Genomic DNA, 130,349 nt, shown 5'->3' on the forward strand with positions numbered 1-130,349 from the left:
TTCCTAAGAGGGTGTGAAACTTGAACTTCAGTAGTCCAGCTCCCTGCAGCACTCTCAGGGGAAGCATGGTTCAAAGAACTATTTAGGAAAGGACGCCCTTTCTGGAAGTGAAGAATTCCCCCCAACTTCACGTCTTAGAAGCCGTAAGCCTATGCCTTGGTTCATCTAAAGTGGGGAGGGGCTGCAGCTGTTGCAGGACACCTCCCACAAGGACTGCCCCCTGACCTCGAAGGACCCACATGTCCACACCAGGAACTGGCCTCTCGCTCCTGCCTGTCCCAGGATAGCCCATGTCACATGCTATGGGCTGTGTGGCTTTGGGCAGGTCCCTTGCCTTCTCTGGGCCTGATGTCCTCATCTGTGAAAGAACCCCTGAGCAGCTGACCTGTAAGGGCCCCTCCCACTCTAGGGGCCTGCATGGTTCCATCTTCCCACCATCTGTGTTCCAGGCTGGGGGGTGGGGGACAGAGCAAAGGCACTCTGATTCTAGGAACCCTGGACTCCCACCTTTGAGGCATGGGGCTACCTCAGACGGGAGTCCCCCAAGTAGGTGCCAAACAAGACGGGTGCCCTCATCCTCCTGACTGGAAGCACAGGGGAAGAAGGTGTTTACCCTGCTGGTACCTGGTGGGGGCAGGAGATGAGGCAGGCGGGGATGGAGACAGGAGCACTTGGAAACCACAGGACACACTTCAACAGCCTGGAAAGTTCTGCTAAATCCAGTACTTGCCTCTGAGCAGCAGCAAGACCCGCCAGTCTTGAGTGGACGGGCAGGGGTCTGGGTTTACATACCTTTCCCATGGGGATCCCCATCTCTAGAGTGGGTCCCCTGAAGCAAACACCCAGGAAGAGCAGTGCTTACAGTAGTGGGGGCGGGGGGCGGGGGCGGGGGCGGCCGGGGTGTGTGAAATTTTGTAACCTTAGCCACCGGTTCCCGGGGGCAGACCCCGCAGGCCGCCGAGGGCTGGGCGGAGGGCGCTCGGAGCACCCGGCCGGCCGCCGGAGCTTGTTTGGAGAGGACTTGGCCCGCGCGGCCCGACCTGGGAAGCGGGTGGAGGTTGCTTTCCTCCTCTCCCCACCCCGCCCCGGAGGGGCAGAGCGCTGCGCGGCCGGGCGGGCCTGCGGTCGGGGATGAGGACTGCGCCTCCGCGCCGCAGAGCGCCGTGCGCGGGCCGGACGCCGGCGGCCGCCGCTGCCGTTCCGGGAGCTCGTTTGCATCCGCCAGCGCGGCGAGCGGCGCGGGGCCCTGGGAGCGGAAGGTGAGTGTGGATGCGCCGCGCCGCGCGCCGCCCGAGGCTGCCGGTCAGCGCCACCGGTTCGGGCGGCTCCGGAAGGACTCAGGGCTTGCTCCCCGGGGTCACCTGGCCGCCCCCGCCCCTCCACATCCCCGCGCCCTCGGCGGCGCGCCCCGGCGGGACCGGACGGACCCTCCCGGCCCTCTCTGCGCCGCGGCCCGGCTGCCCCGACCTCGCTCATGGCCCGGGACGGCCGTGCAGCTACTCAGACGCCAGGGCGCGCCGGGGGCTCTGTGGGGGCCGTGGCCGTGCCGCCTGGCCTCAGCCCTGTCCAGCGCCCTTGACAAGAGCTTGGGCCAGCTCCGCCGGACACTTTGCAAAGTGCAACCCAAGTGCCGGGAACTGCGAGCCGGCCAGGACCGCTGGGCGGTGGGTTGGGGGAGCTAGGAGCCGCCCGGCCGGACTGCTGGGAGCGGCGAGCGGGGGACGTATGGCCAGGGATTCCGGGGGGAGCGGGAGGGCCGGGCAGGGACGAGAGCCGCGGTGGACGGACCATTCATTGCAGACCGCAGCAGCTGGTTCCCAAGCCGGGCCGTTGCCTCCTCTGGGTCGCCCCGGGGCGTGCTGGCCCTGTGGCCCTCGGTCAGGCAGCAGAGGCAACAGGAGGAGCGGGGTGGGGTCTTTCCGGTCTTGGGGGGCTCTGCGCCGCTGTGCTGCTGCGGGGGAGGCCACGCGGCTCCCCCACTCGGCCCGCGCCCCTGGCTGGCTCAGGTCACCAGGGGAACCCAGCCAGAGGGACCCGTGGGGACGCGGCGCCGCGCGGCGGCAGCCGGAAGGGAAGGCCAGCCAGGCGCGCGGAGACTTCCCGCGGCCGCCAGACCCTGCCCCTGCCCCCTCCACTCGAGGGGCAACGGAGTCGGAGGGACAAGCCTCTGGTTGCGGAGGAGGTGGTGGGGGTTCTCACAGTGGCAGCCGCTGAGGCCATTAACCCTTTCTGGACGGGCGTTTGAGCAGATGCTCCTTACTGTGTCGGGACTGCCACGTGTTACTGTGCTTGCTTGGTCCTTCTGTCCTGAGCGAGGTGCCCTGTATCAAGAAACCGGGGGTCAGAGAGGTTAGGTAACTGGGCCAGCACAGCACAGCTGGTGAGCAGCGGTGCTGACAGCCCTCTCCATTTCATCAGATAGACTCCGCATCTGAGTGGTGGCTGAGCGAGTGTGTCCTGAGCCCGCTCTGTGCCCCCACACTGTCCCAGGCACCCCCTGACGCAGCAAAGACCCCTGCCTTCCCGAGAAGGAGCAGGGAAACAGGCAGTGTCAGACAGGGAGCTGGCTACGGGTGAGGGGGGCGGAGTTACGGTCTTAGGAAGGGCAGCCAGGCTGCCTCTGAGAAGGTGGCCTGGGAGAGCGTGCCCACATGTTCCTTGTGCCCAACCTGGCAGGTCCAGAACCACACAGTAGAGCCTGCCTGGAGCCTCCCCGCAGGAGGAAGAGGGGGAGTCCTTTTTGAGACAAATAGGAAGGTTGGGCCATCTGGAGGGGCACCGTGGCCCCTCCAGCATCTCAGCGTGGGAAACACAGGAAAAGGATGCGTGATCCCCACCTGGATCCCCGGCTGGCCACCCTGGCAGGCAATGTGGAAGCAGCAAGTCCCAGGATTTCAGGTGCAGAGGGAACTTAGAGGTCATGAACTTCAACCCCCTCATCCAGCCTTCAGTCTCCACCAGACCCAGCCTCCAGGTTACCGACTCTGCTTGAATACCCCCAGTGATGGGAAACTCATTCCTGTCTCAGCAGTGAGGTCCCACCCTTGAAACCCACTGGAGAGCCCCGAGCCAGCCCTGCTGCAGGTAGAGCAGAAACCTCCCACCTGTGGCTCCTATCAACCCCAGTCCTGCCCTCTGGGAGCCAGGCATTCAGGCTAACTCACACACAGTTGCCTCTGGGGAACGTTAACAGAGAGGTTACATCCCCTTTCAGTCTAATCTCAAGGCCTATGCCTTTTTAGACTGACTTCCAGGCCAGGTACCCGCGCACCTCTCTCTCTCTTTCTCTTTCGGAGAAGGTTGGCAGGTCTCTGCCAGCTTCACATTCGTGAGCACCAGGGTGGCCTGGAAGCAGAGACCTGCCCTCACCTCCTTTTTTCTGGAACCCTGCCACCACCAATGGTGCCAAAGACACATGTGCCCCTGGACGCCACTCACACGGTGGCTTCCTCTGGAGCCTGAGACTGCCCAGCCCAGCACACCCCATCCCTGTTGGCTTTGACTCTAACAGTTCAATTACCCTCCTCTTCCTTGTTCAAAAGGGCCGGCTGAGAGCGAGGGGCAGGCCATGCAGATCAAGAGTACAGGCTCTAGAGACAGCTGTCCAGGGGCTGTGTGGGCAAGTCACCAGCACAATGGGGGACCTCGCAGGGCTTCACGGGACCCGCTGAGGTGCAGAACATAGGGGCACAGGTGGGCATGCCCAGCCCTGTGGTCACTGGCCTGAGACTCTCAGACTCCACGGGGTCTGTGGGAAGGGTCTGGAAGATGCAGAAGACTTAGGGGTGCGCAGTGCCAGCTGCCAGTCCCGGACAAAGGGAGGTCATAGGGAACCGTTGTGCAGCCTGGGTCCTCCTGGTGGGCCCGCTTCCCAGCCCATCCCCGCTGGCCCGCCCACCTTGGCTTTGTTCATCCTAGTTGCACGGTAGGGAAGAGGTAGGGTAAGCACAGGAGCAGCCCACTCTTCTGCCCGTGCAGACAGAGCAGAGCTGGAGCCCAGCATTTGTGGATGGCCACAGTCCAGCCCGCTCTCCCCTGGAAGGCGCTCCAGGTCCATCAGCATACAGGACGCCAGCTCCCCCTCCCCACTCCTGGCCCGGATACTCGGATACTCGGATACTCGGCATCCGGTCTCTCATCTCCACTGGCCCACCTTCCCCGTCAGGGTGCCCCCTCCTCTGCTCTGCCCTCATTCTTCCTGGCACCCCCCCATCACCTGTGAGCCTGCCTGTCTCCCATTCGCCTGTCCCCCGTGAACAGGAAGCTGATGCTGGTGCTTGGACCTCTGTCCTCCAAGCTGTACAGCGCACTCAGCACTCCCAGCTTCTATTGCTAGCCTCATCCTGATAGAATTGGGGGCTGAACTGAGCATGGTGGAAGGAGGAGGGGGGGGGGGTAGTGAGCACTGGGAGATGTTCTTGCAGGTGCCTGGGGTCCCTCTCTGGCTAGTTTATCCTCACCTTTCACTTAGTGACCATGGCCAGGGTGGCAGACACTGTCCTTGGGGACTGATTGCAATCTTGTACTTCATTCAGTTCCATCATTTCCCTGGTTGGAAGGAAAGGTAAGCCTGTGCGGTTGGGTAGGTTGTTCACTGCACAAGGGCACCCAGCTATATACTATACTCTGCTCACCAGGCCTCTGCTTGCCCAGGCTGTGTCCATCCTGGGGGTGCCTGTTCTACACTCTCAGAGGTCCTGGAAGCGTGAGTGGCGGCCCCGCATTAGATGTGTGAGCAGTGCACGCAGAGCTGTCCTTGTTCCTGAAGAGGCCACACGCAGTGCAGTCACATGCGCAGCCTGGAAGCTGCCCTCCCATAAAACCAAGGCCTCTCTGCCTTCTGACTTGGGATTCCCTCCTCCCTCCTCAAACACTGTCAAGTCTCTAGGCTCCTCAGCCTCCTTTGGTGTCCACGTCACTGCCCCCCTTGGCCTGGGTGTGTCCCACTAACTTGGAGGGAGGGTAGGAGGCAGGGTGGGGCCGCTCAGGGACCCTCCCCCAACCGATGTGCTGGGGGCCAGGGCCTGGCTGCGGTCAGCACAGAGAGTTCCTGCGTCCAGATGGTCCTTGGAGCCTACGGCCCCGCCCCTCACACCACAGCCTGTGGTTGCCAGTCCTGAGTCCCGGAGACTAGAAGTGAGATCAGTGACTGAACTGGCAGGACTCAGGGCTGTGACCCCAGCGTCAAAACGTAGGCTTCCTGCGATTACTCATCCCAGCTCTTGTCAGGATTGAAGTGGTCTCTGAGAATTATATCCTTGTCTAAATAAAGCCAGCTTCTCAGAGCACAGCTCCAAATATAAGCTCCCTTTATGACCATGGGGAGAGCCTGAGGAGGGGGGGTGAGCAGGCAGGGCTCATCTGGGGAACCCTGGGGGTCACCTACTACATCCTGACACCGTCAGCCTAGGCCCCAGCCTTCCCATCACCCAGCACTTGAAGCAAGAGGGGCCACCACCCGCCACCCAGGAGCTGGCAGCCCAGCAGTTCTGTGCCCACACCAACAGCTCCCCCCTTCCCAGGTCGGGATGGGAGACCCTCCAGTGAAGAAATGAGTTTAAAGGGAACTCAGAACCTACGGTCAAGTCCCACTCAGCCTCCCCAAGGCCAGAACGAGGCAGTGGCCCCTTGGAAGCCCAGAGAGGGCCAGGGGATGTGGTCTTCAGGGTGTGGAATGCAGCTATTTGTCCTGGTCTTGGCCACTCCACCTGGACCTGGGGTCCGCAACCAGTGGAGGAGGGCAGGGCCGTGCTGGTGACAGCAGGAGGCGAACGTGCTACAGGTGGACAGAACCGGGCCCTGCGCCCAGGCAGCCTCCTCTGCCATCCCCAGGCCCTCCTGGCCAGCGGGAACCAGCAGCAGGTCGTCTGCTGCGGCCTCTGTCCCGACTCTAGGCTGTTCACAGGCTTGCATCCCAGCCAGCGGCCGAACAGACTCCACATTCATGAGCGGCCTCGAGTCTTCCCAAAGGCCCAGCCTTGCAGAATGTGACCATTGCATTTTCCGAATTCCTCTGGGACGACCGGGCCAAGGTGGCCATGTGTAAGCAGGGCCTGCTCCTCTGGGCCTTGTATGTGTCCAGCAGAGAAGCTGCAGAATGGGGCCCCTCTGGGTTCCCGGCTGGGGGGGCTAGGGGAGCAGTCAGTGTCGAATGGCCACGGGGCGAGGGAGCCAGGACCAGGCCCTGGTACTGGAGGAGGCAGCCCTACTGGTGGAGGCTGTGGGTTGGTGGGTGTCCTGTGTCCATAAGCCTAGCAGAAACCTCTTCTTTTAAAAACAAAACATAATTCGTGCACCATAAAATTCACCCTTAAAAAGTGTACACGTCAGTGGGTTTTAGTATATTCACAAGGTTGTGCAACCATCGCCACCGTCTTGTTCTAGAACATTCTCGTCACCCCAAAATGAAACCCGGACCCACTGGCAGTCCCTCCAGCCCCTCCCCCAGTCTTGGCAACCATTTAGCTGCTTTCTGTCTTTGCCCATCCTGGATGTTTCACACGAACAAAACCACACCGTGTTTATCTTCCTGACTCTCTTCACTGGGTGCTTGCCCGGCGCATCCACATTGTAGGTGGGATGGGCACTTTGTTCCTTTTCATGGCTGAATAATATTCCAGACTGTGGATGACCACACTGTGTGGCTGACACTGATATGAACACATGTGCACAGGCGTTTGTGTGGACGTGTGTTCTCATCTCTCGTGGGTAGACATCCGTAGGGTCAGGTGGTCACTCTAACCTGTCGCTCTGAGGAACTGCCCGAGCATTCCTCATGGCAGCCACACCGTTTCCTATTCCCACCTGTGGGTAAGGCCGTGGGGACCCCGACCCTCTTCCTGTGACGCAGAATCCAGGACCGGGAGGTGGAGGCACTGACTCGGGTCACGTGCCGGGAAGAGGGGCCCAGATTCAGCCTCTGCCTGGGTGTGGAGGCGGGATCGAGGCCAAGGGCAGCCACCACGACCCTGAGGCCGTGTCCTTAAGGAACAGCCCTGTCTTGCAGGAGGCTCTGTCCTCTGGCCCCGCCAGTCCCTGAGATGTCTCCCCTGAACAAAGGGGAGACCCGGGCCCCTCCAGGGAACCCCGCTGCTCTGCCAGAAATGTGCGCTTGCTCGCCACTCCTGCCACCTTGCCCAAGGGGCTTTTTCTCAGGACGGGGCAGGGTGGTGCCCTTGGAGAGAGACCAAGCACATGACTCAGGGACCACTAGCTCTGAACCAATCCCAGGATGGCCTGACGTCACTTACTGAAGTCAGGTGAACCTGTAGAGTGTTAGCTCAGGTCTATCCCAAAGTGGACCCCGTAACCCATCCTGGGTTGTTTCCACGGTTCCAGAGCACACAGCTGGAAAGACGAGTCTGACAACTAGTGGCGTCTGGGACACCCGGGGAATGGGAGCAGGCGGTGTCCTCCCTGGCGGCCCCGCGACCCCTCTGGGTGCTGGGCTCCCTCTGTGCCCCATGCCTTCGTCCCACAAGCGTTTGTGCAGGGCCGCCTGGGCTGGGCTGGGCCCCAGGCACCGCCCCGCCTCGCCCCCATAGGAGCTCAGCGTACCTGGGGCAAAGTTGCGAAGGGGACTTCTGTGCAGGGTCGGGGAGGCCAGGAGGAGACGGTGTTCCAGGGCTGATCCCAGGAAGAGAAGAGCAGGACCCGGCGACAGGTTACCAGCCTGTGCGCCCAGCCCACCTCCTGGCCTGTAGAGTCCATGAGAAGCCGGAGCTCCGCGGCCCGCACCCCTGCCACGCGTGCCGTGTTCTGCTCAAGGGAGCCATAGACCATGGCCTGCCCGTGTTACCGTGTGAGGCCCCGAGCAGCCATCAGAGCAGGGGTGTGTGCGTGTGTGTGTGCACATGTGTGCCTGTGTGCGCATATGTGAGTGTCACGTGCGTGCATGACAGTGTGTTGTGAGTACTGTCTGTACACGTATAATACATTACCAGAGTAACGTTACCAAAGTAATTACTTAACAGGGGTAAGTTTAACTGTTCTGAGAGCCACATTTAAAAACAAAAAGTGACAGGAGTGAAATTGATCATATTTAATACGATATGTCCAAAAAGGCATCTCTCCAGCATGAGGTCGATACACGATCCGTGAGGCAGTCTAGGTTCTTGAGGTCTGGCGTGTGCTGGCAGCCACCCTGCCCTGCTGTTCTCCAGGTGCCCTGCAGCTGTGGCGCGCCTGACACCACCCCCAGCACAGGGCCCTCCCCTCTTCAAGCCCACCTCACCTTCTCACCTGCTTCCTCCAGGAAGCCTCTCCAGACTGCATTTCCTTCTCTGGGCTTTGTGACCCCGGATCAGACCCTGTCTCACCCAGGCCTGCTGAATCAAAAATCACTAGAGGAGGACCTGGGGCCTGCATGTTCATAAGCTCTCCTGGCTACTTGAAGGCTTTACCCACGTTGAAGTTGGAGACCCTCCTAAGCCCGTATCTCTTTGTTCCTAGGTGTCATGTTTTAGGTATGCCACACAGCAGCTGTCCACACACACAGCACTTCTTGCCCACTGCCATATCATTGCACGTGCTGTTTTTCTCTCTTTGGGACATTTGGAAAGCTCCTATTCATCCTTCTAAACCCACCACCAACATTGCCCTGCCTTTCCTCTGAGGTTTACCTCCCGGGGAAGCATGAGTCCTCTCCCCTCCATTCCTCCTCCTTAATTCCACCCTGTGCGTGATGGGTCTACCTCTGAAGTCCCTGGTGTGCTGGGACCTGGCCCCAGCTCTCCTCTGAGCTTCCAGAGCCTGGCTGGGCCCCCAGCATGAAGCGACCTCCAGGCATGGATGTGGAATGAATCTGGGCATGCGTGGGTGGGTTGGTCTCTGCAATCTCAGTAAACATCTGGCCACAGGGCCTGGCAGGAAGTTGACCTCGAGGGTACCACTCGGCTGGCAGCCGTCTATAAATACATTCTAAACTTGGACCAGCCCACGTGCATTCCTGCTCCCCACCCTGGAGTGCCCTTCCCAGCGGAAGAAAGGCAGCCGGCAGCCCTGCAGGCCTGGCCAGGGTGGTCGCTCCCAGCGAGCGGGAGCGTGTCCGCTCTGGGGTCAGCTCAGGGCCCGGCGCATCCGATTGTTATCTGAGCACGCTGGCTGGCAGGCTAGTGCCCAGGCTGCATTTAGCTCTGAGAGAGGCTCCCCGTGCCGGCAGCGTGCTTTTCTTGGACGTCTAGGCTGTGTTTATGCCGGGCTGGTGCCTGGGGAGTAATTAAAGCTCAGAGACTCCCAGAGGGGCCTGCCTGCCCTGGATAGGTGCTGGGTCTGTGTGCGCAGGCCCGAGGCCCCTGTTCCAGGCGGTCTGTTGAGAAGAGACTGAAGCTGGGCTGTACTCTGGTGGCCCTGAGCTGAGCCCCATCAGGGAACTCCAGTGCGTCGGGCAAGACAAGGGGTCTGGGGGAGGGTCAGCCAGCCTGGGCTTCTTCGGTGCGTCACCTCCTGGACGCTCAGCCCTCCTGCCCACAGTCCCCACTCACGGTTTTGCCACCTAGCACCTGTATGGCCCGCAGTGGGTCTGAAAGGGCTCTGGCCGGCCAGGCCTGGTGTCCAGCAGCCGGCGTCATGTTCCCCAAAAGTGGAGTGGACGCCTCCCGGCAGCCCGGCCTCTTGGACACATGCCTTCGGCAGGGACTGCCAGCCCCAGAATGTAGAGCAGTGATGGGGCCTGGGAACATGGCACTGTGGCTGGAACGCGGTGCAAGCCCTGGGGACCACTCCACGTCCTGGTGGCTGCGCAAGGATGGGGACAGGCGGCGCCAGCCTCCACCATGTGTCTGACCCACGTCTTACCTGTCGTCTGTAAGATCAACCCCAGAGGCACTTCTCATTTCCCTGGGTTTAGCGGGGGAGGGGACAGCACCGTGTGCGCCAAAAGCAGCCTGGGAGGCAGGGTTGGGGGTCATGCTCCTGTCCCAGCTCCCCTGGGACGTCACGCCCCACGTGTCCTGGAGCCTGGCTGTGGCTGGTGGGATCATGGCCCTGGACGTCAGGGGACTGGCAGGTTCTGGCAGGTAAGGGAAGGAGACACGCCGTGTCCAAGGGAACTCGGGGCTCAGGGACTCCCAGCCCCGTGGTTTCCATGAGGTTTCCATCCTCACGGTCCCCACAGGCTGCTGTGCCTGCCCCAGACACCCACACCTCTCAGCCTGCCCCACACCCCCTCCCACCCGCCCGCCCCCCACCCACTCCCCTGGACATCACCTCCACCCAGGCAGTTCCCCAAGCCTGGCTCAGCCTAGACCCTACCTGGGGCACATTGTGCAGGCAGGGCCTCAGGAAGTTGTGGCAAGGAGGATGTTTCTCTGACAGCCACAGCCAGCCAGTGGGGAAGCGCTACAGGAAGTGTGAGGTATCTGGAGGTGGAAGGCAGAGGTACAGGGGTGGTTGTATTAATGGATGATATTTTGTTACAATAGAGCACCATGCGTAACATAGAGTTGTATACATTGTATCATGCAAAGTGTAGAACCATGCCTTTAAGTATATACTTGATGTTTATAAACTGCACACTGGGGCTCTTGGGATGGTGTGCCATTCCCAGGCACCACCTGCCAGGCCCCATGTTAGAATTTTGCCCGGATAACTGATGTTTCTCTCATTGTACCCCTCTGGGCGGATCAAGACACTATAATTCCCACTTGAGTCTCCAAGGCTACAGTGACTTGTCTGAGTTCACACACCCGTCGAGGGGAGCTGGGGTTGGAACCAGGTGTCAGCTCCGGGAGGCTGTCTGTCCATCCCACCATGCGGCCGCCACCACCAGTAGCATCACCGCACGGAGACTGTCCCTCCTCTCTGGACACCTGTCCCCGAAGGCCAGAGCCCTGGACTGCCCCCAGTGGACTACACTACCTCAGTCCCTGCTGGTCATCTCACACCCAAGCCCCTGCACAGGCAGAGTCACCCACAGGGATGTCCGCTGTCCATTCACTCATTTTCGGTTCCCATCTTACACCCCCTCTCTGAGCGCTTTCTCCTCATCATCCCACTTCTAGTTGGACCGTGTTGTGTGCACCAATTACCTTGAGTACAGGTGGCAGAACAACTCTTGACTGGCTTGTGGGGCCGAGAAGGCCCTGGGATGGTAGGATTCCTGGGTGATATCTCAGAAGTCTGCCTCTCTGCCTCTGGGCTCTATCTTTGCTGTGTGGGCCTCTAAGGAGACCCTCCTGAGGGAGCAGGGAGGCCTCTGTCCCACCCGCCATCCCAGCCTCTCCTTATGGAGGTGTACCCACCACGCCCCGGTCTCTGTGGTCTGAGCATGCCCCGGGGCAGGTCTGGGTCATGCGCCCTCCCCCAGACCGGCAGTGGGAGCGGCCTGAGTCTCTCCCTTCCCCATCCTCCAGCCCTCATCGTGGGGTCTGGATCGTGGGTCCCTCTCCCAGCTGTTGGGGAAGAGAGGGTGAGGACAAGGGAGGTGGGGAGGGCACAGTTGTGCACCCTCCTAAGTTAGTAATCTTTGCTCTGACACATAGACACGAATCCGAATATTTATGTAGGTGTCCTGTATGTGTGTGTGAGATAGACTGATTCTGTCTAGGAGACTTCTCTTGGACACAATTCAAGGTTTCGGTGGCTACAAACGTTGGAAGACCCCAGGCTCAGATGACCTCAGACCCTCGTTGCAGACACGCTGGTGTCCGGGCGAATGGGAGTGATGGTCAGTAGAGGAGCCCGGCCCTCATACCCCAGCCTTCCCGTTTGGGGTTCAGGCCCCTGGGCATTAGGATGCCCAGAGCCTGGGCACAGGTCAGAGGCATCCCTGTCCCGGCCAGCTGGGTGGCACATGGCAGATGGCGCCCCTCTCGTCGGCACACTGGGCAAAGCTGCGTCAAAGAAAACAAAACAAAGGCCTTAGACAGCACTTTCTCTCAGCAAATAAAGAGTGCCAGAGGAAGCTAGTGTTCTCTCCCTCGGACAGGCCTTTGATCCCTGCCTCCTGCTGAGTAGTCACAGGGGCTCCTGCAGTGACCGTGGGGGGCAGCAAGTGGGGTGCGGGGCCCTCCCCACATCTCTCTCAGGCCCCCTGCTTCCTCACTCAGGACACATCTGGGTGCAAAGATGCAGTCGTCGGGGAGGAGAACAGGCTGACCGATGCCCCAAGGCAGGGGGACAGGAGTTCTCAGATGAACTTGGATCCGCGTCCTTGGCAGCGGCCCGGAGCGTCTGGGACAAGGATTGTGACCAGACGGTCAGCTGGGACCCAAGTCACTTTCCCACAGGAAAACGATCATTTTCACGGGTCCTGGGACAAAACCGATAAAGTTACAGCAGCCGTCGCTGGGCTGCGCTTATTGTGCCGAGAACTTGAGTTGCAACCTCCTGTTTAACCCACCCCACACCCCACTTAGAGAAGAAAGCTAAAGCTGAGAGATGCCAAGGGCTACAGCTACCCGCTGCCGTGTAACAAGCAGCCCCAGCCTAGGGGACTCACACGACCGTGATTTATCCGTGTTTGTGCTTCTGTGGGTTGGCAGCAGGGTTTCTGCTGGTCCCACCCACGCCCCTCAGAGGCAGCATTTGGTTGGTGGGTTGGTAGGCAGCCAGCCAGTCCCAACTGGTGGTGCTCATGTGGCTGGTGGTTGGTGGTTTGGGCAGAGGCCAGCTGAGAACACCCCAGCCCGGCAGCCCCTCTCTCCTGGGTGTTCCTTCTCCAGGACCCAGCCCAGGGCCACCTAAGGGGGAGGGCTGAGTAGGGCTCACAGGCCAGCAGGCGCCCTGGGACCCAGGGCAAAGCACCCAGGAGGTGGGAGCCACACTCCAGTCCCCACCCCGGCTGGTGACAAGCATAGTGTGACCCCAGACAGTTCTGACCACCTCCCTGGACCTCAAGTCCCCCGTGAGAAGCTGGGGATGACGTCATCCTGGCAGCTTGCAGGTTAGTGTGAGAATCAGCCCCCCGCGCCCCCCGATGGATGTGGCAGGTGGGGTGAGCGGAAGGTGCAATGAACTGCTTCCAGCAGCATCTGCTGTGGTGGCCATCACTGGGGAGCCCAGAGCCACCCCCCTCATGGCAGAAAGGTACTGGGACACCTTGGGTGACCTTGACCGCCAGCATCGGCACTCATGAGCCCAAACTCTGTCCCAGCCCACGGCAGCCCCTGAACCTCAGGGACCTCCGGACCCTAGCTTCCACCTGGGTCTGGCAGCTAGAAAATTGGCTCTACTTTCCAGATGTGGGGGACTGAGGCACTGCCTGCTAGAAGAGGGGTGCAGACTCTGACTTTGAGGGTGACCTCTGCTCTCCCAGGCACACCCCACCCCAGCCAGCATGGAAGGAGCAGGTTCCACGGCCTCTGTGGTTCTCGGAAGCACTTCACTGGTGCCTGCTTTCCGGAACCTCCAAGCCCAGCGGCCTCCTCGGGGCCCGGAACCCCGCCTCTCCCATCAGTCCCTCCTCTCAGCTGTGAAAACAGAGCAGCGGCCACAGGAGAGCTGGCTCAGCCCCGGGTCAGCTGGGGGCTGCAGTGCAGGGACCCCAGTCAGAGGCTGACAGTGAGCTGAGGTCGCACCCCAGCTCCATCTGAACCTCCTGGCATCTTGGTAATTGGCAGTTGCCCTGCTCTCGGGGTGCTGCAAGATGGTCTTCTAGGACCCTAGCATAGCAAGTTACTGCAGCCGGGGGCTGAGCCGGCCCCGGGAAGGGCTAGGAGTGAGATGGGGCTGGGAAGGGGCCTGGAGGCAGAAAGGCCGTCTGTCCCTCTGGGCCCTCTGACAGGCCAGGTCCCAGATCCAGTCCTGCTCCCGCACCCCCAGCCCCCTGCCTGGTCTTTGGCCCCCAAGGCCCTGGGGCCCTCCATAGGCTCAAGCAGAAAAGGGGTCCAGACCTTCAGTGGTTTTGTATGGTCCCTCCACCACGGGATCACAGAGCTGACCAGGAGTCACTGGGGACAAGGGGGGTGTATCCCCTTCCCAGCCTTGGGACAGAGCGTTCGGTAACAGAGGTGGTGTCTCTGCTGCGGGCACCCGTGCCATGCAGCACCAGTCATGGTGGGTCTGCTCTCAGGGGAGGGGGGGTTCACATGGCGGAGGAGGGGGGCAGTTGCTTACTCCAAAACATCACAGCACCATCAGTCCTGCTGTGAGCCAGGTGTGTAATATAGCACTCAGGGCCCTAAGACTGGAATTCTAGTCCTGGTGATGGATGTGTGGTTAGATGATGATGGATGGTGAGTGGATGGATGGATAGATGGATATTGGATAGGTGGATGGATGATGGATGGATGGTAGGTAGATGGATAGATGGTGGGTGGATGGATGGATTGATGATAGGTGGATAGATGGTAAATGGGTGGGTGGTGGTGAGTGGCTGGATTGATGGTGGGTGGATGGATGGATATTGGATGGATGGTGGATGGATGGATGGTAAGTAGGTAGGTGGATGGACGGTGCATGGATAGGTGGCTAGATGGATGACTCCTTTTGCCAGGCATTGTGCTGAGCAGCAGACACAAGGGTGAACCCTTCAGGCTAGTCCCTGCCCTCCAAGAGCTTCCCATCTGGCTCAGAAGGCTGAGTGACCAGGTGGACGGGTGACTGGAGGGCTCTGGGCACTGGGAGTGGACACTGCTCTGTGGCAGTGTGATCAACTCCCTGAAAAAGGGTGTGGTGGGACGAGGGTGCCGGATGGACATGTGGGGTTTGAAGAGTCCCGTGGATGCAGACATCCCAGTGGGGCCCGGCCCCTAGTCAGTCTTGACTCCTCCACAGTTGACCTGGGCCCACACCTGTACCCCAGGCTTCCAGCCTTCACCTCTCTCTGAGTCCTCACATCCCTACCAGGAGCAGGGGGTGCAGGGGTGTCCACACCTGCCTCAGGGCCTTACTCTCCTGAGTCCCTTTGTCTGACCCGGCCCACCTCCCATCCATCACCCTCACCCAGTCTCCTCCTAGTGGAGAAACATCTGAGCAGGGTGGGGAGTGGGGCGCCCAGAGTCAGGCAGCCAGTTAAGCTTTTAGGACTCTGCTGATTCTCTCATCTGACCAGCCCAAAGGGAACAGAAAGGCACCATAAAAAGTCCAGATTACCCTAAGAAGATAAGACCATAAATGCCAGCACCCAGCCACACATACCAGAGCTCAGATATGTGGGAGATACGTGTAGATCAGGACACTCAGCTTTTACAAGGTCCAGACATGGGGAGGGGAGGGCGGATGTGGTCAGGGCGCAGCAGAGCTGGCCGTGGAGGGCAGTCCTGGGGACGGATGGAGTCAGGACCCTCAAGCTGTAGATCTCACCGAGAACGAGGCACACCCCAGTGGAGGACCCTTTCTATTTTGCTATTATTATAAGTTTATCACTTGGATTCTTTTTCTTTTAGTACCCTTTTACTCTGAGAAGTACCCAGTTTGAACTGTACATTCTCTGGTCTGCATCGAGGCCAGGAAGGGACCACCCCCTGCCGCCCCCTGCCATCCCCCACTGAGGGTACCTCTTTCCAGAAACCTTTCTTCCTGGAGCCAACAAAGCAGACCTGTGCTCTCAGGTAGCCCAAGATCCCTGGCAATCCTGGGGTCCTTAGAAAAACAGTTGGAATTTGTGTGGCAGTAGCTGTTGTATAGGATAGCTGTTTTCAGGTGTTTATGTTGCACCTTTTTAAATGTCAACAAAGGTAGTGATAAAGGCACCCTGAGCGGCCCATTGGCCGCTGCGATGGTTACTGACACCTGGTCGCCTGCCCCTTCGGTTATCTTTGTTGCGTTTTTGAAGCAAATCCCAGATACAGCACCATTTCATCTGCAAAGGTGTCAAGAAGAGCAGTTGGTCCTTCAGGGATGAGACAAGGGGGTGCTCAGTTGTGGGGGCATTTCAATCAGCGTGTCAGTGAGTTTCCGGCCTGAAGGGTTGTCTGCCTTTTTAACCTAAGTGAGAATGAGTCAGTGGCTGTCCCATTGCCATATCCCTGCACAGAGGGCGGCCTGGGCCCCCGGAGCTTTGGGTGTCCGGGAGTGTGGGGGGTGGTTTGGACATCCCTGGTGGCAGGACACTGCCTCGCAGCCCATTGGAGGCAGGAGGCGTGTGCCAGTGCCTGAGCAAATGCACTCAATGAGGGCAATGTTTCTTCTGAGTTGGCAGGTAGGGGACAGCGGGGAGCTGTGGGAAGGAGGTTCGGACCATGGGGAGGCAAGGCCAGGTGGCTGAGTGAGGAGAGTGGTAACGAGCAGATCACGGGGTGCTCTGTGCTGCTCATGAGAGCCAGCAGCTGATGCCCAGAACAAAGCTGTCGCCCAGCAGGGTAGTCTGTGAGTCCCCCCCCCACCCCACCCCATCAATATAAACCCCACGAGTTTATATTGATCAGGATGCTTTTCAGCTACCGGGGAACAGAACTCAACTCAAAATAGGTTAAATAAAAAGAAGATTGTTGGTTCACCTAACTGACTATGCAGGGCATGCTTCAGGCATAGCTGGATCCAGGTGCTCAAATAGTGGCATCAGAATCCAGTCTAATAGAACAGCGGAGGGTCAGCCCCACCAAAGTCACACATTCAGAGCACGGGGTGGATAGAGAAAACCCAAGGTACTATTGCCAGGAACAGGAGGATGTGCTGGGCAGGCAGGAAGCAGGTGTTCTCACCATGGGAACATTCACAAGTCCAGGGGTGGTCCAGGGCTAGAAATAGGGCAGAGCCAGAAGGGTCAAGCCCCAAACCCAGGGTGCGGCCACAAGCAAGATGGGCACTGCAGACTGGGAGCCCTGGGTCGGGTCCACCTGGTATGTTTAGTTGCCCACAGATGTTTTAAAATCATAGAATTCCACAAGGCTGTCCAAGTTTCTGGTGGAAACCTAGAGATGCATCCACACTGGGCCCATGATGCCATCAGGAAAACAGTCGGATCGGGGAATGCAGCCAGAAGCCCCTGCTGGCCACAGTCTCCAGCGTTCCCTATTGCCCACCCCCAGAACACCCGCCTTGCCTGTGTTCTCACCCCTTCCATTTGGGCATTTGCGTCTGCACTTCAGGACCTAGAGGGGGTACCAAGGGTGGGAGAGGCTGAGAGAGTGTGGGCCCAGGGCCCCAGCCAGGTAGCATGAACAGGAACAGAACAGAGGGTGCAGGGGGCCCCACAGGCCCCCAGGAAATGCAGACAAAGTTTAGAGTATCCAGGCAGTGACGGCCAGCTCCTCCCAGCCACCCAACGGGGCCACCGTGTCCTGGCCACCCATCTCCTGCCCAGTCAAGCCCTGCTGGTCTGCTCCAGGGCCCAGGTCCAACGTGCCCTCCAGCCTGCAGCTCCTGGCCCCAGAAGCAGAAAAGCCCTGCAGTTCAACAGATCAAGATGGTTCCTACATTCTCCTCCCACCCACTCCCCAAAAGGCACACACTCATACACACACACACATCTTGGCAGCTGGCGAGCGCTAACGTGGCTGAATTGCTATTGGGGACTTTGAAGGAAGCTAATTAAAACCAGCTGAGATGTGAAAAGCTGGAAGGTGGCAGGAGCCAGGGACAACTTTCCATGGGGCTCCGGAGCCAACTCTCTGCCACCGCCAGCCATAGTGTCCAGCCAGGCCCTGCGACAGCCCAGCCTGGCCAGAGGAGGGACCGGCCAGGAAACTGCCCCTGCATGAGGCCGAGAGCTGCACGCGGGGTTGAGGCAGGAAGGCAGGGTGTGGGGCTCGGGGTGAAGTGGCAGAGGGGCCACAAGGCTGCTCACCTCTGTGCCTGCAGGGTCACCAGCTGAGGCTCCAGGAGTAGTCCTGCCCTTCCCTGAGAGTGCTCTGCAGAGCACCCCACAGCCCCATCCCCCATGGCCGGGGCTGGGGCCCTGCACCTTGCACTCAGAGGAGCAGAGTGATCTTCTTCAGAAGGTCCCTGTTGGACCCTGTTCATCATCAAAGCAATTGCCACTCCGTGTCAGAGACAGATGTTTAAAAAGTGAGCCGGTGAGGCCCCATCCCTCCCAATCCCCACCGCAGACTTCCAGAATTCTCTCCATGAGCACAGGCTGGCTTCTGTTTGCTTTTTACGAGATAGATCTCACTGCGCACACGCCATGGGCACCTTGCTTCTCCATTAGGGTAGTATGGGGTTGGTACTGCTCCCATCGAGTGCATTTGTTCACACACTGGCACATGCCTCCTGCCTCCAACAGGCTGTGAGGCAATGTCCTGCCACCAGAGATGTCCAAACCATCCCCCCACACTCCCGCCCCCCACGCTGCTCCACCTTCATCTCTGCGACAGCCCCCCAGGAGCACCTGGGATTCTGTGCTGCAGTGACCAATCCTGTCAATGGCGTTTGGGGCTGCCAGGTTGCTTTTCTGTTTCTTCCAATCTTTGCATAACCTTTCCAATCTTAGCATAAACATGTTATTTTAGAAAAAAGGGGGGGATCATCAGGCTGTGCCTACAGGCTTGGAGGTGGTTGCACATATCAGTCAGTCCTACCAATGCCCGAGGCAGTCTGTTGGGATGGCGCCTGGCCTTTGCTCCCCAGCCGCCGTGACCCCAGCGGGTGCCGGCAGTCGGCCTCAGCCGGGCGAGTGGCAGAGCCTTAGGGGACCATGTCCCCAGGCAGAAACAGCTGGCCCAGAGCTCCCATGTGCATAAGCCAGTGCATCTGCCTGCACGTGTGCGTGCACACCAGAGTCCCCCGCCCGTGTGTGCACACTCAAACACATGCGCACACACTGCCCTAATTCTCACCTCCCCCAGAGCCTACCTGAGCAGGAACCTTGTAACAGGCACCATCTGCCCAACAGACACTTGGGCCAGCGGAGGGAGTCACCAGGCCTCCAAGAACCGGCTCAGCCAAGGTACCACCACCCCCCCCCCCAACAAGCAGAGCCCCAGGGGTGGGAGGGACAGTGGTGTCATACCCATTTTTCTGGTGGGGAAGAGGAGTTCCAGAGAGATGCTTTCATAACATCACTTTAAAACATCTACACTTTCTTTATCTTGTAGCCAGGCCTGTCCATTCAACCTCAGGGCAATGGGAGAGATTAACTAATATAAAAATAATGATAATGGAATAATAGCTCGCAGCCACTGAGGCATAGAACCAGCTCACTGGTTTCCATACAGTGTCTGATGTAACCCCACAGACCATGGGAGGTAGGGATGACCCATTTACAGGTGGGTGAATGAGGCTCAGAGAGGTTAAGTCAGTTGCCCGAAGTCACACAGCAAAGAAGTGGTGGTGCATGTGCTCTCACCATGACACCATAATGCCTTGGTCCCACTCTCCCAAGAGGGGGCTGACTGACCTGGGCCCCCAGCTTGTGAATGGGGCCAGGACCCCTCTCTCTGGGGTCGACCTGCCTTGGGCTGCCACTCACACCATCTTCCCCTACAGATAATGGTCAGGGTGGTCCCACACAAGGGAGGCTACAGAGCCCAGAGGTCAAGGGCAGTGGCTGGCTTCTTAGTGCATGCACTGGGCTCCCTCCCACTGCCCAGGAGACAGAGAGGGGACCAGGGGGACATACTAGCTGGGCAGGTGATGGGACAGACACACTGTCTCCGCTTCCTCTTCTGTCCACTGGACTGGAGCCCATTGCAATGCATCGTTCAGCCCCCGAGACTCTGGTCCCTCACCCCAGAGCAGCGGTCCAGGGCAGGGTCACTCCAAGTGAGAGTCATCCCCAGGTCAGGGTCACTCCAGTTCAGGGTCACCCCAGGTCAGAGTCAGCTCAGGTCAGGGTCACCTCCAGGTCAGGGTCATTGCAGGTCAGGGTCACCCCCGGGCCAGGGTCACCCAGGTCATGGCCGCCCCCAGGAAGACCACCTTCCTGCAGCAAGGTGTGCACTGCCCTGTCCTTCCCTACCCTACACTCTCCCCACTCAAGACCTTCTAACAAGCTGGGTCTCCAAGGGTCCCCCCTCATGAGAGAAGAAGCCCCCAGTGGACTGGGAGGGCAGGACCACGTGTGAACGGGCCCTGTGCCCACAGCCCCAGAGCTGCCCCTCATGCTCTGGGGAGGGACTGGCCTGGATGACTTGCCCCTCCAGGCCCACGGCAGCTCGGAGACCTCAGCCGGGCAGACAGTCAGACACAGGCAGCACCTGGACTGGGGCTTCCCCTCCCTCAGAAGGGAGCGAGGAGGATAAATCCTGGCCACCAATGTCAGCACCAGCCTCCTGTTCTCACTGGCTGTGCCGTGATCTCGAAAGCCAGCTATTAGTACCTTCTGAGCCTCAGCGTCCTCACCTGTAACACAGAGGAGGGAATTCACAGCCACTGAGCAAACACTGCACCAGGCCTGGGACACCTGGCATCTCCTTTTGTCTCAGCGCAGTGCTGGGAGGTGGGGACTGGTCGGCAGGGGTGCGGGAAGACTGTTACCGCGCATGCGCCGTACCCAGGCCGCCCCCTGCCCCGGTAAGACAATGGGAGAGACAAGCTCGCTGCGTCTTGTTCCCTTTGTACCTTGGCGCCCAGGTAGCTCAGAGCTTAATCTGGCCCTCCCAACAGATTTTGGCTTCTGTCCTGACAACCTGTGGTGTAGGCACCATTTTTCCTGTGCCCCTTTTAGTCCTGGCTGGGGCAGAATTACAAGCTTTAAAGAAACAAATTGGTGGGAGGGGAATTAAAGATGGAGGAAGAGAGGCAGGGGCTGCTACCATCAGACCAGTGTGAGGGGACAGCTCTAACCAGCAATCAGGGTCAGCACACTCCAGGGGCTCAGAGTCAGCCAGAGTCATTCCTGCACACACCCATGAGCACCAGCTGTATGCACAGTACTGCCTCCGGCATCTTCTCTCTTTCCTCCACGTGTGTGTGTGTGTGTGTGTGTGCGCGTGCGTGCACATGCGTGTGTGTCTCAGGCCCCCTTCCAGTCCCCAGTGCTTAGCTCACACAGGCTTCCTGCCTGGATGGGGCTTGCCCTCCTCCAACCACTGCAGACCCTCACTGGCTCAAAGGCGGCCCCCTCCACCTCCACCTCGAAGGCCAGAGGGAGAAGACTCTGGGGCCGGGCTCCCCACTGCCCTCAAAGAAACACATGGTCACAATGCCTTTTCAGTCCCTGCAAAATATTCCGCTGTCTTCCTTTCTTCCCTCCTTTTCTCCAGCTGATGAAAGAAAAACAGCCCGAGGGCTGGGGAGGGAGGGGCGTTCTGTGGGTCTCAGCCAGCGCCACCCTCGGAGGCCAATAGAGCCAGGACTTGTCTGGGATGAATATCCGCGTTATTTGGGCTGCAACCCTTAGGGCCGGGGCCCCTCCCTGGCCAGCCATCCACTTCGGGCCCCTCTGCAGGGAGGCAGGGGCATGGGGGCTGTGTCTCCCAGGCTGCCAGCAGGGGTTATGACTCCAGAGACCCCCAGAGTGCAGTCCATAGAGGTCCCCTGGGGGTCCCTGGGCCCGGGCGTCCCTGACCTCGCTCTGGCTTAGTTCCCCCCAGCTCTGCAGGTGCAGTGTCAGGGCCCCAGGGGGCGCCACATGAAATGGGTGGAGGACAAAGGTGGGGACACATGACTATGGAGTCTGAGGTCACCCGGGCAAAACCAGTGTCTGTGATGGAGGCTGGCGGCCCGTCCGCGTGGGGAGCCACTGCAGAGCGGTGGGGGCACAGGGGTCCTCAGGGCGGCGATGTTCCCTCTCACATGCTGTGTGCGTGTCTTGTGTACATGCGCACACATGCTATAAAAACACACATGCTTTATGAATGTATGTAAATACACGCTTTTATACGTATGTCCACTTCATGATGAAATTTAAAATAAAGCTGGATAAAGCAGGGCCAGGAGATATTAACAGAAAGTGCCAGGGACCCGGGTCAAGGTGGTCAAAGGACCCAGTGGTCAGAGGTGCCACTGGTCAGCCAGCACATGGGCAGGGAAGAGCCGTCCGTGGCTGTCTAGGGAGCAGGGCTCCAGCCAGAAGAGGCTGAGGTGAAGCCCCGGGTTGGGTGAACAAGGGCTCCGGGTAGGGCCCCTGCCCTGGAGGCTGTGGGGAGAACAGACTGGGGAGGGAGTGACAGGGGTGCAGGGAGGTGACCGCAGTGGCCAATCTGCCCCCACCTTCATGTGGGATCTCCTCCAGGTCTGTCTCTCCTTTCTCTTCTAAGGACAGGGCCACCCTGACCTAGGATGGCCCATCTTGACCACCCCTACAGAGACCCTGTTCCCAATAAGGTTGCATTCCCAGGTGCCCGGGACGGAGGTGGGGGTGGGTGGTCAGGACCTGGTGACATCTTTGAGGGGACACAGTCCAGCCCACCCACCTCCCACCACTCACACTGCCTGGGCAAAGCAAGGGGACACAGACCTGAAGGAGAATCACACCCATTCGGACTCTTCAAGGAGGGGTCCAGACCCCAGACAGTCATGGTGGGGAGGTCTCTGAGGGATGTTCCCAGAACAGGGACCCTGGAGGGAAAGGCCCCAAGGCATTCTAGAAGGCCCAGGAGGCAGGACCCCAACAGTCCAGGGGCTCACAGCCGGATGGGATTTGATTCCAATACCAGCAAAGCTGTGGAGCATTTGCAAAGGGGGATATGGCCCCCATCTGTGCTTGGAAAGACCCCCTGGCTGCTCTGGGGAGAGGGAAGTGCGAGAGGCCCCAGGGAAGCTGGGGACAGAGCACTGCAGACAGGAGATGGTCGCCTGGTCCAGTGAGAGAGGGGCACCAGGGATGCAGCCAGACGGAGACCAGCCCAGGTCTCCCGGCCTGCGGCCTGTAGGCTGTGTGTTCACGGGCAAGTGTCCCAGCCCCTCCCGGCCCATCTGCAGTGAGGATGAAGCCCCCTTCTTGTCACACAGCTGGACAGGACCACTGTGTCATCCAGGACTTCAGACCAGCCCCCCTGCCCCCAGTGTCCTGGAGACCAAGCAGACCCCTGCACCAGCCAACCCTCCCCTCCCCGGGGAGGAACCCCACCCTTACAGGCAGCCGCCAGCAACGGGTCTGGAAAGGACCAGCCTGGGTGCTTGTGGTGGGCAGTCAGGTGACAGACAGTCGCTGGCGCCTCCTACGCGGGAGGGGATCCTGAACACATCTGTCCCTCCTGGAACCTAGGCCAGCCTCAAGCCAGGAAGATGCCCGGGTGCGGGCCTGGCAAACCCCCACCCTCTCTCAGGCCACAGTGCTCAGCTTGCCCTTGGTCTGCAGAGCCTCCCCGGGCCGGCCCTCTCTGCAGCCTGCTGTGTGGCCTGGGGCACAGGGCATAACCTCTCTGACCCCCACTTTGCCAGTGCAGGGTTCTCCCCCTCCATCAGGGGTTCCAGCAATCCTAGAGCTTTCCAGGGTGCTGCAGGCCTTCACCAGACGTGGCGTCAGGAGACCTGAGTTCACATCCTGAGCACCCTAAACCCGGCCCTCTGGGGGGACATGGAGGGACACAGTGTCCATCCTTTCTGTCCACAGTACTGTCCTGGCGCCTGGTGGGGAGCCTGGCCACAGATGAATGAGTGAGGGAGCCGGTGACCGAACCCACCCCCCCACTGAGGGCACAGCCTGGGGGGGGGCCTCCATCCACAGGAAGGTCACGGGAGACCAACCACAGCCCCAGCCGCCCCAGCCATTTCAGCCCACAGTACTTATTTTGTCTTAGGTGAATTTGCTGCCAAAGTTTTAAAATGGGGAGATTTCACTTTAAAACCTGGATTTCTGGCTTTTCCTGAAAAATCAGAGGGCTGCCTCTGTGCTGGATTTCCTGGCTGAGCAGCTGCCCGGCGGGCGGGGCAGGCAGGGTGGGTGCCAGGCGCTCCTGCAGCCATGGACCCATCCGCGGGGAGGAGAGTGGGTGCCGGTGGTCTGGCCTCTTCCCCTCCATGAAGAAACACATGTTGATGCGGGCAGGGTGCTTGGCTCCAGGGCACGGAAACGCTTATACTAAGGAAAAGCTCAGTCCAAGGGGAGAAACAGCCGAATCCACAGTGTGTCCGAGAGGATGGGACTGAGTGGTGAATCGCACACAGCCAGGTGAGCCCAGGGACTGCCCGACCTGGGGAGGGGCGAGGCAGGGGCAGGGTACAGACCCAGAGGGCTCCCCCTGAAGCCCCCCTTCCCTTTCTCCACCCTCGGCGGGGTGCGGACAGGACAGCAGGCGCTGAGCGAGGGAGCAGCCGTAAATGAGAGGCTGGGACCGCGCCTTCCGAGAAGGGCCGTCGCTGCCCGCGGGGGCCGGCCGGCAGCCCTGTGTCTCAGCACCGAGTCGTGTGAGTGAGTGCCTGTCTCGTCGGCCTGCGGCCTCTGCTCCACAACCCCTGGCTGTGCGCCCACCCTCGGGATCTCAGCTGCCCCTTCTGTGCAGAGCTGGTGGGTGCGAGACGGGGCCTCCCTGCCCAGCTCCGGGTGAGGTTGCCGCCGGGTGTTGTGCCCAGGCAGGGGCGGGTGGCTTGGTGCTGGCGCGGCTGCGGCCAGCGCTGCCTCTGGCTCTGTGGCCTCGGCCTTTCCTTCTGTGGACAGTGGTGCCCCCTGCAGCCGGCCCTGGATGCGCTCTGGGGACAAACAGGCTGGGGAGGTACCCCAGTCCTGCCCCCTGCCCCACCCCCACCATGTTCTAGGAGGCGAGGTGACAGGTGCCATCAGGGGAGGGCTGGCAGGGAGGGCGCAAAGGGGTCTTGGCGAGGCGGGGACCCTGAGCTCAGGGGACGGGGAAACAGCCTGAGGCTGAGGAGGAGCTGCCAGGCCCCTCAGCCTCAGATGCCGGGGCCTCTGGTTCCCTGCACTTGTCACATCTCGTGCCCCTCGACCGTCAATCCCAAGGGTCGCCAGGAGGAAGGAAGGGGCTCCCTGCCCGGTTCCCCCGCCGGCATGCATTCCCCCCAGAAGCCTTGGAGTCTGATGCTCCATGGCTCCCCAGTGCCCACACTTCACCCCAACATGCTGAGTGCTCCCCACACATTGGCACCTGCAGAGTGGGCCTCAGGAGCCGGGAACAGATGTGGCCGGCCTGGCAGGGATAATGAGAAGGAAGCGTGTGTTCCTTCCCTGCCCCCACCGGAGGAGCCCGGCGCCCCCAGAGTGCAGGTGTGATGCCGGGTGGGGAGTGAGCTGGCCAGGCGGCAACTCCCAGGAGACGGACAGACAGTGGCAGTGACAAGGCCCTCAGGTGGTCAGAGCCTGTGAGGGAGCAGGACAGAAGGCCCCAAGACTGCAGTGGGAGGCTGGAGGCCTGAAGGGCCACATCTCCCTCCTGCCCTCCACCCTCTGGAACAGCCAAATCCCGCAGATGCCCTCAGGGAGGGCAGCCTCCCGCCTCTGGGACCAGGGGCTCCATAGTGCCAAGCCGCTGCAGCCAGAGGCCCACAGCCACCCCGATCGGCCGCTTCTGAACTCTGATCACCCACCACAGTGAGGGCACCCAGGGGAGGCTTCTCAGAGGGGCTTGGTCAGCCGGGTCTGGCTGGCCAGGGCAGAGTTTGGCCAAGCGCTTGGAGCCCAGCTGCCCAGAGACAGCCAAGGCCACGCTGTCAGAGGACAGGCTCGCGGGAACGTGAGGGGATTGTCCCTTCCCGGGCCACCGCCAGCCGTGTGGGCATGGCTGGTCCCATCTAGGCACCAGGACGATGGCAGATGTCCCTCACCACCAAGGAAGCCCCTGGAGCAGCTGGGACGTGCAGCGGGACTCCAGCCCCCCGGGTCCTCTCAGAACACAGCCCGGCTTGTCCGCAGATGATAAGGCAACAGGAGAGTGAGCAGAGCTTGGAAGTGACCAGAGCGGAGCACCCATCCCCCAGCATGGAGGAGCCGAGGCCCCCACATGCCAAGTCTCGATTTCCTCATCTGTAAATTGGGTTGAGTGCCTGCCTGCTTCCCAGCGGTGGGGCCATGAGCCCAGCGGGCAGCAGGCATCTCATTGGACTGATTGCCCGGGGTACTTCACCTGACACACAGCCCCCCACAACCCCCGATGCAGCAGATCCCCAACTGTCCAGGGCTCCCCACCTGACTGCTGCCCAGTGGGCTTCACTAACGGTCTGGTTCTGAGGAATGAAATCATAATCACTTTTAATTGAGAAAGGAGGCTGATAGGATTCTGAACTTGACAGGACAGTAATTAACACTGCCGAGGAAGCTCATTAATCTTGTCACTCAGGAGACAGCTCATTAAAGCCCGCCATCCCTGCATCCCCGCCAAGCACAGTGACCTCTCCGCAGGCCCCTGCTTCTCATGGGAAGGCCCCGTGTGGGGCGACATGGTTGCTTCCAAAAGCCAGAAGGCTTCCAAGCCCTGTTTGGGGATCTCAGGCACAGGGTGGGAATTCCAAGGTTATGTCCCGGTTCATTTACTTCCCTCAGCCTCAGCCTCCTCTCCTATAAAATGGGTCTGTTGTATACTCCACCCCAGGCTGGCTGGCAAGTGAGATGATGGCCTGGGGCGCCCTGCCCTGAGGCCTGGAAGAGCCAGGAGCAAGCCCGGCCCAGGGAGGCCCATTTAACGTACAAAACAGGCCCGATGCATTCCAGGGTCCCAGCCCCCCTCTGCAGCCTAGTCCCTGCTTTTTGTCACACGTCAGGGTCACAGGGTGTCCAAGCTTCCCAGGCACACTCTGGCCCCAGCCCAGGCTTCAGACCAAGACTCGGCCTCTGGGTGCTGGTCCTCAACCCACCCTGAACAGCGGAGTTCTGGAAGCCCGTCTCTTATGTGAGGGCCGTGGAGAGGAGAAGATGTGGACAGAGCCCCTCCAGGCACCGGCGCTGTAACGACAGTGCCTGCGGACTCCGCGTCACAGGTTGACAGAGGACTGCCAGTGTTTATAACCAAGAGTCACATGTGGATGATTGGAGGGTCGATTGGAGGCAAGGGTGGAGACAACTTTTCCTACAAAATCAAAAGTGCCCAGAGCCTTGAACACCCTTCAACCTCCAGAATGTCCCAGCCTGGCCGTGACCCCAGGCTCCAGGACAAGGGCAGGCCAGGGGGCTGCAGGGGCTTTTTCAGAACCACTACACCCCATTCGGAGTGATGTCGCCCTTCCCTTCTCCGGGAGGCCAGGAGCTGGGCCTCCTCTGGCCCCCAGCTTCTGTTACCGGCTGATTCGAGTGTCGCTGGGCTGCTGCCCTCCTGGTCTCTGCTGCTGTGTGGCCTTGGGCAAGCTCCCCCCTCTCTGAGCTGCCATTCCCCACTTGTGCAGGGAGCTTCCTGCTCGAAGTGCTCCCAGGGGTGCTCATGTGGAGTTCTGGAAGCTGCCCCCAGGTCCCTCTGAAGAAAGTGCCCCATTCAGCATGGCTTTCAAGGTGGCCTCTGTGGAGCCCCGGCCACTGTCTCTTGTGCTTGCAGCCCCACCGCCCTCCCTGCCCTGAGCAGCCTGGCATGGACCAGCTGCCTGTCGGCTCTGGGATGGTCGGCGCTCACTCCATTCACCTGGGACTTGGGTGGGGGTTTCCCGGGGCCACTGAGCCCCAGTATGCTCCTACAGATGAGACCCCAGCAGTCCTGTCAGTGGTGGGGTGGGGGGAGAGACCCTCCAAGGCCAGGCAAGGGGCAACCAGAGTTCCTGGGCAGAGTTTGGTACACTTAACTTCTAGGGTGTAAGACCTGCTCCCAAAACATCAGCCTCACCAACAAACATTCCTGGACCCAGGCACTATGTGGAGAGATGGGGAGCCCGAGGGCGCTGTCCGTGCACCCCCACACCTGCCTCCCCCCAGCAACTCCCCACCTGCTGGCTGCTGCACACAGAACATCCTGAGGCCCCATCTAGAAATGCGGGCCAGAGGCAGAGAGCGGGCAGCCCTGCACAACCCTGGGAGGGGTGTGGGGGCATGCGTGTGGTATGAGCATGTGCATGTGTGCATACATTCATGCGTGTGTGCAAATCTATGTGAGGGTGTGTGTCCCCGTGTCTGTGGACTCACCTGCCTGTGGGTGCCCATGGGCCCACGCGTGTGCAGCTGTGTGTCCTACACACCCCCTGGTGGCCCCCCAGACCCTGAGCCCCAGGTGAGGCCTGGGCCCCAAGGTCCCCAATGCGTGTTTCGTCCTGTTCCGTGACGTTGTGCTTAGGTGGGTGGGGGCGCACCCGCTAACAGTGACTGCAGCGCTCCCGGAGGTGCCTGGCGGGGTCAGCTGGTGGGCTGGGCAGACTCAGCTCCTCTGCTGCCGGGCTGGTCTCCTGGGGGGGTTTGCAGAGGGGCAGACAGTGGGGCCTGAGCAGCATGACCTGGGCACCCATCGGGCAACCTGCTTGCGGAGGCGTGTGGTGTGGCAGAGGCAGACGGCAGGGGGAAAGCGTGTTTCCCAAGAGACTGACAGATGGGCCTCGGGGCAGAGGCTTTCTGGCGCAGGTGGCCTTGGAGCTGGAGCAGAAGGAGGGAACGAGGGACACCCCCAAGGGCCCGGCCCGTGCAGGGGTCTAAGCAGGAGCCGCCTGGCATGCGGCAGCACAGAGGGTGGCAGGGGTGAGTAGGTACTGGGGAGGTGGCGGCAGATGAAAGCAGAGGGCAGGGGGGCGGGAGGGTGCAGGCAGCCTGTGTAGCCCCCTCGGCAGGTGGGCACTGAGGCAGGCGCTCGGGGATGATGGCACGAGATCCCCCATGGCCATGGGCAGTGCTGAGGGCTCCTGCCTGGGTCCCAGTGTCCTGACCTCGGCAGACCATGCACCTGTCTTCCTCTTGGGTCTCTGGCCCTTCCCTGCTCAGCCTGTGGGCCAGTGTGGTCCCTCCCATCCTGCTGTTTGGGCACCGAGGTCCTTGGAAAACTGCTGGTGTCCAAAGAGCACCAGTCAGCACGGGCGTCAGGGGTGGCCCTTCCTGGGAGTGGTGGCCAGGCCCAGAATCACCTTTGATTTCGGCGGCTCTCCTGAAGCCAGGCAGCCAGCTGCGCCAGCAAGCACGTCCATATCCACACAGGCCCTTGGGATGTGCCAGATGAGACGCTGCGGTCCGGCAGCTGAGGCCAGGGCGTGGCTTCTCGGGCAGAGCCAGGCGTGGACAGATAGCCCTCATCTCTTCCTGCGTCCACCCTGCCCCAAATCGTTCTGCACCCCCTGCTCCATCCTCCTTCAAGGCCCTGCTTGGACTTCCAGGGCTCCCAGCACTGTCAGAGTTAGCTCTGCATCATGTCCAGAGTGCGGCCATGTGGTGTCAGCAGGCTGTGGGACTTGTTCTAGGAGGAATCAGCCAAGAATTAAGTCGGGAACCTTTTCATACCCCCGAATACAGGTCTCAGAGGAACAGGAGGGATGGAGGCATTCGCGGCTTCCGTGGGCAATGGGTCCCGCCTTTCAGCACGAACCCCTGGCAGCCCCGCGGCCGCCTCCCTGTCAATTGTGAAGACATCGTTTTCTCCCCACGTGCTCCTCTTATCTGCCTCCTGTTAAAGGATCTCAAATATGCACCCCGATAAGGTGGAACACACCCCCGCTTCCCAGTCCCATCCAACACCAGCCTCCACTTTCCCCCAAAGTAATTAAGATAAATGCAGCTGATAATTTGCCCAGGATTCTTAAACAGACCCTCGGGCCATATCTCAGATATAATTTTACCTGCTAAGGTTTATCTGACCGCTCGGGTAACAGATAGTTTTTAAGCAAAGCGGCAGCTTTTGAAGCAAAAGGAAAGGGGAATGTTTGTAAAATAAATGTCACAAGGAGCCGCCACGGCAGCCGCTCAGTGTGGGCTGTGCCGACGGAGACCCCGCCTCATCTGGGCCAGCCACCCTGCTCCGCTCGCTGGCCAGGATTTGGAGCCTGTCGTGGGGCTGGCTGGGAAGGGAGCTGGGCTGGGCATGGAGGGGGCACAAGAGAGCAGCCTGTGGGGGAGGCTGGTGGGGGGCAGTCGTGGGGCGGTGCCCAAGGCTGTGCCCCTCATGCTTTTCCAGCCACACTAGTCAGGGATGACCTGGAGCGGAGATGATCCGGTTGAGCTGGCGTGCAGGGTGTCCATCAGGGATTAGGCCGGTGGGGGGGTGTGTGTGGGAGGGCTGGTCCAAGCCACGGGCCAGCAGTGGTGCAGGCACAGGGTGGCCAGGCAGCAGGGCCAGTGTCCAGGGAGGCACAGCTCAGGGCACTTGGCCTGGACGGGCAGCCAGAGGCAGGCAGGGGTCTGTAAAGGGGCCTGGGTTGGTGCCTCCCAGGGGAATATTGTGTCTGGGGATGGCAGAGGGTGGAAGGGGACGCCAGGGTTGGGGGCAGGGTCCTACTCTAGGCTCTGCCTTAGACAGCCCAGTCTCCTGGGACCCTCAGTTTCCCCATCCACACCTGGTCAGGCTGGAGCCTGGCTGCCCATCACAGCCTGGTCTACCTAGCAGCACCTATGTCTTGCCTCCTGATCGGTGTCTAGGATGGGGGGGCGGTGGGCCTAGGGTGTGTGTGTCCACGGCATCCCTGATCCGCCAGTAAGACCCCCGGTGGCTGCCCCCTCGCCAGCCTGCTCACCAACCCAGTTCCACCGCGCCTCCTGGCCAGGGGACCCATCCCCCACACCGTACCTGAGGGACCCTTACCCAAGGCCTGGCCACACGTGGCCGAGGGTCACCACCTTGGAGGGGCTTCTCAGACCCCTGTGCCCGCTACTGTCAGCCAGACCCTGCTTCCTCCCTCTGCCCTGGTCACAACCGGCCGCTGCAAGCTCTGTCCCAAAAGGCGTTACACCGTGCTGCCCTCACCCCATGGGGACCGAGTCCCTCTCCAAGCCTCTGTTCCCACCTGTAACAGGAGTGAGCGCTGGCCACGAAGGGGGGCCATGAGGTCAAGGTGGTGTCCCCACGGTCCTCTGTGGTCACTGCCGTTGCCTCTGCATCATCCCCTAAAGCTGCCAGCTCCTCAGGGAGGGACAGATGATACAGGAGAGGGGACAGCTGCCCAGCCTGCCCCCGCCCACACCTGCTCCCCATGCCCATCCGGTCACCCAGTGCCCAGCCAGCAGAGGCCACACACGGGCGCCGCCAGGCCAAGGCCAGGATGGAGCAAGCGTGCAGCCTACCCTCACAACCTCGTCCAATGCTGACCACTTACCAAGGGCACTGGGGGCCAGGGACATGGCCAAGACAGGACAAGGGGACGAAAGGGCAGACGCCTCTACCCCATCTCACCGTGGGCCTCGCCCCTCACAGGTGGAAACCAGAAGGCCAGGTTCCTGACTGTTTAGAAGGTGTGGCCCCACCCTGATGAGACAGACATTCTAACGGGGAAGTTAAACACACCCACATCTGGGCAGGTCGGCAGCAAGGAGACCGAGGAGACCGCAGGGCCAGAACCAGGTCTACTGCTGGCCAGAGGTCCCGAGTCACAGAAGATGGGTGGCCTGAGGGGTCAGCAGCCCCAGCCCCTCGTCTAGAGTGGAGGAAACTGAGGCCGGAGGACCCGGGGAGCCTTGGCGGCGAGGGGGGTGGTGGAGCAGAAAGCTCTGACCCAGCAGAGCCATCTGTGCTGAGCTGCCCAGACACCCAGTGTTGGGGGACAGCCCTCAGCCGAGGGCTCCCAAAATCATTCCTGCTTCACCGATGGACACACACATAACTGAAATGGCTTCTTGGAAGAGGCAGGCTGTAGAGGAGCCTGGAGGAGCAGTGACTGCATTCAGAGTCAGCGTCTGCAGGCTTAGTGTGCGGTTCCGTCCAGCCTCCCAGCCACCAGCCTTTAAGGCCAGAGCTGTGGTCATCACATTTTATAGCCAGAAGTGCTAGAACCAGGATTCAAGGCCGGGCCCAGCTGACCCCCCTGCCAATGGTCTCCCTTTAGAAGTGAGTGGGAATTGGGAAGGTGGGGGAGAAGGCGGGGGCATCTGCACAGGGGCACTGCTTAGACAAAGGCCTGAGAGGGTCTGGGGGAGTGGGCAGGAGTGGGCAGGAGGGCCCAGATCAAGGACGAGAGGCCATAGCTGAAATGGGGCAGGTTGAAAGGAGAAGTGAAGGCAGAGGGTCAGGAGCAGAGCCTGGACTCTGCTGCAGCCTGGGGTCCATGGGGAGGGGGCAGTGGAGGGCAGGGGCCCAGGCCTGCAGCGGGACACCCCTCACCAGGAGCTGCCACCCATACCCAGCTGGAGCCAGCCAGCACCACTGAGGGCTTGAGTTACCCAGAGGCTGGGGCCAGGTGGTGTTTCTGAGTGAAAAGGAGACGTCTGCACTCCTGGAGTTCCTGGGGGCAGGCCAGGGTCTGGGGGATTGGATCTCCCCACTTCAAAGGGGCCCCAGGCCTGCTGAAACCCACACCGGCCAGAACCAGGGGGCTCTGCCAAGAGCCTGGGCAGGGATGGGAACCCAAGACCAGGCATATGCTGCCCCCTGCCTGCCCCACTGTCTGAGCACCCAGGACGGGCCGTCAAGTCCCTGAAAGGGCAGCCAGGCTGGGGTCCCCTGGGTGCTGCAGGCAGAATGTGGGGCCCATTAGCTCTGCCCACAGGTCCGCACATGGAGCAGGGCCACCTCAGGAAGAGAGGGGCCCTGAGGTGGGGCCAAAGTGCAGAGCCACTCGGTCCTGCACGGGGCAAACATGGTCCCCGGAGCCCTGCCTCACATCACCCCATGTTTGCTGCATGCTATGTGACTTGGACAAGTCACACGACCTCTCTGAGCCTCAGTTTCCTCATCTGTGGTTCCTGTTGATGTTTCACAGCAGAGGCAGTCAGTCACTCACCACCATGTGACAGACGCCTGACCTAGTGTCTGGCAGAAATGGTGAAGATCTCTGAATGAATGAAGGAGTGAGTGACTGAATGAGTGAGTGAATGAATAAGTGAGTGAGTGAATGAATAAGTGAATGAGTGAGTGAATGAATAAATGAATGAGTGAGTGAGTGAACGGGAAGCTGCAGGGAAGATCTCTGCATCCTGCAGGCCCTCCCCAGGACTTGGCCTGCCCCACTCCAGGCAAGGGCACACTTCCTGCCCTGTGATGCCAGAAATCTCCACATCTCAGGATCCTCCACATCTCAGGGGGGGATGCAAGTCGGCACAACCACCAAGAATTGTCCTAGTAGTTCCCTAATGCTGTGTGACACATAGCAGCTTGAAATCTACGGATTTCTGTGGGTCCAGAGTTTGGGCAGGTGTTCTTTTCATCAGTCGTCAATCGCCACGTCCAGCCCCTGCTGCAGGGGAGGGGCTTGGGCTCCACCTTTCGGAGGGAGGAGGATCAAAGAATTTGTGTCCAAATGTTGAAGCCACAACAGTGGTTAATCTGACAGTATCTTTAGATCACAAGTGCGCGTACCCTTGACCTTGCTGTTTCTTCCTTGGGTTTGTTCTGCTGGTCTCCTTACACGTGTTCATTGCTCTACTACTTATAAAGGCCCAGAGAGGATAACCCAGCATCTGTCCACCCAGAAGGGTCTGGGTGTAGGCATAGCTGTTCTGTAGAATGTTCCATAGCTGCATGTTGGTGGAGAGGTGGATAGACAGACATCAGCCAGGAGTTGCTCTAGGGGGGCTGTGGAGGTACCACCAAGGTTCAGATGCAAAAAGTAATGCATAGTGGACTGTGTGTGCAGTGGACTGTCTCTTGAAGAAAGGGGGAAAATGGAAATATTTATTTACATTTGCTTGTATTTGCATCAAGAAACTCTGGAAAGAAACACAAGAAGCTGCTTCCTGTGCTGACCCAGCAAGGCAGGGAAAGAGTATCTGTGGGCTGGGGGTGGAGATGGGGGCATTGTGGAGACCTCTCACTTCAGACTTTCGAACCACAGGAACCTGTGATCTATGCACATGAAATACCACAACAAGAAATGTAAAATCACCCTTAACCCAGTGCGAAGGCCGCCAGCTGACCCCAGCCCTGCCACCCAGCCCCGCCCCCGCCCCACCAGGGCTGGGGTCCCCCGAGCTCACCCAGCTCCTCACAGCCCTGCCCTCAGCGGCTTTCCGGGGGCTCTGCAGGCTCTCTGCTCCCTCGCCAGCTCCCCCTGGGGCTCTCAGTCCCCTGCCAAGCACTAGAGTGATGCTGACATGCTCCCCATTTTCTTTGCAGCCAAGAAATCCCCACCCACAAGGAAGCTGCGCAGCAATCCAGCTGAGGGCCGACTCCCAGGTTTGTAGAAGGGATGGCCGGCGTGGACACCGGAGCTGCCTGGCCCGGCCCCCACCTGCCCCACTGCCCCGTCTCCCTCCATCTCCCTCCATCTCACTCGCTCACTCGGGAAGTGCATCTCCCCCATAAATCAGGGGTGACGATAACGCTCTGACCTCTCAAGCCACTGAGAGAACGAAAGGAGTGATGGGAAGCACTCTGTGCCCTGGTCCACAGCAGGGCCCACGGGAGCTCAGGCCTCTGTTCTGCCATCATTATCCGTTCAGCACACGGCACCCAGGAGCCCTGCCCCCAAGGGCTCTCAACCCTTGGAACCCTGGAAAGGGGACCTGAGGACTCACCTGGGGCAATGCAGCCCAGAGCAGGGGGGAGGCCTCCACCTCGGAGGGAGGACCTCCCCAGTAGGCAGGACTGGCCTGGCTGAGGAAGGGGCAAGGTGGGTGACAAGATGCCCTCTGCTGTCCAGCACCTGGACCACACCCCCTGAGTCGAGGAGTCCCTGCCCTGACCTCAGAGCTGGTGGCTGACCTCCCTGGACTGCCCCAGGAAAGCCAAGGAAATAAGTGAGGTGACCAGCCAGCACCCGGCTTCCTCTGAGAATGAGACCCCCAGAGCTGCTGGGGTGGGAGTGGGGTTGTGGGGTCACAGAGACAAGAGGGGGGGCCTGGGGCTCCCCTCACCCAGCGTCTCCCTGCACTCCAGAAGCTCAGCATTCAGGATGGGGCTTTTCTCCAGAGGCCTGTGGGAGCTTCGCTTCGCTTGAGGGTCATGAGCACACGGCAGACACGTGTGCTCCAAACAGCAGGTCACCTCAGGGCCCAGGAAAAGGAGCCATCAGCTTCCGGAGGCTGAGGGTCCGCTGCAGGGGCATCAGGTGGAAGCCTCAGCCAGACCTGCCCTCTGTCCTTCCTGGGCTGTCTGCCCTGGCATCTGGTGCCCATTACCCCCACTGTGAGGCCTCTGCAGGTCTGGAAGCAACATGCCACATGGGGCCTTCCTGCTCAGGGCCCGGCTGGTGCCCCACAGGGCTGCTCGAGGGTGGCCAGGGTCTTCCCACACCTCCGGCCCCCAGCAGCATTCGCTCTCTTTGCCTTCTTCCTCCCCACCCCCAGCCCACCCCCACCCACTAAGCCCTTCCTCAGTCTGGCAGGAGCTCATCTTCCCTCGTCTCTCGAGGGACCATCGGAGCCAAGCCGCCACCCCTAAAAGGGAAGGCTGTGTGCCCACCACTTCTGCTCCAGCCTGCCACACCACCACAGAGCCACAGAGCCACTGTCCCCCACTTACTCTGTCCTTTTCTTGCAGGCTCGTCAGGACCATGCGAGCAGGCTTTTCCAGGGCTCCTCGAGGGGCCAGGATGGCCACCCAGCCCGCTTTCTGCGGCCCTCCTCGGACCACAGCATCCTCCTAGCGCCCAGGACGGAGGGGCCATGCCTGGGGAGCAGCCCCTCGGAGCGCCACCCCCAACCATGACTGGAGACCTGCAGCCCTGCCCGGCGGCCAGTGGCACGGGGGGCCCCCTGCAGCCCCCCGGAGAGATCAGTGCCCTGGCCAACAGGACCACCAAGGCCATGGGCAGCAGGACCCAGGCCATGGATGACCCCAAGACCCAGGTGCAGCAGGCTGGGAAGGGGGTGGCTGAGGCCCCGCTGCCCAGAGCGCAGGCCCTGAGCAGCGGCCCCGGCAAGGGCAGCGGCCCCCAAAACCCAGCGGGGAGCAACCTCATGCAGGCTCGTGTCCGCCGGGCAGGCAGGGCAGCCGGCAGCCCCCAGCAGCTCTACAGTTTGAGCATCACCAGCACAAGGCCCAAACCCACCCTGGATGGGAAGACCCCTGAGGGCCTGCAGCCCGAGGCCCTCCAGCCCTTAGACGCAGAGATGCCCCCAAGCCAAGGGACCAGAGCCGGTCTCAGGCCCGGCCGTCCCAGGGCCGAGGCCTCCCCTGCTCCAGAGGAGCTCAACTTCCAAAAGTGCTTCCAGGAGACCCCCTCCAGCTTTACCTCCACCAACTATACCTCACCGAGTGCCACCCCCGGGCCCCCACCCCTCAGGGCCCCCCAGAGCAGGGGCACCAGCCCCTGTCGGCCAGCCTCCTACCTGGAATTCCAGGCCAGTGGGGCTGACGCCTGGCCTCCCCCAGCTGAGAACAGCTTCCCAGGTGCTAGTTTTGGGGTCCCCCCCACTGAGCCGGAGCCCTTTCCAGAAGGCGGCAGCCCCGGGGTGGCGGCCTTTCAGTACCCCTTCCCGGAGCTGCAGGGGGCTGGCCGGAGACCCTTCCCAGAGGACACGGCCGGGCCCAAGTACCCCGAACGGGCGGTGGTGCTCGCCTTCCACCAGCCTCGGGGAGCGTGGCCGGAAGCAGCGGGCACGGGCCCGGCCTACCCCCTGGCTGCCCGCCCGGCCCCCCCACCCCCACCCTGCTACTCCAGCCGACCCGGCGGCCTGGAGGCCCCCAGCGACCGTGGCGGTGTGCTCCCTCCCCCTGGTGCTGCTCACCCGGCCTCCAACCCCTTCTCAGAGAGCACAGCCACCTTCCGGGACAGTTTGCACGAGAGCATGACCAAAGTGCTTCCTGAGAGACCTCCTTCGGCCCATGAAGGGCTAGGGAGCCCCAGGGGGCCCCCAAACTCCCTGTCCCAGAGGCAGTTTCCCGGGCAGGCCTATGGAAGCCCCGGAGCCAGTGGAGTGGGCACCAGCCCAGGGCCTCGGGACACAGAGCTGGCCGCCTCAGGGCCTCCCACCGCCAGACTGCCCCCGCTGTGGGACCCCACCCCGGTCCCTTACCCTCCACCTCCCCTGGGTCCCCCAGCCACCACGTTCTTCGAAGCCCAGCCCAGCCCAGGCCAGCGGCTCAGCCTGCCCCAGAGCCCCCCGCTGCCCTGGCCCCAGGTGCTCCCGGCCGCCGGACCCAGCTCCCACCGAATGGAGATGCTGAACCAGCTGCCTTTCCCCCCAGGGGCCCCCGAGTGGCAGGGGGGCAGCCAGGGAGCCCCGGGTGCTATGGGCAAGACAGCCGGGCCGGGCGAGAAGCTGGCCGTCCTGAGAAACAGCCCGGGCCAGCACGGCAGTGGCTCCCCTGGCCTGTTTGCCTACAATGGACTGAAGGACCCGGGAGCCCAGCCCCTGTTCTTTGGGGCAGCCCAGCCACAGGCCTCACCCCGGGGACCCCCGGGCCTGCCCCCACCCAGGGTGGTGGGAGCCTCCCCCAGTGAGTCCCCCTTGCCCTCCCCAGCCACCCACACAGCCAGCAGCACCTGCTCATCACTCTCTCCACTGTCTAGCAGCCCAGCCAACCCCAGCTCAGATGAGAGCCAGGTGCCTGGGCCGCTCGTGCCCTCTGCCTTCTTCCACCCGGCGCCTCACCCCCAGGAAGCTGGCAGCCCCTTCCCATCCCCCAAGCCCTCGCACAGCCTCCCCATCCACTACCAGCCAGAGCCAGCCAAGACCTTCCCTTTCCCCACAGAGGGGCTGGAGGAGACCCCGTTCCCCAACTCGGGGCTCCAGGCGGGCAGTGCGAGCCTGGAGGGCTTCCCCCAGGGGCCGCCCCCCTACTCCGCCCACCACTTCCCCCTCAGCAGCGCCAGCCTGGACCAGCTGGATGTGCTGCTCACCTGCAGGCAGTGTGACCGGAACTACAGCAGCCTGGCCGCCTTCCTGGGCCACCGGCAGTTCTGCGGCCTGCTGCCAGCCAGGGCCCAGGACAACCACCAGCAGCCCCCGGGTCTCCCCGCGACCCCCAGAGTGCCCGCCGGCAGGACCCCAAGCCCACTCAGCCACACCAGGACAGCTCCCTTTCTGCTGGGCGGAGACCTCCGGCCCGATAGCAGAGACGACCCCATGAGGACGAGCTTCCTGCCCGGCTCCACCGCCACCCCCTTCCCGCTCCCCACAGGGGACCTGGACTTGGAGGATGCTGCCAAGTTGGACAGCCTCATCACGGAGGCACTCAATGGCCTGGAGTACCAGTCCGACAACCCCGAGATCGACAGCAGCTTCATTGATGTCTTCACCGACGAGGAACCTTCCGGGCCCAAGGGCCCCACTGTGGGGCAGCCCCCCAAGCCCAGGCTGGGGGCAACACCAGATAACAAAGCCCCAGCTCCAGCCCCACCCCCAGCAGCGGATATCCTGCTGGAGACCCAGCCCCGCCAGCCTGGGGATGGGGGCTACCCAGCCGGCCCCAGGCCCAAAACCCGCTCCCTGGGCCCAGCACCTGCAGAGACAGATGGGGCCAACCTGGCTGGCCAGCAGAGGAGAGGAAAGCGGTTCAAGTTGTTTCGGAAAGAGCTGGACACGGTTAACACCACCAAGAGGCCCGGCAGGGCCTCCAGGGCCGCCCGCCTGAGGCCACGGAGGAAAGGCCGTGCTGAGACCCGCCCACGGGATCTCAGAACCCAGGCCCCCAAGAGCCACACAGACCCCGGGGGCCGGGCCCTGCTGGTGGAGACCAGGAGCTCCCGGCGCCTCCGACTGTCCCCCGGCCAGGATTGCAGGCGGAGGCGGGCACGGGGTGGCACCTGGAGCAAGGAGCTCATCCATAAGATCGTGCAGCAGAAAAACCGGGCAGGTGGGCGCAGCCCAGCCCCGGGTGCCTTGGATGGCGGGCCCCAGCACTGCGACTGCGCCTCCGAGTCTGAGGAGGAGGACAGACCGCGGCCCCTGGGCTCCCGCTTCAGAGGCCGGCCCCGCCCCAGCGGCCGGCGATGGCGCCGGGGCGAGAAGAGGAAGGAAGTGGACTTGACCCCAGGCCCCAGAGAGGACGGGCAGCAGCAGAAACCCAGGAAGGTGGTGAAGCAGGAGGCTGCGAGGTCTGGGGGCTACCCAGGCCCCGAGGAGCTGGGCAGGCCTGAGCCAGGCCCCAGCCAGAGTCCCAGGGCCCAGGGCCTGTCGCACAGCCCAGAGGCTGGAGTGGACCCAGAGGAGAAAGGCCCCCAGCTTCTCCTACAGGATCTCACTGGTGCCGAGACCCCAGAGGAGAGTCCTCCGCCTCCGGGCTTCCCTCAAGACACTGAGACCCCTGAAATTGCTGATGACCTTCCCCCTGATGCCACGGAACTTCACAAGGATGCTCCAGATTCCTCTCCAACTCCCTGCAGGGAGGGCGGCCCCTGCCCCCCAGCCCCCGAGCGACCACAGCTCCACAGGGAGGACACAGTGCTGCCCCTCGCAAGCTCACCCACATTGGGTGCACATCGATGCTTGGAGCCAGTCCCCTCTCAGGACAGAGAGGACCTGCCTGCCTCTCCATCCGGAGAATCACTGGTGCCTGTTGCTAACGCTGTCCACACGGTCCACTTGGACCCCAGCACCCTCTTTGTGAAGAACCCTGGTCTTGGAGAGTCCATGGAGGCTCCTGCTGCCAGAAAGGGGCCTCAACCCTACAGCAGCCCCCACAGTGAGCTGTTCCTCGGACCCAAAGACCTGGCCGGCTGTTTCCACAAAGACCTGGGCTCCCACTCCTCAGCCCCAGACAGCCCACCAGCCATTAGGGCACGCCTACGCCAGGATGACCACAATGCCAGTTCCCCAGATCCAAAGCCGCCCAGGAGCCTGCCCTACACAGGCATCACAGACCCAGGCAGAGACCAATCGGCGCTGGCCTTGGAGCCCACGCCCCTCCCCTCGGGGCTGCCCAGGGACAACTTCCACCCGGCAACCTACGGCAGCCTCTCTGGGCACAGGGACACCCCTGTGCTGCGTGCGTGTGCTGCCCCTCCCCCGAGGAAACCCCAGCTAGACCCACCGTACCCCTCGCTTCTGCCTGAAAGGGGCTGGTCCCTGCTGGAGGAAGTGTCCCCGGTGCCACCCAGCCATCCGGGCTTTTTTCCCAGCCTCTTGGGGGAAAAGACTCTCAGTCAGCAGTGTCCCAGTGAAGGGCCCGTGGCCGCCAGCCTTAGCGCTCTGCCCGCCAGGGCTGTCGAGTGTAGCACCACAGGTACCTGCGACCTGTCCGAGGAGGAGTTGGAGATCAAACGGCTGGTCACGGAACTGGAGAGTCAGCTGCAGAGCAGAGAGCCATGCAGGGCCAGCACCACTGGTCCTGGGGAGTCGAGTCCACACGGGGAGGGGGCGGACACCACAGGGGGCGCCCTGGCGAGCCCCCAGGAGGAGTGGCCCTCACACTTGACCCTAGGGGAAGCAGCCTTGGCCCCCAGCACCCACAAGGACGTGGTTCCTCAGGGTCCTTCCAGCCCCGTGGGGGCCAGCCTCAGTTTCCAATTAGTGCAGAAAGCCAGAGTCTCAAAAACAAGGCTCCCCAGAGCCGAAGGAGGCCAAAGGGCCCACCAGGAAGTCTGCGTACCGGACCCCGTGTCAGATGTGGGGAGTTTAGCGAAGCGCTGCCCAAGCCTGGAGCCTTCGCTTCCTAAGGGTCACTGGGCCCCCAGAACACAACATGGCCAAAGCCTCCCGCTGCTCCTTCCCTGCCCACCGAGAGGGGGGCTTTCCCCGGGACCCCGCAAGGCACCTGGGCCCTGTCAAGATCCTCTGGAGCTGGAGGCTTTCAGCAGCCCCACTGCCCATCTAGCGCCTGGCTTGGCATTTCGGGGTACCGAGCTTCTGCCTCTGGGCGCCACCCCACCTTCTGCTGCCATTCATAGCAGCGTCCCCAGGGGACACTCTGTGAGCAGCACAGGTGAGCCAGGAGGAACAGGTCTCCTGCCCCCTGTCGCAGCAGGCCCTGGCCCTGAGGGCAAGGAGGAGTTTGTGCCAGTAGGAGTCTCTCCAAGTTGTGCCTCTGCGCCCAACCCCAGCCCGGGCGGGAGGCTCCAGGACCCAGCCTCCAGCCCACTTCATCAGCTGCAGCTCCTGGTGGCCAGAGCGGCTGAGAGGGGAGATGATGCCCAGGGCTCAAGGGCAACGCCCCCCGCTGACACCCAGAGCCCTCTGCACAGCAATCCCTCAGATCTGGGAGGTGATGGCAAGGAAGGAGGGACAGTGACCCACAGCCCTGCCCTGGGCTCCCTGGGAGACATGCAGGTGACTACCGTGGCCGGATGTCAGCTGGAGCCAGATGAAGATGGACATGCAGGCACACATGGCCAGGCCGAGAAGCCCAGGGGCCAAGCCGAAGCTGGCCACCTGCAGCCAGGCAACCGAGGGAGGCCAGGGAGACTGGACAGCTGCACCACAGCCAGTGCCGACCCTGAAACCACACTGGCCAGGCTGGTCAGGGCTGCAGACCAGCTGGGGGCACAGCTCCAGGGAAGCAGGGCAGCCATGGGCCTTTGCAACGAGGCACAGGACACCCCAAGCCCCATCTCCTCTGAGACAGACTCTTCAGTCCCAGCCTTGGTGGCAGCCCACACCCCAGACAGGCCCGGGGACTGGACTCTGGATGTGGTGGCAGCTGGCCCAGGCCTTAGGAAGCATCTGCTGTTCGCTGAGGAAAGCCCAGAGCCCCCCACCAGGGACCTGGCCAGCCGCACCCCTTCATCCGCCTCTGCAGCCCCCTCTGATCCCTGCGGCCTCAAGCCCCTACAGCAGGAAGGCCCTCCCGCGGCACCTTCAGGGGAGCTCAGGGACCTGCTCCCAGCGTCCCCATCCCACGGGGGCGCTGCCAGCCCTCAGCTTCTGTCGGCCTCTTCTCCCACCTGGACACCTCCAGAAGGGGCCGACTGCAGCCCAGAACCCACAGGCACTGCGGCACCCCTGGCAATGTCCCCCTCTTTGAGGACAAGCCACTGTGGCCTCAAGGAAAGCCTGGCTCACCACCCTCTCCTGGGGGACGGCAGCCCCCTGGAAGACCCTCCCAAGGAGCCCAGCTTCATCAGCATCGTCAGCGCCGCCCACGGAGGGGCCCGCCCTGGAGGTCATGTGTTAAAAACCCTAGAAGCTTCCAAAAAAGAGAGGCCAAGAGACTCCCCTGCCCGTGCCACCCCTCCCCACCCAACGACCATCAGCACCCTGGGAGTGACTGTCAAGGCTGCTGCCCTGCCCAGCATCCACACCACTGGTGGCCTGGGGGCACTCAGAGGCCCCAGGGCTGAGTGGCCAGACCCCAGGGGAGTCCTGCCCATCACGCACCCAGATGGGGTGCCCACAGGCTCCTCCTCTGAACCCCGAGGCAACAGGGAAGGCCAGGGTGTCACCACTGTGCCCACTGACCCTTCCACACGGGGGGCCATGTGGCCAGATCCCCACATCTGCCAAGAAGGCAAGGCTCTGGCCAGCCTCCAAGGACAGAAGAGCCTGGAGATGCCTGGGGCCAGGCCCCCTGCCATTACCAAGACATCCGAGGCTGGTGCCAGGGGTGTGCCGGTGACCTGTGCTTCCACAGAGCTCTGCCCAGGCAGCACAACCGATTCCAGAGCCCACTCCCCCCAAAGTGCCCTCCACCAGAGACCCCAGGCAGATGCCCTCAATCCCCAGAACCTCAGACAGAAGCCGCGTGGCTTTAAAAAGAAGCCAGTGTTCACTGAGAATGGCCACTGGAGAGGCGGAGCCCCCAGCGGGCGGCCAGTGACCTGTGAGGTCTGCTCAGCTTCCTTTCGCTCCAGGCCAGGCCTGAGCCGCCACCGAGCCAGGAAGCATGGGCTGCACAAGGGTGCTGCGTCCCAGCCAAGCCCAGTGCCCCAACCTGCTCCCCAGATGTGCCACCGCCCCGGGAAGAAGAATCGCAGAGCACTGGGGAAGGAGGAACCTGGGCGCTTGGCGGGAGACCCCAGCCAGGCCCAGGCGGCGCCCCCTGTTCGTGGCTCTACAGCCCCTGAGGATGCCCTGGGTCCCGAGACATCCAAGGGACTCAGGCAGGGGCTCAGCCTTCTAGGAGCTCCAGGCTGTCCCCCAAACTGGGAGCCATACACCCCAGATACAATCAGGCAAGGGGTGGACGTGAGGCCTACAGAGCCCAGGAAACAGGACCGGCTGGGGAGGGAAGAGCTCCGACCCAAACAGGCAGAGAAAGGCGGGGGCCAGAGGCGTGGCAGACCGCCCACAGACTTCCCCAGCGAGTCAGAGGGGAAATCTAACAAGAAAGCGAGGAAGCCCAGAGCAAGAAGGTTCCGGGAGGAGAGCAATCCCCAGGTCCCTGCCAACGTGACTCCAGACGGAAGCTGCTGGAGTCCATCCACCTCCACTGCCAGCTGCCGCCGCCCCTCACCCAAGACAGAGCAAGAGACCAAGGCCACGGACCTGGAGGAGACACCTGCACAGAAGCCACCTGGGGACTGGGTGGCTCGTCCAAGGATGGTGGAGGGGGCGCCTCCAGGGGAAGGGCCAGGGAAGCAGAAGGCAGCCCTGGTAAGAGGGTGTGGGGGACCCAGAGAGACCAGGACATCTGGCATCTGTGAAGAGCCACTGAGGGAGACTGGGGGTAAGCCTGCAAGGGACAGTAGAGAGGCCAACAGCAGATCAGAGCATGGTGTCTGGGAGGGGCAGGGGCCCCCCTGGGCCCCCCAGGGCCCCCCTGAGACTCATGGTTCTGAAGCAGGTGGCACCATCAGCAGTCCTTGCTCCCAGGCCCCCCTGCACAGCCCAGGAGAGGGTGTCTCAGAGCAGGAGGGCATGGCTCCTAAAGCCCCCAACCCGGAGCATGGGGACCCTCTGAGCTTGTTGGATGATGAGGCCTCTTTTGCCCAGCTCTTCCCCCTGGGAGACCGCTTGGCTCGGAAGAAGAACCCCCGTGTCTATGGAAAGCGCTGTAAAAAGTCGGAGCCCCCACCCCGAGCGGAGCCCAGTGACCAAGTAGGGGGCAGTGTCACTCTGTCCTCTGCCCGCCTGCCCACAGACCTCAGTGACTCTGGCTCACTCTGCCTGTCCCATGAGGACCCATGGGGTGATGAGGCCACCGAGCTGCCTGAGTCCTTCCTCCTAGAGGGCTTCCTCAACAGCAAGGTTCCGGGCATCGACCCCTGGGCCCCAGGCCCCAGCCTGTGGGCCCTGGAGCCCCACCTGGAGGCAAACCCCTGCTGCGCTGAGGACCACCCGTCGGAAAACATCCCCGAGCTACACATGGTCCCGGCAGCTTGGCGAGGCCTGGAGCTTCAGGCCCCCACGGACGAGGTCACCTCTTCTCTAGGTGATGTGAGCCCTGAACCCCCCAACCTGGAGCGAGAGCACTACGACTGTGGGGTGCCCAGGACTGTCATGGACCTGGAGACGCTTGGCACCAAACTGGAGATACAGGACCTGTGCTTCCTGGGACCCTGTGAAGACCCTGTGGGTCTCCCCAGCACCAACTTCTTGGATGTCAAGGCCACCGCCGGTTCCCAGGGCCCACGGAGCAGGACAGAGGAGGCGGACAGGGCAAGAAGGGCCGCAGGCGAAGGCCAGCATGCCAAGGCCAGGAGAGCGTCCTACAAGTGCAGGGTGTGCTTCCAGCGCTTCCATGGCCTGGGCGAGCTGGACCTGCACAAGCTGGCTCACAGCCCCTCCCCGCCCCCCACCTGCTACATGTGTGTGGAGCGCAGGTTCGGCTCCCGGGAGCTGCTCCGGGAGCACCTGCTGGAGAAGCACGTGCAGAGCAAGGCAGGGCTGTGGGCCTGCGGCATGTGCCTGCGGGAGGTGTCCGACGTCTGGATGTACAACGAGCACCTGCGGGAACACGCCGTGCGCTTCGCCCGCAAGGGGCAGGCGCGGCGGTCGCTGGGGGACCTGCCCTCATGCTGGGAGGGCGGCGACGTAGTCACGCACTTCCTGAGCGGCATCGCGGGGCAGGCCTCCAGATCCCACCGGGGCAAGCGCTCAGTCTCCGGCAAGGCAGGCGAGGGCTGCGCAGAGGCGTCGGGACCGGACGCGGGAGCCGGGAAGGCGTTCCCGAGGGAGCGGCGGAGGCCCCAGGCCCGCAGCCGCGGCTGCGACGCGGTCGGCGCCTCGGCGCAGAGCAGCCCTTCCGCCTGCGCGCGCCCGATCCCGGCCGGCGGCGCATCCCCCGAAGCCCGTCCCCACGGCGAGCCCCCGCTCCCGGCCGTCCCGGTGCACCAGGACTGCAAGGACCCGGCCCGCGACTGCCACCACTGCGGGAAGCGGTTCCCCAAGCCCTTCAAGCTGCAGCGCCACCTGGCGGTGCATAGCCCGCAGCGCGTCTACCTGTGCCCGCAGTGCCCGCGCGTCTACCCAGAGCACCAGGAGCTGCGCGCGCACCTGGGCGGCGAACACGGGCTGAGCGGGGAGCTGGAGCTGGCGCACACGCCGCTGTACGCCTGCGAGCTCTGCGCTAATGTCACGCACATCAGCAAGCGGTCTTTCGTTTGCAGCTCCTGCAACTACACCTTCGCCAAAAAAGAGCAGTTCGACCGGCATATGGACAAACACCGGAGGAAGGGGCAGCAACCCTTCACGTTCCGCGGCGTGAGGCGGCCCGGCGCCCCCGGGAGGAAGGCTTCGGTCCGAGAGGGCACGCTGCCTAGCAAACGGCGCAGGGTGGCTGTGCCCAGCAGCCCCGCCAGGTCCAGCGCGGATGGACCTCTGTCCCAGGGCAGCAGCCCCACCCTGAGTGAGGGGTCCCTCCCAGCCCTGCTCCAGCCCTGCCCAGAGGCAGCTCCCGGCACCACCGCCGGGCAGCCCGGGACCCCAGAAAAGTCCATAGACCCTCTAGACCACCAGGAGTTCCTGCCCCCATCCTTGTCTCCTTTCCCAGCGACCTCGGCTGATGGCAAAAATGGCCACAAGCCGGACCAGGCCCTGGAGAGCTCCGAGGATGAGGCCTCCCCAGGCAGCCCTGAGCACCTCCTCCAGCAGGCTTTCCTGCCGGGAGGCTCTCTGCCCCTGCTGGGGGCCGCAGACCAAGAGGTAGAGGAAAAGAGGACAGCTGGCCCGTTCTCAGGGAAACACAGGACCCCAAGTGCACCTGGCAGATGTGCCCCTGACAATCACCCGGAAGCCCCTTCTCTGCTCTGGAAGGAGAAGCAGGTGTCCACGTGTCATGCGGTGCCTGTAGGGGCGACAGGGGGCCCCTCCCACAGAGGCAGTGCCCCCAAGCCTAGGGGCTGCGGGAGTTTATCAAAGGACAGGTCAAGCTCATCCACCCCCAACAAAGCACCCAAGGTCCCAGGACAACTGAAGAAGGTGGTAGCCAGCCTAGTGCCCAGTGAACTCCCCCGTGGCACTGAGGAGAGGCCAAAGCCCACCCCCCTCAAAGCCAAGCCAGGCTCTCAAGGTGCTGGAGGCCCCCGGCAGGGCACCAAGGCAGTGGGCGGCAGCCAGCCCCAGCCAGCCAGTGGACGGCTCCAAAGTGAGACAGCCACCACCCCAGCCAAGCCCGACTGCCCAGGCCAGGGCCCTGCCCCAGACAAGGCCCTCCCTCGTGCCCTAGCCAAAGGCTACCCCAAGGGGCCAAGGGAAGTTGGTGGCCAGGGGCTGCGAGGGAGCCTGGGCCCCAGGGAGGACGCAGACAGCAGTGAGAAGAAGAGAAAAGGCCGGGCCCCGGAGCCATCAAGGAGCGAAGGTGTGGGGAGCCTGGGCAAAGGCCCCTCGGCCCCCAACAAACCCCCCCGGGCTCCCCGGAAGCAGGCAACTCCCAGCCGCGTGATCCCCGCCAAGCCCAAGTCCAAGCCCAAGCCCAAGCCCAGTAGCCAGAACAGCTCAATGCTCCCTCAATCCTCAGAGGTGCAGAAGCGGGAGCCCGGCCATGCCCACGGGGACCTCAGATGCAGCAAGGAGGGGCTGAGCAAGGCCCTTCCCCAGACAAGACCTCTACACAGGCCCCCCAGGAAGGGTGGGGCTGTCCACAGTGCGGAACCCCCTAACCCCCGGGCCTGCCGCACAGCCGAGTCCCAGAGCCACCTCCTCAGCCAGCTGTTCGGTCAGAGACTAACCAGTTTCAAGATCCCTTTGAAAAAGGACTCTTCTGAGTAATTTATAGGAGCCAGCAAGTGCCTGGGAGTGGGACTGGAGACAAACTCACAAATGGGGGACCCTGGTCTTTTTTTGAGGAGCTCCAGTCATCTGAGAGTTTGCCTGGTGGCCACATCTTAATCTATCTGATGTACCATGAAAATGCTCAGACTTTAGTGTTAGAGCTGCAACTGTGATGCCTTGAGCAGAGCCTGGGGTGGACAGCAATCCCTTTATAGCTGGTAGGTGAGGGTGAGGGCTGGGCCAGCTGCAGCCTCTTTGAGGCCATGCAGCTGTTTATCCAGTACCAAGAAGTTAAGGAGAGAGTGGCTCATCCCCCCAGCCCCATGTGCCCCACAGTTAAGGCCCAGTATGCCACAGAACCCCTCGCTTTGAGGATTTCTACAGGGCCCCCCCCACCCTTGTCATCTAACAGGAAGTCAGTTGAGGCAGCTGCCAGTCAGATGGTGGTAGCCTCCATCTTAGTGTCGTTGCTGCTGTTGCTGGAATTCCAAAGCGACCCTAGAAATCAGATGGGGGCCAAAGAGCCATCTCTGAGCTGCCCAGCCCCATAGAGCACAACAGGCCTCTGACCGCGGGGTTGTGCGGCCACTGTCCGTGCTGCTGACAGAAAAGCTGGTCTCTAGTGCACCTTGACCCCTGGTCCTCTGTCTCCACCCCCACCACCTCCACCCCAGCCTCCGCAGTTGCCCTCTCTAGAGCCTGCCTCCTACACGGAGCTCTCTGCTGCAAGTATGAGCAATTTTACTCTGAAGTTTCTGGTGCTATTTTCATGTAATGTGAATACAGGCTTCCTTGATTTGTTTTACCTGGGGGATGGGGTCGGACCAAGAGGCACTAGGGGTCACGCAGGCTGCCCAAGGCACCAGCGGCCCAAGAAGCCCTGACTGGCTCCCAGCCGCCTGCGCGCGGCTCCAGTCCCGCGGTCAGGTCGGAGCAGCCAGATGGGACCCTCAAGGCCGGCTCATGCACTGACCCGACCCAGGGGCCGGCACGCATGTCCTTTTTACAAAATCGTGTCTTCACGGGGGCAGGAGGTGGGGAGAGGCTACCTTCTGTCCTTAGGTGTCTCTGAGGTTTGCGGTTTGTTTTGTTGTTTCTTCATTTTAACCTTAGGTACAGTGTGTATGTCAAAAGTTCTAATTTTGATATTTTGAAAGAGACCAAATCAAGCCCAAACTGCCTATTTTTGTAGAAGGTGTGTGTGCCACTCAGAGTGCCTCTTTAGTGCTGATGAATAAACCTGGGGTGGGGGGAGCTCTGAGGTTGTACTGTAAAACCGTAGCAATCCGTGCTGTCAAATATATGCCCACTGTTGTCACAGGGTGCCTCCACCGTGGCCTCTGTCCTCCCACCAGCCCCACCCTGCTGCCCCGCCGAGGCGCCTCCCTCGTCCTGCCCCAGAGTCACTTGACCTTGCAGAGCCTACCGGCAGTGCAGCAGTCCCACCAGGTCCCAGACCCACGGTGAAGATAACGCCTCAGTGCTGCGGGCCCCTCTGGGTTAGGGAACCGGAGGTCAGCACAGACAGCAGGGGGGACCAGACCCGGAGACCGCCCCCCACTATAGGCTCTGACCCCTAGGGACCCCGAGTCCTGAAGATGTCTCCAGAGACCCTTGTGTTGGGGACAAGCACTTGGAGGTCAGCAGATCCCTGTCTGGCCCCTGACAGCTGCCTGGGCTTGTTGGGGGCAGAGTGGGGGAGCGTCTCTCAGAGCAGGCCCCCAAACACACTTGCTGCTGGCCAGTGGGAGGGGAGCCACGCCATCCACAGGGAGACGGGTCCTGCACACGGCGCAGGACCACCTTGCCCACAGCCCCACCCACCCTACCACTCCTCTCATCCCACCCGGCCCTGGCCCCACACTTCCATCCACCAGGGACACCCTGCCCAGGTCCTTGCCCTCAGTCTCAGCCCCTCCCATCAATGCCCCCTGCCCAGCAGGGTGCCTCCCTCAATCTGGCACTTACACACCTACTGTGGGCTGCAGAGCAAGCCAGCAACTGACAAGGGGTGCCAGCTGGGGGTTGGGGTTGCAGTGGTTGGAGTCAGTGGGCTCAGAGCCGCACTTGAGAAACACCATCTGGGGGCTTGGTGGTGAACACCTTGTGGGGTCGGCCAGGTCTGCAGCACTAGGTGCCCCTGTCCAGCTCTCCATGCCTCGGTCAGCCTCGGGCCAGCCTCCACATCTCTGGAAACATGATGGGGCGTCCAGGCCCTGCCACAGGCTGTGATTGGCGGGGGACGGGACAAGCCTGGCGCTCTGCAGGGTCACGTGCCCATGGGTGCTGAGGCTCACGACCTCGGAGACACCTCAGCTCTAGTCTTCGGGGCGGGACATGAGTGAACCTGCCCTCCTGGGTCCTGAGCCCACGGCGGGGCTGCGAGCCCGTGTGTGGACGGTAGCAGCCTGGCCAGCAGGTGGCAGCATTCGCCAGCCCGGTGGGGCCAGGGCAGCTCAGGTACCACAGGCGCACATCACGGGTCCTCACCGAAGGGCTCAGAGACACGCTCACAGCACACAGGGGTGCACGGTTCCCAGGCCTCACACACAGCACCACACACACAACCACAGACAGCCACACACACAACCACACACACCACACATACAACCACACACACAACCATACACGCGCACCCACACACACAGCCACACGCGCACCCACACACACAGCCACACAGACAACCACATACACACAACCATACACAAGCACCCACACACACAACCACACACCCGACTGATTCTGGGCATATCTGTGGGAACCGGCCCAAGCGAGGGGTCCGGGGTGGGCATCCTGAAGGGCCCCATGTGGGCTGTGGGAGCGGGCCGGATGGGGTAGGAGAGGGTTTGGTGGGCACAGACCCTGTTCAGGGGCCACGGCTCCCTTAGGACCCGAGTAGTCAGAGCCCAGCCCCCACAGGCCCACCATCCTCAGGCAGAGCCCTTCTGCCTGGGCCCCAAGGGCCTGGCTCGCCCCCTCAAGGAAGCCAGAGTGCCCCTCACCCCGAGACTACCAGATCCCCCAGAGCTGCCAGGCAGGGGGCAAGGAGCAGGGCAGCCTGAGGGTCAGCAGCAAGGTCACGTGAACACTGTATCTGACAACTGCACTCCACCAGGTCCCAAAGCCTGACCCCAGTGACCCCTTGGCCCCACCAGTCCGGACATGGGCCCGGAGAGAAGATAGTGCCTGGGAGCAGGTGAGGAGTGGCAGGTGGCAGGGACAGCCCGGAGAGCACGTGGGGGTCTGCTCCGGCACGTGGGACTGAGCTGCCGGAGGGAGAGAGCCGGCAGTGGAGCAGGCGGCAGGCCCCATCCCCGGGCCCCATCCCCAGACCCCGTGAAGCAGGAGGCTTGCCTGGGCGGCCAGAGGGCATGTCCACTGGGAATGGCTGGAGAATGTCCTTAGGATGGGCTTGTCTAGGCTTCGGAGCCACAGACAGCTCAGAGAACGCAGCCTCCCAGGGAGAGGGTGTAGAAGGCCACGCTCACATAGGCAGAAGAATCCGCACGTCCAGAGTCCCACAGAGAGGGCCGCCAGCGATGGGCCAGGCCCACGTCACCGGGATCCCTCCAAGCACCGCCGTGGGGGGACAGGACCCGGAGGCTGTGGGTCCTGTCCATGTCACCTGAGAATGTGCCACAGTGGGCTCTGGTCTTGAGCCTGAGGCTATGCCCCACGAGACACCATTTCTCTGCCTGACTGGTGGGTGGCCAGTGGGCCCAAGGTCCTGCTACTGTGGCTACAGGACCACTGCCCAAAAGCAGCCACGCCAAGCGTTCCAGCCTGGGCCTGGGCACCCAAGGCCACAGCCCCTTCCCACGGGCCAATGGCTGCCTCCCTGACCAGCTGGCCTGGCCTTGTGGGCTGCAGCTCAAGGCCACCGGCCTCCTCCCAGGAGCCCCCGGCTGAGAGAGGATGCAGACAGGGCCCTCCGTAGGTTTAACTGGGCCTGAACACGCCTCTGTCTCAGCTGCTAAGAGACCCAGGCCCATTGCTGGGCCCAGACAGGAGGGCGAGTGCCCAGGGCCTCACCATCCCCCCTGGGTGCAGCAGTCATCAGAAACATGTCCAGCCCTGACTCTTGGGCTCCCTCCGAGGGCTAAGTGCTGGGACTCACTGGCTCTGGCCAGAGCCTCTCCCCACGCCGTCCACTTGGCTCCCTCCCTCCCCTCCTTCAGGGCTTTGCTCAGATGCGGCCTCCCTAACCACCTGCTAAGGTGACAGCTGCGCCACAGTGCCCAGGCCTGAGCTGCGGGACTGAGACGCATTTGCCTGGGGCTCCCACGGCCCACTCCTTAATCCTGGCTGCTGTCCTGCCGCTGGACTCCGAGTGCCGCGTCCTGTGTGCTGTCCACAGTTGAACCACCAGCGCTGGAGTGGGAGGAAGGGGGAGGGAGAAGGAAGGAGGCGGACGAGGAAGTGTGAGCTTCCTGACCCCTACTCTCTTCCTTCGGAAACGTCCAGATAATATTTCCTGTCTGCACCAGGCTGGTAAATAGGCCACACCTGGGCAGCTGCACGAGGGGGTGGGTCACTAACCCCTCACGACAGTGTCCAGGCAGAACCCATGTGTCCCAGAGCCTTGGAGGGCACGGCTTGTTAGAGATACTGTTTCAGAGAGTCTTGCCGTGCCCAGAGGGGACCAGCTGTGTCCCACCCTCTGCTCCCCTCAGACAGGGAATACCTGAGCCCATCCCCCAGGCCAGAGCCAGCCCCAGCCCCCGCGGCAGCCTGGCCCCAACACCTCAGGGTGGCATCCAGTTGTCCCCGGCATCGCCTGGCTCCTCCCTTGCCCGTCCTGCAGGCCGCCTCTGATCCCTAGCTTAATTTATTTTGACATCCTTGCTGCTGTGTGACCTCCTTGTGGTATCACGTGTTGCTTAAAACTCATTATCCCCCCCAACTTGAAACAGGAAGTTAATTAAACCCTTCACAGAGCCAGTGTTATGACAAGTGTCAGCGTGGGCCCTCAGCATGGCTGCCCAGCACTCCAGGGCCTGGGGCTGATGGGTGACAGGGGAGAGAGGCCTGGGCCCCCCTTCCCCACAGGGCAGCCACCAGGGGTCATGCTGGAGCAGCAGGTGTGGATCTCCGAGGGAGGCTCTGCTCCTCACCTGCTATGTGGCCTGGGAGGGGGTGACTTCACTTCTCTGAGCCTGTTTCCTTGTCTGGCAAATAGGAATTCTGAGAGTCCCTTCTTCAGACAGTGCTTGGCACAAGGCCTGGCACTGAGGAGCCATCCGCCGCTCTCTGCCCTCACCCCACGTGTGAGGTAACAGAGTGCTGAGAACCACAGAAAAGGCACCCAGGCCCTGCAGGCTGAACCAGAGAGGAGAGGCCTACTGTGGTCTGGAAGCAATCAGGGCCTCCGCAAGGAAGGGAAGGTGGGCGGGCAGTGGGAGGGAAGTGTGCCGCTAGTGGCGGGAACAGCGTGAGGGGCCTCAGGACACCTGGACCTGTTCAGGGAGGTTCAGAGGAGGACTGAGGGGGGCCGGCTGAGATTATTGCTTTCGGGAGGTCCCACTGGCTTCAGCCTGCAGTGGGGGCAGGAGTGGCTGTGGGGCCAGCAGCGGTCAGGGTGGTGGGTGAAGGAGGCTTAGAGCTGGGTGGGGATGATGGCAGAGTCCCCAAGGGGCTTCTCAGGGCTATAAGGAGGTGCAGTCAGGGACACTGGGTGGGGGGGACAGTGAGGCAGAAAGAGGACTTCCGGTGCAGCCTGGCAGTCAGAGCCCCTTACCTGACCTGGGCTAGGGACATGTTCCTCCTAGTCTGTCCAGCCCTCCCAGCCTTTGCCCCTGCTCCTCCCTTAGCCGAGAATGCCTTTCTCCTACCACTCTTTCCTGAATCATCTTCATCCTTCAGTGTTCAGCTTAAGTTTCTAGAACATTCTATGGCTTCCTTGGCCTAACAACCAGTGCAGAGCTGGCTATGTGGGAAGTGCCACAATCAGCCCCCTCCCCACCCACAGCCACTGCCTGCTCCTGGGCAGTCCCCCTGGGACAGGGCAGCACAGAGCATGCCCATCAGCAAAGCCAGGCCCCCAGACTGCTGGCCCACAGGGCAGAGGTGGAGCTGATGTGAGCCTGGAACCAGTGACATCTAGACTAGAGGGTCCTGCCGCACCCCACTTACAGATGAGGAAACCAAGAGCTTAAGGACTTGCTCGGGGTCACAGCCTCCTATGTGGCAGAGCCAAGATTTGAACCCTGTTCTCCTAGGGCCCAGCCAGGGTTAAGAACGTGGGCTGTGCCCTGTGGCTGCCTGGGATACAGGAATCATGACCATTTCTGAGCTGTAGGGACACTCTGAGCCTCAGTGTCAGTACCACCACGACAGCCTTGATGCTGTATCCTAGGCCCAGCGCTGCCACTTCCTGCCAAGGGACCACCAGAGGGTTGCTAGGACAGGATGCCATGAGAGACCATGAGCCAGTCCCAAAAAGGACCAGGGAAAGGCTAGAGGTGCTGATAATGATATGACCCTAGTGTGGGCACCCAGAGCTGTCCCTAGGAGCCTTTCCTGGGCCCAGATACCCTTGGCACCTTCTCCAGGGCCTCCAGGCTATTAGGGCTTGAAATTCAGCAAAGCAGGAAACAATCAGGCCGTGGTCAGGGCATCCGAGCTCCACGCCGAGCCCTTCCCAGCTCCAGGGCACGTGTTGCAAATGCCCACGTGCACTGAGTATGGTTCTGTTTCCACCACCAGTGATGTTTGCATGTGAATCGTGACACTCCCCCAAGGAATGCAGGTGGCCGCTAGGACCCCGCAGCAGCCCCTCTCCCAGCTCCCCCTCTGCCATCTGAGCAGGGACTCCTGCTGAACCCCACAGAGATGACACCTCCTCCAGTCAGCCTTTTTTGACTTCCCCAGGCAAAGGTGACTCCTGCTCTGTCCTAAGCCAGGCCTTCCTTTCTTCAGTATTCCTTGCTCCTCTTTCCTCAGTTTATTGTCGTGATCAATAGAGCTCTGTGGAGGGTGTCATGGCCTGTATGAGTCAGGTTCAGTGAGCCCGCCATCGGTCACAAGCAACCTGCAGTGTCATTATCTTTTCAGTGGTGGGAATAACATCCCTTGCAAGGCAGACAGAGGGGGCAGAGCATGGAAGCAAAGTTCCCCAGCACCGGCCTGAGTCAAGGCTGTCATGGCGTTTAACAGGCAGGTGTCCGGCACAGGTGCATGGAACCCTAGCCTTGTTTTAAGGTTCCTCTGAGGCTGCACAAAAATGTTTAATTTTTGAACAAGGGGCTCCATATTTTCATTTTCCACTGAGCCCTGATAATTATGAAGTGGGTCCTGGTCAGCAGGTTCTGTTTCTGACCTGCCCCTGCCCCTAAGTCCCTGGGCAATGGGGGTCTTAGGAGCCTAGAGCAGCCTGAAGTGCTGCCAGTCCTCTCTCCCCTCACGCTCAACATGCGTACTCAGTCGTGTCTGACTCTCTGCAACCCCGTGGACTGTGGGTCACCAGACTCCTCTAACCATGGGATTCTCTAGACAAGAATACTGGAGTGGATTGCCATTCCCTCCTCCAGGGGATCTTCCCATTGAGGGATCGAACAGTGTCTCCTGCGGCTCCGGCATTGCAGGCAGATTCTTTACCACTGAGCCACAAGGGAAGCCCCCCCAACCCCTGCAGGGATCAGGCATCACTATACTGGTCGTGGTTCTTCTGCTCCTGCTGACCCTCAGAACCCTCCTCCACACAGACCTCCTGCCACTCCAGCAGTGGTACCAACCTGGGTGCCACTTGCTGTGCATGGAGCCTCAAGCCCGGCAGAGGTCCAGTTCGTGGCCACCTCTTCCAGGGATCCCCCTGACTGCCAGGTGCCCATGCTGTAAAGAGGCTCCCCACTTTGGGAAGGCAGCAGGCCCAATGGGAAACCCAGACAGGTGGAGTCCCTTATCTCATTGACAGACATAGTGGGAGCCCCGGGCTGAGTGAATCAGTCAACTATGGGCCGCTTACTCCGCAGAGAAGGGGTACAGCACCATGGCAGCTGCAGGTGCCATGGCCCAGCTCCACTGGGCACAGCCTGGGCAGGGAGTGGGAAGCGTGGGCAAGCTCATGACTCTGGACAGGTCTCTTGGCCTCCTGGCCTCAGTGTTCTGGCCTGTCTGGGGGCAGTGGCTTATCCTGGGGGGACCTCAGCCTTCTGCCCCACCTGCCAACCTCCTGCCCTCCTGAGAGCAGCAGCAGCAGGGGAGAGTGCCCAGGTCCTGGGGGCAAATTCTTCATCTTCTAATGGGGAAGGGCAAGGGCAACAGGAGTCAGAATGAGGGGGTCTAAGGGCAGAGTGCTCAGCACCCAGTCAGCCCCCACACATTACTGTGAGGATCACCTGCCATCAGGTGGGTGGGTCCAGCTTTGCGGACAAGCGTCCAGACACCCTGTTTGCAAAGCTCTTCCCCTTAGCCTCTGGCCCCTGCTAACTTCCTATTTCTTGTGAATATGGGGTTGGGGACGGCGGGGTGAAGGCAGGCACCAAATGCAGGCCAAGAATATTAAAGGAATACAGTTGAGCTCCCAGGAACCACTCTGATGCTGTGTGACCTTGAGCCTCATGGAAAGGGGGGTGGGAACCTCTGGGATCCCATGAACATACTCCAAAGGACAGAAGGGCTGGCCTCCGTGTCCACGGCTGGAACAGGCAGTACTAACCGTGGGAACCTCGCTCCTTTCTACTTCCTGGGCCTCCAGCAGGGGCGCCCTGGAGAGGCACGGCCTGGGAAGAAGAGACCCAGAGGAGCAACGCCTAGGGGCTGTCGCGGCGGGGACGGAGAGCAGGCACAGGCCTCTGGCTTCTGCGGCCTCCCGGATTTCCAGCCAGATCTGGGCCCAAGGGAGGAGGGCCCGAAGTCCCTCGCTCTCCATTTGGAGCTCTGGTCACCGGAGGCGGCGAACCCCGCGGATGCTGCTTCCACCAGTCTTGGGTGGAATCCCCACCGTGCCAGAGCCGGCTCCACACCCCAAATCTGGTCCCAGGCAATGTGGGACGTCAAGGCCTCGGGCTGCTTGACCCGGCCCTCATTGTCCCATACCCGGCGGGCCGAGGAGGGTGGTCGCAGAGCCTAGGAGTTCTGGGCAGGTCAGAGGCCCTGGAGACGGAGTTATAGAGCAGCGGGGCGGAGTGATGGAGCGGTGAGCGGAGCCCAGGCTTTGGGGTGTGCTCTGGGCGGGGCCTCGGGGTTTAGGGGCCGAACCAGGTCAGGTCAGGCTTGGGGGCGGAGCTGGCATCGGGGGGCGGATCCAGAGAGAGCTTGAGCCGGGTCGGGCGCGGTGATCCGGAGCGGCGGAGTGTATTGGGTCGCAGAGCCTGAGCCAGGCCTGGGGACAAAGCAGCAGGGCCAAAAGAGGTGTGGAAGAGGCCACAGGTTCCCCCAGGGCGGGGGCCAGCTCCCTCGGGGCGGGGCCAGCAGGTGGGGCGGGACCATTTCAGCAAAGAAGCAAGGGGGCGAGCCAGGGTGTCGGGGCGGGGCCTGCCGAGGCGGGGAGAGGCCAAAGCCGTGAGGAAGCAAGACCGCCCGGGGGCGGGCGCGCGTTGCGCGGGCGGGGGCGGGGCCGGAGGCGGGGCCGAGGCCAGAGGCGGGCCCGGCAGCGGGGCGGGGGCGGGGCCAGGGGCGGGACCAGGCGGGGTGGGGCGGGGCCAGAGGCGGGGCGGGCCCGGAGGCGCGGCGCCGTGACGCGCACGCCCCGCCCGCACGCCCCGAGTGCCCAGGCAGAGGCCGCCAGGTCCGCCGCGCGCTACCCGCAGGTTCCATTGAGAAGAGCCGAGCAGCGGCGGCGGCGGCGGCGTCTGCGCGGGAGCGGAGAAGCCGGCAGCAGCCCGCCGCCCGCCGCCCCCGGCAGTCTGCGCGGCCGCACAGCAGGGCCGAGACTCCGGCCTCCTCAGCGGCGCCGGGCCGGACGCGGCGGGCTGGGGGCGCGGGCCGGGGCGGCCGTGGAGCCTAGGGGCCGGGGGCATGAGCCGCCCCGCGGCCCCGCCGCGCCCCCGCCGCCCGCCGCCGCCCACCAGGGGCTAGAGGCGGCCGCCGGGAGGGCGCGCGGCGCCGGAGACATGTCCAGGAGGAAACAGAGCAACCCCCGGCAGATCAAGCGTAAGTCAAACTTTGCCCGCCGGCCCCGACCCCCGCCGCCCCCCCACCCCGGCCCCCGGCCCGCCCCGCTCTGCCCGCGGCGCCCGCGACCTTCACCCTGCGCCGCGCCCCCCGCGCTGTGTGCCAAGCGCGCCGTAATCTAATCTCTGCCGGCGGGCCGGGCCCCCGCGTCTGGGCTGTAGTACCGGGGGTCCGGCCTGGAGGGGGTGTCCGCCCAGAGGGCCGGAACGGGGTGGCTGGGGGCGCGGCCACCTCGCGGCCTGCCCCTCCCCCGCATCCCAGAGATGGTGCAGCGATAAGGCGGCCCCGATCTGGGCTCAGATAAAGTTTAAAATATTCCATTCTGCAAGTCCCATCCTGATAAGATCGCTCTGTCGGGACGGGCTGAAATTGTGATCTTATCTCGCGCGGTTGACTCTCCCAGGCTTTGTATCTAGAGGGAGAAAGAGAGACCTGAGAGAGAGAAGGGGCACCCAGGGCGCGTGGAAGTGCAGGCCAAGTAACAGAGAACCGCGGGTGCCCACCACCATGCCTTCTGGCCACAGAACCTCCTGGCTGGGGGTGGGGAGCGGGGGTGCTGCTACCACAGCCCATGAGCTGGGCTCCAGCCCTGTCTACCGGGTCTCCAACTCCGGCTTTCCCTGCCGGGGACAACCTCCTGGAGGCCTTCTCCCTGTGTCCCAGCCAGGACCACAGGGGCTCTTGCGCTCCTAGGCTTGCGGTCACACATCCGCACCCGTTCTATCCGAGGGGCTGCTCCTAGTCAGGGAGGGGTCTCCCGGGACTCAGTCCTGGGCCAGGCATCCAAGTTTCTCACCCATCTGGACTAAAGGCCATTCCCCAGGGATGACCAGGCAGTCACTGCTGATGCCCAGCCCCCAACCCCCTACCCCAGCGATAAGAGCGCCCTGAACTCTTGGGGCCACTCGGCTGAAAGAGGGCAGTGCACAGGAAGCAGGAGTCCCCACCCCACGCCAATAATAACTTCACGCCTCTGCAGCCACGGCCAGGGCTCAAGGCTTTCTACCTGGGTTACATCTCCCGGGCCAGCCCGTCAAGTCCTTGGGGCAAAGAGGTGGCCAGCCCCATGCTCCTGAGCACTGCCTCTTCTGTCCACGTGAGCTCTGCCTTCAGGACCCCTTGTGAGTGCTCCTGGGGGAGTGTCTAGTCCCCAGATCCCATAGAGGGGGAAGGCAAGCGTGAATCCGGGTTCCCGTAACCTGACTCCTCAGCGTGTAAGCGGGACTGTTTTCCGAAAGTCGCCTTCTATCAAGTCAACTGAAGTATTAAAACCACCCACAGGTCCCGATCTGCGCTGGTTCTCTGGTTTCTTTTTCCCCTCCTCCCCTGTGTGCCTCTGTTGGGTCTGTTCTCGTGTGTGCGTGTGTCTGTGTTTCAGCGTGATGAGAAATGCAGATAACGTGGGCAGGGAGATTGCAGGTTGGGAGCCGATGCCAGTGCCGATAAGGCCCAGAGCAAGGCGAGTGCCCGGGCTGGGCTGAGCGGAGCGCGTTGTGGACAGGGACCAAAGCGGGCGGGAGGGCGAGCCCCGCTGTCCCCTTTCAGTGCGCCCGGGAACCAGGCTAGGGAGGGAGCCGACACTGGGAGGTGGAGCTGGGGAACCATCCCTTCAGCCTGCGGCCCGGGGCGCCTCCACCCCCGGGCAGATCTAGGCGCGTTAAGATGCGAGCGCTGATTGTCACCAAGCGGCGGCGCCCGCACGCCCGCCCTCTGCCCCGGGCTGTGCGTACGGGCCCTCGCAGCTGTGTGCCCGCTCCACTGGCCTTACCTGCGACCAGGCCGCGAGCGGGGGGTGGGGGGGGGAGCGCTTGGGGCGCCGCCCCCGTGCCCCCACCAAAGCCGGGGCGCAGCTGCCCGCGCCTCTGTACGCCTTTTGTTCCGCGCGCAGATAGATGTGCCGCGCTGATAAGGCGCACAACCGATGGCGGAGGCGATAGGCGCTCCCATTTATTAACTTCAAACGTGGGAGCGGGGGAGGGCGAGGCGGGAGCGCGGCCTTGGCCGGCCAGATGGCTGTGAAGATAGGCCGGGCCGCGCTGGCGGGGAACACGGGGCGGGGCGCAGCTAGGGACCCCCGGCGCCCCCGGCCCGCCGAGGTTTCCTCCCGCCCGGGTCGATGGGAGCTCAGATAAGCGCCGGGGCCGGTCGGCCGGATGGCGATCTCCAACAGCGATAAGACGCCTTATCTACGGCCACCAGGCCCGGCAGGGTTGGAGGCAACAACAGCGCGGGGGCGGCGCGGCTGGGGCGAGTGGGGTCCTCCGAAGGCCGGAGAGGGGTGGAGGGGCATGCGTGCCTGGGTCCCTTTGGGCGAGTTTTCATCCCAAACACACTTCATTGCCAAGAAGTTGGTCCTCCCCCTGCGGGTGGTACAGTCCGTCAAAATGAAAGAAAACTGACTTTGCAGCGGCCGGGAGGTGGGGGACACCCAACCCTGATTCCTATTAGATGGTGTGAGATACAGTCGGAGGCGGAACGAGAGAGGATGTTTTCCCCCTTGAGTCACTTTGGGGTTGGGGGTCTTCCCAGCAAGTGGTAGGTATAACCTGCTTGCAGTTTTTGTTGTTGTTTTTGAGAAAAGAATCAGAGTGGCTTCCACTGCCGGGTTGAGGTTGGGGGAGCCCAGTGTACTAGCTTTTTTTTGAACGGGTCCTGAAAATCAGAAGGGAACGTCTACTCGGACCTGCCTTGATTCATTCAGCAGGTCTTGATTGAGCACTTGCTGTATGCAAGCACTGGGTCACAGTCACTGCCCTGGGAGCCAGAGGTGGGGTAAGCGAATCAGAGGCAGAGGGAGAGCAGTGTGGGAAATGGGGGAGGGGGCAGATGGGGCTCTGCCTGCAAGGGGGGGACCTCCAGCAGGAGGTCAGGAAAGAGCCCAGTATGGGGGTGCCTCTAGGGACAATGGGATAGCTTCAGTTTCCAGCTCTCAACACTGGGGACATGGAAAGCCCCCAGGTCAGACTGGGGGTGCTGAGCCCCTTTGCAGTGGGAGGGTGCCCAGGGGCCATGATTCTAGATGGCGAGTGGAAACCAAGGACAGCCAGGCAAGGGGCTCCTGGAAGAAGCCCTGCCGGTCCATGCCCCAGCAGCTGGTCCATGCCCCAGCAGCCGCTCCATCACAGGTGGGGGTGTTTTTCACACATCCTCAGAGTTTGATTAAGCAAATTATTGGTGGCCACAGGATGACTCATTCACTCCGAGCTTTAAGCTACCTACCTGCTCCCCCTAGCAGCCCAACGCCCACCTGGGGGCTGGCAGCATCTTCTGGCTGAGCCAGTTCCAGGGAGAGCCTGGGTGGGGCCGGAAGGGGCTGAGGTGGTCTCTATCTGAGTTGTTAGGAACTTAAGAGGGATCATCTTCACAGAGCCATGCACATCCCCTCCAGGTGTGGGAGGCCGAGGGAGTCGCCTGGTTCTAGGGGCCACCTTGCAATACCCACCACCGCACCATAATGGCCGAGAAGCAGGGAGAGAGGGGGCTTTGGCTACACAGCTGCCCCTGACTGGAGCCCCAGCTGGTGGGCTGCGACCCAGACTGGGCTCGCAGGCCCTAAGGTTGGGCCTTCACACTGTCTCCAAGCAGTTCTTGGTTTTCCTGCGTCTGAGGGAAGACAGCTCTTTTGCTTATTAGGCAGTAACAGTGATACCAGTAGTAGCTACTGCTCACTCTGCGCCAGGCCACACGGTGTCTGAGGGTGGCTCCCATTCTTACCATTTACCTTGTGGGGAAATGGAAGTGCACAGAAGTTCTCACCCAAGAAAATGACAGCTGGACTTGGAAGGCTGGCAGCGTGGCCCTGCCCTGAGCAGCACGCTGCTCAGAGGAGTGAGGAACCACAGCTCCTCACTTCTGTCTGCCTCTGGGCTTCCCAGCCTCAGTCTCCGCAGCTGTGCGATGGGCCCCTGGGAGCAGAGGTACCCAGCAGTCCTTCCCCAGCCCTGCCCTTGCCAAGTCTCCCACGGCTCCTTCCTGAGATGTTCATGTTGACAGGAGTGGGCTCCCAGGAGGCTTTAGCCAGCCCTGCCCGGGGCCTGAGCCCAGGTCTCATCCCGCCCACCTGACCAACCCCTCCCCAGAGGTCACTGGGAGCCCAACATGGCACCAGCACCGCCAGGGATTTAAATGGGTCAGTTGGGGAAGAAAGGAGGAGGGAACACGATGCCATTAATTGTACCCCTTATCTCCTGTTTCTATGCCAACCAGACGTTCCTGGGGCTTGACGGGCTCGTGAATAATACTCCCGGCAGCCTATCTGCCATCGACAGGCCTCCTCCTGGAGGCAGTTGTTGCCTTGCTGATGGGTATCGCCCCCCCACCCCCAAATAGACCCAGGCCTGGCCCCGCACGAAGGCTGGCCGGGCAGCGCTTGGGCGCCTGGCTGGCTCCTGCCCACCACCCACCATCCTATTGGTTGTCCTGGCAACAGCCCTGTCCCCATTTCACAGAGGGGGAGACTGAGGCCACCATAGCATATTTGCTCTCTGGACCTTGCCCGCTGTTCCCTACTCTGGCAGGAGTGGCCTGGCCCCAGGAGGGTTGTAGAAGTGAGGGCCAACACCTACAAGTGGGCCTCCATGTCCTCGACTGTGGCAACGGGAAGCAGGTGGCCCCACATGTAAGGACTCAGCTGCCCTCAAGCTGCAGTGTGTACGGTCCTGTGAGGAGAGGAGGGTCAGCCCCCATCAGGGCTGACCTCTCACTGGGGCCTGGGCTCAAGCTGAGATCTGGAGGGTTTCTCTCTGGCTTCTCTTTTTACCCCCTTTTGGCCTCAGTTTCCCCGTCTACGCAATAGGGATGATGACGCTGGTGGTCCCTGGACATCAATGTGAAATACACATCACCTCAGACAGCTGCCAGCATCCCCATCCCCCTTCTCCGAGATATCTTTGTGGTCCATTGGTCAAGTCAGATCTGTGGTTTCCAATTTATCTGTGAGAGACAAATCTCTTTTCCCAAACTGTCTCCAGAGAATAAAACACATACAAGGACCCTGTCCAGGAAGTGGGCACCCCAGCCTCCCCCACTCCCCTCACTCCTCTTCGTGGCTAGTTTTTCCCTCTAGCCATTCCAATGACAGCTTGCCGAACAAATGCCCAGGCTGTGCAAACCTGACATCAGTTGTCCTCTCTGAACTGCGGTTTCACCATCAGAGAAGAAGGGCTGCATTGGGCAGCTGGCACCAACATTCCTCTCTCCCCCACCCCCTCCCCCTCTCCCACCCCTCCCCCTCTGCCCCACCCCCCTCTTCCCCTCCCTGCCTGAGCTCTGGATGGGTTTGGACCAAGCCAGCCCAGAGTTGAAGGGTTGTGGGGTCAGGTAACCAAATGAGAGGACCCTAGGGCCTCCTGCATCCCTGTACCTACTTCACAGATGAGGAGCTGGAGGCCTGTAATGAACAGAGTCTTGCCGAAGGTACCCGTTCAGCATCAGTGTGGTGTCCCACCATTGCCTCAATTTGCCTACTGGTTCAATGGGCATATCCCAGCCCAGCACCTCGATGAAGATGGCAAGAGGCTGGGCCTTGAGTCCTGCCCCGCTCCCCAACTTTCCATTCCAGCCCTGTGGGCCTGCCTTCAGCTCCGGCATCACAGCCGCCAGCCCAGGGGCCTCAGGAGGTATCTTGTGTTTTCTCACCTGTGGAAGGAGTGTGAACATGCTCTCGCGAGGCTGGGACACAGAGGCAATGAGCAATGCATGTGGGGCATATCTGGCTCCCACATCAGAGGGGGGCTGTTGTTGCTGGGTGGCATATTGCTGCCACCCACCCCAGCCGTCCCTGGGGCCACAATGCGGGCTGAGGACAGGACCCTTTCACTCCGGGTCCCAGGGGTTCCATCTCTACCCCACCCAACCCAGTGCCCCGCAGCAGGGCATGGGAGCTCTGAGATCCAGGCCACTGGCCAGCCCTTGACTCTGCGTGGGCTGCCACATGGCCTGAGTCCTGGCCTTGCTGTGACCCTGTGGTCAGGGGCCTGTCTCCTGCCTCAGTTGCTGCTTTTGAAGTGGGAGCTTAATAAGAGCACCTCCTCCTGGAGCTGGTCCGTGAGATCCCAGATGCAAATTGTAAAGTGCTGTCCGGGGTCATGTCTTGGGTGGACGTGGCAGCCTTGGGAGCTGCTGGCTGCACTGCTGATATTTTGCCAGAATTACCCAGGGTTGGCTGTGTCACACAGAGTCCTGCCTCCTGTCTTCTTTTCCTTCATGTATTAGTTTTTGCATTGGGGGTGAGCCATGGACCACGTGCCCTGACTGCAGGACAGGGCTGGTTCAGGCCCCCTCAGTCCCTTTCCAGCCCAGTTAATCTTACCTGCTGTTAATAATCATCAGCCTTATGGACTGACCCATCTCACAGGCAAGAAAACTGAGGCCCTGGGAGGCAGTGACATGCTCAAGACCTTGTGACCCAGGAACTGGGGTCTGTGGGCCCCAGAGGTGGGCCCAGGTTTCTCTGGGCAGTGCCCACACAGCCTCCAGCCACCCGCCCTGCCCTCCTGAGTTGTCCTGTGTCCTCCTGGCCCAGCCCCGCCTCCCCCCTCCTCTGGTCTCCTGTTTGGGAGAAGGCAGTGCCCGCTCAGGCAGGAATGTGGTGGCTGACCTTGGGCCAGAGCCGGGCAGATAGGCAGGCCCCTCCCCTCCCCTTCTGTCCCTCCGTTCTGCCTCTCCTGGGCCTGCTGGCTGGGGAGTCACGGTTTCTGCTCCCGTGAAAGAGGTGATGGGTGTGATGTGAGCTTCCGTGAGCCCCACACCGTTGGAGCTCAGCCCTGGCCCAGGTCCCCAGGCTGGTCCAGGGACAGAGACCCAGCTAGCCAGACTCGACTGGGGTTCTCAAACCATTTTGCACCAGAAAATGGAGGATCAGAGAGGGTGGGTGGTTGCGCCAGGGTCACACAGGACATGAATGATGTGGAGAGGGGATCAGAGGGGCAGTCTGTGTAACCCCACGCCAGCTCCTGGGCACCCCCAGAGCTAGGGTGCGTGTTGAACCCCGGGAAGGAGGGGCCAGCCATGGTGGGGGCTCTGTATGCAGGTGGCAGGTGGCTGCAGGAGCACCCCGGGGGCGGGGGTCTTGGGCTCTGCATGTCCGCAGACATCATGCTGCCTTCCTGAGCCTCAGTGTCCACCTCTGCATCGTGGGGATGTCGTGGAGACGCTGGGCTGGGTGCATGCCCAGCCCCTGCCCCAAGCCTCAGTTCCCCTGCAAGATTTCAGTAGAGCCATTATACTGAGCTCACAGGGCAGCGAGGCTGGCAAAACCTGACGGCAGAAGTCCAGCCTGGGCCAGAACCCCTGCGTCGTCTGTGTCATTTGGCAAAGTTAAAATGAAGAGGGGGATGACATCCCCCCACCTCCCTTGCCCTGCTTCTTGCCAGTTCCTCTTGGCTTCTCACTTAAAGCCGTCCAGCTTTCCTGACCTGCCACGTGCACCTGCCGCAGCCTCTTGCGTTAGTCTCCCTTTTCTCCACCCTGCAATATGCAGCAGGAGTGGAGTCCTGGGAGTCCCAGGCGCAGGAGCGGGAGAGGGTGGGGCCACCGGACAGGGATCTCGGCTCCGTCCTGCGGTGGGCAACGGGGAAGAGCTTCCCAAGGGCCCGCCCCACAGGTCATCCAGGACACTGCTGCGTTCTCAGCCCCGCTCTGCTTTTCAGGCACCCCTGGCATCAGGCACTCGGCCCCGTGTAATGGGAAAGAAAGCCACAGCATCCTCGTGTGACCCCCGCTCATGGGGCCCCAAGCTCATCCTGAGACCAGCAACAGTGTGGGCACTGGTCATGACAGCAGGTGTTAGCTGAGCACCTACTAAGCCCCTGCTGGGTGTCCAGCTCTTGGCAGCCGTGAGCTCACAACCTGGGCTCAGCAGTTAGCTCAGTGCTCAGAGGGGAAACTGAGGCTTAGAGATTTGAAAGGTCATACTCCGGACGGCAGCTCGAGCTTCCCACCCTGGAGGGAGCAGAGGATGGTGACGGTCGTGGTGTCCCAGTCCAGAGCTGTCCCTGCTGGGACAGCACCAGGGCGTGGTGCCACTCTGTTTAAGTCCAGGAAATTGAGGCCTTCCCGCAGTTCCAGAGAGCATCCAGCTGGGGTCTCCTTGCTGGCTCTGTGACCTTGGGCCAGTCCCTTCCCTTCCTGGGCCAGAGAGGCCACAGCCCAGCCCCCAGCTGCAGGAGGGAGACCAGAGCCAGGACTGCACTGGCACCTGGTGACTGAGCCCACCTGGGGCAGTTCCCAGGCACACGGGGCCCCCGGGTGAGCCCCTTGCCCCGCACCTCAGCTATAGTGTTCCCCAAGGAGTGAGTGGCCGTGGGGACCCCTGCTTCTGAATGGGCAGAGGTGTTCTGTTTATGAGCCCTGGTGCCCCATCCCCCAGGGTGTCCCACGTCGGGACCTGCAGGCAGGTGGCAAGCCCTCAACATTTTAGGGCCATGCTGAGCATACCCCGAACCCCAGGTCAGGACTGGCAGGGGTAGAGCCCACCAGGGCTGTTTTATTACTGATGCTTCCTGCTCCTGGGGCTTGGAACCTGGAGAAGGCTTTGGGGGTGGGCGGGGTGGAGACCCTGAGGGCTGCAGGCAGGAGGGCAGGCTGCTTGCACCCCGTCCCTGCCTGCCATGCCTCCACACACCCACCCTTTTCATGTCATAGGGTAGGCCTGGTGTGACTCAGGAGGGCCGAGGCCACCCAGCCCCACTGGGACCCTGAGGTGGCCTGTTGCCTCAGTTTCCCCTCCTGCACAGGATGTCTATGTTCCGCTCCACCAAAACCGGACGTTTTCCCAGAGAACAGAGGAACCCCCTCCACTCACTGCGGGGGCCTTGATGGTCAGGGGTCCCCGGGGGCCCCAGCCAGGTCCTCCTCTCCATCCGGGCTTTGCCGGCCTGGGCCTGGGCTGCCCGAACTGTCTCCTGGTCCAGGCCTCTGGCGGGCGCAGGTTTCAGCTCCTGTGATAACTGGAAAGTTGAACTGGCCCCATTACCGCGCCGAGATGGTTGGGGAGATACGGCCTTGATAATGGGGGAGATATGGCGTCTCCGTGGCCAATAGCCCAGCCTCTCCACCCATTAACATTCCCCACCAGCGATCCCTCCGCGCTATCTCCTCCATTTCCACTCCTCCCGCAGATAAGAATGGAAATTCTGACTTCATAGCTCACTGATTAAAGTGTCTGGATTTCTTGATAATACACAGATAAATTATGTTTTTGAAAAAGAAGGTAGGGAGGAGGGTGGGCAGGGTGGGAGCCATCTCTCCCAGCCTCTCCTGGCCCCGCCGCGGGCCGTGAACCTTGGCATGTCCGGCCTGCACCTCCCAGGCCTCTGTGTGAAGACAGTGTCCCCGGGCCAGGGTAGCAGGAGTGGTGTTGGGGGGAGTGAGGGCCAAGGGACACCCTCATGGGGACGGAGTCCTCACCAGCTCCTCGCCAGAGCTGGACGTCTGGACCATCCACCTGGCGCCAACTCCTGGGACGTATCTCTGGGCCTCAGTGTCCTCTGTCCAGTGGGCCAGGTGTGGGGTGAGAATGTGGGAAATTTGCCTGTCTGGGTCTCTGCTCTCTCTCCCCGACCCCTGAAACGGGCCATGCCTGGTTATATAGTAGGTGCCCCGTAAATGTTGAGGGACCCAGCGGGGCAGCTGTCTCCCCTCCCTACCTTCAGAGGCCTGCCGGCCGCCACATGTGACAGCTGGCGCCCAGGTGGGGCTGAGGTGCCATCTCCGCGTCTGTCTGGATAAAGCCGCCTCCTTCAGCTGATCCGAGATCCAGCGCTGATGGTGTGATGAGCGCGATTAGGGCCGCCATGGGGCTAATCCTCCAGCTGAGGGACAGGTGCGGCAGCCGTGGGGGAGGCGGGGGCGGGGAGAGGCGGCCAGGCACCCCGCCCTCTCCACGCAGAAAGCCAGCAGAGGGGCTGCCTGGGGCTCCTGGCAGGCGCGGGACAGCTGGCCGTCTTCCCTGCTCTTTGCATTTATTTTTTAAGCAACTCTTGAGAAATGAGATCCTAGAGGCAGGAGGCCTGACGGGATAGTCACTGACATTTCTCGGTGAGTCAGGGGCTCCCCACTTCCCATCCAAGTAGAACCCTTGTTAGCTGACAGCTCCATTCACTGCTTGTTGCATGCCAGGCCTGGACGTGACCCGTGTTCTCCTGTAACATCCTCCCGACATCCTGGCAGGGGCCCCAGCGACCTCATTTTTTTCTTGGCAGACTCGAGGCTCTCAGAGAGGTTCCGTAACCTAGCCAAGATCACACAGCAGAGGAGGGAACCGTAGGGACCTGAGGTGGAGGCCTGGTCAAGGTCTGGGTCTCCATCCTGGAGGTTCTCAGGGTGTTGGTACCCGTGGGCTTCCACCTGCCCTAAGGGGGCTGCCCGCTAATTGGGAAGTGCCCGGACGCAGAGAGCATGAGGCCGCACAGTCCTTTCCAAGAGTGGGTGGGGGATGTCGGGGCGACTGCTCCCGCTTACATGTGGGGGTCATTTCATCTGTCCTCAGAAAATAGGCCCCTTTGGTGACTATTTGGTTTCTTTCTGTCTTTGGGTGTTATTTCGTTTCAGTATTCTAAAGGAAGTCAGCTGTTTCCAGTAAAATGGATGCATATGTGGGGGAGGGGGCCCAGAGTGGTGGGCGTTGTTGTCTGAGTTTGAACCCTGCCCCCAGGTGGAGGAGGGCATGGGCAGGTGACTCACTGCTTCCTCACCCATGCGACAGGCAGGATTGCACTATAGCCTCCTCGGCCTTTGAGGGAGCAGAGGGAGAGAGGTAGGGAGAGCATCCTGGGTCCCATGCAGCCGGACGTGGGGTTCCCTGGGGCGCCTGCAGGGGCCAGGGTCCCCGAAGCCTCCCTGCTGGTGGCAACTCCTCCTCCATCCTGCCAGCATCCTTCCGGGGTGCTCTCAACAGCAGCCTGGGGGTTCCAGAACATCTGTCCCGTGGGCCCAGCAGTCCTCCCCTCGGACCCTCTGCTTTCACCAGGGCCAGAGAGAATGTGGGGGTGGGGAGGGGATCCAACCTGCCCATCGCTGTGTTCATAGGCACTTCCCTGTCCTGAGCCTCTGTTTCTACGTCTACAAAAACAAGGCTGAAGACACTAAGGCCTGCCCTGCAGGCACTGGGCTGGGAGTCAGTGGCTTCTCTGGTCATCTCCCTGAGGGCCCCTGTGCCCACCCAGCCCTACCCTCCCGGGGCTGGCAGGACTTCTCAAGGAAGGAACTCTGTATCCACTCTCCAGATCCTGGGCCCCAGCATAGCCCAGCCGTGTCATCTCTCTGGGCTCCCTGCCCTCATCCTAGAATGGGGGTCAGCCTCCTCGGGGCCCTTTTGGTGTGGCTGGTGAGAGCGAACTGAGTCCTCTCTTGAGAGCGGGTGCTCCCCTGCATTCGTCACCCACCTCAATGCTGACACGGACCCTGGGAACCCCAACCCCTTCCAGCCAGGGGCTCCGGGCCTGGGCACTGGGTGTGTTAAAGATGCAGAGGAGCGCGCCTGAGAGGGAGGCCCCCAGCTCAGGTCCCAGCGTGGAGGTGGGGTGGGGGTGTGTTCCGCCCTGCCCCCCAAGCAAAAAGAAAGAAAAGGGAACTGCGATACGAGCCGATAGGCCTGGTGGTAGAGCAGCCCTATCGCATTATCTATCTGCCTGCCGCTCCCAGCGGTTCTGTTGTTTCCTCTTATCTCACCCACCAAAATGCCAGGAACAAAGCCTGTGCACACACACACGCACACACCTGCCAGCCCACCATCCTGCAACTCAGAGCCACAAACATGGTGCCACCAGATCTAAGGTGAAAGCCGGGGGACTGGGTCCTCGTAAAGCCGTCATCAGTGTCGTCACCACTTTGCAAGGAAGCCAAAATATAGCCCTCCCCGAGACAAGACGAGGCAGCTAAAAATAAGATTGGCCCTAGAGGGCCTCCCTGGAGGGAAGGACTCAGCCTTGCGGTGGGAGCCAGACTGGAAGTGAGGTCCCAGCTGTGCTGCTGCGTCCTGGCTGTGTGACCTTGGGTCAGTATCTTTCCTGCTCTGAGTCATCATAGTGGGTAGGAGGGGGAGGATTTAAGGAAGAGCCCGCACCATAATCAGAGTTCTTATGCAGCAGGTGGCCCTTTGGGACCCAGACCTGAGGTTAAGCCAGGTCACCCTGAGCCCAGCACCCACCCACCCCACCTAGAGCCTGCTCCCCCACCCCCATCAGAGCCCCAGCCCTTAGCGCTCAGGCTCCCCAGAACGGCCCGGCAGAGACAGTCTCCCCCAGAGGTAGCCCCCACTCCAACCTGCCAGGTCCCCCAGTACCCGCTGGTCCCTACAGTCAGGTAACTGAGATCCTAACCTGTGTGGCCTCAGCCGGTGGAAACGTGGCATGCAAATGAGCAGGAATGAGCGCCGGGGATTGGCTGAGCACTGTGGGAGGAGCGGCCTCCTCAGTGGGCGGGACCTCCAGGGGAGCCCTTAATATGGGGAATAGTGTCCTGGGCAGGACCTTTCCCCAGTGCTGGAAACCCCAGTCCAGGCCTCACATTAGTTTGGACGTTGGGGGGGAATGGACAGGCGGGTCTTTGGGTGAACTCCTGCTGACCCACAGAGCCCAGACCCCCACACACTGAGTTGGGGGCCCAGGACTTCGGTGTTCCTGGGATCAGGGCAGCCAGCCCTGACTCCCAGATGGGAACACAGAGTTCAAGAGCAGGGCGGGACAGCTCAAGGCCGGCCAGCTCCCCCTCCCACTGCATGTGTCTGGGGCACCTCCAGACCTGATGTGAGCTGCCCCCTCTCCCTCTGCACTGCCCACTGGGATCCTCATCTGGACTCTCACTCTGCCAGCTCCATGTAGCCCCAGGCTGGAGGCAGGGGCCTCAGCAGCATCCTGACGCATCACAGACCAACCCTTTGGCCAAAACTGCTAAGTGGTCCATAAGGCAGGCAGACCTGGCCTGGCTGCCTCCAGGGTGTCTGTGCGCTCCCTGGGCCTTGTCCTGTCCGCACAGTGAGAGCTTACCCAGTACCCTGTCTGGTGTGGGGGCTTCTCTCCTGTCTGTGGCTGAGTATATTCTGGAAACTGGGGTTCCCCGCAGCGCCCATCCTAGTTTACACGACAATGGACCATGTCTCTAGGAAGCAATCAAGAAACTTTGGGGAATTCTCACCGTGTTGAGGGCAGTTTGCATCCCCTGGGATGTCTCGTTGGCAAGATGGGGCCCAGAGTCCGGCCAAGGCCCCCCGGCTCCCACGGCACCCACAGGGCTCCATGACCTGAAAAGCAGTCACAGGCGTGGGTGTTTTTCAAAAATGCTTAAGTGGAAAATTGAGGTGAGGAGGGAAGGAGTTTGGACTGAGATCAAGGTGAAGGAAGCGGGGAGGGGGCCTTCGGGCCAAAACTGGAGTGCCGCCGGGTGACTGCAGCAGAGCTGCTCTGTCTCCCCCGACAGTGCAGGGCATACAGCAGGCACTCCATACATGCTCCCTCGACTGAGCTTCCCTGGCCCAGGGGAGCAGAGTGAACCCAGGGAATAAAGAGAGCTGGAAGAGGGAGCTGTCGTGGGTCATGGCCACCTGGGATGTGGACCCGTGGGTCGTGGGCAGGGCTGAGGCTCGCTGCTTCAGGACGCCCGGGAACGGACAGGGATGGACAAGAGACACGCAGAGGTGCACGGTGTGTGTGGGGCAGAGGGAACAGCAGCCCTACAGGGAGAGAGACAGCTGGCTGAGGGGAGAGAATGCTGGCTGCGGGGAGAGGATGCTGGCTGCAGGGGGTGGAGCCAGGCCAGGGAAGCCTGGCCCCTCTTAGGAGAGACCAGCAGGGCTGGGCCATGACCGGCCACAGAGGTTTGCCCAGGACCAGTCAGCTCACCCAACCGCCCTCGTGGACTCGATGCCCTCCCCAGCATCCCCGGCCCATACCCGTGGACACAGGACCAGACCCCGCCAAGGCCTGGCCTGTCTCCTAAGCTAGCAAGTGGCCTGGGGCAGCATGGTGGGGCAGGCTGTGGAGGGGTGTGTATCTGAATCCCTAAGGGAGGGAACGGGCACTCAGGGAGCCCCACTGTTGCTTGTGGTGATAGGTGGCAGACCCACATGTATGTGTGTATGTGTCTGTGCTTGGTTGGTAAATTCACGTGATGTGAAACACCATTTATCCATTTCAAGTAACTCAGTGGCAGTAAGTCATTCACAAGTCATCCCCACTTTCCATTTCCAGAAATTCTTCATCTTCCCAATGAGGCTCTGTCCCACTGAACCCTGACCGCCCCCCCCCCCCCCCCCGCCCAGTCCCCTAGCCCCCGCAGCCTCCTTCTTTCATCTGTGAACTTGAGGCTGATGGTTAACTTCCACTTTATACCTGAGGAGCCGGGCTCAGGGTGGTGAGTGGCCGTCTGGTGTCCCCGCCCCCAGCTTCCTGGATGCTGTGGCTCCAGGCCCCACAGGCCCCACAGGAGGTCGGGGCTCAGGCCCTGCACAGCCACCAACTCCCCGTGGGCCCCAGAGCCCCGCCACTTCGGGCCTCAGTTTCCCCATCTGTGCAGTGGGGGCAGAGGGGATTGGGCTACTTCTGACCAGGCACACCAAGCAGGAAAAGAGACCCTGTCCCCAAAGGACCGTGCTCCTTCCTCCCTCACTGCATGCCGTCCCCAGGTGCTGGAGAGGCACCCACGGTGCTGGCCTTGAGTCTGGACACTGGAATCTCACAGGCCCAATGCGCATCCTGGTTCTGCCTCTCTGAGCATCCAGAGGGCCTGCCTGGAGGAGGACACACCTGCCCCCCGCCCTCTGGGTTCCTGGAACCCAGAGCCCAGGTGGGTGTGGGAGTTCCTGTAGCGAGAGGGCCCTCTGCAGTGTGGGACCGAGGCAGTTGTGCCCGGGGGCAGGTCTGGCCATGGGACTCTTGTGGCTGCAGCCCCCAGGGGTGAGAGTGGAGGAGGGCTTGGCGCCTAGTCCATGCCCCCCAAGTCTCCCACCCCCCCATCAGATGGCAGGGCCTGTCACACGGAGCCCCAGCCGGGAAGTAGTCTGCCTCTATCCGTCTGACGCAGGCTGCGCGGCGACGGCTCCATTAGCCGCGGCCCCGCTCCCATCTGTCAGCCTTATCGGCCCATCTGGAGAGAATCTCTCCGCGGCCCTGTCCTCTCCTCCCCCGGCCCCCCTGCCCACTCATGGCTGTGCCACGGCATCGGTCGCCCTGCCACGCGCCATGGCCTTGACTGCCGCTCCTGCCCTGCGAGTGGCCTCACGCCCTCCTCTTCTCCACCAGTCATCCGTGGGGTCTCTGCCACACGCTCCAGTGTGTTCTGGAAAACCCCAGCCCTCCCCCCACCCCCAGGCCACGTGGTCCGCACCCCTCCCCCAGGAGTGTCCGTAATCGGTTCTCCAGAGTAAAACAATCTCGCGTAATCTATCAGCGGCTATCGGGCCCATCGGAGGGCCGGGAGTGGCCAGGCCCAGAGATGGCGCCAACCTCTAGCGTTGATAAAGTTTCCGAGCTCAGCGGTGATGAATGTTGAGTAAGTGCAGGCCGCCAGTAGGATGTGGACTTGGCAGGCGCGGCTCTGGCTGAAACCAATCTCTCCTCTATCAGCCAGGCTGGGCTTTCTCAGGCCCCGCGCTTTCTTCCCGCCCCCTCTGCCTCGCCCGCCTGGGCCTCTGCCCCCAGGGACCGAGGTGGGGGACCAGCCCGCTGGCCCTGATCTGAGAGACGGGACAGGCTCCAGGCAGGGAAGAACGCGGAGCCGGCCTGAGGAGGTGGCAAAGAACCAGGGGCAGCCTGGAGGTGGTTGCCGGGCCATGGCAGCCGCTCGCTGGGGTCCTTCCTGCAGCCCAGGGTCCACATTCTGCTGTGTCCCACGGTGCTGAGAATAAACCCCAACTGGCCAGCCTCTCCGCCTCTCTCTCGTCCTGGTGCTCCATCCTCGGCTGCAGCAGCCAAATCACCAAACTCTTCTCCAATCCCGGGATTTTGCACGGGCAGTTCTCCCTGTTCACAGTCACAGTTTAAATGTCACCTCCTCCGAGAAGCCCTTGGTGACCACTCCATACCCACCCACCATTCTTTTTCCTGCACCCTTCATGGTATCCGAGGTGTGTCCCTGGTCTGGACCTGTTTGCCCACAGTTAACCCAACTTGTGGCAGGCCTGGTGGAGGGAATCATGGTACTCCTGGGAAGGACACCCCCATGCAGGGGGGATCTTTATCTCCTGAGAAGCCTTTTCCTGTCCACCTTCACAGGAAAGGTCACAGCTCTTCAAGGTCCATGAGTGGCCCCTTGTCTCTACAAACAGGCGTTAGGCCTCGGGGAGAATACAGGACCCTGGAAGGGAGAGCACATGGCAGCCTATCCACTGCCCCAGATGCAAGGCCTTGGGCAAGTTTCTTTACTTCTCTGTGTCCTGGTTCCCCCACCCTCCCCAGAGGATTGGGTCACATCAAGGGTCATTACAAGTGTCATGATAGTTGTGGCATTGCTCCTCCCTGGCAGAGATCCCAGAGCTGCTCATGGTCCTGCCTGCCCAGAGCAGCCTTGAGGGGTGATGTGTGTGTGGGGGGGTGTCCAGTCATGGTCCTTGGACAGGGGCAGTTAAGACCCCCAAGCTCACCTGTCAGCTCCAGGCTGGCTGCAGGAGGAAGTGGTGGTGGCTGGGCTCAGGGCCCCGTGGGTCTTGGTGTCCTATTTCCCACAGCTCCTCCCTGCCCGCCTGGAACCCCCCACTCACCAGGACTCAGAGACCCAGGCAGGGCCGGCCAGCTTATCTTCCGCCAGTGGGGGCAGGTGGCAGGCTCAGGGCTCCCGGGACTCATTCCCTGGTCACACCCACCCCCCAACAAGCAGGCTCAGCCCCAAGGCTCCCCTCTAGGGCTAACCAGATGCCCCCATGCCCCACCACTGTGCCCCGGCTCCTCCCTTGGGGGACCCGTGGCCCCCAGCCTGTTCCCCTCCCCCACCCATCATGTGGTCACCAGAATCCCTGAGCACCAACTATGGGCCAGAGCTGAGGGTGTCCCAGTCTCGGGGCTCAGACAGAGGAGGGGTGATGGAACAAGTGTGCCATGAGGAGACAGTGCTGCCTTGCCAGAGCCAGGGGCAGGCAGGCACTAGTGTGGTCACGGTGGGCCTTGGCCCATGGGAGGTCTAAGTGAGCATCACCAGGAACCAGGGATGGGGAGAAAGGTGGAGACAGTCACTCAGCATCCGTGCTGACGACCCCAAGAGAGAGGCTGGGGGAGCTGACGAGTGTGGCCGAGGTTGGGGAGGAGGCCTGGGGTGGTCCTCCAGGCTCAGCAGCTGCAGCGGACAGCGGGGGTCCCATGTCCAGGGCTGGGGAACAGGGGATCCCCAGGAGTGGGCCTGCTGGGCTCACTCTGCACCCCCCGCCTGCCCCCTCTGCTGTCTTCTGGGCACCCAGGAATTCCCTCCACAGCTGACAGCCCAGCTGCAGACCTCCTGTAAGGGCGTCAGCACATAAGTCAGAGGGTTCTGGGAGTGGAGACAAGGAAGCTGGGATCAGGACCCTATGGCCAGAGGCTGGGTCAGCTGGGGGTGTGGAGAAGTGACTGAGAAAGGTGTTCGATGCCATAAAGGGGCTAAGATCCTGATTGACCCCTGCAGAGCTTTGGGAAGAAGCCAGTGGGCATTTGGGCTGCTGGAGTATTTGCACAAGCCTGAGCCATGGGAGACCCGGGTTTCATTTGAATTACGTGGGACTGTCCTGTTGCTCTTTCTTTTCCTTTGGCTACAAGGGGTCTCACTTGCAGCATGCAGGATCTTCCCTGTTCATTGTGGCGCGAGGAATCTTTAGTTGCAGCATGCAAACTCTTAGTTGTGGCATGTGGGATCTAGTTCCCCGACAAGTGATCAAACCTGGGCCCCCTGCTTTGGGAGCATGGAGTCTTAGCTACTGGACCCCCAGGGAAAAGTGAAAAGTGAAGTTGCTCAGTTGTGTCGACTCTTTACGACCCCATGAACTGTAACCTACCAAAATCCTCTGTCCATGGGATTTTCCAGGCAGGAGTACCAGAGTGGGTTGCTATTTCCTTCTCCAGGGGATCTTCCAGACCCAAGGATCGAACCCAGGTCTCCTGCATTGCAGGCAGACGCTTTACCCTCTGAGCCACCAGGGAAACATGTCTTTAAATGAACAGGCTTCCAAAAGTTGAGTGATGCCTAAAAGGACGAATGTCACTGTATGCGAAGGCTATCTCCTTACAGTGTTTTAATTTGTTAAAAGCTGGGGTAGATCACGGCACGCTATTCATAGGAGTGTGGGGCCCCCATTCCTAGAGAGTATGGCCCTGCTAAGCTTGGTTCTGAGCACCCAAGTCCCTCCTTGCCCTCCAGTGACCCAGAGTGGGTTGTGACAGTAGCCAGTCACCTCCTGGGCCTGGCTCGCTGGGGACACCATGCCCACCAGCACCCCCAGGGTCGGTCTGGGTGCCCTGGGGGCTAGAAGGCCTCACGGGTCAAGTCCAACTGTGGGCTTTCAAGCCTGGAAGCAAAGGCAGGTGACCCACCGCTCACGGCACCACAGCCATGGAGAGGGGCTGCGCCGAGGGTGGCCCTCGCCCACACCTGCTCCTCTGCAAGGAGCTGCGAGCCCCCCAGTGTACGGTGCGCCTGAGTGCCATCCTGCTGACCCTTAGCGGGAGTCAGTCTGTCCCCCCGACCCCCGTCTCCTCTGTCCTCAGGGCCATGCCCTTCCTGAGCAGGTGGGGGGGGGGGGGGGCGTGCCAGGACCAGCGTAGGAGGGCGGCTGGGCCCAGGCCCCCAGCGCACAGAGGTTCAGCCCCTCACTGTCCCATCCGCAGGGCAGGCTGCCCACTCAAAGAAGCCAAGATTATCTCGCCAACATCCTCTTTGTGGTCGCCCTGGCTGTAAATGGGGCCTGATCCTGGGTTGATGAAGGCCACCGGCGGGTCACCGCGGGGGCGTGTGCACCCCTCCCAGTCCTAGCCTCCAGAAGACCAGAGGCCTCTCTGCACTCGCAGGGAGCCGTCCCATCATCGCAGCTGTGGGCACACCTTCAGCCTGGGAGCAGCAGCCCGCTGGGCCGACTGCGGCAACGTCTTCCGAGACGTGGTCTGCGGCAGGGTCAGGGGTCTCCCTACTGGGGGCACTGTGGGGCAGCAAAGCATCAGAGCACCCCACCCTGGGGAGAACTGCAGACAAATGTGAGGCTGCAGGGCGAACCTGGACTTGGTGGGGGGGTGGGGTGGGGTGGGGATCTCACAGAGGGAGGGGGAGGCCTCAGCTGGGCGGGGCGTGGGACATCGTGGCCAAGGGCCCCTGGCAGGAGGGTGGGTGTGGGAGGACCCACGGGCGCCCAGACTCCCAGCCTCCTCCAAGGGGCCTGTGCCCTTGTGCCGTGCAAGCCTCTTAGGGCCCAGGGGCCGGGACCCACCTCCCTGCTGAGTGTTGGCAGAGGTGTAAGAAGTCCTGACTTAATGGGACCCCCCAGGCCTTGGTGATCTTCCCTGGGCCTGAGATTCTGTCTCTACCCCGCTGCCTACCGCTGTGCCCCTTTCCTGCCCGGGCTCTGAGGCGTGGGACAGCCAGCCCCGCCCTGTTCGCCCACCCCGGCCAAGGGCTCCTCTTCTCACTCGCTTTGCTCCATCCAACTCTGCTTGGTTCCTTGTGAGAACTGGGGGTGAAGGAGGGGTCATGTGGCCCCAAGGGACCTGGGCAGCTTCTGCACTCAGGGCTTCGGCTCCCTCCTCCACACAGCTGCGCCAGAGCCCCTCCTGCTGGGGGTGGGTCACCAGAGGTTCCACGGGCCCCCCAGGGGTCAGGCTTCAGACCCACTCAGTCTACGAGTGTGGCCCGAGCCCCCAGGACACAGCACAGCCCCGCGGGGAGAGCGGGCCCGCCCCTACCGCCTTCTGTCCCCGCCATGGCCCGAGCTGCCCCGCTGCCCAGCGATGGGAAAGTCTGAATCTGTTGCTATTTTCTCTCTGTTATCGGGCCCTTATCTGGTCACTGTGCCGCCCAGAGGCCAGGGTCTCTCCCTGGCAGCCCCGTGCCTCTCCTGCCCGCCAGCTGACCAGAGCCAGCGAGACAGGGGGCCAGGCCTTCCACCAGCCTGGGGGGCAGTCTTTCTCCTCCGCCCACGATGCCCTGCCCAGCCCCCAGCCCCTCATACCCCTCCCTCTGCCACGCCCCTCAGTCTCCACCCCCGTGCACCCTGAAACCCGCCCAGAGGAGTCCATAGGGCCCCTCCCTGGGGAGCTGAAATCATAACAACAGTTGTAATATATAAAGTCAGGCCTGTGCTCAGCACCCACCGACACCACCTCACTGAACCCTGACCCCAGCCCCGGACACAAGCTGCTCTCGCGAGCTGCTTTCACGTGGGACCTGGGCTGGAGGAGTGGGTGGCACACAAGGCCCAGGCCTCTGCTCTTCCTTCCTCCTGGAGTGCTCTTCCCCAGACCCACTTGCAGGCAGTCTCCTGTCCCATCCCAGATCGTCTCTTACTTGTCACCTCCTCCAGGAAGCCTTCCCTGACTGGCCTTACCACCTCTCCTTGGTGGCAGTAGCCACACTTGCATTTTTCACATCTTTTTTTTCCTGGGGGATGGGGGGCGGGCCATGTGTTGGCTGCAGGGTCCCCAGGGCCTGGTGCAGGAAGGTGGACTCGGGAGGTTTCATGAGTGAATGGAGAACTAGGGAGTGAACAGCGGTTGAGCAGGAGGCTGTGGGCACTCATGTCCACCGCACTCCAGGTGGGGACCTGAGCAGGGTCGTGTGCCCACCAGCGTCCATCCCACCCCTGGGCCAGTGGGCCTGTGAGCATGACCAGGCCCCGGCCCCAACACTGAGGGAAGCCTGGCAGTCCCACCTCCCCTCCTCCTCTGTGCTTTGGGGACACAGAGGACCGCCCCACAGCTGTGAATGACTGTGTAACACAGCAGCTGCGTGGGGGGTCTTGGGAAAGGCCCACATCCGGGTCACGCATGGAGTCCAGGTGCGAGGCCGCCGGACTTGACCCCAATTCTTTCACTTAATGTTCCCAGTGGCCTTGGGGGTGAGCACGATCTGCAGAGGCCGGCAGGGTTCACCCGGGTCTCTGGACTTCCCGACTCTGCGCCAGCCCCCTTGGGGCCAGCTCGGGAGCTTTTGTCCCCCTCAGCAGCCAGCTCCAGCTTTTTTCTGGGCAGTCATTCAAAAGGACCCCCAGCTGTCTCACCATCAAAGCTGGGAGGACCAGGCAGCCCAGGACTTGGAAGGAGCAGGGATCGTTCCTCCACACAGAGTCTGTCTCAGTAATTCAGTTTTAAAGCATGAAAAAAGGGAGTTGATGAAATTCCACTATCAGCGCCAAGCCAATATGCAAAATATCTCACCCCCAATCAAATAGCTATTATGTTTTCATTTCCATTTCGGCGTCCGGCTTAATGAGCAGGAGACAGATCAGCTCGCGGGGCGTCTGCTTGCCGTGATAACCGAGGGGCTCCGGGCAGCGGGGGCTGCGCCCAGCGCGGGTGACCAGCATCGTCCCCCGTGGATGCCTCCAGACAGGTGCTCGGCCTTGGACCCCGCTCTCTACCCCTCTGGGCAATGGGGCTGGTGTCACCCTCACCCCAGGTCACGGGGGAGGCCTGAGCAGCAGCCAGGAAGTTGCAGTGTTGGGGGGTTCTGGCTGAGGGCCTCTGTTGACTCACCTGCAAAGTGGCCACGACTGGGGCTCACCTCTAGGGCGTTGGGAGGCCCCCAGGCACTTGCCCGTTGCACCTGACATCTGGGCCTGCCTCCCGCTGCTGCTCCCCATTCACACCTTCCCCACTGTCCTCCACCCCTGGGTTACGAGGCCAGGGAGGGCTTAAGGGGGAGACGTTTGTAGATGCTGAGCGCAGGGCTCAAAGACACATGAAGCTCCATAGGAGCAGTATGCCTCCCCACCATGGCCCCGTTTCCCAGGCCCTGCTGGGTGTGGGACGTCAGTAACTGTTAATGTTGGTGTGATGTTGATGTTGGTGATGTTGGTGTTTCCTAAACACTTACTGTGTGTCAGGCCCTGATCACGGCTCCATGCAGATGAAATCAGGCTTCATGATGCGGGGTTGGAGCTATTATGATTTCTGAGCGCAGAGAGGTGGAGCGACTTGCCTGAAGTCACACAGCAAGGACCCCGCCTACCTGACCGAGGGTTGGCCTGGTCCAGCTGCTGGGGTGTCTGGGCAGAAAGGGTTCCTCAGGGATAAGCGGGGTCTTTTCTGGTCCAGGGCGCTTGGAGAAGCAGCAGTGTCCCTCCGGTCAGTGGAGAAACTTTCCTGCCCCCCTGCCCCCTCAGGTGGAGCCGGGACCCAGGTGCCCAGGTGGCCCCTGGGGTGTCACAGCGGCAGGGAGGCTCCAGCAGAGGATCCAAGGCCTCGTAGGGCGGGATTCACAGCATCACATCCCATCACATCCCTCTTGTGGGCCTGGAGCCATTTGCTGGTTGGCGATTGTCTCCCAAGTTATCAGAGCATTAATTGTGCTAGAATGAATTAGCGCCATTAGGATAAATTGCTGTGGCCGGCAGCCTCTTTCTTCACGCTCCTGTCACGCTTTGTGCCAAGCGGATGCCTTTGTTCTTTCATAAATGGAGCCGCCAGGAGCTGGGGCCTCCCTGGGTGGCTGAGGCCCACCTGGGCGGGAGAGTGGAGTGGGGAGAGGCAAATGCCCAACCCCAGGACTCTGGTCCCCGCAGTCCCTGAAAGCAGGAGCTTCGCACCCCTTCTCCGGAGCTGGCCACTGAGGCCAGGAAGTCCCTGCCATCTGCACGAGCGCCCACAGATTCGGGGCCCCCTCTCCACTCTTGAGTAAGCTGCCGAAGCCCCTGGACTCTAGAAAGAGGCCGGCAAATGGGCCGACCCCAGGCCTGTGTGCTGCACCCCCCAAGGCAACCGGCAGTGCTTGCTCTGGCCAACCCCACGGGCAGGGGAGGTCACAGAGGGTCAGGCCGCCCACTCACCCCAGGGGCACAAGTCGGACGCTCCAAGCCTGCCGTGGAGCCTCCCTTGTGGGCGCACGGAGGAGATTGCGCCATGCCATGAGGGTTCACCCCAGGGCTGGTTCTGTGTCTGAGCCCCACGGCCACGAGAGGTGAGCGCCAGCCGGCCCACCTCCTGTCCTTACAGCTCCGTGGGGGCCTGGAGCTAGAATCCAGGGGTGCTGAGCAGTGGGCGGGGAGGGGCGGGGCAGGTGTCCCGAGAAGGAGCTGGGAAGGGGGCGGGGCGAGGGTCTGGGGGATTGGCGGCGGGGGAGGTGGGACAGCTGCTCTCCACAGGTCTCGTGCCCCCCGCACAGGCACCGTCCTGACTCTGCTACCCTGGCCTGCATGTGGGGACCCCCGGCAGGTTGCTCAGGTGGTCTGGGGTCAGGCTGCCTGCTCGGCTGTCAGAAGAGCCCTGCAGGGTGCCTCCCGCCCCCCACCCCGCAGGAGCCTCTGAGGGAAGATGATGGGCTGGTTGCAGGCACCTTCGTGCCCACCTGTGCCTCATCGGCCATTGCCGCTTGAATCGGGTTGACGAGCTCCTCCTGTGGGCCAGGCCCTGGGGCCCACCCTCGGCATGTCCGCAGACTTCGGAACCCTGAGTGTGGGGACTTCCTACAGGAGGGGGCCCAGGCATGGGGGCGACCGCGCAGAGGCCGGGGCGATGTCTCCCTTGGGGGGCCCGGCGAGCAGGCCCGGGCAGCGGGTGGCTGGGTGACCCCCAGGTGTGGAACCGGTGCGGGGCTTGGGGTGGGTACAGGGGCGGGGTACGCGCATCCCTGGGGGACGCCCTGCTCGTGGTCGCCCCCTCGAGGCCTCTGACCGCGTAGGGGCTGAGACTCCGCCTGGTTCCCGCTGCGCCGGCCCCCGGGGCTGCGCCGGTTCTGACAGGGTCAGGGGGTCGGTGGTGGGTGCACTGTGAGGGGGCAGCGCCTCACGACTCCTCTGGGGCTGTGTCCACAGGTTCCCTCGGAGATATGGAGGCCAAAGAAGAGGCCCAGGCCGTGGACTCCAGCCTTCCAGAGCGGGAGGCCACAGCGCTGGAGCCCGAGCCCACAAGCCCTTCCAGTCCAGGTGAGTTGGGCGGTGGGCCCCGCAGGCCTGGCCCCAGCCTCCTGGGCTGCCCCCCATCCTCGCCACTTCACATGAGCCGGTGCCCGCCGAGGACTCAAGTTTCCACACGTGTGAAATGGGCGTTGTGCTGAGAGGTGCCCGCGGGCCAGCCGTGCCCAGCAGGGCCAGGAGAAGGCATGGAGGGGGTCAGGGATGGGGGTCTAGAAAGCTGGGCCCTTCATGGCGCAGATGGGGAGAGCGAGGCCCAGAGGGGGCAGGTCTAGTCCAGGCTGAGTTGGGGTCACGTGGGCTCCGAGTGACCTCCCCGACTCAGTGAAACACAGACGCTTGCCTCAGCACATGGGCTCCCTTTACAAACGAGAGAATGAGGCCCCGAGAGTCTAAGTGATTTGCCGTGGGTCACCCTGCCTGTGAACTCCCAGACAGAATCCCTCCCTAGGTCTGGATTCAGGCGGACTCCCCCACTCTCTGCCGGCTACCCTCACCACGCCACCCCACCCTGGGCACCTGGAACCCTTCCTTGGGCCCTCCTGGTGGCAGCGTCCCAGGGGTTGGGGATGTGTCTCTGAAGCTGAGGACAGGACTTGGGAGGAGAGATTCCCACACACACCCAGGGGTGGATTAACTGACACCAAGGAGTCTCCTCTGGCCAGGTCCCTGGAAGGACCTCAAAGCTGGACCAGCCTCTCGGGCCAGCCACATCCTCAGATTGCCCCAGAGACCCCGAGGAGGGGCCTCCCTGAGACGGAGGCCCTGGGGGAGGTCAGCGCCCTCACCCCTGTTTTCTAGAAGAGGGGCCTGAGACTGGGGGGCGGTTAGTAGAAGGTTTGGGGGTGGGCTCTGAGTCCTGCTCACCTCACCCCGCCCGCCTCTGCCCTGCTGGCCGTGGGTGGAAACCTCACTCCCACCCCCACTCTGTGCCACGAAGCCTGGTGCACAGAGGCAGAGTCACCCTCAGGCCATGGTGTGATGGGGAGACAGTCACAGGACTGAGTGGTGCTGTGACCCGGAGTGAAGGCCAGATGGGTGGGGGCAACTGTGAGCAGACCTGCAGGACGTGTGGTGCTGCCCGTGCAAAGGCCCTGGGGTGGGACACAGAAGGACAGCAGGACAGCCCAGCAGGGCTGGGACTGAGGGGCAGAGATTCCAGGCAGAAGGTGAGGGGGCTTCTCACTGTGGACCCCCCACCCCCCTAAGGTGCCAGTGTCAGGATCTCCCCGGGATAACCACAGGCCCCCAACAGGCCCCATCCTCTGAGACCTGCAGCCTGTGTGCCCTTTCCCAACGCAGCCTGTCAGGGTCCCGGCCCCTGCAGTGAGGCCAGGCCAGCAGGACTCGAACCCAGGGCCAGGGCTCCCATCATCCTCAGCTCCCCTGAGCAGAGCGCAGAGCAGAGGGGCACAGGCCCAGACTCTGACACTCTTCTTTGTGGCTGTTTCTGTCTCTGCCTTCATCATCTCCATCAGTCACTTAGCACTGCAGCCAGCACCCGCCCCGCCCACCCCAGCCTGGCCCCGGCCTCAGCCCTCTCTGAGCCTTGGTTTCCACATCTGTAACTGGGCCTGAGCCCCTCAGTGGCCCAGGGCGTGGCGGGGAGCCTCCACCACCACCTCCATCACCATCAGGTGCTGCGAGCTCACGGGGGCCTCGCTCTCCAGAGGGCCAGTGGCTGGTTCCTGGTGGACTTTGCCCCTGGGAGCCGGGTCCCTTATCTGATCTGGGAGCTGGGCTGCATGGAGTGGGGGCGGGCCCGGGGAGGAGCTGGAAAAAACAGTCGGGGTTGCACCTGGCACAGACTGCAGTGATAACGCGCTGATGGGCGCGATAAGGCGGCAGGAGCAATGTCTGCCTGTCGGGCAGGCCCAGCGTGGCTCCCGCGCAGTGGCTGGAGCTCAGATGCCAGCCGCGTTGATTTATAGCCAAAAATAATAGGACTTTTATACCGTGTGATTGATTTATTCGATGTTAATCACAGCCCTTATCGCGGTATTAATAATCTGCCGGGTGCGTGACGTCACCAAGGGGGGGGGCTTTTATGGGACCTCATTGATTGGGGGCCGCGGTGGTTATCGGTCCAGCAGGGAAGGCAAATATGCCCTTTGGGCTGGAATTGGGTGCGGGGCTTGGCGGAGGGGCCCCCAGCTGCCAGCGAGGAGACCGGGAGCTGGGCTGCGCGTGTGCCCGCTGGCCTGGGCGTGCCGAGAGGCCATCCACACTCTAATTATTAACAGCAGTGGGGAGGGCACCTATCACTGCTGCAGTTAATGAGGGGCTGAGGGTTTTTTTTTTTTAAGGCCGGGGGGGCAAAACTGAGATGTCTGATCGCACCCCCAGTTTGAAGAAGCCTGGGTGAGGGGGCCACTGCGGCCACACGCTCACCCACCTGGCTTCAGTATCCCTCTCGGCCGCGGGCCGGGGTGGGCAGACACCTCGGTGTCCTGAGGCTCCAGGGAACCTACTGGTCTTCCTTTCTGCAGACGCTAATCCTCCACCCCCTCTGCTGCCGCTGGCCCCCATGTCCCCAGGAGGCCCTGAGGAGCCGGAGCATCAGGAGCCAGAGATGAGGCTGGAGGTGGAGGCAGCCAGCAGCCCCTGGAGCGGGCCAGGTAAGTGTGCCTGCAGCCGGGTCCGGCAGCGTCACCTCACAGGGCGGCCCTGGGGCCCAGCCAGTGGGGGGTCCTGAGAACCGGCCAGCTGCCGGCGTGGGGTGGGACACGGTGGCCAGGAGGTGGGCGGTGAGCTGTTGGACCCAAGCCTGGCGGCTGTTCCAAAGTCCAGCCGGCCTGTAGGTCCGCAGGTTCCCTGGAAGGGGCACCTAGCTGTGCCGGCGCTCAGGCCCGCGCAGTGGACGGGCCTCTGAGGGTTCCTTGGAGGCAGGGTGTGGTCTGGCTGGGACAGCGGAGCAGCCGTAAGACGCGAAGGGCATCCACCAGGCGGGAGCAGCAGGGCCAAGGCAGGGTAGCAGGGGTGTGGATCTGGAACTGCCCGCGTGCCAGGCCCTTGCCAGCCAGGAAGGGGCTCCGGCCTCGGGGGGTGGGAGGGACAGGAGACAGGAGGCGGCTCCAGCCCCCCCCCCCCTTCCTGGACGAAGGGCATGTCTTTGAAGTGGTCTGTGCCTCCCAGCACTGCCCCGCCCCACCCCGTTTGTAGCTGGAACTGTGAGCTCAGGGCCCACTAGGCTGTCCCCGAGGCGCCCCATTTCCACCAGCTTGAGTTGCAGGCGGGCTGGGCCCGTCGCCTGTTGCTGCGATTCCTAATCGGAGCTGATGGGCTCACCCGGCACAGCACAGCTGGCCGTCCAGGCCCCGCGTGGGAGCCGCTAGGTGAGTGCGGGCGGGCGTGGCCCTGGTGAACGCAGGGCTTGGATGGAGGCCGCACTCCCGGGCCAGGCACGTGACCACATAGCAAGCACGTACTGAACACCTGCTGTGTACCAGACGTCAGCTCTTAACAGACAGGCTCTTGGGGAACTATGACACCAGTGCGGCCAGCAGCGCAGGGAGGGAGGTCGCAGGGGACGTACAGCTAGGGCCTCAGCTTGTGGGGGCCGGGATGACCTCACCCGGGCAGAGAGGACGCCCGTGGTCTCCCAGGGGTGTTAGAGATGCTCTCCTGCCATTCAGTTCTAGTAGCCCTGTGAACCTCGTTGTGATCCCGAGGTGCCAATGAGACAGTGCTGGATTGATTAGTGGTGTCTCATCAAAGAGATGAGGGCTCGTGTGTTTTCCGGGCTCCCTGCTGTCTTCACACACCTCTTTCTGCTGTATGTGCATGTCTGAGGCCCAGAGAGGGCAGGGTTGGCCATTGGTCACAACAAGGATGGGGACAGCGACCACAGACTCAAGGCCAGGGGCGAGTCAGTCCACTGAGAGCGTGGGTGGACTGTGGAGCACCCTGGGTCAGACAGGCTGGGGCCCCCGTGCTAGCCCAGGACGGGAAGGGGCGTTAGCACAGCCCCTCTGCTGCCGTCGGGACTCCTCAGCTGCCACCATGTCACCCTGGTGACCCAATGACAGGCGGGGAGGGGCCCCGGGAGCCTTGGCCAGCTGTGCCCACAGCGCACGGAGCACCTGGCCAGGGACAGGCCTCAGGCCACGTGTCTGTGCAGCCCGCACCACTGGTCGGGGACAGCTGAGCTGGACACCCCCCTGCAGGGCCAGGCCTCTCCACACACGGGACAGAGCCGTGGGGCTGGGGCTGACTCTGCTGCCCCATTTTCCCCGGGTCTAGGACGAGGTAACAGCAAGGCACCTATAGACTCCAAGTCAGCCCTGCCTTGGCCCCATGGCTCCCACACTCCAGGGTGGTCCAGGGACCACCACCAGTCCAAGGAGTGGACCCTGGGCAGGCGGGGGCTGAGACTGCAGTCTGGAGCAACTGCAGGGACAAAGGGGCTGGGCCGTCCTCACACCAGCCCCTGAGGCAGGCGCAGAGCAGCCCTGGGGCTGGTCCACGTTACCGCCCAGAGGCAACACAGCAAGCTCCAGCCCTGGAGCTCTGGCTGTGCATCTGTGGACACCAACCCAGCTGTCCTGCGTTGTCCCCCGCCCACCGTGCGGCCTTCTTAGCATCCGCATCCATGTTCTACAGACGGGAAGGCAGAGGCCCCCTGGAGATCAGGGCCTGGCCTCAGGGCGGCTGTGGGGGCCGTAGCTTGGGTGGGTGCACTCGGGAGCTTCCTGCGCTATTTGCATCTTCGGGGGGCCATGGGGGGGGCTCCCTGTCAGCCCCCACAGATAGGAATTTCTGTGTAGTGGGCAGCGATGGGCCGATAAGCGGTCGCTGGCCAACCGCCATGGTGGCCGTCCTCTATCAGACCCCAAACAGGCCACACTTATCGCCTGGCCGGGAAGCCAGAGAGGCCCCGTGGGCTCTTATCTTGTAGGGGCCGCCCCACTGGTGATGAGAGGCAGGCCTTGCCGGGGCCGGCTGGATCGGCGTCCCCAAGGGCAGCGCCCGGCCCAGGGACCGGCCAACCAAGGGAAAGGGGTGTGCAGCCAAGCCTTCGCCAGGTCCTGGTGCCCTCGTGGTTCCCTGGCCCCTCCCGCACGGTCCCTCTGACCCCTTCCCCATCTGAGGATCTCTTGAAATCCAGTTCCTCCTGCCCCATCCCACGTGAGGACTGCCACCCTGGGGACCTGGCTTGTCAGGCCAGGGATAGTTGGGGGGGGGCTACCTTTCCTTCTGGGATGGAGGCGGCAGCTGGGACCACGTGCACCCTGTCCTACCTGGCTCTGGGGGGCCACTGAGCCTTGGTTTCCCGTGTGAGGCCCAGGGCTTGCACACATCTGGTGCGGCCCTGGCAGGGGGTGGCCCCCCACCCCTCGCCTTCCTGGCTACTGTCTTCTGCAGGCCAGGACAGCTCCTGGGTCAGACCCATGCCAGGGGCTGCTGAGACCGCAAGGTCCCAGGGCGTGTGAGCCAACCCGGCAGAGAGGCTGGGCCACACGCCTCTCCTCAGCCACGCGTGGGTCTGGTGCAGCTGCCCTTCCTGCAGGGGTCCAGGCCCTGAGCAGAGACCCCAGGAGATACCTCCACCCCAGGCAGAAGGGAGGCCTTCCAGCCCCTCCTCCCCGGGGGCCCTGGACGCGCGCCATACACACAGTGAAATCTGGGCCACAGGGTGTTTGAGGGGCCTGTCAGCTCCAGCCTCGTTACTGTCCCCATGCCAACTCCCCACCCACCCCCGCACCCCACCACAACCCCAGAGCCCCAGAAACAGGTGGGGAGGCACTCAGGATGTCACTTCACTTCAGACGTCAAGAGCGTCGTCAGCTGCCGGCGGCTAGTTCTCAAGTGCGACTGCTTCAAGCGGGAACCCCATCCAGCCCCGGCTGTGCTGAGAGGCCGGAAGCTGCCTGCCTAGGCCTGGGGCCAGCTTTGCTGAACGACTGTGGCAGCTTGCCTGACTTCTCTGGGCTTGGTTTCCTCGCCTTTATAAGCATGCAGGGCAGAGCCAGCTCCCCACTCAGTGCCGGCAGTCTGCCGGGACGGCCCGGGCCTCTCTGGGTCAGGGAGGGTCTGGGGGAGAAGCCACTGTGTGCGACCACGCAGCAGGGAGGAGCCCCCGCTGGTAACGGGCACCTTGGCCAGGGGTCCCTGCTGACCGTCAGGAGCCCGGGGTCCTGGCTGGGTCCGCAGAGAGGTCGCTCCCCTCCTCCGAGTGGCAGGGGCAGCAGCCCTGGGGGTGAGGCTGGTACAGAGGCCGTACCAGCTGGGCAGGGGCACCCCCATCCTCATGGAGCCCAAACACCACCAGCCCCATGGACTGTCTGGGAGGGCAGGGTCCTCGCCAAAAAAGTGACCCCAACACTGAGGTCAGCAGGTCCGCGTGGATGTGGGAGAGGAGAGTGCCCACCGGAGCATAGCCCACGCCAGGACCCCAGGGTGCTGAGCCGGGTGCTGGGGGGAGCGTCTGGTCCCAAGAGAGGGGGTCCCTGGGGCTGCCACTGGGAAAGTGAGTGAGAGCAGAGCAGGGGACCCACCCTGGCCTTGAGTCTGTGGGGCGGCTACAGTCCACAGTGGGGAGGGGGTGTTGGGCAGGGGGCTGCCCTGCCTGGTACTGTCCTCATCTCCCATTAAGCTACCAGCCCGAGTGAGAGGGTAGAGGAGAGGGGCGGACGGCAGGGTGTTTTTATCTTTGACCTTGTTTGTGCAAGGGACTGGCTGTTTAGAGTTCCGATATGCAGATGGCTGGGAGCTCTAATCTGAAATCCCCACCTCGCATCTGTGATGGCCCTGCCCTACCTCTGCTCCGCGGCCCCAGTGACGGCCTCCCCCTTTGCCTCCCCAGTTAACATGCAGGAAAAGCAGAGGGCTGGGTACACAGGCAGCCCCAGGGAGGGCTGCGAGCCCTGAGGGTCCCCTTCAACTGTGGAGGGTCCTGGCCCTATCACCCGCTTCGTGGCCCCCGTTGCAGTGGCAGTTGGCTTGACCTCAGCCTCCTGGCCGGGGCATGAGAAACGGAGGGCAGTGAGTGGGGGCTGCGCTGGGTTTGGGCCCCAAGGGACCCGAGAGCCTCCTCTGCAGCCAGACCTCATGGGGGGTCCCCTCCCCCCAGGGACTTGCCTGGGGCAGACCACGTGAGCACTTCTCATCCAGTTCTCTGCATGCCTGTCCAGGAGGCAGCATGGTCCAGACACCCCTGAGTGCAGGGCTGTCCACCTCAGGGGCAGTGAGTACCTGGGGACTGAAGGAGTGAACCTAGGGGACCCCAGGGCTCCCCACCAGCTCTGGTGGCTAGTCAAGTAGCCCTGAGCATGGCCTGGGCTCCACAGATGGCCAGGCCCGTGACCTGACAGTGTGGTCAGAGCCCCAGGAACAGGGTCCCTTCACCTGTGAGTGTATCGGGGCCTGGAACTCTTTCCTGGTGACCTCTGTTTACAAGACAAAATTCAGATGACCAAACATGAGGTGTCATCTTCTTGGTTCTCAGCTTCATCCCAGGCCCTCGAGGCTGAGATGGGAAGGCTGGCCACATCCCCACCGCACTGCAGGTCAGCAGAGGGGACAGCCAGCTTGTCAGGCCACGACAGCACCGTAGGTGTACCCTACCCCCAAGGTGCAGCCTAAAAAATACATTGGAGTGGGCCAAGGGTGTTCAGGTGAGGAGCGGGCACGTGCAAATTGCCCTGAGGTTTGAACAGCATGGGCGCGGCTGGAGCAGGGTTGGGGAGAGACAGGACAGGCCACGGATGGGTCAGGGTTTGGGCTCAAGGCCATGGACTGTAGTGAGATGCCTCCACCGTCTTGGCTGTAACATGGGGTGGGTGTGAAGCAGGGTGTTTGGTTGGCCGCTGCATGGAGAGTGGGCTAGTGGACACCACCTCTGGGAGCAGGGGGCAGGTATGATGGCTGCTGTTTTCCACTTGGGCCCCGGAGCGGTTTCTTCTCTGTGCAGGGTCCCAGGGTCTGCTGGAGGCCTGGCATGCTCCCCCAGGAGCATGCGCAAGGGTGTCGGGCTGGCCGTCTGGGTGCACTCAGTGGACTAATCTTGCTGCCTGGAGTTTCTCTGCAGACCTCAAGGTTTGTTATCAGGCAGCGGCGGTGGGCAGGCGGCTGAGGCAGGACGGCCCGTCCTGATGGACAGCGGGGAGATGGGCTGATACGGCCTGGCCACACGGCCCCTCCCGCTCGCTCGGCATGTGTGGGTGGGAAAAATCATTTCAGCTATTTTGTGTTATCACTGGGCCTGGCATTGCGGCCCAATAGGCCCATTTATCTTAGATTAGCTGGGGGGGGAGGGGCACAGGAGGGAGCAACGGCGGGCGGTGGGGGTCAGCCTGGGGTCAGCTCAGAGACCAGAGCCAGGAGCGCCAGGAGCCACCTTCTCTCCATGTTCCACGCCAGATGTCCCCAGAGAGACGTGTTCCCTGAGACCGCCCCCCGACCCCCGTCCAGAGGGCCCTCCACCCATCCTGACCCCCTTCGCAGCTGAGTAGACCAGGACTGGAGCAGCGGGGAGGGGGCGCACCGAGGAGGGGGTCATTGGTCTTCGCAGCCGCCATCCTTCCCAGGTGGTTACTACGCATCGCCAGCTGGAAAAGGGGAGGTGTGTCTCCGGTGATGCGGGCCATTAGAAGCAAGTAGTGGGGGTCTGCAGTCCAGGAGTGGGCCAGAGAAGGGGGTTGTTTATTCGCTCAACAAACCCCTGTGCTTACTCCACTTACTCAGTGCCAGCATCATCCCGGCCCCCCAGGGGACTGTTGTTTCGATCAGGGAGACAGAGACTAAATAATAAGTAAAAGCATCACATGTCCAGGGGTGTTAAGAGGGTGAGGCTCTGGAATGAACTGAGGGGCGGCTCTGAGGGGTGGCCTGAGCCACGTTTGAGCAAAGACCAGAGAAGTGAGGGGAGCTGGCTGCCGTCTGGGGACTGCTGACCAGGACGGTCTCAGAAAGCAGGGGGATCCCACGCTGTAGGTGGTTTTCATGGAAATAGGGTTCAGGGTCACAGGCTTTGGCTGGCTGTGACTCTGACAGGCCCCCTTGAGTTCCTCCTTGACCCCCTCTCAAGCCCCTCCCTAGGGCATCAGTCCCCAGGCTAGGGGAGTGACCTGAACCCCCAGCCAGCGTCCAACAGCACAGCTCAGCGCTGCCATCCCCCAAGCAGGGCCCTGTGGGAGAGCCCCGGAGCCAAGGCTGAGCTAGGGCCATCAGCCTGAGGTCCCTCCTTCTGGCTGGCCTGGCCCACGTGGATGCCGTGTCGTGTGCCGCCCTGTGGGCACCAGAGACCCAGGTGCCAGGCCACACACAACACCCCAGGAGGGCCCTGAGCAGAGGGCCTGCACCCCCTCCACCCTTAGCGGGGGCTGAGGCCATGGCCCACCGCCCCCAGACCAGGCTGCTGACCCTTCAGCCCTGAGTAGCCCCCTCCGTGGTCAGTGATGCTTCAGCCCAGCTAGTAAAAGCCGCCCTTCGGCCCCATTCTGACTTCAACCTCCGCCCCGACAAAGGCCCGGACCTCGGGTCACTCGGGGCCAGGACCCATGAGCAGGGCTGGCAATCCACGGGCCGCTCTTTAACAAGACTTGCCCATCATCCCATTGGACTTGCCCGCCACACAGCCTGTCCACTTACTCGCTCCCATTTTCATTCATTGAGCACCTACTGTGTGCCAGTCTTTGTCACGGACCCTGGGGGAGCCCTGGCCCTCCCAGGGCCACGGACTATGCGGAGAGCGGTCAGCAGGGGCCCAGAAGCTAAGCAGAGAAGGCAACCGAGAAGGGGCACGCATGGTGAGGGGTATGTGCCTCTTGCCCTCGGGGATCTGCACCAGGAGGTCCGCGGCAGGGAGCTGGCCCACCTGTGCAGCCGGTGCGGGCCCGGCGAGGAGACCACACGGGCCAGCCCGGCAGCCCTGAGGCAAGTGGACTATAGGGGCTCTGGTGTGGACACGAGAGACCCAGGAAAAGGCTGACACTGAAATGTGGTGGCAGGCACCATGCTCCCATGTTTCAGGCGAGGACACTGAAGCCTGGAGAGATTCTGGGGGGACCAGGGCTGGGCCCTGCAGTCCCGCCTCCCGGCCCAGCCCCATGGGCTTCTCCGGGCCATTTGGTGGGCGGCTGTGGACCCTGTGCCGGCAGAGATGGAGGGGGCATGGGCTGCCCTGCGGGGAGTGTGACCAGGCCCAGATCCCCCTCTCCCAGCAGCGGGTGGGGGCCCAGGCCTGGCCACTGACCTCACCGCCTTCCGGGAGTGGCTATCTGCGGCTGGGCCGCCTATCTCTGCCGCGGGTGCTAATCGAGCTGGCTTCCTCCTCCGCCCTCCCGCCGGCTTCCTGCCCTGGCTGCCCCCAACCCCGAGGCCGGGCGTCTGAGCATCCGCCTGTCCCGCCAGGGCCTCCAGACATCAGGGCTGCAGGGCCACCCGGCCCCGGCTGGAGCCCCTGGAGAGGGCGGCCCCTCCTGGAAGCATGCTTCCTCGTCCTCCTGGGCCCACCGTGGCCTGGGACGCCTCAGCTCGCCTTCCCCCCCCACCCCCCACCCCCCATCTCCCGTGGAATGCGCAGGCCGCACACAGGACGCCAGGCTGGCTTCACAGCAGGAGGTCAGGGCCTCGCCGGCTGTCACTATCATCCGTGCCTTCGCTGGCGAGGGACTTGAGTGGCCGTGGTTACTGCCACCAGCACTGGTGACCATCCAGCTACTCCCGGCTGGGTGGGCCCACTGACCACGGGCATCAAGGACAGACTGACTTCTTGCCGTCCCACTCCTACTGGGGTGTGTGGCTTGGCACCTAGGCCACGCGTCTGTGGGATGGGAGCCGGGACGCTCGGGCCATCTGGAAGAGCCAGGAGGGCTGAGGACGGTGGGCGGGGTGGCAGAGCAGTGTGTGTGCTGTGGGGCCCCCTCCAAGCCCTCACGGGGGACACCTTGGGGCAGCCTGGGGCTCAGGGCCCTGGGGGTGGAGGGAGACCGGGGTAGGTCCACCCTCACGCCCGGCTCTGCCTGTCTCGGGATCTCTCCGCAACCCAGGGAGCGGGCAACTCTGGCCGGCCCACCTGACAGGTGAGGAAGGCGAACTGCAGAGGGTTGGCCAGACCAGGAGGGGAGCCGCCCCCTGGCCTTCCCGATCTAACAGTGTCCCTGAGCCCCTCCCACGCGGCGCTGGGCTCCTTATTTATTTATTTATTGTTAGTGCTCTGTCTGCGCGCTAACTTCTTATTTCCTCACCGCGTGTTTCCATTACTACGGCAGTGGACGCGACCGATAAGATCGGTGCCTGGAGATGGGACAAAGGGGCTGCCATCGGCTCGAGGGCTGGTCATATCCTGCCCGAAGGGGCCGAGCGGGGCCTGAAATGAGCGATGTTATCAGGGCATATTGTGTGGGGGGGGGAGGGGTCCTGCTGCCTTGGCCACCCCTCCCCCTCTAGACAGAGGCTCTGTGTCCACCCCTCCCTGACCCCATCCCCATCCCCACACACACAGCCCCTCCGCTAGGTGGCCCTGGCATCTAGCCAGTCAGCCCAGGTCCCAGGTCCGCTGTGGTCTCCATGGGGCTGGGAGCTGCTGAATGCAGTGGATGCCAACTTGGCCACCGCAGCCCTGCAAGCGCTCACACAGGTCCAGGTGCTCAGGCCAGAGCCTCCTGAGCCCCTCAGGGCGCGCAGATGCCCCTGCCTTGACTCAGCAGTTCAACTTCTAGGAACTTACCCCAGAAAAAATAATCTCAAATGCAGACAGGCGTAGGGTGGTGTGGTGGTGTGGATAGTCATCGCCGCGTGCAGAAGATAGTAAGCCATCAGTGTTTTTATTTCTGCTGCTCTGCAAAATGTCCACATGAAAGGGGAGAAATGATTCCCAAAGAAACAGATTGCGCACAGACGCCCTGCCGTGCTGTGTGTGCGCCTCCTGCCGCCGCTGCCTCCCCTGTCCCGGGCCTTTCTGCCTCCCCTGCGGGCCCAGGACCTGGCAGAGAGGGCAGGAGCCATCACCTCAGCAGATGAGAGGGGTGCAGGTCCCGAGGCAGAGACCCGGTGGAGCCCAGTCGTGGGGTGCAGACACGCGCGCTCTGTGGAGGGTCAGCGGGGGCGCCCTGGAGGCTCCTGGGCAGAGGCTCGGGGAAGGGCGCTGTGTCTGGAGCTGGGGCCAGCCGGGCCCCGCTGTGTGCAGGAAGCAGGGCCTTCTGTCCTCTAGCCGCTTCTTCCTTGCCCCTTCCCCACCCTGCCCCACCCCATCCGCCCACCCCCAACACATGGGCAAGAAGAACAGAACGCTGGACAGGAATCAAGGGCTGGGCTTGAACTCAGTCACCACCACACTGTGTGGCCAGATCCCCTCTGACCCTCGGTCTCCACCTCTGTGAACGCAGAGAATCGCCACCCCCAGGGCACGTGGTAGCTTGAGGACTGAGTCATCCACGTCCTGGGTGCAGGCATCTGCAGGTCCGCACAGCTCCTGAGAGGGGCTCACAGTTCTCGGGACCGGCCTCATGCTGGGTCATCCTCAGGGGCCCCGGGCCAGTGCCCCAGAGCCCTGGGGCCTAGGGTGACACAGCCCTCCCCAGGCTCAGCCTCCTCCATGGGCGGAGTAGCCCAAGGGCGTTCACACAGGGTCTGCTAGTGCTTCTCCCAAGGGAGATTCTTACTCCCTAGGGGCTGGCCCTGCGGGGTGGGGTAGTGTGGCAACTTCCTCAATGGTGTTGGCCAACCTCAGTGCCCACTACTGCCCTTAGGGCCGGAGTGGGCCCCTGCCAGGCTGGGATGGGCACCCTCCCTTTACCCTCTCAACCACCCAGCCTTGTCCTAGAGCCTCAGCTGCCTTCATGCCCACCGCTCCTGCCCATTCACAGTAGAGAGACAGGGCCCAAGGGGCAGATGGGTGGGACCAGGGCACAGGGGGCAGCGGGGCCAGCCGGGCCGACTGAGAGGTGGTGAGCTAGAAGCCGGCCGGAAGGAAAGGCCCTCGGTGGCGTTGGCCCCTGGAAAACAGGGCCGAGGCCAGGACGCCCAGGCTGATAGGAGCCTGATAAGCTGTTTGCACAGGAGGTATTTTCCTTACCTTATCACAGGTCCTGCTTCCAGCCCACCCCTCCAGGACCAGGCAGGGCTGGGGAGAGCCAGGGACCCCCACCCACCAGTTTCTCAGGCCACAGGGTCTCTCCCGAGATCAGAGTCCCAGGGCCCGGAGCTGCTGGGACCCTCTGCCCACTCTGCAGGTGGGAAGGCTGAGGCCTGGAGACCAGGACAGTTCTTTTTTTCTTCTAAGCTTTTCGAGAAGGCTGGAGAGACCATGCGGCCACCAACTTTGCAGCCCTGGGGCCCCGCGGGCCAGTGGGCGAGGGCGGTCTGTCGGAACCCTGGTGTGGGGCCGGCCCCGCCCTGCACTGCTGGCTCTCCCCAGGCAGTCCCAGTCTGCCATTAGCCGGGGCCAGGGTTCAGCCCGACAGAGATAGGCTGTTGTTCTGTGTCAAAAAATCAATAATCCCAGTGATGTCCCAGCGATAGGAAGAGAAGTTCACAGCACCAGCTGGCAGGGGCCGGGGGGGGGGTGGGGGGTGGGGCAGGGGCTCAGCACCTGGGGGCTGGCGTCACCCGCTGGCGGGTGGGGCCAGTCCACAGTGGACTCCAGGCCCAGGGGCCAGCGTGTCCCCCTCCTCGCCCATCCTGCGTGCCAGCTCTTCACAGATGGGAAGCAGGAGCCCCGGGGCAGCTCTGAGCCTCCATGCATCTGGGGTACCAGGGCAGGTACAGGCGGGCTGGGGGACACGCCCCACCCCCAGCCCACACGACCAGCTGCCCCTTCTCCCAGGCCTGTGGCTCGTCAGCAGGGCCTGGGTCCTCAGCCCCAGGCCACCCCCCTGCCACCATCCTGCAGACAGATGCCCGCAGGGTGGGCTGCACACAGCTAGCCGCCAGTGCCCCCTGCCCAAGGAGTACATTCTAGGGAGAGACTGAGAGTCCCTAGAATGCACACGTGGGCCCCTCGGCGCTGGAGGCAGCTCAGGGCACAGTGAGCTGGTGGAGGCGCCCCCACTGCACACATGAGGGGACTTGGGAACAGAGGCCCCCAGCCAGGGTGTCCAGGGTCCTGCCCCCTGAAGGGCCCTTCCTGGCCCAGGCCCTGCGGTGCCTGGCACTACAAGCCCACAATGGACGGGCCTCCGTGCCGCCCCACCAGCCCCCTCTGCCGTCAGCTCCAGGGAACCTGCCTGCTGGCTCCACCCCACACTAGGCAGGCCCCATGAGGCACAGCCACCGTGGGGGCAGGTGTGCCCCACCCCAAGGGAGGGGCTTGAGAGGGGTCCTCTGAGTCTGAGCTCCAGCCCTGCCCCCACCACTGGCCACTGTGAGTGCAGGGACTGTGGACAGCTTCTTGGGAAGGAGCTTCTGGGCTCGAAGCCCTTTGAAAACCTCTGGCCTGGAATGAGAAGGCCACCCCATTCCAGGGAGGCTCAGCCTCTGCCCAGCCTGGAACTCAGGGGTGCTGGCAGAGGGCACCAGGCTGGCAGACCAATGGGAGACCCACGAGCGGCAGTGTGCCACGGGGGCAGCTCCCAGCAGTCCTCTAGTCTGACTTCCCTGTCAGTGAATCGAGCATCATCTTGGTCACCGCCACAGCTCCAGAGTCAGGCTCTTGGTAACGTGAACTACACAGCGGAGATCTGGTAGAGCTCGGCCCCCAGAGTGGGTGTGGGATAGGGTGGCGTCTGAGGCCGAGGGGCGGCTGGCAGCACTGGGCTCCAGCAGGTCGTGGTCCCATGGGAACCAGAGCCTGGCTCTGTCTCAGCATCCAGTTACCCCCATGAGGCCAGAGACCCTGGTGTATACCATATGATTCTTAACTAGTTGCAGCCTGTCACCATTTTCATACGTGCCCCCAGCTCTCAGCCCCTCCAGCTGTTTCTGCTGGTTCTAGGCTCTCCTGCCAGGGTCCAGGTACTCCAAGGGGCCCCCTGGGGGCACCCAGGCTGGAGGCAGAGGGGAAACCCTCACCCGGCCCCAAAGAGCCACTAATCCTCCGAACACTCAAGTGGCTTTATTCTGAGCCAGTGGCTCCCTGAGCTGTCTTATTTGGAAGGCGCGCATCAGGTTATTCCTTCCATCTTGGCCATGCCGCTGCTGTGGGCCCAGGGTTCCAGGGTTGGGCCTGTGTGCAGGACTGGTGTCAGGATGGCTTTCCACCCTGCTTAGCTCCCCTGAGGAACGGGGACAGGATAGTGCCTAGGGCCCAGAATGCTCAGCCTCTCCTTGTGCTGGCTTTGCTGTGAGCGAGAGCATACTGCCTGGGTCAGGTCACGGGTTGGGGTCAGGGACATCTGGGCTTCACCCTCCTGTGCTGCTTGCTGGCCCTGTGACCTAAGACCATCCCCTGACCTCTCCAAGATGTGTTCTCCTCGCCTTGCAATGAGTGGCAGAAATAGACCCCAGCAATTTTACCCCAAAGCTTAACCATGTCCCTTTGACACTTTGTCCTTGTGAGTCACAGCTAGGAGCCTAAGTCTGTCCAAAAGGCACCATGGTCACTAGCGACTGCAGGGTTAGGATCAGGCTCCGCCCCTTTTAATTTCCTGATGTGGGATTCAGGTGTGGCCTGATCCAGGCCATCTTCTGGTCCTGAGGCCTGGAGGGCGGGATAGCTTAGAGAAGGCCACCAAGCCTGTCAGCAGCCAGGGTGAGAGTCTAGCCACCACCCAGCCTGGGGCACCAGCCCAGGTGGGAGAAGCCACATGGCTCCAGCAGGTGTGTGGGCCTCCTGCGGAGCAGCTGGCTCCCCACCATGCACTTCAACCTCGCTGGCTCACCCAGGCACATCCCACAGCGCTGCTCATGCAGCAGGACCTGGGTCCCCCTCCTGACCTGTCCCGAGTCCCCTCTTCTGGGCCTTGTTGCCCTGTCAGTGAACAGGAATCAAAAGCAGGCCGGCAGGTGGGACCTAGGGTGGGAGCGTTCCAAGCAGATGATGGGAGTTTGCTGTCTGCCCCTCCAGCCAGATCACAGGATAGCCACATACGGCCAGGGCCTCAGCGCCAGCACAGACAGACCCTCCCCTCCCAGCCCAGAGACTCCATGGCCACAGAGCAGGAGGGAAGGTGACCAGCTCCGGGTCTTGTGTGTCCAGATGGGCCCCCGCAGCCTTGGTGGTGCCCACCCTACCTGGTCAGGCTAACCCCACCACCTGACCTGCTGCGTGACCTTGAGGGAGGCGCATGCCCCCTCTGTGCCTGCTTGCACGTTGGTGCAGGACATGCTGCTCTGGGACCAGGCCCTTGGAAACTTCTAGAACCTGCTAGGGCGGAGCCTGCTCCCTCTGGGGTTTTCTTCTCCCTCTCACTCCTTCTCTCCCTTTTCTGTGACTTTTATCAAAGGCAAACAGCATGATCCCTGAGATAGGGCCGCTCCCGACAAAGCCGGGGCCAGCTGGCCCCCGGGAGCTGCAGGGCGGGGCCGGGCGGGAGCGATGAGGCCGATTAGATAAGTGGGTTCTGGCAGTGACTCCAGGGTGGGCACCCACACACTGATCCCAGAGCCCACCGTTCAGGGCGGGGACTGCCGGGCGGCTGGCCTTTGTACCCTGGAGGCCACTGGCCATTAGCACAAATGGAGCCCAGCCCCTGGAAGGAGGGGCCAGCCAGCAGAGCGCGGGGCAGGCCTGAGCTCACAGACACTCCTGAGGACATCAGGGTCCTTCGGGCAGAACCGCCAAGCGGCCAGTGGGCCGTGGTTCGGCAGGACCTGGGGGTGGCTGGGCTTGTGGGCTCTGGAGCCAGATGGTCTGGGTTGGAGCCCCGGATCCTTCCTCAAGAAGGAGCTCGGGTCTGGCCAGATGGCCGCAGCCCTTGCTGAGCATCCGAGCTCTCTGGGTCATTCCAATGGGAAGCACAGGGAGACCAGAACCTTCTCACTGTTTCACCTGCTGTTGAAGGAGGTCGCCAAGGACTCCAGGCTGTGGGACAGAGCTGGGGGCAGGGCCAAGTCTGAGGACAGCCCTTTGCAGCCCTGGCAGGACCAGAGGTGTGGAAACACCCAGGCGCAGGGGAAGGGGCGTGCCGGGCCCTCATGCTGAAGGGCACCATCTTTACTCTCGGAGCCACCAGCCCAGCAGGTGACCCGAGGCTCAGCGAGAGCCAGGCAGTGGCAGGACTGGCCTGTTCGTAGACTCCAGACCCCAGTGCTCCCAGCCGCTACCCCATCTTCTGGGCGCCCACGCCAGGCCTGGGGTGGCCATGCCCAGTCCTGCCTCCTTTCTGTGGCCCCTCAGGATGCCATTGAAGCGGTTTGAGACCTAAATAGATGTTTAAATCATGTAAATATGCAAAGGCTGAATTTTCTCATCTGGACTCTCACACATGCTTTGGGGGTGAGATTGAATCCCAGCGTGGCATGTTTGTTCTGGAAATAACACGTGTGGGGTTGTTTGCCAGAATAAATTAGTCTCTGTCCTGACACTGTGCCGGTAGTGATGGCCCGACCCCCGTGGGGAGGCCCACTCAGGCCTGCCCCTCCTCCACACCAGGAGGAGCCAGCCCGCGACAGGAGAGCAGGGGCTGCCCACTGCCCCCCCACTGCCCTCCAGCTGCCTCTCCCCACCCTCTCTTCTCTATCGCCTCCTGCCTCCACCCAGAAAGACCCAGAAAAGGGTGTCAGGGCCCTGACCGGGAGCGTGCTAGGGCTCTGGTCAAATCCCACCAGCCAGCTGTGTACCCCAGGCCAGTCTTTTAACCTCTCTGAACCTCGGTCTCTCCCCCTGTACACCTGTGGGGGGACAGCTTCAGCGTGGCTGGGAGGAATTCCAGTGATTTATGGCAAGCATTTGGCTAAGACTCAATAAACAGAAGCTGGAAACTCCATTAGGACCGCGTCAGTTCTCAGGGCAGATGGCATCGTTCCCCCACTGTCCAGCTGTGGGGACAGGGCCGTGGTAGGTAAGGCAGGGAGGACTCCGCCAGGACCTTGCTGGAGCTGGAGTCCTAGCTGCTCTGCTTACTCCAGCTTCTCTGAAGCTGGGAGGAGGAGATGGAGACATGGTCATAGGAGGCGCCCAGGGCGGAGGACACCTCCACCTGGAAGCCCACCCTGATTGGCCCACCAGCGGTGCTGCCACTGCTACCCATGTTTCCTGGGAGTTCTGACGGCAGAGGATGTGCCACCCTCAGCTCTGCCCCAGGTACCTACCTAGGGTTTTGTTAAGTTCAAAGACGGTTCCGGTCCCACCTGGCTAGGCCTCACACTGTGGCTTGAGCACCCCTGGGCCTCCCTGGCTCCACGTTTCCTGTGAGTGCAGTTGGGAGCTGACCATCTGCAAGGCCACCAGTGTCTAGATCCTCTGGAGCTTTAGGCGCCGGTTTAAAATTAGCTGTGTCTTCCTGTCCGTCACTTACCTGGTCAGCTCCCACCCCCAGCCCCTTCCTTGCTCATTCGTACTTGAATTCATTCTCAGTTTTGAATGGAGCTCTCACCGAGTACCCAGTCTGCCAGGGGTAGGCGGCCTCACCCACCCTCCCCCCACTTTTTTGGATACAGTTTTATTTCTGGTTGGGAAAGGGTCTCTGATAGGTGCTAACTGGGCTTTAACACCTGCTTGACTTGTGCTTGGGGTTAGGCAGGAACTGGGAGCTGGAAATAGGTTATCTGAGTGTTTGGATGCAGAACATCACCAGGGCCATTGTGGACAGTTGCACAGGTTGTATACCGCACAAGTACACTGAGTGAGCTGAGGCTGAGATCTAGCCATGTTCACCCCACCGAGCCAGGCACCTGCTATGGCCCTGACTGCCCACATGGGGTACCCTTTCTAATGCCAGCCTCTCAGGGGTAGCCTCCCCTGGACTAGGGAAGTGGGTTCTGATTGACCATTGCCTGATCCTCAGCTCACATCCCTCAGGTCCCTGGCCTCTGTGCCTTTCCCAGGCCTGGGCCTGCCCCCAGCAAGCCCAAAGTGGTGGGTTCTACCTCCTCATGCTGAACGGCTGCCTTTATCAGGAGCCGTCCTCTCTGGTGGTGCGTGATACCCAGGAGATGGAGCGGCTGCCACGGGAAGCACCAGCCATGCTGTTATCTGGGAGTGGGGGCCGCCAGCCCTGGGGCGCGATTAGGGAGCTGGCAGTTTGTTGTGGTACGGCGGTGGGTGCTCTGCCCCTTCCTCCAGGAGGCCGCCAGGGCTAGAGGGGCTTCAGGATCCCACAGCTGTAGCAAGTCAGGGGCGACTGGGAGCCCAGGGCTGCATCCCATCCCCCCCTTGGAGGGGGACCTGGGCCAGCCACCCCCGTCCCTGCTGTGTCCCCAGGTCTGGGTGGGACTCGGCCACTCTTGGGAAGACTGAACCAACTTCCTGCTCCTCCTCCCCCGGGGAAGGTGGGTGCTGGCCTCGGATGGACAGCACTGTCTCCTGCAGGGGGCCCCCAGCCTGACCAGCCAGAAGCAGGCCCCAGACAGTGAGCCGACTGCCCCTGGCTTGTCCGTGGCCCTAGCAGCAGAGCTGAAGTCCAGAAAAGATTCCTCCTTGACCCCTGCCTCCAGTGGGGGCAATGGGAGGGATGGGCAGTATACCCTAACCCTGGTAGGCTCCCCTACCCTCGGAAGCAACACCCACGAGGGCCCAGCAAGCTCGCCATTAGGCAGCCTCTTCTACTCCCCACATTCCCACCCCCTGGGGCCAGCCAAATGGGGCACCAGAGACCCAGGTACACCCTGGAGAGCAGGGGCCTGGGCTCAGATCCTGACCTCCCACTGCCAGCCTCATGACCTCTCAGGGCCTGTTTCTTCATCTGTATTGGGGGAGGGAACAAGGGGAGGGCCAACCTCACAGGGCCGTTTGGGCAGGAACAGGTGACCGGGTGCCGGCCAGTACCCTGCGGAGCCCTGGCCAGGACCCAGGCCATCCTGGTGCGCGGGTAGAGGACACAGCCCCTTGTGGGCGGGCCACAGAGCAATGGGGCGGCCTCTGCCCCTCCCCAGGGGGCCGATAAAGGGCACCGCCTCCTGGCCTCGTCCTGGTCCCCTGCCATCTTATCAGCCCTGGGTAAGACAAGGACCCAGTTAGAACGTTTTAGCCAGGCCTCCTGGCGTATTTGCACGTTATCTGTGCCATTAGGCCGGCAGTTATCTGATAATCAGGCCCATTAAGGCCACAGCCTGCCCGATCAGGGATCCAGGAAATGGGGCCGACACGGCAGTGCTTGCTCGGGGCCCAGGCCAGGCCACATGAGGCTTCTGTAGGCCCAGGTGGCACCTAAGGGACAAGGTGGCCCCGCCTTCCAGGGCCGAGGGCATGTGGCCTGGGGAGGGACTGCCCTGTCGGGGCGCGGCCACCATCATCCCCTCCCTGGTGAGGACACTGGTTCTAGCGGGCGGGTAACTTGCCACACGTGTCTCTCCCAGGGCAGCCCAGGGAAAATCAAACCTTGGTGCCTTGAAATGTCCGAAATCTGCTCTCTCACAGCTCTGGAGCTTCAGTCCCGAGGCTTCAAGGACAGTGTCCCGACGGCTGTGTCACTCCAGTCCCTGCTCTGTGTTCACAGGGGCTTCTTCCTGTGTCTCTCATGAAGACACCTGTCGTTTGCTGCAGGGCCCACCCCAGGTTGCGGCACAGGTGTCTTTAGGGGCCGCCCTGTGGTCCACCCCATGAGGTTATGTGGGTCGTGCGGCAAGGCCCGGCTGAGCCTGGGAGCCTGACTGCAGACACTGTGCAGCCCTGAGGTCCTGCCCCGTGCGAGGGACTGGGGAGGCTCCCGGCAGAGGCCAGCAGTCCACATCCATGGGACAGAGCCCTGCGGTGGCCGCCCCGGCCATAGCACAGGCGGCCTCAGCCTGAGAGCCTTCGACCCCCAGTAGCGCAGCAGACTGCTCAAAAAGGGAGCTGCTGACCAAGGGCCACAGCAGGAATCCGGTCCAGACCTTTCCAGAGAGTGAGCGGGGGTCCTGCAGGGAGTGATGGCGCCACCTGGGTGCACGCGGTCTGGCTGTGCCAAGGACCTCGGGGGCAGAACACTTGGCTCCTGGCTAGGCTCCCCTGCTGGGCCCTGTGCTCGGGTGCTAAGGGGGCTGACTCACTCAACCTCACCCCAACCCCAGGAGGTGGTGGGTATGCAGTCCCTGACTCACAGTGGGAAGCCAGCATTTCCACCGCTGCCTGCACAGGTGCGCTCTGCAGACCTCGGGACTCAAGCTGATGGGGGACGGCTGGGAGGACTGTGTGGTGGGATGGGAGGTGGGTCTCGTCGGCATCGTTGTCCTTGGCGGTGTCGCCCCTGTGTAAGGCAGAGGGGGTGACCTGGCTCTGTGTGCCCACCCTGAGCTGTGCAAGGCACATGCGTCCCAATGTGGCAGGCGTGGTCCCCGAGCTGTGCGCCCACCTGCTCAGATCCAGTGGCAGGCGCCCCTCGCTGTCTGGTTGCTGCAGCCTGCCATCCCCCATAAAAGGTCTGAGCGTGGGGTCTGGCCTGGCCCCCAGGACCCAGCACCACCCTCGTAACCTGGGCCAGGCCACAGGGCCACCCACCCATCGCCCGCCCTCCTCTACCCTCAGTCCTCTGAATGCTCCTGGGTGAGGGGAGCTGCAAGGATGGACTGAACCTGGGCAACGGGCCTTCCTCACACCTCTGACATCTCTCCCTGTAGACGAGCTGGAGCCGCTGCTGCAAGATGGACAGAGGTGCGTGCGGGCTCGGTGTACCCTCACTGAGGGCCTGTCCTGGGGCCCGTTCCGTGGGAGCATCCAGACCAGAGCCTCATCCCCCGGACAGGCAGAACTGGTAAGTAGCCCAATCTCAGCCACATAGGCCAAGGCAGTGTCCAGGGCTGGGCTACACCCACGCCAAGGAGCTCCTGCCTCTCTACTTGAAACAGGTCAGGAGATGCAGATATGAGGTGCTGGGACCAGGAGGGAAGGGAAGAGGTAACTTTGTGGGAGCACAGGGAGGGCTGCCTGGAAGAGGTGGTGCAGGGCCTATGGGGCCTCAGGGTGCAAGAGGAGGGCTGCCTGGAGGGGAGGTGTGGAGTTATAGCCCTCAGGGTGACCAAGGAAGGGTGGCCTGGGGGGGGAGGGTTCTTTACGCGGGCCTTCAGTGAGGGAGTAGACGCTGTTAAGGCAGAGAAAGGGAAGGGCATCTGAGGGGAGGAAGCAACAAGGAACCAAGTGGTGGGGCCGGGCCTGGCCTGTGCCCCAGCAGGCAGGCGGCGCTGCCCCCGGCACTGGACTTCAGGGGCGGGGCCACCCCCAGTGGCCAGTGAGGTGGGTTTCTGGATACAGCTGCCACCCAGGGCGAGCGATGCGTCCCTTCCCATGCCTGTGGGTCCTCCTGACGACAGGGAGCGGGCCCTGTCGGTGCCCAAGCGCCTCCAGTGCGGGCTGATGACCACTGGGCGACATGTCACCTGTCTCAGGGTCACTTCTGAGGTGCCCTGTCCTTAAGGCGAGTCTGTGCGGCGTCCTCTCGCAAGGGGCACAAGTGCCCATTTTAGAACCTGTGTGAGTTGGTGTGTGGGCGGTGGAGTGGGCACCTGCTGTAATGGGGAATGGGGTGGGGAGGGAGGCTATGCATGATGAGTGTTCGGGAAACACCTCCAGCCGTGGTGACGCTGGCCTGGAAGGCCAGGCAGCACCCAGCCTGGCTCACCCAAGTCCAGGGCTCAGCACCCCGCATGTGCAGGCGCAGCCATGACCTGGGCCCTTGTGTGGGATTCAGGTGAGGCTAGATCCAGGGTGCTAGCAGGTGCCCTGTGGTGCTGGGCCTATGGTCGGCCTTCAGTGGCAGTGCGGGGCCGTGAGGGTGGGCTTGCCCCTCTCCCCCTCCCCACAGCCCTAATCAGCTCCAACCCGACAGAGCCTGTTTCTCTGCAGAGGGAACCAGGCCCAGGCACAGGGCCTGCAGCAGGGCTGGCCGGGAGCGTGGGCAGGATCCTCAGCCATGCCCTTCCGACAGTGGCTCATGGCCCCTAGCCACGCTGGTGAGAAGTGAAGCCTGGGCATGGGTCACACTGGGGCAGAGGTCTCAGAATCAGAACCCGGACTTCAGGAGCTTGGAGACGGCTCAGCAAGGTGGTGGGAGGCTGGCCCAGGACGCAGGGCGCCCACCTTCAAGGCCAGGCCATTACCATGGCACAGGGTCAGACCCTGGGGTCTCCCACCCTGTGGCCACTTTGCCATGTGCCCCACCTCTCTGAGCTGTTCTCTCCTCAGCCCAGGGAACCTCAGGGGGACACACAGGAGTCCCGTAGGGTCCTTGAGGCCTGAGCCTGCACTCCCAGCAGTGAAGAGGGTGGCAGAGCGGCAGCTCATCTGTAAGGCAGGGAAGCCGGCTTCCCGGAGTTGCTGGGCGGGTTAAATGAGGTGATACATGTGCGGCGATTACCCCAGGCCACACCACCAGGGCAGCATGGCCGGCACCCTGTGGAGGGCAACCCTCCTGTCCCAAGGCCCCAGGCAGGTAGGAAGCAGCGAGAGTTCCAGCGTGGATTTCAGCTCCTTGGAAGGAGCCAGACTTTGGCTCCACTGTGTGATTGAGGCTGTGGTGCTTACCGCAGTCCCTATGGGCAGGAAGCTCCCTGTCACTGCAGGGATGCAAGCAGCAACCTACCCTCGAGAGGGTAGCTGTTAGGGGGTGTTGGTGGGAGCTCTGTGACTGTCACATCTCAACTCTCAAGTGTCGAGAAAAGCCATAGGGGTGACGGCACCAAGGCAGGCTGACTGGCTCCCTCCATCTGTCCTGAGCCGGGCCCCCACCTCTCCCTCCGCTCCTTCCTCCTTCCAAGGGACAGCTGGGTGTTCCAGACACAACTCTAGGCGCCCGTCTTTAGACTTGGCCCCTCATTTTCTCCCTGCCGGAAGGAGGCACTGCTGTTCCCAATGTCCAGATGAGAAAACTGAGGCCTGAGAGGGGAGGTAACGTGATGCAGTCACCAGGACCAAAGAGCAGAGACCCCTGAAGGTGGGGCTGGGTGACTGGAGCCCCGAGATCCCTACTGCACCCCCTACCCCCAGACCCTCCCCTCCTGCCGGCAGCCTCCCCTCTGGAGGTTCTTGTACTCCTTGGGCCCAGGGCACAGGTCAGCCTGGGAAGACTTGGCATGAGGCTGGAAACCCTCTCCAGGCAGGGAGATAGTGTCCAGGGAGCGTTCCTCTGAGACTCGCGCAGAGGAGCCCAGGGAGGAAGGGCAGCCCGCTCGGCCTGCGACTTTATCTCCTGCAGAATTAAATCCTTGATTAACCCTTATCTCCCCAGCAGGCACTATCTCCGCCGTGGCGCCAAGTGTCCAGACACGCGTACAAGATGATTGATTTCTTAAAGATATGCGTGCCTCTCCGATACTTCATTTATTGTCTAAATATTTTCGCTAGTGTTCCAGCGGGCCCCTTATCGAGCTCAGTTGATGGGCCCAGCTCTCTCCCCCGCGTACCTCCCACCCCAGACCATCCCGTCGCCCGCCACACAGCTTGTCTTTGCTGTTTGGAGGACGAAGTGGGAGAGGGGCAACTCTGGGGTGCGGCAGCACTTTCCCACGACCACCCTGGGCCTAGGCCGCCTGCAGAGCGGAGGGGAGGCACGGTGGCAGAGCGGAGGGGAGGCACGGTGGCATCCCTGCACACACCGGGCCTTGGGGATGGGACCGAGGAAAGGACACAGCACACAGAGCCTGCCAGGAGTCGAGTCGGTTCACTGTGGGACCTCAGGGTACCCCAGGATGCAACTGTGGCCTTTGCTGAAAACCCAGGGATTGGAGACCCAGCAGTGTAAGACGTATACTCAGATGCAGAAGAAATGTTCAGGATGGGTGGTGGGCGGATATGTAGATGGGTAAGAGAATGATGAGTGGAGGATAGGTAGAGGGATGGATGGATGGGTGGATAGGCAGATGGTAGACAGATGACCTGGATGGTAGAATGATGGGCAGAGGTGGATGGGAGGGTAAGTGGATACTGGCTAGATAACTAGATGGATGTGTGTACAGGCAGGTAGATGTTGGATAGAAGGTTAAGTGCTGGATGTATGGGCAAAAGGTGGGTGGATAATAGAGGAAGAATAGTAGATGGACGAGGATGGGTGGAAGGCTGAGTGGACACTGGATGGATAACTGGATGGATGCGTGTACAGGTAGATGTCCGATGGAAGGTTGAGTGCCGGATGGATGGGCAGGTGGATGGTGAATGGATGAATGGATAGTGGATGGATAAATAGAAGATAGATGGACAAGTGAAGGATGGATAGGTGGGTGAATCTGTGGGCAGGTAGAAGATGGGTGGATGAGTAGGTGAATGGATGATAGGTAGGTATGTAACTATGTGAAAGGGTAAATGGATGGTGGATGGATGAATGAACAAGCAGGCCTACACTAACCTGGCCCATCCATCTATATGTCCAGCTGCCCTCCCAGAGCTCATCCACTTTATCTGCAAGGACACCATGACGTCAGTGAAAGGCAGGAGGGACCCTCTGGAGGAGCAGCAGGTCTGGGCAGGCAGCCCCTGCCCATGAGGCTGACATGAGGTCAGCTGGCTCCACACAGATGGGGCTGGGCCATCGGGAACAACAGCTTCTGAGCGGCTCTCCCGATGGGACCCCCCCCCCCCAAAGGCTGTCGTCAGTGGTCATGGCCAGGCAGAGCCAAACTTTCAGCAGGACGAGCCCTGGCCAGAGGGTGGGGTGCTGCAGTGCACTGGACCAGTGCCCTCCCGGTGAGGTCCCTCTTCCTGCGGCTGCCATAGGGAGTGATCCCTAAGGGAAGACGCCCAGCCCGGGCGTGGCACATGGTGGGTCCCTTGTGCCTCTCTCACCTGACACACCTGAGCCGCCCCCAGGGTGGGGATGCCTCTGGCAATGGTGAGTGGGACGGACTGACAAGACAGGAGTGCAGGCCTGATCAGAGCCCACCATAGCCTGCGCCCCTGACCTCCCATGAGCCTGCCCGTGGTGCCCTGGGAGGCCTTCCACGGGCCGCCTGGCTCCCTGAGCCAGGACCCTGCCGCCTCTGGACACTGCTTCACGGACGCAATGCAGGTTTGGGAACAGCCTGAGATATGGCTGTCACAGCGGATGCGGTGGAGATAGGGTTTCTGATGGTTATCAGCGGGCAGAGAACCCAGACACTGACCTCTTTGTTGGGGGAACAAGGAGGGTTCTCAGATGCACCCAGAGAATTTAAAGGGGCCGCCCGCTATCCCGGGGCTGGGTGGGGAGGCCTAGTCAGGAAGGGACCAAGCAACCCCCACAGCTAAGGCAGGGTGGGGTACCAAGCTTCTTGCTCACTCTGGACCTAGCCTGTCCAGAGCGAGCTAGACCCAAACCCAGCAGTGAGCCTGGGGGCACCCAGGGAAGGGAGGTAGCCAGTCTCTGATAGTTTTGGCAGAAGGGCCAGGCTCACACCCTGCTGCCCACAGGACCTTCAACCACCAGAGAAAAGGGCTCTGTCCCAGGACTGCCTGGAATTAGTGTGGGGGCAGAGGGGGAGAAGAAAAGATAGAATAGGGCAGCTCGAACCATGTCAGCCCCTTCACAGCAGGGCGGCCAGAGACTGAACTCTGTCCTTACCGCCCAGGGCTGGGTGGGAGGCAGGCTGCAGCTGCCGGGACAGGGTGGGTGGAGGCGTGCTCCCTTCCCTGGAACTGTGGTGGGGCACTGGTGCCTGCACCCCTAGGGTCCAAGCGCAGGAGGGGAGGCCGGGGTGGTGGGCTCAGCCTTCCCCATGTAAGTGGGGGCCAGGCTCCCCCAGAGTATTAAGGGCCAAGGGAATGAGGGGGAAGGGTCCTAACACTGGATCTCCTGGCCCCTCTCCCTCTTGGAATTCAGGCACGGGGTCCCCATGTCCCCTGCCCCTCGCCCACCCTCATGGGCACCCAGCCAGTCCAGGGCAGCCACCAGGCAAGGGGCAGCTCCTGGCAGGAGGCACAGAGCCCCCAGGAACATGGCGCTGCCTCCTGCCCTCCGCGTGGACGGACGTGGAGAATCGAGGGTTCTGCAGCGTCAGCAGGGCTGTGCTTTTATCATGCCGCGAACATGCCGCTCCCGGGAGTGATAAGCACTAAACCGACCGGGAGGCTGTCAGTCTCAGTTTGAGGGTTTAGAAATATTGGGACGAATAATTAGATTTCATATCGTTACCGCAGCACCCATCGGAGGATCAGGCAGATTAATTTTTTTCTCGCTCTTCCACTCATTAATATTCATTAGAGATGCGGAGAGGCCCCCGCCTCTGCGAGCTGCCAGCCCAGATCGGGCCAGCCAGGATGCGGGAGCTGCCGGCCACGCGCTGCTGCGCCCACTCCACTTTGGCCCCGGCCTGTCCCCAGCTGTGGGCGGCAGAAACCTCCCAGCGGGGAGACCCCCGGCTCTGCGGCCGTCCCTCAAAAGCCAGCTCCTTGGTGGAGCCCCTCGCCTCCAGTTGATGTCTGGCGGTTGACAGCCTGGTGGCCTCCTGGGCCCGGAGGCACAGCCCCTGCCCGCTGTGTCCTGCTGGCCGGAGGGAATGGAGGAGTAAGGGTGGCTGTGCTCCTGTTCTTCACTTGCCAGGCAGGCGCTGTCCAAAGCTGGGGGAGCGCCACACCAACGGTGACTGCCCGGTGCCCCAGGGGAAACCGAGTCACAGAGGGGGACGTGACCCACCCCGAGAGCAGGCGGCAGCACAGGGTCAGTCAGGGGGGCAGGTGGGCTCCGGGCATCGCTGTCTGCAGAGATGCTGAGGCCCAGGCAGGGTGGGCATGGTGCTGACCAGCTCCACTCCCATGACCCGCCGGCTGACTATTCTCCGCTCGACTGTTCCACGACTGAGCTGTGAGGCTGGTCCACTGGCGGGGCTGCGCAAGTCCGCCGCAGGAGGAGGGCAAGGCACGGAAGGGTGTGGTGAGGCCGCTGTGCACTGAGGGCCAGTGCCCTCCCAAGTCTCCCAGTCAGGGAGTCTGGACTGCACCCCGGTTCCCAGCTCTGGAGCCCATGTGGTCCCTGCATGCAAAGCCCAGTAAAGCTGTGGGCTTGGACCAGATGTGGTGGTGCCCACAACCCGTCAGAGGAGCTCCCCAAGTGCTACTTGCCCCAGCCATCCCACCATGTAGCATCCTGGCCAACTGCCACGTGTGCCCCGGGGTGCACAAACATCCCCATCCGGGGGGCAGCAGGTAACACGGTCTTACAGTTAGCTCAGCACAGTTTGCACGTGGCACTCAGGGACTGAGCTTGGCCGCCCCACTGGAGAGGAGCAGTCCAGAACCCACCCAGCCCTGGGGCTGCAGCCTGACGGGTGGCAGTGGTCACTCCAACCACCTGGGGCCAGGCAGGGCAAGCTGGCCCTTGCACTGCTCCCTGCCGGGCGCCTCAAAGACCGGACTTTCAGGCCAGGCCACTGGGGGAGTGAGCTGGTCCCCTTCCCTGCCCTCACCTGTGAGGTGGAAGGAGGGTGCTGCCAGCAAGGTGGGGGCGAGGGGCTGACCACACTCTGGGAGCCACGAGGAGGCTGGCTGCTCAGCCAGCAAGGCAGGGGGACATCTTGCTGCCCGGGGTCCTCATGGGGCTGCTGGACCCAGGCAGAAGTTCCTCGCGTGTCCGCCATCTGCCAGTCCCGGGATGGACCGGACAAAGGTGCGCCGGCGCACCCCGGGGCTGGGAGGGAGGACAGGGATGATGCCGTCTCCTCCAGGCCAGTCCCCTGCTCACTCCAGGGGTCTGTGCGCCAGAAGCCTGAGCGTGGGGTAGCAGCCCACTCGGGAGGGGGCGGCTGCAGCGAATGGAGGTCTGGGCATGCCTCTACTCTGCCACTCACTGGCTGTGCAGCCCTAGGCGAGCTGCTCGACCTCTCTGGGCCTTAGTTCCCCAGTGAACCCAGCACCTGACCCATGGAAGGCGCCGGCTCCCTGCAGTGTGCCTGTTGCTAGCGTAGTGCTTGACGTAGCCTGGACAAGATACCCATGGGGTGGACTCTCAGGCTTCTGCCCACGTGACCCCTGGGGACGCTCCTGGCCTACCTCTTTCTCTGCTGTGTCCGGGAGCATGACTGAGTGCTTGCTGACCCCTCTTCCTGCCCCCAGAGCCCAGCCCTGACCCTGCTGCTGGAGGATGAGGCCTGCTGGCTGAGGACACTGCCCCAGGCCCTGGCTGAGGCTGAGGCCAACGCGGAGATCTACCGGAAGGGTTGGTATCCTGGCGCTTCCCTCATGGCTTCCGGAGGAGGGGGTCATGCTCTCCCTGGGGCAGCCCTTAAAGGCAAACCAGCCTGCCTGGGCCACTGCTGCCATGCCCCCATCAATGCCAGTCTGAGGCTGGACAGGCGTCTGCCTGGGCATGGAGAAACAGCCCCCCAGTGGGGCCAGGACTGCCCTCAGGACGTCTGGGAGACCACAAGGGCAGCAGAGGAACCAGGCCTGGTGGGCTGCCGGGTCTGGCAGGGGCCGGCAGGTCCATGTGGGGTCTCTGTCTTGTGAGGACAAGGAAAGCACTCACCCCTATGCCCCTCCTGCACCATCCAGGAGTGGCCCTCAAGGGAAGGGGGCAGGCTGGGTCCTCAGCACCCCTAGTGTCCTCGTCCTGCCTGCCCAGGTCTGCCCAGACCAGCCTTCCCAGTGTGTGATGATCTGGGCATCAAGGCCGGGGTCCTCCCTTTACAGATGGAGGCTCTGGTCCCAGGGTGGGTGGGGGGACAGACTCATGACAAGTTCTACACCCGAGCAAGGGCCAACCACCACAGCGTGGACACCTAGAAGGGCCATATGCCTGCTGACCACAGGAAACCCACCTCCTTCCCCGACAGGGGGCTCCACTTTGGTAGAATGTTCTGGGGGTGTCCCCCTCACCATCGCCTGAGTACAATGAATTAAGTTTCCTGGGGGCAAGAGGGGACCAGGCTGGGCTGCTGCTCCCAACACCCACCCTAGCCCCTCCCCATGTGGGGTCCCCGGGGCACAAGGGCCCAAGCAGTGGTTGAGATCAGCACCCAGGGACTTGAGCTTCCCCTCTGCCCTGTGCTGACCCATGGACCTGGCTAATATGGCCCCCGTGTACCCCTCTCTAGAGGACCCTGACCCCTCCTCCCTGCTTGAGGGTACTCTTCAGGGCCCAGAGAGCACTGGAGGGCCCAGGTTGGCAGCAGGTGACCAGCTAGGGGCCTGGACACCTGACTGGGACATGGCCTGGTTAGCACTGCCTGGCCTGGTCAGCAGGGCACATCTGCCTGGGTAGGACAAGGGTCCCTGAGGGTGTCATAAGGTGACCTGGGGTCGTGCCTCTTAGGGAAGGCAAGCTCCTGGCAGCCTCTGAGCTGGACTGAGTCCTGTTAGCCGAGGCTGCCACCTGCAGGCTGCTGTGGAAACAGCCATGTCGGCTGAGCTGAGTCCTTTCCAGGGCTTGGTGAGTGGCTACCCAGCCCTCCAGGCTGCGTGACTCCCCTCTCCTGGAAAAGGGCCCTCCCACTCAGACAGGCTTGGGCAGGAAGGCCCAAAGAGCAGGCACACTCCGGGGGACCACTCAGGAGCCCCAAGGATACAGGGGGCACCATGGAAACTAGCTGGCCACAGCTGCCTACCTGGTGTGGCCTCTCCCCGGCCCCCATGCCCGGCTGTGGAACCCAGGTGTCTAAGATGGGGTCGTGCAGAGGCGCTCAGGAGGATAAGATTGGGGCGGGTGGGTAGTCTTTGCAGAGGCACGGCCGTCGTGGCCTGGAGCTGCCAGCCGCCGTGTTACAGCTGCCCTCCCCCGCAGATGAAGCCCTCTGGTGCCGGCTCACCAGGCCAGTGCCTGCAGGTGGACAGCTGAAAGTGCTCCTGGTGGCCAAGCCCCCCAGCAACCCCAGCCACCCTGTGAAGAAGGAGCCGGCAGAGCCCGAGAGCCCAGCCCCCTCCCACCCCGACATCCAGCTCCTGCCCCAGCAGGCCGGCATGGCGTCCATCCTCGCAACCGCGGTCGTCAACAGTGAGTAACCCACTGCCACTCAGCCCCTCTAGACTGCAAGGGGTGCCCAGCTTAAGATCTGCAGGGACCAGTCACCTGGTCTGTTAGCTGACTAGAGGAGGCCTGGAGGCCTGGCTGTGGGGTTCCTGGGGAAAGCCCCAGGATGCAGCCCATGGGTGAGGGGGTCTTTCACCTGGCATGTCAGGCACACACAGGTTCTGCAGCTCTTCCTCAGCCAGCCTTGTGGGGCTAGGGTGGGGCCTCTGATGCGCCCACCCTGGGGGCCCTGCCTGAACCCACTACCTGCTGGCCCCGCTCTCTGCCTCCCAATTGTGAGGGATGCGGCCTTGTCCCTGGGACAAAGCTGCCAGTAAAAACAGCTGAAGCAGAGGAACCCTCCCCACAACCAGCAGAGGGTCTCGACTTGCTTATTCCTCAAATCCTTGTTTGATGTCCACGCCACACCAAGCAGTGGGGGGACCTGCCTGTGTTGAGGGAACCACTACCACCCCCAAGGCAGAGGCAGGTGGCCATGGGCAGGTTCACGATGGGGGAAAAGCAGTGACGTGGGCACTGGCCAGGGCTGCCTCAGTCAGGGTGCTCGGGAGACCCCCAGACCAGGGAGGGCAGCTGTGCGGACAGGCAGCCCAGCAAGACCGTCACCTTGGCCACAGCAAGATTCCGAGAGTGGTCCCATGTGAGGGTGGGGTCCCTTCTAAGAAATGACCCCAGCAGAGGGCTTTCAGGCAGCAGTGTGTATGCAGTTGCTAAGTCAGAGATCCAATTTAGTTCTAAAATTGCATGGCTGTTAGATGGAGAAAAGTGGCCTTCTTCTTAAGCAGGTCAAACATGATGATGACCTGAAGCGGGTGGAGGCACTGAGGCAGAGGCTGGAGAGGCGCTGGAGCCCGAAGGCCTGCTGGGGGAGGAGGCAGTGGCATGAGGCCAGGACTGCGGCGTGGCTGTGGACTGTTCGTCCATCACAGGCAGGGAGGGGGGCCCACCCAGCAGCCTGACCTGAGGCGCCTGCTGGGCACTAAGTGGACCTGCGCTGGGACTCAGGGTGTGGCCAGAGTGGGGAGCTCGGGGCGGGATGAGGCCCCAGGGAGAGACAGCATCTGCGGACACTGGAACAGACAACATGACCCAAACAGTTGCAGCCAAGTGAGGTGGGTGTCGCCAGAGGGGAGGGGGTCAAGTGCAGGCAGGAGGCCCATACCCAGAGCCCGCATGGAGGGACTGTACTGGACAGGGCAAGGCCACTGCCCCAGGGAGAATGGGTCCTGCAGGGGGCTCAGGGCAGCGGTGAGCACAGAGGGGTCTCATCTAAACACCAGTTTCAGGAAAGAGGGAGGCTGAATGGAAGTGTCTCTAAGGGGCCCGGATGGCCACTGCACCAGGGCAGGAAATGGCATCCGTTGCCCAGCAGGGCATCTCTCCTCTGTTGGAGGGAGGCCTGCCAGGAGCCCCTGTGCTGGAGGACTTCCTCTAGAGCCAGCCCAGAGGCAGCCTCTCTGGGTCTCCGTTTCCCTCCCCTTGAGTCTGATGTTTCATCTGTGAGGCCATGGTGGGCTTGCTATCGAGTTTACACCAACCCCACCCCAGCCTCAAGTGGGTCTCCAGCTGGTGGTCTAGAATGGTCCTCAGATCCTGAGCTCCAAAGTCAATCAGACCCAGTTTAATTCCTGAGACTAGCGCTCGGAGCCTCCGTTTTCTCACCGTGAGAGGAGTGGAGCTGATGCCCATCTCAAGGCATCTGTGCAGGTCACAGGGCTGTGTCCACCCAGGACTCGGGTCACCCTTGGTCAGTGGGGCCATGACCGTCCTCGCTGTTTCAGGGATAGGGCTCACCTGGGGCTCCAAGGTTCCCACCCCCTCCCTGTGCCACAGCCAGCCCCCCACCCCCCAGGACTGAGCTTGCAGATACCAAAAGCCCACCACCAGCTCCAGGCCTCCGCTGGTAAGAGAACAGAGCTGCCCTGAGGCTCCCAAATAAAAGGGAACTTGAAAACCAGTGGTAACACGGTGGGAAGGTTGGGGCCAGTGAAACTGCAGATACTGCGCATGAAGGGACGACCTCACCCCACAGACAGGTACTACATTCCTGAGAGCAGGGCTCCCCAGCCTCTGGGATCTAACACCTGATGATGTGAGACGGAGCTGATGTAACAGCAGAAATGAAGTGCACAATAAATGTGATGCATTTGAATCATCCCCAAACCATCCCCACTCCACCCCCATCTGTGGAAAAATTGCCTTCTATGAAGCTGGCCCCTGGTGCCAAACAGGCTGGGGACTGCTGGTTTAAAGGAGGCAGAAGGTAGAAACTTGGCAGCACCCGCAGGCGGTGGGGAGGCAGCCACCTCTTCAGTAACTGCCAACCAGCGGGGTGAGGAACACATCCTAACCTACAGAAGTTAAACCCCCAAAAAAGGGTCCCAGCCTCCTCCACCCCACATCAAGGTCAGGACACAGAACAAAGCCTCCCCCTCCCTGGGTTCAGCCACAGAGCAGAGCAAAAACGACAGGACATTCCTTAAGGATCTCTTAGAACCTGAGGGCTGCTGAAGTGCCCATCAGAGAAATTCTCACCAGTTGGCAGGTCCACCCCCACAGGCCACACTCCCATAAACCAGAAACGCAGAGGCAGCCCAGGCTGGTAAGTGTGGCAAGTCAGCAAAGTCTGACCAAGTAACACGTGGAGCCATCAGGTGGGGGGTGTATTTGACTCGGACGCTCTTCGTCCTCCGCAGCTCCTAGCCTCCACCCGCCCCCAGCGCTTGGGGACACACGTGCACCTGGATGCCCACCCATCTGTCTCCTCCTCCTCCACGGGCACCCAACTCCAGGCCGTCCCCCATGTCCTGTCATCCCCACGGACCACACTCCTTCCATGGGCACCCACAAGACCCCAGCATCTCCTTACAGGGCTCACTGTTGGAAAGCAGTGCAGGGGCCATCCTGGAGGACCCCATCCACGTGTCCCCATGGCATCCTGGAGATCCACAGAAAGGGGACACACTGTCATCAAGGGACACCTGAGAAGGCACAGCCCAAGTCACAGGCCTCACTCCCCTGAGCTGGAGGACCTCACGGCACAACCCTCACGTTGCAGAGGGCCATGCCTGCCCTGGGTGGGAGGTGGCCACACTGCTGCCGGGGCACCCCCTCAGGCTGGGCCCGACTCTCCCCTGCCTTCTCGTCCCCTTAGAAGACGTCTTTCCCTGCAAAGACTGTGGCATCTGGTACCGTAGCGAGCGGAACCTGCAAGCCCACCTCCTCTACTACTGTGCCAGCCGCCAGGGTGCTGGCTCCCCTGCCGTGGCCACCCCGGAAGAGAAGCCCAAGGAGACCTACCCCAATGAGCGTGTCTGCCCCTTCCCCCAGTGCCGCAAAAGCTGCCCGAGCGCCAGTTCCCTGGAGATCCACATGCGTAGCCATAGTGGTGAGCACCCCCCAATGCCGTGTCCTCCCACCCAGGCTCACTGTGCCTGTCCTGGGGTTGCATGCCAGCCATGTGTGTGCCTGGGTGGTTCTCTCTACGACTCCCTGCTGCCTCTCATGGGCCCCAGGGTCCTGGGAGGCAGAGCTTAGGGGTCTCTGGCCAGTGAGGCTCCCTCACAAGGCCTGTGTTCCAGGAGAGCGCCCCTTCGTGTGTCTCATCTGCCTGTCCGCCTTCACCACCAAGGCCAACTGTGAGCGGCACCTCAAGGTGCACACAGACACGCTGACCGGTAAGCAGGCTGGGGATGGAGGCCGTGGGCAAGGTCGGTGGGGCCCAGCGCCTAGGGCCCTGACTCCATGGCCCTTCTGCAGGAGTCTGCCACAGCTGCGGCTTCATCTCCACCACAAGGGACATCCTCTACAGCCACCTGGTGACCAACCACATGGTCTGCCAGCCAGGCTCTAAGGCTGAGATCTACTCACCAGGGGCGGGCCACCCCACTGCCAAGCTCTCCACAGGTGAGCCCCTGGGAACTGGGAAGAGGGGTGGCAGTTTCAGACTTGGTTCTGTACCACGTCTGCCCAGCCCCGTTCTCCCTTCTCACCCTCCCCGCTTCAGGTCTGGCCCAAGCAGGTTCTGCTCCAGCCCTGACAGGTGGCCCCTGGGCTCTCCCCACAGACAGTCACAGTCTGGCCACCTTCCAGCAGCACACGGCACTGCACGGCCCCCTGGCCTCTGCCGACCTAGGCCTGGCGCCCGCCCCCTCACCAGGAGTGGACAGGAAGGCCTTGGCCGAGGCCACCAACGGAGAGGCTAGAGCGGGTCCCCAGAACGGGGGCGGTGGCGAGCCCCCAGCGGCCCCCAGAAGCATCAAGGTGGAGGCAGCGGAGGAGCCCGAGGCAGAGCCAGGGCCCCTTGCCCCTTCACGAACGCCGTCACCACCTAGCCCTGGCCCCGCGCGGGTGAAAGCAGAGCTGTCCAGCCCCACGCCTGGCTCCAGTCCGGGTCCCAGCGCACTGTTCCTGCCGCACCTGCCAGCAGCGCCACCGGCCTCCGAGATCCTGGCCAAGATGTCCGAGCTGGTGCACAATCGGCTGCAGGCCGGTGCGGGGGTGGGCGCGCCTGCCGGCCTCTTCGCGGGGGCCCCCAAGGGCGCCACGTGCTTCGAGTGCGACATCACCTTCAACAACGTGAACAACTTCTACGTACACAAGCGCCTCTACTGCTCTGGCCGCCGGCCGCCCGACGACCCGCCCCCAGTCCGCCGGCCCAAGGCGGCCCCCGCCCCCCCTCGCGTGCCCCCTGCCCCGCCATCCGCCGAGGCTGAGGCGCCGCGCTCGTCGCCGGGTCCCGGGGCACGCGAGGACGAGGCGGGGAGTGCGGCCACACCCGAGGTCGAGGCTGATGCGAGTGGCCGGGGCAGTGAGGGCAGCCCTAGCCCGGGCAGCGGGGCGGACGAGGATGACGACCCCCGCCGGACGCTGTGCGAGGCCTGCAACATCCGCTTCAGCCGCCACGAGACCTACACGGTGCACAAGCGTTACTACTGCGCCTCGCGCCACGACCCACCGCCGCGCCGCCCAGCACCAGCCGGGACACCCGCGCCCTCGGCGCCGCCAGTGCGCACGCGCAGGCGCCGCAAGCTCTACGAGTTGCACGCGGCCGGGCCCGCCCCACCCCTGGTCGGATCTGCCCCTCCCTCCGCGCCAGGCCCTGCCCCTACGCCACCCGGACCCGCCCCCACACCGCCCGCATCGCCGCGACCCGGAAGCGGAACTGGAGGCGGAAGCGGCCTGGACGCGGCCGAAGGCCCTATCGACCTAAGTAAGAAGCCGCGACGCCAGGCTGTTGCAGCCGTCCCGTGCCCTGCGCCTGGCCTAGCGGCCCTGGCCGATTACCACGAGTGCACGGCTTGCCGCGTGAGCTTCCACAGCCTCGAGGCCTACCTGGCGCACAAAAAGTTCTCGTGCCCCGCCGCCCCGCGCCGCCTGCGTGCGGCCCCCGAGGACCCGCCCGCCGTCGTTTGCCCCTACTGCCCCCCGAATGGCGTGGTGCGCGGCGACCTCATCGAGCACTTCCGCTTGGCGCACGGGCTGTTGCTGGGCAAGCCCCTAGTCGGCCCCAGCGCGGAGGCCCGGACGCCCTCGCCCGCTGCTCCCCGCGATGGCCTCAACGGCCAGGACCTGCAGGAGCCGCCTGCCAGCAGCCCCCGGCCCGGCCCGCCCCCAGCCGCGTCCCCAGAGGCGGTGCCGGCGCCCCCCTCGCATTCGGACAAGGGCGTGCAGACTCCCAGCCAGGGATCCCCAGCCCCCGTGCCCAACGGCAACCACAGGTACTGCCGCCTGTGCAACATCAGGTTCAGCAGCCTGTCCACCTTCATCGCCCACAAAAAGTATTACTGCTCCTCCCACGCGGCCGAGCACGTAAAGTGAGCGCCCGGCTGCTGCTGCCCTGCAGGGGCCGGGGAAACCACGCACATGCCTCGGCAGAGGGGCTGCAGGGGGCAGCGCCCGCCTGGACCTTGGCACTTAATAAAAAAGTTCAGTTTGCTGAGCACAGTGGTGGAGCAGCCTAGTTCTCTGAGCAGAGGGCCCTACGGGGTGGGCGCACATAGGGCCAGCACCACACCTGAGTACACACGGGCCATAGCAGGCCAGAGTCACATGGTTAGTGGCCTTAAGAGCTGGATCTCGGCCAGGGTTGGGCCTGATGGCACTGCTCCGGGCCCCTGGGGCACGGGGAGAGCAGGTGTTGGCCTTCCTGGTCTACTGCTGCCCTCCAGGATCCAGCCAGAAGCTCTCGTTTGGGCACCAGATGCCAAAGAGAAGCATTTCCTCCTGGCCAGCTCACAGCTCTTCCACATGCTCAGTGCTGATTGCTGGATGCCACCTGTCCAGTCACAGGCCACCGAGTCATCCAGAGATGGAAGCACCGTGCTTGCCAAGGCCAATGGCGGCAGAAGGGAGATGGGCAGCCGACGCCCCAAGCCGACAGTGTGTCATGAGAGGAGCCAGCTCTTGGACTGGGGACAGCAGGCATCTGTAGGGGCTGCAGTAGGCATGAGGTTGGGGCCACCCCACTCCCAGTCTGCCCTGCTGGTGCTATGGGGGCTGCATGCACCATGGCTGACCATGACCTGGCACAAACCCAAGCAAGGAATCTGGCTGTGGTCTTGGCACAGCTGGGTGTATGTGGGCTTCCTCCAACCTGGTGTCCCTTGATTTGAAGTACACAATGTCTTTTTCAAATACAACATACCCAGCAGCCTTCTGCAATTTAAAAGAAAAAAAGTGAGGCCTGACTTTTGGCCTTTTTCTCCTTCCAAATATCTGAAAGGCTTCCTGCCACACACCCAGACTCACTCTCCTGCCCAAGGCAAGTTCCATCCCACCCAGTCCTCAGTGGTAGAAGGCTGAGGAGCCTGTGTCAGGACAAGAAGAGCCCCCTCCCGCTTGCTCTCAGCTGACCCTAAGTACCAGGGTGTGACCAGAGTTGCTGGTCAGGGCCCCCAGGGAGCCAGCTAGCTTCCTGGTGGATGTCCCCCTTGTGAAGACCATCCCACCTGCCCTCCCAGGCTGGGGAATGGGAGGCCCAGTGCTTCATTTGCACAGACTTTGAGGTGCCACCTCTGAGTAGAACCACATGAGGCAGAGGCCATTAAACCTCAGTCAGGGTGAATGTCCCTGTGTGCTGATGAGCACAGAGGCTCAAAGCGGGAGGATGGGATCAGCATCCTCCACCCTCCCACCCCTCACTGCATGAGTGGAAGGCAGCAACACTCGGAAAAGGGTCTCAGGGTCCATGCCCACGGATTGAGTGTGGTGCACTGCAGGATCCCGGAGCCCCTCCTGAGGGCCCAGAGCCGACCTCCGACCCCTGCCCCAGGCCTGAACTGCTGACCAGGCCGAGCTCTGCCCAGCCAAGGTCCCAAGTGCTGGGTCCACCCACCCTCCTAGGACCCCCCCTCCCATTTCCCACACCCTGCCTCGAGTCACCCCCATCTCCCTGAGAATGCTACCATCACCACAGTTGCCACCCAGGGACACCAATCTCCAGAAGCCATGATGCTCCTGAACAACCTCCAACTGTGAGGGCTCAGGGCCACCACCCCCATTCGCAGCTCTCCATTCACTATCCTGGGTGGGCATCTGAGTTCCCATGACCCTACCTCTCTCCAGCCCAGCCACGCCCCTCGGCCCAACCTGTGCCCCCACTATGTGTCCCTCAAAGGCCCTGACTCACCCAAGACTGAACTCCCACCCCTGTCTCCGCCCTGCACCTACGCATGCACGGATCTGCATGTCTACTCACACCTCACTGTCACAGCAACTGTGATTCCACCAAACCCACCTCTGCCTGCTCTGGCTCCCAGGTCACCTCCATTCTCCCCCAGCCACCAATTCCAAACCTTTCAACCTCTAGGAACAGGTGCCTCCAGTTGCACCCCATCTGACGGACTGGCCACTGCCCCGGCCAGCAATGACCGCCCTCCACTGCAAGGACGAGTGGCTGGGAGACCAGATGGCGGCACGCCCGGCTTCAGGCCTTCGGGGTTCCTGCTGCATGGAGGTAGCCGCCATGCTGTCTCCCAAAGCCCTGTTCACGCTGCTCCAGCCCCCCTCATATCTGCTGCGAAGGGCTGCTCCTGTCATACGGCTTAGAGAGCTTCCCTAACCCTGCATCCTAACACCTGGTCCTCTCCCCAGAAGGGCGGTCACTCTTGGAATCTCCTGGTTTTATTTTCTTATCTCCTTCCCCCGCCCCCATCGGCCTCACCTGCCTTGACTGCTGCCTCCTGAGCACCTGGCCTTGGGGAGAAGCACATGATCAGATAAGCTGGGGGAGTGAAAGGACCGGCAGGGAAAAGAGAGGCCCCCCACCTCACGGCCTCCACGAAGCTGGCCCTGCCTAGCCATCCCCTGCTCACTGCCCTCCTGCCTTTGGCTGCCCCTCCACTGAGCCAGTTTCACCTCCCGAGGCCAGGTCTGACCAGACGACACTGCACACAGCATACGCACAGCATGCGGTCCACATTCAAGACCACAGGCCACCCTCAGCTCCTCCTAACTGGGCCGTCCACCCAGAGTGGTGTGCAAACCTCACCCAGATCGTTACTCTCCACAGCCCTGAGCACCCCGGGGCCAGTGCTGCCTGCACATCCCTGGGCACAGCCTGGCACCAAGAATCACTGCATATGGACGTTCCTGGCACCAGGGGTCAGCAGCGACTTATTTACATGGGCCGGCAGGCCAGGTGACAGGAGCTCTGCTGGCAGGGCTATCTCCTGAGGGGCGGGAGGGGTGGGCAGCAGCCGCGGGTCCCAATGCAAAGGGATTGGAGAATAGGCAGAGCTTCAACGCACAGCTCGCGGCCCCGAGTCTGGAGCTGCATGGTCTCCACCGAAGGGGAAGGAGTTACAGAGGGGACCGGCCAGTGCAGGAGCACCCCCAAGGGTTTGGCCCTGCGTGTCAGGGTGTGTGGGAGAAGGTGGGGGTCCCCAGGCAGAGCCCCAGCAGTATCCCTGGAGGTACAGCCTCGCCCCCACCGCTGTCCTCACAGGAGGGACACGGCCGGCCATACTCAAGCTGGTGCAGGGAGCCCTGTGGCTTAGTGCATTCACGGCGCCATCCACAACCAGGTTTCCCCCAACCCCTGTCCAGCCTCACCCATAGGCCTGCCCTCACCTGGCTCACGGCGCTGGCAGCAGCTGAGAGCACTGACCCTGGGCTTCCCGGCCACCCCAGGGACAACTTAGAAGGGAGTTTCTCTATGACAGCTCCTAGTTCCTGAGAGCACTCTTCTCCAGGACAGCCACATCCCCTCACCCAAGTCGGTGGAGGCCCTGAACAGGCCAGGGCCTGGGAATCAGCACTGATCAGCGGCCGGCAGAGTGTTCTCTGGCAAGTTTGAGACATGCCTGCAGGTCAAGTGCTCCAGTCTTCGTGCCTCTCTGATCAGCCCAACGGGTGCAGGACGGCCCTGCCGAGGGGCCTCTCTGCTGGGGCAGGACACAGTCAGGAGGGGCCGGGCCCAGACCTCCACCCTTCAGAAGGGCAGGTGGCTGGGACTCTGCAGGGTCCGGTTCCCTAGGTTGCTCGCGGGTTGGAACCACGGCCAGTGGCGGTCCTGGAGGGAGGTGCCCAGCAGCCTCCAGAGAAGGGACCCCGCCCTGACATTGTGCTGCGGTCTGACCCTCCCTCAGGCAGCGCCCAGGCCTGCGGCCCCTCTGCTACCACACAGCCGTCGCTGCCACACTCCGCCCCGCCCCTATGGGGGACAGACGGTGTCCCCCGGCCTGCCCCCGGGGCACAGCGGCATGAGACCTAGAGGCCCGACAGCATCAGCCTGAGCACCGGCTCCCCATGCACCTAAAACCCAGGAGGTGCGCACACATGCACATGCCCACATGGGTGGCCCAGATGCTGTGTTTGGGGCCGGGGTGGGGGGCAGGGTCCTGTGCTACTCTGTTGTGGGGGCCACCCCATCCCGGGGAGGCTGACCAGGGCAGTTGCAGAGGGAGGCAGCCACTGGGACGTCCACGTGACAATATGTCAGGTCACATCAGTGGCTGACAACAGGGAATTAGAAATGGAAACTCAAGATTCAAACATGTCTGGAGATTCACAATAGTGCAGGACTTTGCACAGCAGGCCAGGGACAAGGCCACTAGGTGTCACGACACCAGCTCATTGCCTCCGAGATGGGGCCACCAGCCAGTATTTCCAAGGGCTCCAAAATGCAGAGCCTTTAAAAGACCCCCAGAGACTGAGGACCAAATTTTGGAGGGACACATGGGGTGACCCGCCCCCACCCAGGACCCCCACCCAGCTCTGGGAGAGTCAAAGCAAAGGCTGCAATCAGGAGGCCCCGGGCTCCACGACGAGGCTCCTTAGGACGCAGAGCCAAACCCCAGGGCACCAGCCACGCAGGCTCAGGAGGGGTCCTCCCCTGCAGACGCGGCGCCCGGTCCTCTGCCAGGGGTGTCGCCACTCGGATGCAAGGAAGCCAGTGGGAGACAGTGAACGAGGCCCGACGCCCCGTCAGGCCGTGTGTCACATCTCCGGCCCTGGCAGCCCCCGATGGCCCTGGTTCCACCCGCAATCTGAGGAGGCCCCAGCGGACCCCCAAACCCGAGGATCCCAGCAGCCCCTTCGTGACTCCCGGGTCCACCTTTTTTTTTTTTTCCACTAAAGCCTGATTGTGATTCTCACTAGAACTGGACTCTGGTCCTCACTACAGCCTCACTCTGCTGCTCACTATAGCCTGACTCTGGTCCTCACAAAGCCTGACACTGTTCATTACGAAAGCCTGACTCTGGTCCTCACTAAAGGCAGAATCTGGTCTTCAATTAAGACTGAGGCCGCTCTTTAATATAGCCTGACTCTGTTTCCCCACCAAAACCTGACTCTGGCCCTCACTACAGCCTGACTCTGGTGCTCACTACAGCCTGACTTTGGTGCTCACTACAGTCTGAATCTGGTCCTTAATAAAAGCTACCTTTACTCTTCACTAAACCTTAACTTTACTTTTCATAAACCCTCACACTAGTCTCCACTAATCCCTGACTCTATCTCACTACAGCCTGACTCTGGTCCCCACTACAGCGAGACACTGCTGTTCACTGTAACCTGATTCTGGTCCTCCCTCAGAATTGGGTCTGGGTCCAGCTCTCAGAATTCTACCATCATCAGCCCTCTGATCAGACTCACAGCAAGAAATACAGCTGAGACCACCAATCTGTCCAAGAACACTGAGGAATGAAACCTGTTCCCCACGAGGCTGTCGCGTTCTAACCCCCAGAACCTCTGCCTGCTTCCCTCCAGGGTGAAGGGGCTTCTCAAGATGCTGCTGACCAGATGACCTCGAGATGGAGAGGCCACGCCAAGGGGACAGGACGCAGAGGGAGCAGGGCCAGCCGGCAGGGCAGACTGCCAGGCAGGCAGAAGAGCAAGCCCCTGGACCCTGAGAAGGACCACCTGTGCGTCAGGTCTGGACCTGGGTGTGCCTGGGCTCAGCCGTCTCCCCAGGGGTGCCCTGAGCCACGTCTCTAACCTGCGGTGGGCAGAGCTCAGTCCCAGAGCCAGGAGCAGAGCGGTTTGAGCTCACCTTCCAGGACACTCCTGCCACCCGACAGACAGCAGGTGGGAGGGAGTAAGGACATACAGACACACTCCTGTGCTTTTACACTAGCAGCTCTGAGGGTTTGCCAGGGGACCCACAGGTGCCCCCATCCCTTCCAGAGGGCCAGCGGGGTCCTCCTTTGACCAAAGTTGTGTGAGTTGTGGCAGGAAAGCCAAGGCGGCTGTGACAAGTGAACCTCAGTGCTGACCTAGCCCCTCCCGCCCCATCTCTCAAGAAAGCAACAAAAAGCAGTTTCAACTAAGGATGTCCCTGATGGAGCAGTAAAAAAAAAAAAAAAAAAAAACATTAAGTCTATCAAATCTCACCCACTAAGCATCGTCTCCTTAACATTCTATGTGAGGATGGAGGAAGAGTGAGCTGGTAGCCCCAAGGAGAACCCTGGAGGACAGAAAGAGTCCCCAAGATGGACCCCCTGATGATTCCAGGGAACACTGTTGGCTGGAAGACTGGATGCTGGGCACGTGATTCCCGAAAATGGAGCAATCAGCCTGTCTAGTGGGGAAAACCCATGAGCATTTGTTGCCTGGGTTAGAACTGGAGCTCTGAAGTGGAGGTCAGAAATTGTGCCCATCACTGTCAACTTGACAGCTTCTCAATATTTAAAGATTGTTTTGAAGAGACCGGTGATGACTTTAATGAAAGGGAATTTTCTAGGTTGTGAGATGAAAGGTGCTGGTCTTCCGAGGCCACGTGACTCTAACAGCGATGGGGGAGTCTCACAGAACCATGCAGGAGACGCGCTCACCAGAGGAAGCAGATTCCAGATGTAGGGCAGGCGCTGAGCCTGACTGCCGACTGCTCTTCCCCAGATAACGGAATGCAGAGACAAGGTGTGTTTAAAGTGAACCAGGAGACGACACGGTCAGCACAGAACTCTACATGCAGCAAGAACATCCTCCAGGGACGGTGATGGAAGCATCATTTGAAGACACACAGAAGTGGAGAGCAACGTTCCCAGCGCTACAGGGACACCACGCCAGTGGGGCCCACGTCCACGGGAGGAGAGGAGCACATGGAGATGCAGGAAACCCGTCCTCCTTCTGGCCTTAAACTTTCTGAAAGTCAAACTCAAAACTGACAGGGAGGTCTCAGGGTTTATAAATACCGAGAGGTGAAACTGCATACACTGAGTGAGGAAAACTGGAGTACAAATCACCCCAAGTGAAAAGGCAGAAAGCTCACAACAGGGCACTGTGGTGAAGGGGGGGACACGGCAGCCCGAGGGGACCCGAAACTACCCACGAAGGTCTCCTGAGCAGGGCCCCGTCATGTCTCAGCCTTACTTCCGGAGCATCCGTCCGTCTGTCCCCACGGACGCTGACCGCACACTTGCAGCCTCAGTCCCAGAGCCCGGGGGTTCCCGTTGTGTGGACAAGGGACCACAGCCCAGGGAGGGGGATACCCGCACGGAAACCACACCCAGCTGCAGTCTTCCCGCTGCTGCCACGTCACCTCTCCAGGAGGGGAGAAGTGCTCTCCCACAAAGGGCCACTTGTGCCCAGCTGTGGCGTCTATAAAGGGCCCGTTGGTGGCAGACCGTCTGCCTCCTCAGAGCAAAGGAGCCCTGTGTAAGCACCTGGGAATCATTTGGAGAGAGATGACCAGACCGTCTAAGTACCAAGGCGCTGAGTTCTAGAGCCTTGAGGAGCTGACAGGCATTTGAGAAACTGCAGGACGCCTCCTGGGACGCGAGATACGGAGGTGGTGGTGTCCTTGGATGGACGGTGGTAGCACTCTGCTCCCCAGGATGGGGCGGCTGTGCCAGGGCGTGCATGCTCCCTGCAAGGACTGAGCCCACGGGCTCTGGGAGGTGCAACAGCCAGTGACAGGCACTCCGTACCGCCGGGCTGAGGGTGCCAGCAGGAGGCGAGGAGGGGCCAGAGAAAGTCAGCCTGGGAGAGGTGCTCTGCCTCTTCCCGCTTCCCACCCCAGTCTGCTCCGCCCCACTGCCCCATGAGTATCCTGGGGCGTCAGGAGCACAGCACCACAGGCTGGGATGCCAAGGCAGAGGTGAAGGTGTGGGCGGGTGCCCCTCCCGAGGCTCTGGGACAGGTCTGTCCTCTAGTGCCTTCGGGCACTCTGCTTGCTCCCCAGGACGACTTGCCCCAAGGCGGGTGCTGCTTAGCCCTCCGAGCCCCAGGCTGTGACCACTTCCCTCAGGATCCCCAGACCCCTGCCTCTGCCCTCTCTCCTCAGTGTCTGCATCTCTTCTAGGGCCACCCTAACCCTTTGGTGACAACCGAAGGCAAGGTGTGATCCTTACCTTAATCATTTCTGCAAAGATTCTTCTTCCAAGCAAGGGCTCAGCATGAGGCTCCAGGTGGGTATGAACTTGGAGGACACTGACCCAATGCCCGATGGCTCTGGGGAGACTGGCCTCCCTCCTCCCCAGAGCTCCTGAAGTGTCAGAATGACCACCTTCCCACAACCTGGCCCCATGGGGTTGAGAACAGCTCAATCAATCCCTTCCCCTCTCCGGGCACCAGTGGTTTCCCTTGAGGGAAGTGCTCCACAGTCACGGAAGCTAAGGCCGCGACAGGGGTCTGCGGTCTGAGGACCACGGTCACCATGTGTCCCAGGCCTGTCCTCACGCTGGGCCCCAGGTGGGCTCCGATCCCAGTCTGGACCTCCTGGCTCCAAGTTCAGCCATTTCTGCTCTCTATAGCGACCCTGATGGTGACCATGGTATCAACCCTGAGACCCCAGGGGAGACTGGGGCACCCCTTTTTTCAGTCTGAGAGAGAAAAGCAGAGCCTGATAAACAGGAAGAGCCACGGAGAGATGGAAAGTGGAGAGTGCCGGCAGGACAGGAGCCAGGCTGGCGTGTCCACGTCATCTGTCCCCCTGGCTCTGTTCACAGCCCCCCACCTGTACCTAAGTAGGCTCCGAGCCTGCCTGCAAGTCCCCCCAGGCAATCTGCCCCCCACCCTCCTGCACCACTCAAGGGAGGGGCACACCTGGGGGACTCTCTCCTTGGAGACGAGCACATGGAGGTGCGCAGGGGCCTGGGGGCAGCTCCAACCTGCAAGGCTGAGGGCGTGCTGGCAGCCTCCCCCACCCTCCAAAGGGACAGCCGAGCCCCTACCCTGCACCACCCAGGCCACCCCGCACCCAAGGGACTGTGCCGAGTCACCTCGGGACAGCCCTGGTGGTGGGGGTGAGGGGGACAGCTGATTGTTGAGCAGCTTTATTGAGAAATAGGTCACATGCCATACACAGAATCACTCAACGGGTGTCCTTTTCCATCTAGCTTCTCTCAGGTGCACCCAGGCTTCAGCTTATGTCAGCGCTTCAGTCCCTTTAAGGATAAGTAGAATATTCCCCCATGTGGATGAGTGTGTTCTGCTCATTCAATAGGTGATGCACACTTTTTAGCAACGTGAACAGCATGGCTGCGAACATCCACGCACATGTGTTTACATGGGTGTGTGCTTTCATGTCTCTGGACAGATGACCGGGTGAGGGATGCTGGGTCCGTGCCAACTGGATATCTAAGCTTTTGAGGGACCTGCTGCCCGGTCTCCATATTTGACACCCACCCCCAGAACGAGAGGGTCTGCTTCCTCCTCCTCTTCTTAGATGGACACTTGCTACCACCCGACCTCCCGCTTAGCTGACCTCTATACTCCGGGTATGGGCGGTACCTCGCTGCCAGCTCACTTCCCTGTGGCTAATGCTGCTGAGCGTCTTTTCCTGTCCTTGCTGGCCGTTCCTACAACCCTGGAGAAATGCCTCTGCAACACCTTCCCTCACCCCTACGATGTTTTTATGTTCTCTGAAATGAAGAAGCTGAAGGTGATCCGAATCTAAAAGTGACAGGATGGGACTCCGGCCTCAGATGCCTGGACTGGATCCCACCCTGGTACTTTCCAGACATGTGGCCACAGGCAGGCCTCCAGGACCTTCGGTGCCCTGACCAGCCAGGACGGTGAGGGCTCGCCCACAGCTGGTGATGACCAGGATGAGCCACGGCAGGTGCTCAGGAGTGAAGTACATGGAGCCCCACGGCAGAGCTAACAGTCCTTCTGGACCCAAGGCAGACCAAGTGGCGTGAGCGTGCCCCAAGTGTGCAGGCAGAGGAGCAGTCGAGCATCTGAAGCCATCAGGTGAAGGCAGAGTGGGGGTGAGCCACTTTTCCCTGAGGGGACAGAAGCAGAGCTGGGGCTCACCCCACGGGAGGCAGAAGGGGCTCCCGGCCCCCAGCCCTGGCAGCAGGGGACCTGTGTCACCTAGGGGGGCCACTGCCCCCTTCCTCCCACACAGTGTCATCCATGGAATCCCAGGTACCCTCCTTGACTCCACCCCACACTCATGACTGTATCGCTTGCCAATGGATCCCTGAGTGGCCCAGTCTGGGGGGTCCCTGCTCTGCCCACCAGGACCACCCCCTCCGATCTGGCTGGACCAACAACTCAGCCACCAGCTCCTTCCCAGGGCCTCCAGCCTGGCACATGGCCTCCGACCTGGCTGGACCACTGGCTCCTTCCCAGGGCCTCTAGCCCAGCACGTGGCTGGTCCCAGGGGGTCATTGCTGGGTCTCAGAGCTGGAGGCTGGAGAGGATAAAGCTCCCCTGCAGAGCAGGGTCCCCCAGCCTTTGAAAAATCACAAACCAAAACTGTCAACAATGACCTCCGGTCTTTCTCTTCTGTTTCTTCCTTCCTTCCCCCTTTCCTTTCCCAGATACTGACATTCATTTTCTAAAACTACTGTTTAATCATCTCAGTATTTCATAAAAACACACTAACATTTAAAAAAAAAAAAGTCAGGAGGAGGACATAATCTCAGAACAAAAGGCAGTCTTTTACAGGAAGCAGGTTTGACTTCATGAAACCCCCGATTTTGCTCTAGTTTTTTCCATTTGATTGCAGACTCTTAGAAACATTGTCAGAGAGCACTCATCCCAGGTCAGGGCTTCAGAACCTCTGCTCCCGTCTGAACCTTCCCGCCCTGACTTCGTTTCACAGAAGAGGAAACAGAGGATCAAGGGGTTAAACGAAGCGTCACTAGCAGTGCCCAGCAGGACCCCTACTGCTCTGAGTCACAGCGTATGGACCCTGATTTTAGCCAGAATCCATGCCAACTTGCATGGCAAAGGGCACAAAAAGCTTGGGAAATACCAAAGTGCAGTAAAGGCAGTCGGTTTCTGAATCTAAAAATAGGTATCCCATCAGTGTCAGCCTCACAGAAGGAGTCATTGTGCTCTGATTTTAATAGTAGTGTCTAAAATACTTTAGTGCTGATTTTTAAAGTGCTCATTCAAAAAAGAAAAGTGGCAAGTCACTTGGATCCACGTCAGACTGTCAGAAATTTAGTTTTCAGGTGAACACTCATTCAGACAGGAACAAGAACTCCTGGAGCCATCTGATGCCGGGGAGAGGATGGGGCATTCCAGGCAAGGTCAGGCTGGGCTGAGACATCAGAGCCCAGACCCTCGGACAGCCGAGCCCCAACAACCCGTGAAGGCTGGCCCTCTCCTCCTGGTGTTATGGTCAGCTGGGAACTCCACTGTGAGGCAAGACAAAGGAACTTCCCAGTACCGCAGCCCCACAAGGTCCCCTCCCCAAAACACTCGCTGCGTCTCTACTCCTTGTGCAGTGCTCCCTCCCTTCCAGAAGGCACCCCAAGGAAGCAGAGGCCTAGGCCATCTGGTTTGGAGCTGGCCAATGACCAATGTCCACCACCAGGTGGCCCTCTTCCCTAGTTGGGCTCCCAGGAGAGCGGAGTCCGGGTCCAAGCTCAGAGGGGAGAGGCTGCCCAGGACCGACCTGCAGGGAGCCATCTACTGACTTGAGATGGTCCTTATACCACCCCCGTCCCTAAGACTGGAATCCCAGAATATCCCAGTTTGGTCTCAGTGAGACGAGCTGGAGCTGCTAAACCCCTTGAGGACAGGACAGGGTGGGGGACAGGAGTCAATGGCGATGGACCGAGTGTTGCTAAGTCACCAAGCGGCGTCTGTCAGGCTCCCCTAGCCCCCCACCCCTTTATTTTAACGGATGTGGTACTCACAGGACACTTCAGTGGCATTTGACACTTCAGTGGTGTCCTGTGCAGACATCCCCGTTTCCACTTTGAGGCGATGCTTCCTCCCCCGAGGAAACTTCTGCACCAGCCCTCACACCCCACTCCTCCCCATCTGCCCACCCCGGCGGCCTTTCCTCTGCTCCCCATCTGTAGGGATATGCCTGTTCTGGGCGCTTCCTATGAGTGGAATCCCACCCCCCGGCCTTGGGCACCCGGACCTGTTCATGCAGTGTGTCCCCGGGACCATCAGTGCCGCACATGTGTCCAGGGCCCCCTTCTTCAGCCTGGTCAACATGCCGTGTGTATTGGCTGAGCTCTGTGGATACCCCATCTGGGGAGGGGCTTCTGTCTTGCTTTGCTTTAAACGTGCTCATGGCAGCTAGTAGCAGCTCTGACTCGTGAGACTGGCAGAGCTGAGCTCTGTAAGTACACCCCCCTGCCCGCTGTGTGGCTTGACCTGCCTCCTGTCACTTTCCCTAAGACGATGCCCAGAAAAGTCCCACCTGCCCTGGTGAGAGGAGTCAGGCCATGTCATCTCTCCAAGAAGCAGTGACCTTGCCCAGGGGCCACTGAGTGACACCTGGCCGGCAGCGATCCCCCCAGGTGGAGCTGTCCCCGCCTGCCCCCACCCCACAAACCTGAGCCTCACCCCTCTCTTCCCCATACCTTCCTGTATGCTGTCCCCTCTGGGAGCGCCCTTCTCCCATCTTCCCCACACCCAAGTCCCACTCATTCCCAAGGATCCCACAAAGGGACCGCAGTAACCGCTCCTTCCTTGAAACCCCCTCACTAGGGGTCTGCTGTGGGCTGAATTGTGTCCCCTCAGAAGATACGCCCACGTCCTGACCTCTACCTCACCTGCCCCTGCATATGAGGCCCTATTTGGAAACTGGGCTTTTGCAGATGTCTGCAAATTAAGCTGAGCTCATCCTAGGTTAGGTGGGTCGTGCATCCAATACAGGGATTGGTGTCCTTGTAAGAAAAGCTCAGGACACAGAGAGACCCAGAGACACAGCGGCCGGGAGACATGGAGGCAGAGATGGGATGGATGCAGCCAGGAGCCCAGGACACCAACAATCACAGAAGTGGAAGAGGGAAGGAGGGACCCGCCCCTGGGTCCTCTG

At 62.0% G+C, this 130,349-nt stretch overlaps 2 protein-coding genes across 6 annotated transcripts in view; both read left to right on the forward strand.

The window, feature by feature from the left end:
- ZNF469 (zinc finger protein 469) overlaps nucleotides 1–47,942 on the forward strand; it is a 239,812-nt gene extending 191,870 nt beyond the window's left edge. The window contains exons 1-3 of one of the 2 annotated variants that reach the window (XM_065925173.1): nucleotides 1,109–1,259; nucleotides 33,810–33,869; nucleotides 35,175–47,942. In XM_065925173.1, the coding sequence (XP_065781245.1) occupies nucleotides 35,300–46,663 (11,364 nt within the window). In that variant the 5' untranslated portion in view covers nucleotides 1,109–1,259; nucleotides 33,810–33,869; nucleotides 35,175–35,299 and the 3' untranslated portion in view covers nucleotides 46,664–47,942. Of the gene's footprint in view, nucleotides 1–1,108; nucleotides 1,260–33,809; nucleotides 33,870–35,174 lie in introns of those variants that run through there. The other variant, XM_065925172.1, reaches the window with a different exon arrangement.
- A 7,792-nt stretch (nucleotides 47,943–55,734) lies between these two features.
- On the forward strand, nucleotides 55,735–117,624 carry ZFPM1 (zinc finger protein, FOG family member 1). 4 transcript variants are annotated; one of them, XM_065925177.1, is made up of 10 exons: nucleotides 55,735–55,802; nucleotides 80,691–80,801; nucleotides 83,279–83,407; nucleotides 102,366–102,499; nucleotides 109,759–109,861; nucleotides 111,425–111,634; nucleotides 114,825–115,058; nucleotides 115,252–115,347; nucleotides 115,430–115,576; nucleotides 115,677–117,624. In XM_065925177.1, the coding sequence occupies exons 2-10, from the start codon at nucleotides 80,705–80,707 to the stop codon at nucleotides 117,488–117,490; spliced, it is 2,964 nt and encodes a 987-aa protein (XP_065781249.1). In that variant the 5' UTR covers nucleotides 55,735–55,802; nucleotides 80,691–80,704; the 3' UTR covers nucleotides 117,491–117,624. The 4 variants fall into 4 exon arrangements, with proteins under 4 accessions (XP_065781249.1, XP_065781247.1, XP_065781250.1 ...); XM_065925175.1 differs by lacking the exon at nucleotides 55,735–55,802 and adding an exon at nucleotides 56,313–56,758; XM_065925178.1 differs by lacking the exon at nucleotides 55,735–55,802 and adding an exon at nucleotides 56,313–56,758 and having other exon boundaries at nucleotides 115,737–117,624.
- The last annotated feature ends 12,725 nt before the right edge of the window (nucleotides 117,625–130,349 follow it).

Source organism: Muntiacus reevesi, chromosome 2 (assembly GCF_963930625.1).
Source record: "Muntiacus reevesi chromosome 2, mMunRee1.1, whole genome shotgun sequence".
Taxonomy (NCBI): Eukaryota; Metazoa; Chordata; class Mammalia; order Artiodactyla; family Cervidae; genus Muntiacus; species Muntiacus reevesi.

Excerpts from the sequence above, each read along its gene's own strand:
- ZFPM1 (XM_065925175.1), top strand. The coding sequence starts at position 56,719 with ATGTCCAGGAGGAAACAGAGCAACCCCCGGCAGATCAAGC. Across the intron at positions 111,635-114,824 it reads CGCAACCGCGGTCGTCAACA|AAGACGTCTTTCCCTGCAAA; the intron begins GTGAGTAACCCA and ends TCGTCCCCTTAG. Across the intron at positions 115,577-115,676 it reads CACTGCCAAGCTCTCCACAG|GTCTGGCCCAAGCAGGTTCT; the intron begins GTGAGCCCCTGG and ends TCCCCGCTTCAG.